General features: G+C 35.8%; 3 protein-coding genes and 1 long non-coding RNA gene across 10 annotated transcripts in view; 1 reads left to right on the forward strand and 3 right to left on the reverse strand.

Moving 5' to 3' along the window:
• Nucleotides 1-2,978, reverse strand: part of LOC145277659 (uncharacterized) — a 589,250-nt gene extending 586,272 nt beyond the window's left edge. For 4 of the 7 annotated variants that reach the window (XM_080129306.1, XM_080129304.1, XM_080129305.1 and 1 more), the window contains exon 1: nt 2,151-2,868. The gene's annotated coding sequence lies outside the window, so the exon portion shown is untranslated. Of the gene's footprint in view, nt 1-2,150 lie in introns of all 7 variants that reach the window. The other 3 variants (XR_013868190.1, XM_080129311.1, XM_080129295.1) reach the window with 1 other exon arrangement.
• A 38,784-nt stretch (nt 2,979-41,762) lies between these two features.
• LOC145277661 (uncharacterized) lies at nt 41,763-57,546 on the forward strand. The gene is made up of 2 exons (XR_013868191.1): nt 41,763-42,514; nt 51,495-57,546. It is a non-coding gene; the product is annotated as an uncharacterized LOC145277661 (long non-coding RNA).
• A 20,173-nt stretch (nt 57,547-77,719) lies between these two features.
• Nucleotides 77,720-119,030, reverse strand: LOC145277662 (transmembrane protease serine 2-like). The gene is made up of 8 exons (XM_080129322.1): nt 118,401-119,030; nt 102,581-102,652; nt 98,954-99,123; nt 94,148-94,236; nt 91,189-91,460; nt 88,852-89,000; nt 81,457-81,511; nt 77,720-78,437 (listed from the first exon to the last, which is right to left on the reverse strand). Exons 2-8 carry the CDS (start codon nt 102,621-102,623, stop codon nt 78,313-78,315), a joined length of 903 nt encoding a protein of 300 aa, XP_079985448.1. The 5' UTR covers nt 102,624-102,652; nt 118,401-119,030; the 3' UTR covers nt 77,720-78,312.
• A 162-nt stretch (nt 119,031-119,192) lies between these two features.
• Nucleotides 119,193-119,540, reverse strand: LOC145278182 (protein GVQW3-like). Its single transcript, XM_080130464.1, has one exon. The coding sequence runs from the start codon at nt 119,538-119,540 to the stop codon at nt 119,193-119,195; it is 348 nt and encodes a 115-aa protein (XP_079986590.1).
• Nucleotides 119,541-134,093: the final 14,553 nt, after the last annotated feature.

Here is a 134,093-nt window from a genome sequence, read left to right on the forward strand (position 1 = left end):
AACTTTTGTATCGCACAAGTTTAAAATAATATTTAATGTTTGGTGAGGGTTTGTTTTACAATCCAAAGAAGTACGAAAAAGTGGTAAAAAATTCAAACATAACAAATAAATGTTATCAAAGGCAAAATACCCACCTATCGGAAAAAGTTTTTACTCACTTTAAAACGTTTATTTGGTTCGCAAAACAAATAGTGTTGAGCATTAGGTAAAAACAAAAAAAAATGACCGTGAATTCAGACTTATATAGTTGAAGTCTTGAAAATGACTTAAAAATAAAAGAAAATACTGTTAGAAACCCATCCAATATATGTCACGGTAACATTTATTGAGATTTCCAACAGTATTTTGTATATATTTTTTTTTTAATCATTATCAAAACTTTAAATATTTAGATGCCAATTCGCGACCATTTTTCTTGTTCTCATATAACGTTCGACACTATATGTTTATCGAACCGAATACACGCTTTAAAATGAGTAAAACCACTAAAAGCACTTTTCCAGATAGGTAGAAGAGTAACTGGGTTTGTATTACTGTACACATATTCGAAAAAGTTGTCAAAAAAAACAAAAAACAAATATATAACAAATAAATGTTATCAAAGGCAAGATAAGTTACTTTTCTACCAAACTGGATACATTTTTTGTGTTTTTATTCAATGTAACATGTTTATTCAGCTCGAAAAACAGTGTTTACCGATGTATTGGAAAATTCAAAATGGCACCCGCCCGACTCTCTCTTTAACATGGTAAGTTTGGGAAAAGGTGTTATCAATAATAAACTAGACAAAATACAATTAAAAACACACCGAATATATATCACCTTATGTCACGGTAACATATATTGAACGAATTTCTAACAGTATTTTGTCTAGTTTATTATTTATAACACCTTTTCCTGAACTTACCGTGTTAAAGAGAGAGTCGGGCGCCATTTTGAATTTTCCAATACATCGGCAAACACTGTATGCTTTTCGAGCTGAATAAACATGTTACATTGAATAAAAACACGAAAAATATATCCAGTTTGGTAGAAAAGTAACTTATCTTGCCTTTGATAACATTTATTTGTTATATATTTGTTTTTTTGACAACTTTTTCGAATCTGTGTACAGTAATACAAACCCGAGTAACTTATCTGGCCTTTGATAACATTTGTTTTATAGATATTTGAATTTTTGACCACTTTTTGGAATCTCTGGATTGTAGAAACAAGTCCAAAACATTTATTATCTGTTAATTTAAATTTTTCTTTCAATTGGATTCTTTTCGTACATAACATCCGCGAGATTTTAAAGTACCACTACTGCAACCAACAACCACTATTGACACAAAAACAAACACTGAAGACACATGGCCGAGTAGTAGTTCTATATTGTACAGTCAAAAAATCGCCAACTAGCGTATTTTATTACTTACGTTTAAAATAAGTAGGAATATTTACACGGATTAAAGTAGAGTTAAAAGTTTACCGTTCATTGTCAGTAAAAATCCTGTTTTTTAAATTTTTTTTTTAATTCTTTCTCCCATTCATTCAGAAAATTAGTCATTCGTTCATTCATTCATTCATTTGTATATCGGAAGGCAAAACAACAGCTGTATCGTCGTTGTTTGTCTGACCCCAATGACACGTCCCCCCCCCCTTTTTTAAATTTATTTTCTCTGAGAGATTATTAATAATAATGGTTAAAAATCAAATTCCGTCCTTCTTTGTTGATATTCTTCGTCAGCTGATCTGATATATATATATAAATGCTCTGAAAAAGTCACTTCTCATTAATGTTTACCAGTTTTAAAATATTCTGTTATTCTGAAAACATCCAAGTTCGTTTGCATATACATGTATATAAAAAAACAAACAAACAAAACTGATAAACATTTATCGGAAGTGAATTTTCTGGGCATTCATAGATTTCAGATCAGCTGACGAAGAATGTCAACGAAGAAGGATGGAACTTGGTTTTAACCATAACAACAGCATTAATAATAATTTAGGAGTGGGAGGTGGTTTGGTTGTTTTATGTAATCATTCCAGGCTCCAAAGAGTTTTTGTTTGTTTGTTTTTGTCTCCGTATTTTCGGGCGGTTAAAAATATTAAGGTTTGAATATTTGAACGATTCTATAAAATATTTCCTCCAAATTATGACTTACCGTTTTTGCTATTCATCCTTTTCTTCTTTTCTCTTCCGTATTTTTTACGCTGCAGAGTGTTGTTGCGTGTTAAAAGCAGTTAATAAGTAAATAAATAAATAAATAAATGTTTACTGTTTATTTATCCAGTATCCATCATGTTCATTTTAAAAGTGCAAACATTCATTTTTTAAATTTTGTCAGTACTTTTTTCGTTTGTATTTTTCTTTTTGAAAAGCTAAAACAAAATTTATCGAAAAAAAAAAATAAAGAATTTATAAACCATATATATATTTACCAAATAATCGTTTTTTTTCTTTCCTGTTTTTGAATAAAAAAAATAAAAATTAATCGCAAGAATCAGTTTTTTTTTCTTTCTTTTTTTTTTAAGTCTTAAACTCTAAAGACGTTGAATTGAATAAAAAAAAAAAAAGGGGGCAGTTCCTACGAAATACCGTTTTCTTTTTAAGACTGAAAATGTTGACCGTTGTTTCACATGTAATGTATTGTACAAACCGATTCCTTCCTACTTATCCTTGTTATTCCGACGGTCACTAAGTGAAAATCCGAAAAGTGAGAGATTCTTCCCACCTAAGAAACGGTGGAGTCGCTACGACAACGACGCATCACAGCGCCAATTGTTATTTGTTACTAGGCCGTTACTCCCTCGCTATTTGCCTTCTTAACTTCCCCACTCCGACCCTCTCTCTCTAATACGCTTTAAAAATGCTCCTCCCCATCAATATACCTTCTTCGGGTTTCCCCGTCTTCATTTCTCTTAAAAGTTCGTCTGCACTACCTCCCCTCTCTATTTATCCACGTTTCATCCTCCACCCCGCGCACCTGCCGTCTACGCATCATTTCTCTCTCTCTCTCTCTCTCTCTCTCTCTCTCTCTCTCTTTCTCTGTCTTATTAATTCCGTCTGTGACTCGCGTTCTGTTAACCACTATTTTTACTACTATTTCGATTTTTTTCGCCTTCACCCCCACCTCTTCTCCCCAATCGCTCTTGTTCTCTTCCCTCTCATTTTTCCTCTTCATTCTTGCTATCCATTTCCTTTTTCTCTTCAGTATCGAATCTCCCCCCCCCCCACCGCATTAACAGACATTTCCTGCATTCCCGACTTTCAGCCCAGGATCAAAATGTAGTAACTGTACTCGGTTACAGAAGAAAAAAAAAATCCGTTCTGACTGGAGGGATTTTTTTGTTATCTTTTGTCTAATTCTTTTGGAGAGCTGGATGTCATCCATATTAAATGCCGACCATCTGTCTAAAATTGCCCTCGTGGGGAGACAGGTAAATAAGGATTCACTCTACGTTTTTACTTCTCTCTCTCTCTATCTCTGTCTCCCCCCCCTCTCATTGACCAATTACTTACATTTCGATTTTATTTTCTCTATTGGCATTATCTTTCCCTATTTCCCCCCACTCTCTCTTTCTTTTTCACTTATCCTTTCTCCTCTTTCTATTCCTTTCTTTATTCTGATTCTATTTCTTTTTTTTTTTATTCACCTAGTCTCTATTTTGTTCTGCATTTGTCCAGTCTCTATTCCTTTTTTATTCTCTCTCTCTCTTTCACCCTCTCTCTCTCTCTCACCCCCTCTCTCTCTCTTTCTCTCTCTCTACTTTTTCTTGATTCCCTGTCTTTGTTTTATATTCGCCACATATCACTAGTTCTCGTTTATTCTCTCCGTCAGTTTTGTCTTCTATATTCTCTCTAACTCTATTTTTTCATTGATTCCCTCTGTTTATAATTTTGCAGTACAGGGTGGAACGATAAATTTTGTTGCCCTAAAGAAAACAACACTACAGCTTTATTTTAAAACGTTCGTTGAAAAAAATCAATTCAGGTAACTTGATTATGTTGTAAAGCTGACATCTATTCAATGTAGCCACCTTCAGCCTCATTCACTGCCTCGATACGGGTCTGGAACTGGGGGCACTAGCTGAGCTGAGCTCCCACCGGTGCTTGTAGAAAAGGCATGCCCGGCAGGCCTTTTCTACAAGCACCGGTGGGAGCTCAGCAAATACTCGGCAGATAGCGGCGATCAGGCTTAGTTTTGGTATTGTGGGAGGTAATGTTGACCAAATGAAGTAGTCCAGTGAGTTCAGGTCGGGGGAAGAGGTGGGCCAGTGAAAGAAAGGTACAAAGTCGTAGCACTCCTTTTAAAGCCAAGCCTGGATCACTTTGTACTTATGGGCCGGTGCCGAGTCCTGCTGCCACACCCAGGGTCTGCCAGCAGCCACCTGAATTGCACCAGGGGATCACCAGTCACCACACTCTTCGGCACGTCCAGGTACATTTTGGTGTTGACTTTCAAGCCGACTTCGAAGATACAAGTAGGCATGATGTGACCATCACTTGAAACAACACCAAATATTATAACCGTGGCTGAAACTTTGTTTTCATCACCCGGGATACGTCCCTGTTATTTGTGGCAATCAAGTGATGCCTCTTGAGGGTGCTGAAAATGGTCCTCTGTTGTCATAACTTGAATCGGTAGAAAGCATGAGTTGTACAGTGACGCATCCTCAATCTCACTTGTTGAACATTGGGTCACTTTCAGACATGATAGAAGGCTCCTCTCGCTAACTGGCCAACTAGTAGATAGTCTGCAAAAAAAAAAAAAATAAAATAAATAAATAAATATATAAAAAAAAACAAACAAACAAACAAACAAAAAACAAAACAAAGAGAAAACCGGTTTTCATCAAACAAACAAAAATGGAATCATATCATCTTTTCTATGGCGATGATTTTATCGTTCCACCCTTTATTTTAAATTTCTATATTTCCCCCCCCCCCCTATTTTCTTTGGCTCTATTTCATAATTTATTTATTCCTATCTGGATTCCTCTCTCTATTCTCTTTGTCTTCATTCTTTTCTTCTCACCATCTCTTTCCTTCTTTATTCTTTCTGTCTCTTAATTTATTTCTTCATCACTATTTCTTTCTTTATAAGCAGCATATCTATTTTTCTTCACTGTTTTCATTTATTTCTTTATTTTTGTTGCCTTTACTTCTATATATTAGTGTTGGGGCGATCCATCGGAATTGGGAATCGGAAAAAAATCAGAATTTTGGGGGGTATTGGAATCGGTATCAGAGTTGGAAAAATTTGTGCCTGTATTCCAATGCAGAAAACGATTCCTTTCATTTTGACCGTAATGAAAGGAAAATAAAGAAGAAATCAATTTGCCTTTTCACTGGCTATTTAGAAATAGGTCACAACATGCTGAAAATAAAAATCAGCCCCACCAAGAAGATAAAAATTTGAATGTAAATGCTATATATTTGTCCAGTAAATAAAACAATATTGCAAAACAAAACTATTTCTTATATCGTTGAATTAAAAAATGATGACAAATAACAGTCAATTATAAAATGTTCTTTTTAAAAACCGATATGCAAATTAGTTAACCTTGCGATTAATATCAGATATACATGAGCAGGTTACAGTCACGATTGTCTGCTTTTTTTGATTTTCGGTTTCTGCTCTACAAACAAGACGATGGTGAGAAGCAAGATATGATCCCTTTTGATTACTGATTATCTAGCAGTGTCAGAAACTGACATTAAAAATGCGTGATAAAAATTTGAATAATTCAACCTCCTATCTTTCCAAGCTTATAACTACTTGAAAAATGTAATTCAACCCCTAATTTTTTTTCAAGACCAAATTTTAAAAAAATAACAGGTTTAATAGCAAATCATGCAATATTTGTTTTTTTTAAATCGGTTTTCTTTAAAAAAAGATTTGAAGAAAATCAACGAAATTTTACTTACTTCGATTATAAAATATATATATCAATTCCAAAAAATCACTTACCTATAAAAATACTATTCAATGAATACTTCCATTCTTCATTGTTAAGAATTTATCCATATTTATATTTTAAATTCCATGTATTTTTTGTATAAAAGAATTTTTTTAAACAACTATTTGAAAAGGCCGCCATTACATAAACATTTTTACGGTGTTAGCGAAATGCTGAAAGCAGTGTTTGTTCTTGTTTTGAACTAGGGATGGGCAGAAGGACGTAAAAACCACACGTTCGCGTTAGTCGTCTAACCTTGTGCGCGAAGAAATATGTGTCCTCATATACCAAAAATAGTCACATTTTACTTATAAGCTTTTGCCTTAAAAAAAAACAGACGATTAATTTTTTTTTTCTTTTCTCAAAGGAATACATGAATTTTTGATTTAATATATTTTATTTCTTCTTTATCGAGTGATTTTTTTTTAAACATCTAAAAAAGTAAACATTGAATGAAATAGAAAAATTGTCGTAAGCGTCCGATATTTGCTTGACAATCTAAGCATAACATAAGCTTCCACTTAAAAAAAATCCACGTGGTTTAAAAAGAAAATCCACGTGGTAAATATTTAAAAAAAAAACACTTATTTTTTTTTGTTTGTTTTAAATTAGAATATTTTATATATTAATCTTTTATCTTCAATTTGTGATATATAGAACTTTGGTGAGTAAATTAATTATTTAAATTTTGATAGACATTTCAAAATGGACAGGGGTGAATTAAAAAAAACGTTTGTATAATATATTATGTTTGGTTTATTGGAAAGAGCATAAAATTTCACACTGACCCTGAAAATATCGTAAAAATTGAACCAATAGAAAAATTTTGATAGATTTTTAAAGTTTAAAAATTGAAAAATATTTAACTCGTAAAATTCAATTGGTTTCATTACGTAAAAAAATGGCTGCATGAAGGCGCGCCGGCATTTTGTAAACACTGTTTTTTTTTAAACTAAAACTAATATTTCTATTATTTTTTAAACAACTTTAATAGTTTATTTTGGAAGTATATTCCATAAAGAAAATAGACAACCCACTTTAAAAAGAGAAATTACGAGGTTTTTTTTGTATATTTTATTCGCAGTTTCGTGTTAGGGGTGTCAAAAAATGCCCCCAAATTCTGATACACCTAATGATTATCTTCCTCTCAGATAACATGGAAGCGCTCTCCTCTTTCCCATGTTTAAAACAGCTTACTTGTGCGATTGACCATGGCTAATTATCCAGCGGAATGGGCAGTAAAAACCGGAAGTCAAAAAGAGCAGACAATCTTGACCGTAAGCCATAAGCAGTGTGTGTCTATAGTTTAAAATTGAATTAACTTGAAATAGAGCGTTTTGACTATATCGGGGCTAATTTTCACATAAACTATTAGACCTTCTTCTCTAATAATCTGTCACAAAAGAACTAGAAAGAAAAAACAAAACAAAAAAAAAAACAAGGCTCTTCTATAAATAACAAATCATACATAAGAAATTGAGATGCACTGACATGATTAAACAATGACATCAAACGTTGACTTAATCCATACACAGATATTGGCCGCTCCTTCCCTCACCCAAAAGCTTGTATTTTGTTGATGGTAATCCCTATATGTTTCAGTACTGGTACAACTTTTAAACCAGACAAACCCAGATTTTATTTATCTATTTTATTTATTTATTTATTTATTTATTATTATTATTATTATTATTTTTTTTTTTTTTTTTTTTTGCATCTTCCAGGCATTTACATAAACAGATAGAAACTGTCGAATCGCTTAACCAATAATAAAATTTAAGAAGCAGATAAGCACTCTAGGTTTTTTGAGGATATGACCCCACAAAGAAGGGCGATTTTTTGATAACAGTACCGTACAGGAACATAGAAACCTTGCCGCTCACGTTCGTTGTAATTCCAAAAGTCAGGATCAACTTGTTGAATTCGAAGTTAGGCTTACTAAGCCTGTCGAAATTGATAGAAGCGGATGTAACATCACATGGCCCAAAGGGGAGTGGGTGACAGAAGCCGGTAATTTGTTGGGAGCACTACACATGTGACTACGTTATTTTAAAATACTCTGATAGGATATAATTAAATAGTGATTATCAGCTTCTTTTTCTCTATCTCCTCTATTTCTATCCCACTATTTAGTAATTTGAAACAAAGATCAAGTAAAACAAATCTCCTCTATAGTCTAATAATTTTGTCTTAACTTAGTCTTTTTCATGGAACTCAAGAATTTATTTTCAGACTAATATGGTTACCCCGGAGTAAAGATGTACCATATTTTTATTAAAACTCCTATCTTTTTATTCCCTCTATCCATCTCTCTATATTTCTCTCTTTCCCTCTTCCCCAGTTTCCTCTTACTTCTACCAACCCCTATTTCCTCTATGCTCAGAGCATGTCTCTCTCTCTCTCTCTCTCTCTCTTTATATGTGTATATATATATATATATATATATATATATATATACACGCATTTAGACAACACATTTTTATATATTTCTCGAAGAATGAGTTGGCATAAGAGAATTAACTTCTTGATTAAAAATTAGAGTTATTTACCTTAAGGTAATACATAATCTGTCTACAAAACAGACTTCCCTAAGCAAATCTGTGCCAATTTAGGGTCAAAGAATGAATATTTTTTCTAAATCTTAGATATTATTCAAACGATGAATGCCGATAAAAAAATACCAAATTTGCGGGTATTTGTTTTGTCGTTTTTGAGTTTTAACTTGCCACACAAACATACACACTGCCCTTTATATTAAAGACTAGCCTGGGTGCCCGGCGTTGCCTTGGTTTTTTGGAGGTGTGTGTTGGACAAAAAAAAAAGTGGTAGTAGGCAGGCTTGAACCCATATCGTGAAGGAGGAAAAGAACGTGAAAAAAAAACGTAACGTCTTTGCTGTTGCGCCTATCGCCAAACCGGAAGTGATGTAGGTTTAAATTAAGGCTAGTCAACCGAAAAGATGGGATGACTTTCGAAAATATCTGCGAAAAAAGCGACGCCCTCTCTGTAGAAAAGTGCCCAGTTAAGGGTGAAGGAATTGATATTTTTGGCCAATTTTGTGATATTTGTTATCCGAAGGGTAGAGCTTCAAAATGATACTGATCTTGTGAAAATCTGTCGCCTCTGTTGAAAGTTTTAGGCAGATATACATACATACATAATACATACATACATACATACATACATACATACATACATACATACATATATTTAAACAGACAGGTGACATTTATATTATGGATGGCATTTCCTCAGTCAGGACGAACTACAGAAAGGGTACATATAAGAACGCACAGTGAACAAGGTAAGATTATAATTATATAAATTTTCATTCATGTATGGCATAAGGTTGAAACGTAACACAGATTCTTAGGAATTTTGCCTTGTAGCATACTCACTTCAAAACTAGGACTACTTAAAAAAGTAAACAAGCATTGGAAAGTGTAATAAACTGATACATGTGTATAAAAATAATGTTATAAAAAGTATTTTCCACATACAATTAGAGTAAGCAGAAAAGCGGAAAATTTCATCAAAGGTTCGAAGATTAGAATTAGCGTTACATGTCAAAATATGACGTCATGGACAAGAAGTTGAGAGATATGTAGCGGGTAAACTGATAAAATCTTTCTCTTTTTTCTAAACAATGTAGAGACTAATCGTATCTGGCACAGTTGCTTTCTCTCACAATAAAGTAGTGTTGTGGTAGGGGAACTCAACAGGGTATTAATGATACATTAGTATAGAGAAATAAAAACTCCAAAATTATCCTTTTTCTCATCATGACAGAACAAGTTTAGTGCGGATATGCTGTGCAGGAGAAAATTATTTATGATTAGCCTGGGTGCCCGGCGTTGCTCGGGTGTTTGGAGGTGTGTGTTGAAAAAAAAAAAAAAGTGGTAGTAGGCCGGCAGGCCCGAACCCGTGACGCGAAGACTGAAAAGAAAGTGAAAGAAAATCTGATGTCTTACCTCTACTCAATGACGCGACCGGAAGTTCGGCATGTTAGAATTAAGCAAAGTCAATCCAACTGATACGATGACTTGCAAAAATGGCTTGCAAAAATAGACCCCTCCTTGTAGAAAAGTGCTCAGTTGAGGGTGAAGGAATTAATGGTTTTGGCAAATTTTTCGATATTTGCCGTACGAGACGCCAAGCTTCAAAATGATACCGATTTTGTGAAAATCCGTCGTCTCTGTTGAAAGTTTTTGCGAGACATACAAACATATATACATTTAAACAGACAGGTGAAATTTGTATTATAGATAATGAGCTGTAATAGAAAGAAAAAGAAAGAAAAACAAAAAACAAGAACATGCTTAAAATATTTTCATTCACTCCGTGAATTTTAATGATATGAATAGTATATTCAAACTGTGACAGCTAGATGGAAAGAACTTTTTATGAAAATGTATGGAAACATCTAAAAATTATATTTTTCACAGACAGCATCTTATCAAAATGCTTGAACGAATATATAAAAAAAATGCTTATATTTTGATCTTCTTTCTTTTTATCTCTCTCCCTCTCTCTGTCTCTCTCTCTCTCTCTCTGTCTCTCTCTGTCTCTCTCTCTCTCTCTCTCTCTCTCTGTCTCTCTCTCTTTGTTTTTTGTTTTTCTTGTTCAGAATTTCCTCTATATTAAAAAAAAAAAAATGAAACATCTTTATCATATATGTACCCGTGACGGAGTGTAATATCAGATTCCTAAAATCACGTAAATTGATCAAGCAGTTTTATTTTGAACTAAGAAAATCAAATTTCGTGAGTAACACAAAGGCGACTGACTGTATTGTCGTCTTGTATGGCCATCTTGAAAGCAATCTCAAGACACAAAGGCGATTACTTAACAATAATCCAAACTTGCGTCATTTTTGTTGCAATTACGAATTTCCTATTATTCACTTAAAAATGATTTTCTTTATAAAAAAATATAAAACTACTTGATCAATTTACGTGATTGTTAGAATATGATATTTTTGTTTCGTCGCGGGAATATGATATTTTTGTTTCGTCATACAGATATTTCCTCTTTTTTTTTAATATAGGGAGAATTCTGGAAAAGAATCCCCTTTTTATTCTCAAAACCAATTACAAAATGTATATAATTTATTCATCTCCAAAATTCTCGGTCAAATGAAAATGTTTACAAGAGCGAAAGTCGATCAGATATTTATGCCGCCAATAAGCGTAAACTAAACATCGATAATGTCATTGAGAGAGGGAACTACCTTCTTTTGGTGAATGGGAAGGCAAAATAGGTCAGGTTGCTCGATTCACTCTTTGAGTGAAATAGAGAGAATTATTGTAGTGACCTCTCTGTAGAAGCAGTACCACTGATTGGCGGGGAGGGGGGATGTTCAGTCATAACAGTAGTTTCACCGTCGCACCCCTTCTACCTTCTCCCTCTCAGGTCTGCACGCATTCATTCACTGTCTGTCTCAACATACTACCGACTAGGAAATGACGTGCATACTTTTCTGTAAATTTCAAAGACATTAGCCAGGCAGAGGAAGGGGGTGGGGTAGGTTTAAAAACGCATACAACCAAACACAATATACAACCTGAAGAAAAACTAGAATCTTAGGAAGATCTCCATCATTCCATTAATTACAGGAGCGACCGGACTCATGGAAAAAGGTTTCAAAAACTAATCGGTGAATATACCCGGTGAACTAAGTGCAAGAGAAATACAAACAATTGCACTAAAAGTGGACGGCTAAAATCTTAAAAAAAAAAAAAAGATCTCTCGGTTTAAATGTATGAAATAGGAAGTGAATGTCTGGCATCCAGTAGGATGCCCCCTCCTCAGCAAAAACAAAATAAGAGAATTGAAAAAAAAAGGGGGGGGAGATAGTTATATAAATAAGCTATTACTAGCAGAAGTATTCTCTTTCTGGTCGCATACTGTTGCTAACTTAGACGAATGGTGTCATGACAAACGAATATATACTACACTACCCTTTTCCTCAAAGGAGGACTTAATGCCTAGGAGCATGGTCTTATGACGACAAAACAAATACTGCATTACCCCCTCCCCAACAAACAAAGGATGCAATGCATGAAACGATTGTATCATGACCATAGAATAGAATATACACTACCCTCAATAAACGAGGATGTGATGCCTAGGAGGATAATGTCATGACCACAGAACAGATATTACACTACTACTTCCTCAATAACAAAACAATAAAAAAACAAAAAAACAGAAGAGGTAACATTTGAGAGAATGCTATCATGACGAACGATACTGCATATCTACAAAAGAGAAGGTGATGCTTGAGAGGATGGCCTCATGGCAACCGAACAGATACTACACAGCTATCCATTCTGCATTGAGCACTAAAAAACAGTACATTGGTTTGAAATAGTTCAGTAAACTGAATTGAGCATTAAAAGATAGTCACACAAAATACAGGTAAAATATACCTTAAAAAATAAGGTACTTTTGCAATTTACGGACCGTGCTGAAATAATAATAATACCGTTATTATGTAAAGACACGTTGTTTACATGGAGCGAGAGGGAGGCTTTGTTAACTATTCTGTATATTCACCGAACGATTTAATAAACAAAAGATACCGTGAATATTAAATTTAACATGAAAATCCTACTCCCTCCCCCCCAAAATAGCATTATCCATAAACTGCAGAAGTATAAAAAATAATTATTTTAGGTGTTCTAATTAGCCATAATTTGTAATTAATTGAACACGTCGCCCATCCCTCTCTTAGCTGTCTATGTATTTCTCTGGCACACTCTCACTATGTTGATTCAAACACTCTCTGGTATTTCTCACTGTCTTTGTGAGCATATAGAGAAAGAGTGACACTCTCTTTCATACTAATATACATTGTATACTTATACACACCGTAAGCACATATGTAAATTAGATAGCCTCTTTATCTCTATGATATGCACAAAAATAACATAATAGTAACGAGACTTATTAGTTTCTTTTTAGATAATAAGGAAGAATTTCTTAACCGACATATTAGAGTTTATTAATTTTTGAATGAAATCAAAGTGAAACAACTATTGGTAATGGTTGTGACTCAACGGGTCACGGGTAGAAGCCTCCATTCATTCTTGAAAGACGACGAATGCCCCCTGTAAGGGTAGCTCTGCGCCTGTAATTATGAGATAAGGGTTGTGTAATCCCCAATCACACCTCTCCTGAATCGGCACTGCTAGAGTCCAGTGGCAAGGAGAGGTCCAGGATGACTGGAAACAATGCCGAGATAAGCAGAGAGCACATACAGCACCTGAAAGTCCCAACAAATGGTCACCCATTTTAGTACTGACCAGTATCAGCGTTGCTTAACTTCGGTGGTTTAACAGAAACGAGTATGTGAACATGATTATGCCGTGATTATGGTCACGGGTAGCCGAGTGTTATGTATGGGTCAAATAACGTGCATTACAAGAACCCGTGACGTAACAGAATAAGTGCTAGGTAATATTCACTTTTAAGTGACACACTTCTGGAGGTTGAAGATTTAATCTTCCGCGCAGGCGATACTAAGAATACACTTGCGAATTACTTAAAACTTCTACACGGTCATGGCTGTTATCTATGCTGCTATTCCGAATTTGCGTACATATGACGTCATCGGTGGACTGTTTCTCACACGAACAATAATTAAATTAAAAAAAAAAAAAAAAAATCAGTCTTTCTTTAAGCAAAGTCCCCGCCATAGTTTCTGCGGGTCTGTAAGACTAAACAGTAAAAACCTCGTTTCATAAACATATTTTTATTATAAAAGTTCAAATAAGGACTATTTTTATTTTTATTTTCTTTAATTTCAATAAATCGCTTCTTAGTCTGACAGGCCTGCAACAATCGTCAGGGAAGAAAGCCTGATTTTTTGTTTTTATTTAATTATCAAAAAATTTTATTAAAATATTTAATTAAAAAAAAAATTTCAATGTGGATAAAATAGACGTTTCCGTTTGAAATTCTCTGCAAATTCCTGAGTTCGACAAGATAGACCCGAGGAAGCTCGGAGGTTACAACGGACGAAACGCTGTGAGAATAACGTGCAACGTGATGACTGAATAATTCAAATAATACAACACACACCACATTGTATAATTTACACGTGTGTTTGTATAGAGAGAGAGAGAGAGAGAGAGAGAGAGAGAGAGAGAGAGAGAGAGAGACAGACAGACAGACAGACAGACAGACAGACAGGCAAAAATAGACCACGATAGATATATTTTCAGATGTTATAAAATTATTAAAAAATAATTATATATGATTATTATTTAGTAATTATTACTTAATAAACTTGGCTACAAAATGTTTCGGTTTAACAAATCAATTGATTTTAATCCATTGTGTGTATAAGTAATAATTATTGCTCTTTTTTATTTACTAATTAAGAGCCACCCATCAAGACTAAAAGCTACTCGAGGATAACAGTTAATGAGATGGGCAAATTGTCAATTGAATGATGATGAATATTATAAGAGGATTGGAAATAATAAATGGAATGAATAAAATTTGATAAACGAAAAGATATTTCTGCAGTTTACACACTATAAGTGCGACAATTTTTATTTATATATATATACAAAGATGGAATAAAGGTTAGTACATGGTGCCCCCCTCCTGCTTAAAAAAAAGCCATCCATGTAAAGTCTTTAAGAATAGGGAAATTTCTTTAATATTTCAGATTAATAATAAACAATGCTTGCAAAGAAGGTAAATGTAAAGTAAAGGAGATGTTGTAGTTTACTTAAAACATTGTGCAAATAAATAAATTAGAATTACATTGAAGTGAAACATTGTGATAATATCATTATTTCTGGCAAAATATTATGAATATATTTTGCCCCCCCCCCCACAAAAAAAAAAAAAAAAACGAGGATGGACCTGTAAATTCACCCTTGTCTGCACTTTTCACAATAATTTTGCCTTGGATTTTTTCTTTTGAAATTTTGCACAAACATTAAACATGATACGAGTAAAAAAGTAATGGAACAGATTTTCTGGGAAAATTCCGGTTGCCCCCTAGAGGTGCCTTTCGGATTAAAATGGCGAAAATTGACACTTTTGTGCTTATTAAAAAAAAATTGATGCCTTGGATTTTTATAACCTTTTCTGAAAAGTTGTAACTAACTGCTTTATATATAATTTTGTTTGTCTATACTTTGCGATAAATCTTGGATGAACCTCAGGGGCTGTTTCAGAGCTAATAAAAGCACTCCATTTTTGAGACTATTTTACCATATTTGTCCAAAATTTTCTGTGTATGTCTATTTAGTAGTTTTGCATGGTGCTGAACTCAAATTTACATATGCTAAGGCCTAAAACTGCACCGTTTGTTAATTTTCACCAGGATTTTACGTCCCCTGGGGACATATGGGGATAAGTGGGAGGGGGGGCTGAACTTAGTCATTTTTTTAAGCCTCGTTCACTGTGCATTCACGGGGAACCATGCATGCTTCACTTGTTTTTATTGAAATCGCCCCAGACCAGGCATGGAGCGAGTTGATGTAAGGAGATAACAAAAAAAAAAAAAAAAAATAGATGATTATTTGAAAGATAGGTGATGCCCAATGTACATTAGTCTTGAAAAGACAAAACATTGTAGGTAGAAGGAAAACAGTCAGTGGGAAAAGAGTTCCACAACCCTGCAGTTCTTGGAAAGAAGCTTCTGGCATAGGGGAATGTATTACAATGATGTATCAAAGTTGAATTAGCAGAGACCACTAGACCAACGAATCAAACGAGCAGAAACAAAGGAAGCAAGGAATAGATCAGACAATTCTGAAGAATGCATGTTATAACAGTATTAAAAGACTGGGGCTAGCAATGTCACATCTGTATATGTGTGTTTGTGAAAGAGAGAGAGAGAGAGAGAGAGAGAGAGAGAGAGGGGTTGAAGGGGAAAATAGTTGCCTTATTGTCCTCTAGATGTCTCTCTCTTGTCCCTATCCATGTGATTTGGTTTCAAGACACATTTGTACCATTCTCGAAATGTCATAACTACCTTGGAGTAATAATATCTAACTACTCTCAGGTTTGCAATCACGTCTTATGTATCCAGTAGGGTTAATAGGGAGCTTTATGTGTTGTGTATCCTGAACTATTAAATTCCTCACAAATGGCATTTGCTGACTAGGCTTTACAAGGCAATGATTCGTCTCCACTTGGAATATGCATCCCTAGTGTTCACAGGAGTTGGCAGGGTGTTCTCTGATTCTCTTGAGCGTCCACAGTGTCGTGCCATCAGATATATAGTAGATATTCCCTACTGCGACCCTACTCCCTCTGGAGTATATGACCTGCTTGGCTTTACTCTGCTGTCTGCCCATTGGAATGTGACAGTTGCGTCTGTTGCCCACAGATTATTTCATGGTTCCTGTCTCTAGAAGTTTAAACCATGTTTAGTTTCAGAAAAGTTTCAGATGATTCGTTGTTTTAAACAAATCTTGAGAGGTGACTGGTTTGCAGTAGACAGAACAGTTTCCGATGGTTCGTTGTTACACACAAGTCCTGAGAGGTGACTTGTTTGCAGTAGACAGTTCCACAGAGCAAAATATTCTTACCGTGTCGAGACGGGAAAAAAAAACATGTGAAAGTGCTCCAGAAAAGGTTTAATATTTATGAAGCAATTCCGGTTTCTGATTGATTGGTAGCAAAACGTGAATTAATTCGATTCGTCAGTTCCTAGCAGCATCGTTTATAAATAGAATCATCCGACTGTATGGGATCCCCATTACAAATCCAAAATATTGCAACCCTGTCTCACCGCAATGCTTAAATAGCATCCTGTGCTGCTGAAGAGACCAAATCTGCGAGGTTATGCATTCACATTAGACCCACTGCATAATCACACTATTGTTTGCTCAGAGATGTACTGGTGATTTCCTTTTAAATTGTGTTCTGCAGTCCTGAAACTGCAGCCCCAGAACTATGTGAATGAACATGTATCAGTGTCACATTTTCGGAGTTCTGTATTGTCTATTGTGATGTTCCTAAGTTTTATGCATTTCCTAATTAGCTAGTCTCTGTTTATTGCTAACGTTTTTTATGACTATGGTTTAATAAAGGAGAATAAAAAGAGAAGATAGGGTAGGGGCGAATCAAATTACTGATACGCTTCTCCACTTCATCAAGAACCCTCAAATGGAAAGAAATTCACCAGGATGGTCTGATGATAGATTTGTAGAAATAAAGAATAGCCTCAATATCAAAACATAAATGTGAGCTAACACTTCAATAATAATCACTTTCTGCGAGTCTAATGCAACAGACATCCTATAACTTCCGGTTCCCGACAAAAACACACCTCTATTTTCTATTTATTTATTTTTTTTTTTTTGAAGATGAGATTACCTCGAAAATTCAAAGAATATGACACCACCATACCATCCTGATCCGACGTGTTAGGTTGGTAAATAAATAATTAATAATCGAAAAAAATTATTCAAATCTTTCAATATTGTCATTTATTCTGTTTAATTTGTTTTGTATTCAATAGTGTTTTTTTCTTTAAACCAAACTGCGTTATCATGGACTTCAAACACAACGTTTTAATGTAAAGTAGTTTAAATATATCTCGGACATTTCAAGAAAAAAAAAAAAGAAATAGAATTAATGGTGACTGTGCAAAAAAAAAATAAATAAATAAATAAATAAATAAAATAAAAAATAATAATTCAATATCGCTATGGAACCCCTCTCTGCTCAGAGCCAAAACCACCACCGATCGAAAGAAATGATTCATTTAGCAGAGCAAGTGAGATGAGTTAAAAAACGATGAGATGAACTCTCAATTTCTCATGATCGGTGGTTTGTTTCCAAATAATCAACTGGGAATCGCTGATAGGGCAAACGCAGAAGTAGAGTTTCTGTTAATCAGGTCACCAATGTAAGAGACAACGACACAGCCAGAAGAGATAGATGAAGACAAATAGAAAACCATGCCAAACAGTGTTAGGGTCGCCAATTGTTGTCGAGAGGAATGGCATAGTCTTACATTGTCAATATCCATAAAAAAAATAAAAAATAAAAAAACTCATGTACAGGTGGGCGTACAAATGAAGGTCTCAAGGAATAATTTTAAACTAAGGAGACACAAAGTCACCCATTCAATGCCAGGAGAGGAGTGTCAATAACTCCATTGACAATTTTGCACATCGTATCAATGTGTGCTTCCAATGTGGAAGTGCACATTTGAAACACATTATTGTATTTTTTAAAAATGTGTTTTCGTTTGTATTTATATTTTGGGCTTTTGCCAAGCAAAGTCCCTCAATATTTTCCTACGCTCCTATTCTAAATTTGTCATCGGTGGACTATTTCTCACAATAAAAATAAAAAACAAAAAAAAAAACCAGGCTTTCTTCAAGCAAAGTCCTCCCACAGTTGTTACGAGCCTGCCAGACTAAATGGTAAAACCTTTCTCGCTCTGGCATTGATATTAAAAGCCTACTTTTTGTATTAAAAATTTATTAAAAACAAACTTTTTAATATACTTGGTCATGGATATGCAAGCGACTACATGAATGTTAACTCATTTGTATATTGCTTCGAAAAACTATCGTTAATGAATCACTTGTTCATTTTTTATGGTTTCTTTTTAAATGATTGGTTTCATTTCATTATTACGTTGAATTTTATTATTTATTATTTTATGCATAGTTTCTGCATAATTACATATAATTTAAGATAAAAATGTTCTCACACACACACACACACACACACACACACACACATATATATATATATATATATATATATATATATATATATATATATATATAAGTACATAGGTTTAATAAAATATGTTGAGAAACACTTTAGCAAAAGTTAAACATATTTATTATTGGGAAAGGAAACACAAATACAGGTGACAATCCTTAATCCGCAGAGTTTTGAAAAAATACTTTCCTTCTCATCAGAGGGAAAGAATTAGCAAAATGCATAAAGAAATTTTGCCTGTGAAGTATTTAAAGAAACTAAGTATGAAAAGGATCATACTAGCGTGAAAATGAAATGTAGAATAATGAAGCAGATAGAGTGAGGTAAAAATGAAAAATGGTTTCACGTGAGACGTGACTTTGTCAGTATGGTATGTGCATGAAAAGCCTCTATCAAATTCCTCTATTAATATTTAGTCAACATTTGAAATTAGATATATGGAGTATTTGGATCTGTACCACTCTTTCGATTTAGTTTTAAGCCCATAAAAATAGCTGCTAAGGGATAAAAATTTTTTAAATGCAGTTGACGTTGGCAGAGGTAAATCTACAATCTTCTAAGCACGCGTACATATACATTTTTATCTTTAATTCGCTTAGTTTTTAGCCTTTTTTATCAATCTGCTGATAGCTCAAATAGTACCAATGAAGGTTGAAGCGCTAAATAACAACTATAGCTGGAGCATTGAATGTTTTGATCTTGATGCCAGTCGATGGCACTGAAGTCATTCTTTTTAAACTTTTGAAATCATTATTATATATACTAGCATTTCAGCCCAGCATTGTCCCGGTGTTTGGAGGTGTATGTTGAGCAAAATAAATTTTTTTTTTAAAAAGCGGTCAATTTTTTAGACTCTGACTCATATTATGACCCCTTAACATTTATTGTTTGGGGCTCATATCAAGTTATTAAGTTAGATCCATGTCCAAGAAACCTATATCTAAAATTTCAAGTGTTTAGACCAAAAATTGGCGGAGGTGTTTAGTAGAGTTTTCAAAGGTCAAATCGTTGAACTTTGACCCCTTAACAGGCAAATTTCTGGCCGAAAACGGATTACAAAGATTTTCCCAAATCTCAGTATCCTGCATATCAAATTTCGAGTCTGTAGACTTAAAATTGACAGAGTTATTGCGTAGGGAAATGTACACAGACACACAGATACACACAAAGACACGTTCACTTTTATAGATATATAGATTGGGTACAATATAGTAATAAATATGAAATCTGCATAAATTAAAATATCATATTTATGCATATATTACAACTAGGCAACACCGGGTGGCCTGCTAGTCTAAAAGTTATAAAATCATGTATTACTATTCTGTTAAGGATTCGACTCAACCGGAAGTTAAAAAATCAGGTGTTACTGAAAAAAAAAAAAAAACGTGTTCTTTTGATTGTTTCTTATTCTGAGGTGCTTGAAATCAATATGGTCCAGACAGAGATAGAACAAAGACTGTTGGACGTTCATAACTGAATCTCGGTGAACAATTCAGACATAGACTAAAGTTTATTTGCACCAAATATGCTTTAATTGCAGAAATCATTGTGAATCTTATTAATGATTTCACAAGCGCCATTTTTATACGGAACCCTGTTCTTGCCACTCTATATATGCTACATATATTAATATATAGAAAGATGTGATTGCAAGAGTTATGGGTTGGTACAGTAAGTTCAGGGAATTTCTACCATTACTAATCAGGAGAGCGTTATCATTGTTGACTAAGGAAAGGGTCTATCAGGCACGCAGTGTGATGATATATGGAAGTGAAAACTGAGGACATGCGTTGCATGGAGAAAAATGATATGAGAATGATATAATGTGTAACCTAAGTTTTAAAGACAAGCTTAGATCTGATGACCTCAGAGGAAGATTAAATTAGGCAATACAGGAAAATGTATCTAGGACAGGAAGGACACTTTAATGGTATGCCCATGTTGAAAGAATGAATGAGTTCTTAGTTAAGTAGATGTAGAACAGTTGAGATAACAGGTTCAGTTCACAGGTGAATGTCAAGGAAAACATGGGAGGATATGATAAGGATGGATTTGGGAGGAAGAGGGATACATAAAGACCTGGCCAGAGATAAGTTAGCTAACAACAAAGATTAGAATAGTAATATAAATAATCAGCACAATGTAGACTATACATAATCCTCACCCCCAAATGCCACGCATCGAATCGTTAATAACGTTCACAATCCTTTTTACAATCTAACTATAGTTAGTACAAATAAACTTCAGCCTGTGACTGACTTGTCCACCAAATTTTAGCAATGAATATCCCACACTCTTTATTTTATCAACGTTCAATGTATGCAGACACTTTTGTGATTGTTTCATTAGTAGGAAAATGATCCTGAATGAACTTTACACTCACTGAATCTTAACCCCCTTCCTAAATTTTTATCCATGAAATTATCTCATAGATTTTCCGAGACTAAAGCGATCCATTACAGCCCAAATTAGTCATATCAGTGTTTACAATGCAGAGGTGCATATTTACAGCAATATCATTGGATGGCAATAAAAGACTGTTGGATATTCCTGATTGAAACTTGTTGGATGAGTCAGACATAGTTTATTTGTACCAAATATGACTGGATTTGTTTTTATGGAAATCGCACCAGACAAGGTATAAAGCCACTTGATGCAAGGAGCTAAAAATACTACTTCAAGGTCAAAAACTAGTCACTGATATGTGTTAGTGATGTAAGTAATATAAATACATTCGGGTTTCTCATCACAAGAATCTGATTGGCTGACTAAGTTATAAATATGGATTAGTGGAGCCACTTGGAGGAGACGTCGAAAGATATGCTGAAAGCCTCATGCTTAAGGATATTACCAATACCAACCACGAACACCCGATCAGGCAACTTGATAGCTTATTCGAATATCGTAACCACGACCACTCAGCTACTTCAAACAAATATATCCCTTTCATGGGACATATCAGTTAGATGTGTAGTTTCTGACCCAGAAAACAGCAATTCTTCCCCATTTGTCAGAAATATCGCTCATGGAATGTGAGGACTAAAGGATAAAATAAGGGAAGTGAGAGTTATAGGATTGCAGGAAGGATTGTAAATTGTATTAACAGAATGAATAACAGTATGAATAGCATTTCGTTTGGATGGCCCTGTGTAATATGGATACTGTTATAGAAGGGCTTGAAATTTAGTCTTGATATCCTAGTGGGCCAGTCTGCTTGTACTCATCGTCCTTTTACTGTGAAAGATATATATATATATAAAGACTAGCCTGGGTGCTCAGCGTTGCCCGGGTGTTTCTAGGTGTGTGTTGAGCAAAAAAAACAAACAAAAAAAAAAGTGGTAGTTGGCAGGCACGCTCGAACTCGTAAATGTGGAAAGAGGTGTAAAAAAAATAGTAGTAGCGTGGGGAGGGAAACAAAACAACAGTAGGCAGCCAGGGTGAAGAGAGGTGTAAAAAAAAAAGAAGTGGTAGTAGGCAGGCAGGCTCTACTCTGACACGAAAGCGAAAAAGAAAATGAAAGAAAATCTGACGTCTTATGTCTCCATGATGCGATCGGAAGTCAAAAGCGTTGAAATTAACCAAAGTCAATCCAATGGTGACGATGACTTGCTAAAATGTCGGTGAAAAAAACTGACCCTTCCTTGTACAAGTCCTGAAAGAAAACCTGATGTTTTACCCCTACTCCATGACGCAACCGGAAGTTCAGAACATTAAAATTAGGCAAAGTCACTCCAACCGATCCGATGACTTGCAAAAATGGCTTGCAAAAAATCGACCCCTCCTTGTAGAAAACTGCTCAGTTGAGGGGGGAAGGAATTAATGTTTTTGGCCAATTTTTCAATATTTGTCATCCGAGACGTCAAGTTTCAAAATGATACCAATCTCATGAAAATCCCACGCCTCTGTCGAAAGTTTTAGGTTGACACATAAACATACATGATGATTGTAACGTCTTGTCAGACGAGTGCCACTCCCTCAGACATTTAAAATCCATGAGCCCAAATGCCTGAGGGAGTATCTATACAAATATGATGTTACAGAGTCTTAGCTTTGTACGACAGCTAAGTCTCTCTCTCGGTTCAAAATGTTCAGATCCAGCAACAAGCAAAAGCAAGATAGCCAGCAACAAATTAAACTGCAGACCAGCTTAATGCGGGTAATGGTCTTCCGCTTTATGGTTTTTTAAATCAGAGATTTGCTTCTCCTAGAAAGGTTGCCTTCACCACGGCGGCTTACGGGAGCCCTCTCCATCCCAAAACACATATACACACACACAAATATACACGGTGCTAGTTGGCCGTTGACCCAGAAAAAGAGTTCATTCACCTTTTATTGTCAGGTCATGTCATATGCTAATGGTACCATGTAACCCAGTACTACCTGCCTCATGGTCGGGTCACCGGCGACTAAACTGGTTCCCCCACCAGACTTGTTTGGTGAGGAGGGCGGCTAGTCTCCCTGAAGGATTAAAAAAACAAGATAAACATACATACATACATACATACATACATACATACATACATACATACATTTAAACAGACAGATGAGATTTACATTATGGATGTCCACATCAGGAGACAGTGGCTAAGAGATTAACAACACGGACTGAAAACGTGTGTGTGTGCCAAGTTGAATCCAAACACTTTTATCAACCCAATACTTGAATTAAACAAAAGTAAAGGGCCTACAACTAATGCAGGGTGCGGTAAGTTGCTTAGCGGCACTAGATAGTATTGCAATGAATGCATAGCAATGAATTAAGTTATTAATTTAGTGACGTGCTGAGTGCTGAGAACAGGCTACAGGTCCACTGGGATTTAACCCAGTGTCTCCATGGCTCAGTCTGCCCCTTAGCCGTTGTTCATTTACACTGACTTAATACTAATCCTCAGATTTCTACTTCCGTTACCGAGTCGATTAGGCTCTTCCACCTTCTACACAGCTGAAATAATTCCAAGAATAATGGCGAGAACAGTATAGAAATAGTTGTTAATGCATGTCTGCGATTCAGCAATGGCAGATCAAATTGGTTCCTTTGTTCTCTTGTCACTTACGCGGAGAGGATAGTGGGGGGGGGGATCTCTAAAGTAATAACTGTTTTGAAGAACAGCAGTACCATTAGTAACGGTGAATGCTTCGATACTGCGTGTTGTCATACTAAAGCGAATTTCATTGGCAGACGATCACTAACGCTATACTGACAGGTGATACTAGTACTACTACGACTACTTTAACCAAATTTTATTTCATACAAACACCCACACCATTTACACTTAATATTACAGTCTCATAGAGTTATGCTATATACAAGTATTGCGTCTGGCGGAACATTAGCCTATCAGATACCTTGAATTAGCAAACATGACATTGTAGACATTTTTTTACTTTTCAGGGTGGTAGTGGAGAGTGTGGGTGAGAGTTCAAATTGTGGGCGTGGTCTTAGATGCCATTGAATGCAATATGTCGTGATACTGTTGTTTATCTGTTACGCATGTTTTCCTCCTCCTCCTCCTCCTTCTTCTTCTTCTTCTTCTTCTTCTTCTTCTTCTTCTTCTTCTTCTGTTTACTTTTATCACCTATCCTGTAAGCCTTGCACTTTAAAAAGAGGTCATGAGAGTGACCTTAAAGTCCATTTAGTGATAGGGCCCCAATTTGGGAGCTTTTTAAAGGCGGGGGGAGGGGGCAGAGTTTGGAGTTATCCTTTAGTTACCGTTACATTCACGTCAACTCTGAAGTGGAGTGGGACTACCTGTCAAAGTCTCATCTATGATCAAAATAAAATCTGACATGGACGCAACACTAAATAGTCTTGGGCACCCTTGAGTAAGATGTTTGTCTTTACCTCCATCCCACTTGAATCCATCATTCTGAAATCCACCTTCCCTAACCCTTTTCTACAGTTTTTTTCCTGGCTACTCTATTTGTCAACCCTATAATTACCTGAACCAACCCCTCCCTAAACGTTCTAGGTATTATACAAAACTGCAAGCAGTAGTGAAGCCCCAATTTAGGAGCTTTGCAGAGTGTTGAATCATCCATCAGGCCCACTCTGATCCGGATTGGTCGTACCTTTCAGGATTTCGCTTATGGATTGAACAGACTAATGCTTACAGACTATTTGTTTACAAAAGATACGTGAACAAAACAAATTAATAGAGTGGTTGATGTATATTTTTCGTATAGAACAATCAAACAGCAGTTTACATGTCATAAAACCCAAGAATCAACAGCCAAAAACCAACTAATAATTGTGAAAGGAAAAAATGTTAGTATGGATATATAACATTTTAAAATATGACACCATATTATTGAGTTTAATGTGCATCAATACATGCTGACGGGTACTACATTAAATCATCATCATCATCATCATCATCATCATCATCATCATCATCATCAACAACAACAACAACAACAGCAGGGAGGTGATCGTGCCTCAGTGGTTACTGACAACCTGCCAAGTTTGAATCCAGTTCGTGCCACAAAAACACTTCTATTAAGGGATGTTGGCAACCTTCATGTGGTTTCTCTTGTAAGTACCCGATGTCTTTCTAGAAAGAATTCTAACTAGAAAGATATCAGGGAAACAAATGCCAACAGTAATCATTTGACTCATTTGAAATTAATGAATCAATGATGCCCAATAACAATATCACCACCACCACCACAACAACAGCAATAATAATAGAAACAGCAACAGAAATAAAACAAAAAAACAGAGAAACACCACATGGAATTAAAAAAACTAAAACTGTATAATTGTAAGTTAACCCCCCCCCACCACCACCACTACCACCACCACCACCACCACCACTACCAATAAGAAACATTGTAGTGTCGGCATCAACTGGCACCACATCAAATAGTCGAAAAGGGTCAAGGAGGATGGAAAGACCGAGGAGAGAAAACACTAATCAGACTTCCATTAGAAGAGTGCAAAGAGGACTAGGACCTTAAGGTGGCTTCTTGCCTCCCAAATTCTAGTGAAGGCTAACAGTCATTGCCAGTGAGAAATCAATGGTAAATCGCTGTTGCTATGATGCAAATTTATTTATCAAAAGAAGTAAAGAATACTGGAAATCTGGGAAGACTTGTTGCCATATAGACTCCACGGAACACCACAGGTTGTTGACAGAAAAATCTTTAATGAGGCCTGTGCGAAAACTCCTATTGAGTACAAATAATAATGTCTGGTTTAATATCCGTTTTACATGCTGCCATGTGTTGGACTGTTTTTAGCAATTAATTTCCAAGCTAACCTATCTCTGGCCAGGTCATTACTTAAGCTACATAACCTGAAATGCAAGAGATTTTTTTTGGAAGTCATTTCCATTAGTTAAGGCAAGATTTTTATAGGCAAGATGCTGTTTGTGATGTCTACCCAGTAGGGTGATTATAACCAGTGCTTTTATTGAAACACAGTCTCTAGGTGATTGTCTATCGAGGCTAAAGAATGCTTCAACTGCTTTATAAAATATAGATTTAAATAAGTAAATCTAAATAAAAAAATAACGGGTTAATTTTTTAGTAAGTTGCGTCTTAAAAAGTTATTTTTTTTCAAGTGACATTTATCTGAAGAGTAACGCACTCTAATATTTAACCCTTTATTAGTACGGCAAAGGTGATAATAACATGCTGACTGGGATTTCAGTTCCTGGCAGGGTAACTTGTTCAATATTTTTTATATATAATAAAAGTATGATCACTGAAAGTTGGGCGATTCTACTTATAGATGCTGCTGATAGGAACTGATGAATCAAATTAAGCCATGTTCAGCTAGCAACAAATCATAAACCAGAATTGCTCCATAAAAATATTGAATCTTTGAGCATTCTAGCACATAAGTTTTTTGTGTCAACACGGGGAGGATCTTTTGCTCTCTGCCTGCAAAATTATAAAGTCCAGGACCTGTATAGAAAAGCTACCCATTGAAAATTCTTCATCTCGAGGACTTGTATAGAAAAGCTACCCATCGGAAACTCTTCTGAAATTAAACATGGTTTTCAATTCAAAAAGGTTGGCATCCAACGATATTAATGCTGTAACCCTAGTTAAAATCCAACACCAGGATCAGTCATCCTTTGGTCATCTCTAGCTCTGCGCCTGTGAAAAAGCAAAGACATATAATCCATGGGACGAGGATAATAACGTTACTCTTACACATGTGCAGCCTTTATTCTTTTGTGTGTTTTGGATCAGCCCTTCTCTGACTTTGAATGCAATTGCTGAGCCTTGCTTCTCTGGATGTTGCAGATATAATGACTAGCTGTGGCCAATGAGGAGAACCACGCAGATGTGACAATCCTGAGGCACAACCTTTATGAACCCTGTGCAACAGTTCCTATTTAGACGATTCTCCACAAACGTAGAGTTAGGCACAAGGTCAGTTTTTAATGGGAGAAAAATTCGGCTCCACAAAAAGATCATTCTGGATTATGTGAAAAATAAAAATTGTCTCAGTCTGAAGGATTTCTCATTCACTGACAAAAAAGATGAAGTGTAGTGAAGTGTAGTATCAGAACAGATACTACACTTTGCTCCTAGCTGAAAGACCAAGGAGAGTTTGTGCAGTAGTTCAATTCACTCAACAACAAACAGAGGAGTAACTCATATTATTTGGTTTAAGACTCTTATAATTAATACTAGAATTATCTGTGGCATAGCGAATAAAGTACTTGGCAAAATTCAGTTGAAAGTCACACTCTTTTGGAAGTTGAAGGTTCAATCCTCAGTACTAAGAATACAATTGCAAATTCCTTAAAATTTCTATCCAGTCATGGCTGATGGAATGAGAGCATGCTACACTCGTGGATTAAATAAATTCTGTGAAGGTTCCTGAGTTCGACAGAAAGATTCCGTAGGTCAACAAGATACACCTGAAGAAGGTCAGAGGTTACATCGACCAAAACGTGTGAATAACACTTCAATATGAGAACAGTAGTTCGAATAATCCAAATAATAATTATCCATCCTCATTTTAAAAAATTCAGAAACATTATTCGGACTGCTGTTCCCATCTTGGATCTTATTCTCACATCAAATTTTTCATTTGGCAAGATTCGACCTGAACTTCTTGCTTATATAACATCTTCAGGTATTGTTAGGTGCAAATTTTGTCATCAGTAAGTGATATAACTCCCGGGGAAGAGATGAGATTGCTAGAGATTTCTATCTGTAATTAATGGTTCTTCCGTCGGCTGTTGTGGATTCTATCTTGGACGAGCTCATACCCTACCCAGTACTGATCAGGTGTTTCAATGTTATAGTTATTTTCATGGCAGACTCGACTAAGCTTCAATCTATGGTCCTACCCCTCTACAAAACATTCGTAACAAATTAACAAATACTCGTCTAGCTAAAACAACTGTCAACAATTTGTCTTCCTCTCTATCTGTGCCTATTTCCAAACGCAGATTCCATGAACAAAATTTATTTTCTAGAACTAACCGTCTTTGGAACACAATACATTGGTGCTGCTTTCCAGTTTACTATAATTTATAGTATAACATGGTCGTCTTCAAGTCTGATGTAAATAAGTTCTTGTTGCGCTGTTCTCTTAAATAATAAGACCCTGCCCAAGTTCCACTTTTACTGATCATCACTGATCATTTTACTGCATTAACACTTATCCTCAAGTGACCTTTTAGCTTTGATAAGTGGTGAACGCTCTCCTCCAGTAAAAAAAAGAAGCCTAATGGAACTAAACTTAGATCATAGCATCTGCATAGAAATGTGAGGTGCTTAATCATTCTTGAGAGTTTTTGGCATTGCTTTTCTGTTTGTTTTTGTTTCTCTATCATTTTGAGTTGATACCGATTTGCTATCAAAATGTCGATTTTTTTTTATATGAGGATTAATAATTTATATTATGTGGATTATACAGACTAATATTTCATCTTGGATGTGATTCTCACAAAGTATCGGCTCGTGTAACCTCCAGCCTTCTTCAAGTGCTTTTTGTTGAACTCATGGTTTCAATAATAATCAGTTCTAAATGGTAGTCTTTTGGAAGCTTAGTCAATATCTGGTTACGCTCGTATACTGGACTGGTGGCTAAAGTGTGGTGTCTGCTTAGATGTTGCACTGAAATTAAATTGCCCTTAGTCAATGGAGGGGGAAACTCTTCTACACTAAGGCAATTTTATTTTTTGAAAACTGGCAGAGTTTTGGGGGAGCTGGTTTTCTTCCACATTAAAAACGACCTTGTGTCACATTTTTTTTTCGTGGGGAAGCAAATAGATATCAGTCTTTTGGAAGCTTAAGGTTCAATCCTCAGCATGAGCGACACTAAAAATACAATTACAAATTATTTAAGGTGGCTGACAGAACGAAAACAAGCTACCCCCGCAGATTAAATTCTGTTTGAAATTCCATACAGATTCGCAAGTTTGACAAAATGCACCTGAAATAGATTAGAGGCTACATCGGCTGAAACGCTATTTTCTCCAGGTTTTAGTGTGTAATAACAATGAATTTTTTATGTTGCCCCTTTTTTCTATTTTCCCCCAAATCAAAATGTGTTGCATTATCCCCTTATCGTTTCCGTTTTCCTTTCCAAGATGGTGAACAATTTTGCTGGGACTTGGTTGCGAATTGAGCAGTATAGTTGACAAAAAAAAAAAGACATGAATTAAACAAATAGACAACAAATAACTGTCACCAAATGAAAAAAAAAAAAAAAAAAAAAACTTTTTTTTTTTTTTTTACTTATGTAAGTATTTGTTACGTGTGTTTACTTAAAAGGCTTAAAAGAAAATAATAAAAGTAATTTAATTGGCAACCGTCCTTGGACTTAGGCCCTTTACTGTCATTTTTATAAACTGAAATTCGTGACCAAGTCCCGGCAACATTGTCAAGCACTTTAAAAAGCGCGCTGGCTTGGCTAAGTAAGAGTAACACTAACAAATTCATCTATCTTCTTCTTCTATCTTCTATCTATCTATCTATCTATCTATCTTCTATCTATATAAATAAAATGAACTCATTTTTTCCCGTCTGATTTTGACATTAATAGGATTAAAAATCAAGATATTTCATGCAAATATAATATGCACAAACGGCAGAACAATATCTGAGGTGTGTTATAGGCTTATTAATTCTCAAATTCCTCGATAATCTTAGATTTCTATACTTTTTCTGCTGAGAAGTCACGGCCAAAATCGGTTAAGATCAATGGAAGTGGTAAAATATTTTCTCTCTAATAAATTCCTCCTCCCCCTGCCACCACTTAACACCGTTTGGGGATCGTTCACAAGGAACAGTTGAGAAGAGAACACCGGTTTGGCTTCGTAGTTCTTTCATGTGAAGTTATTTAAAATCACTAAACTAAGCTGCAGTGCTCTGTGGCGTAGTGGTTAGCGTGCTGGACAATTCTCATTATATTTTCACGTTCGCGCCGACCTACCATAGTCGTTTTCTTTTTTTTTTTTTTTTTTCCTAAACAACTGGAATGGACTTTTCTTGGTGGCCGAACTGTTAACGTTGCAGATGTTTTTTTCTTTTTTTTTTTCACACTTTATTTTCCTACTTTTACTCATGACTCCGGGTTTGATCCTTCCTACTTACCTACCATAACATTTTTTAAAACTTCCCCCCCCCCGTCCCGGAAACAAACACTCGGGCAACGCCGGGTACCCCCGCTAGTATATGAATACGATAGCGTGTGTTATTTTTTGTGTCATGCTTACATCCGGGTCGTTTAATTGTTATGTACTTCCATTTCTTGTCATAAATAATTTTATCAAGAATTCTTCATAAGTTTTGGTTTTAGTTTCGATTATAACTGATGGCACTCAAGAAATCTATTTTTTTTATATAAATAACTAGCATTTCAGCCCGGCGTTGCCCGGGTGTTTGGAGGTGTATGTTGAGCAAAAAAAAACAAAAAAAAACAACAAAAAAAAAAGGTAAATTTTTAAAACTTTGACCCCTATTATGACCCCTCACCATTTATTGTTTTGGGCTCAAATCAAGTTATTAAGGTAGATCCATGTCCAAGAAACCTATATCTAAAATTTCAAGTGTTTAGACTCCAAATTGCCGGAGGAGTTTGGTAGAGTTCTCAAAGGTCAAATCGTTGAACTTTGACCCCTTAACAGCCAAATTTCTGGCCGAAAACCGATCACAAAGATTTCCCCAAATCTCAGTACCCTGTATATCAAATTTCGAGTCTGTAGACTTAAAATTGACAGAGTTATTGCGTAGGGAAATGCACACAGACACACACACACAGACACGTTCACTTTTATAGATACATAGATATGCATATAAATTTTTTCATAAGTTTTTATTTCGGTTTCGATTCAAGCTAATGCACGCAAGCCATATGGATATACTTTTTTTATTTTTGAAATCGCAAGTTTATAATATATAAAAATCCATAGAACATTAACTCTATATTAATATATGCGAAATCTGCAAGGATTATAATATCATATTTAAGCGTACTTTACGACCAGGCTTTGCCGGGCGTTCGTGCTAACTTAGATAAATACTTTTGCACTTTTAACAAAAAAGCTAGAATAATATGAAGGCGTCTCCATTTGCGCTGAACATCAACAGAATGCCAACATCAATATATTACATATGAATGAGCCCCCCTGCGGAATTTCCACAGGTCCCACTGGTAGTTAATAAATCTTATAATTAGCAAATACACGTAAAAGATAAGTAAAAAAAAAAAAAAAAAAAAGAGTACATTTTCTAGCGTTTCTAATTCAGTGATCTTATTTGGGAGACTGAATTTTCCCAATATTAAAAACTGACCTTGTGTTTAACTTTTCAACTAAATAGGAACTACTATACCGGTGATATTAGTTACAACTGTTAGAGAATAAAAAAAAAAAAAAAAGAAGAAGAAGGAAGGGAGAGAAGAAAAAGAAAAAAAAAAAGAAAAGAAAAGAAACGAAATGGTCAGCTGAATAAATAGAATTTAATGTACTGAATAGGCATTAACAACTATCTGTAATACCCGACGTTGCTCAGGAGTTAATTTTACTTTCATTTTAATTTCGTGTTTATTATTACATTTTTTTTTTTTTACTATATCGTTTTTCTTTTTAATATCAACTTATTATTTTTTTATTTTTTTTACAGTTACATATAACTATCATGTGGTCATTAAATTATTAATCGAACAAAATTTTGAAGATCACAAAATCCCTCTCTACTGGCCTCTCCACGAGTCAAAGAGAGAGACAAGATTGGTTTTAATGCAGGGATAATTCAGCTCCCCTTAAAGGGGTACGTTGAATTAAGACAAAGATAAAAGATTTTTTATCAATCTAAAAGGATTTCTCCTTCACTAAGGAAAGCGCAGAACAGATACTACGCTTTGTTCCTATTCAAAAGTTAGCTACACATTTCTTCTTAGTTCCCCCCCCCCCAATTATCAAAAGACAATTGAAACGGCTGAATTGTTAAAAAGAAAAAAAAACGAAATGCATTTTGGTGGATTTAATTTTATTATAACTTTTTTTTTCTAAATTTCGTTTAAATACTTTACGCTAGTTGCATTTTTTATTTCAATAAATCAATTAATAGTAAATAATAAAAATAATATGTAGGTCACATAGAGCCAATAAACACACACACACACACACACACACACACACCACACACACACACAAGAGAAGCAGTCTCATATTTTTATCAATAGAGATTGAAATAAAATTCCTTTCTAATGTTTATTTTTCACAATATCTGCGATCCCCACGGGGTAAACGCATGTGTACTCATCGACTATTTTCTACTACTACTACTACTACTACTACTACTACTGTTATTAGTGCGTTTCTAAGTTCGATTTCTTACTATTGCTCATATTGCTACGATTACTGGCACTACCACGGCTCTCCAAACAAATGCTGCGACTACCCCGAATTCTGACGTGATGAACGAACTGTTCTAGATTTCCTCAAACTGCTGCTGCTTCCAAAGCTTTCATGCGTTCATTCGTTATTTCGGGGAAACACCTCCGCATTTGTAAATATCAGTGACGCGTCAAAAAGAAAGCCTCTGACCTTCTCAGACGAAATTTACAGAATCGTAGCTCAACTCTTCTATTTCTCGGATAATACTAACCAGTCTCTTGGCATTAAAAGAAACTGATTATAATACGTTGTTTTTGTTGTTGTTGTTGTTATTATTATTATTATTATTATTATTATTATTATTATTATTATTATTATCATTATTATTATTATTAATAATAATAATGATAATAATAATAATAATAATAATAATAATAATAATAATTTTTCATTATTTTCTGTTATTTCACTACTGCTGTTCATCACAACCATAATACCCCTTAACAATATACTAAGAAAATGCCAAGCCGGATACAAGTTCACGAATGCAGATGAAAGAATGAACCACCTAATGTACATGGATGACCTGAAACTGTTTGTGAAAACCAAAAAAGAATTAGAGACACAAACACAACCGGAATCTTTAGCCAAGATATCCGCTGGAATTTGGTACGGAAAAATGCACACGGCTGATCATGAGAAGAAGAATGCTGGAGGCAATGGAAGGCATGGAAATACGAAAGCAAACGGAGATGCAGGCGTAGTAGGTGAACATGATAGCTACAAATATTTGGAGATCTGAAAGCAGGCACCATCAAAGCAACAGAAATGAAAGGGGAAATTGGAAAAGAATACCTCAGAAGAACAAAAAAACTCCTCAAATTGAAGCTATATAGTAGAAACCTAATAAAAGGTATAAACACATGAGCTGTATCATGAGTAAGATACTCTGAACCGTTTATAGGTTGGACAAAAAGAAGAACTGAGGCATCAGAAAACCAGGAAATGCATGACTATACACAATACACTACACCCAAAGGATGATACTGACCAACTCTATGTGAAAAGGAAAGATGGAGGAAGAAGACTGGTTAATATAGAAGACTGTGAAAATGACACACCAAAAAAAAAAAAAGAAGAAGAAAAATACATAATGGCAAACATCAAAAGAATAATTACTGCAGCAAGAGACACCGAAAAAAAAAAAAGCAAACAGGACAGAAAAAGAAGAGGCAAGGGATAAGGTGAGAAAAGAAAAATGGGAAGAGAAACAGCTACACAAACGATTCCTAAAGATGGCAAAAGACGAGACTAACGAAAACACTTGGACATGGCTACAAAAAGGAAATTTAAACAAAGTGAAACCCTAATAACAGCCACACAGGATAATGCAATTAGAACCAACCATATCAAAGCAAAGATCGACAAAACACAAGAAAACAGCAAATGCAGACTCTGTGGACAAAGAGACGAAACAATAAACCACATAATAAGCGAATGCAGCAAACTAGCCCAAAAAGAATATAAAAATAGACACGATCAAGTGGGGAAAGCAGTACACAGGGAATTATGCAGACAACTGCACCTTGAACACCTAGACAAATGGTACAAGAGCAAACCGGCAGCAGTACTTGAAAATGAAAGTCACAAAATTTTATTGGACATGGATATATAAATGGATAAACCCATTCAAGCAAGAAGACCGGATATCATAATAGGTTAGCAAGAAGGAAAAGTCCTGCCAGATTGTAGATTTTGCTGTTCTAGCAAACCACAGGGTAAATATCAAGGAGGTGGAGAAGTGGAGCAAATATATGGAATTGGTCAGAGAGCTCGAAGAAATATGGAAGATGAAGATAATTCCACTAATAGTAGGAGCACTAGGAACAATACTGAAAAACTTTGAAAAAAAAGAATGGGAGAGATTGGAATCAGAGGAATGGCTGAGAAGACATAACGGATAACAATAATGAAAACTGTTGAAATATTAAGGAAAACCCTTGAATGCAGAGATTAAGACGCATGATCCACAGGCGCTAGCTGAACATATAGAAACTGCAACAAAGATAAAACTCAAAGAAACACCACATGGAATCATGAAAACTGAAACTGCAGAAGTGTAAGCTAACACCCATCCCCTATTTTTTTTTGTGTCACCATAAACTAGTGCCATGCCAAATAAGTGAGAGTCAAGAACGATGGAAAGATAGAGGAGAGAAAGCACTAGCCAGATCTTCGCTGGATGAGTGCAAAGAAGACTTTCCAGTGAAAACCAATGGTCGCAAGTGGCTGTTGCGATAATGCAAACTCATCTGCAAAGATGTGGAGAGTACTGGAAATCTGGGGAGACTTGTTGTCACTCAGACTTCAGAGAATGCCACAAGTTGTTCTCAAAGAAAAATCTTTGATGATAGCCTGTGTGACTACTCCTAGTCAGTGAATACTACTACTACTACTACTACTACTACTACTTATTAGGAGTTTTCACACAGGCCATCATCAAAGATTTCTTTTTGGGAACAACCTGTGGTGTTCCCCAGAGTATGAGTGAGAACAAGTCTCTCCAGATTTGCAGTACTCTCCATTTCTTTTGATAACCTTCGCAAATGAATTTGCATTATCGCAATAGCCATTTACCATTAATTTCTTGTTGGCAGCGACCATTGGTCTTCGCTGGAATTTGGATGGCAATAAACCTCTTGAAGGTCCCAGTCCTCTTTGCACTCATTCAGTGGAGGTCAGGTTAGTGCTTTTTCTCCTTGGTTTTTCCATCCTTCTTGAACCTCCACACCTATTTGATGTGGTGCCAGTTGATGCCGACACATTTTGTTTGAGGTGAGAAGAGGAGTTTCCACACAGAGATTTTGCCTTGAGGAGAACTTGTGGTGTTCCCTGGAATTTCCAGTATTCTACCACCTCTTTCAATAACTTTTGCAAATAAATTTGCGTTATTGCAACAACCATTTACCATTGATTTCTCACCGGCAACGAACATTGGTCTTCATTGAATTTGGGTTGCAATAAGCCTCTCCAAAGTCCCAGTCCTTTCGTACTCATCCAGTGGAGGTCTGGTTAGTGTTTTCTCTCCTTACTCTTCCATTTGGTATGGTACCAGTTGATGCTGACACATTTTTTTTTTTTTTAGTGGGGAAGAGTTAACTTACAATCATAGAGTTTCAGTTTTCTTGCTTCCATGTGGAGTTTCTTTGTATTTTACTTCTGTAGCAGTTTCTATATGTCCAGCTACCATGTGGTTCATATATATTAGTTTCCACACTCAAAGGTTTTCCTTAATATTTCATCCGTTTTCATTATTGTTATCATTGTATTTTCACAGCCAACATTCTGATTCCAATCTCTTCCATTCTTTTTTTTCAAGTTTTTTTTAGGGGATTATACCTAGTGATTCTACTATTATTGGTGTTATTTTGATTTTCTTCATCTTCCATATCCTTTGCAGCTCTTTCAGTTTCGTGTATTTGCTCCATTTCTCCATCTTTTTGATATTCACTCTGTGGTCTGCTGGAACAACGAAATTGACAATCTAGCAGTTATTTTCCTTCTTGTTAGCTATTATAACATCCGGTCTTCTTGTTATTTATTTAATAATATTTTTTGGTCCCCCAAAGGAAGAAGGTTGGACCTGTAAATTCACCCTTGTCTGTTTGTCTGTTCGTCTGTCTGCACTTTCCTCAATAATTATGCCTTGGAATTTTTTGAAATTTTGCACAAACATTAAACATGATATGAGTAAAAAAGTAATAGAACAGATTTTCTGGAAAACTCTGGCTGTCCATCCCCCCACTCCACCCTGCATTTCGGCTTAAAATAGCTAAAATTGACATGTTTGTGGTTATTAAAAAAAATTTGATGCCTTGGATTTTTATAAAATTTTCTGAAAAGTTGTAACTAACTGATTTATATATAATTTTGTTTGTCTATACTTTGTGATAACTCTTGGGTGTGCCCCAGGGGCTCTTTTAGGGCGAATAAAAACACTCCATTTTTGGGACTTTTTTTTACCATATTTGTCCAAAATTTTCTGTGCAAGTCTATTTAGCAGTTTTGCATGGTGTTGAACTCAAATTTAAATACGTTAAGGCCTTGAGGACTTTTGGGGCTAAATGGGGAGGGGGCAAATGATGAACTTGATGGATTTTCTTTTTTGCATGGTGCCGAACTCAAATTTACATATGCTAAGGCCTAAAACTGCCCTATTTGTTCATTTTCACTAGGATTTGATGTCCCCCTGAGGACTTTTGGGGCTAAATGGGGGAGGGTCAAATTCTGAACTTAGTCATTTTTTTTTTATGCCTTATTCACTGTGCACTCACAGGGGACCATGCATACTTCACTTGTTTTTTTTTTTACATCTCCTCAGGCAACGCCAAGAAATGGGTCCAGCTAGTAATAATAACAATTATCAATGTTTTTATATAAAGTTAGGTACGTGTATATTTTTATATAGTCCTATGTTTAGGATTCAGTCCTAAACTAATTAGGTAGCCATAAAGATCAACGGTCTTAAACAGAGTGTGATAAAAAAAAAATGGTGCATAGGCGATACAAAGTGTTTTATTTTATTTTTTTTAAATATTGTTAAATGATGGATCATTTCTTGTTAAAATATATTCATTTCTAGTAAATCAATCCCCCCCCCCCATTTTGAAACCATCGACTTGTTTCGGCCAAATTTCACGAATTTAGTCTTTTTTTTAAAGCCCTTTATGATGGCAAAACTACTTTTAAAAAGGCTAATTTCGCGAAATTTGAACTGAAATATGTCGATGCTTCCAAAATGGGGAAATCGATTTACAGGAACATTGTATTAGAAACAGAGTACCCCTTAAAAATGTTAAATATTAATTTTATTTTTGGTAATTTTTTGGATAAAATTATTGACCATTTGATAATAATCTTCTGAAAAAAAAAAAAAAAAAAGACGAAATTTAAAAAAATGACACGGGGGGGGGGGTACCGCTTCCATACTTGTGCCAAATTACTGTATGTAAATAACTTTCAAACCTTTAATTCATTTAGACTTGCCAGGAATTTAAAAACCATGAAGGACTTTGTAGATATTTGACAGTTTAAAGGCTTTCAAATTTCTTGCAGATTTCGAAAAGTCACAAACCAATTATTTTTTTGGTATTTTTTTTTTACATTAGGTCCACCTCTACAATTTTCTTTTAAAATTACTACTTTTAAAGGTTTTCGATTATGCTGAATGAGAAAATTTCATTTAAATTTTGCTAACGAATAGTTTTCGAGATACAAAGACCTGTAATTCACTGGCTGCCATGTTTGCACACGCGTGCGATAAACAAATCTACTTCTCTGCGACTCACCCTGCCACCTAGCGGAAACAAATCCACTTTTTTCACAACCGAGAAATTAGTAATGCATGCGTGTAAAACAAAGCATTTATGGTAAATGTGTAGTTTAGCGGTGTAAATTATTTGACAGACAAAAAATTATAAAAACTATTTATTTTTATATAAAACACATTGTTAGACCCAAAGTCTGAAATAAAACCAGAAAATATTTCATTTTTATTATTTTTTCATCATTTTTATTAGACTAAATATATGATATTCGAGACCATTATATTGCTTTTAAAATTTGGCTTCTTTAAAGTTTGACAGATTGGTCTTTTTAAGACCAAATTTGGCCTTTTTTACGCTCTTTCATGTTTTGACCGCCATTTTTTGTAACGAAAAAGCGTAAAAAAGGCCAAATTTGGCCTTAAAAAAGCCAATCTGTTAACTCTTAGAAAGGTCAAATTTTAAAAGCAATACTACACATTTACCACATTTACAACTTTTTTCACTTCCTTGAGTAATTCCATATTAAGAACGGCTTTCGGAATAAACACCCCCAACCTTTCCAAGTTAAGATCGGCTTTCAGAATAAACACCCCATGGGGGGAGGGAAATATTTTCCCCAAATTTAATTGTGATATTCATTGTCAGCATACCCACCCGCAAATACTATTAAAAAAGGGGGGCAGTGTCAGTCGCAGAAAGTGAATTTGTTCATCGCGCGTACGTACAAACATGGCTGCCAGTGAATTATAGTGCATAATACACGTCTTTATATCTTGAAAACTATTTGTCTCTGCAAAATGTTAATGAGATTTTCTTATTCTGCATAATTGAAAACCTTAAAAAGTCGTTGTTTTAAAGAAAATTGTAGCAATGTAAAAAAAATGTAAAACTTTATCAATTTTTTTCAACAATTTAAAAATGATTTTAATATTTTCATATTAAAAAACGAAAAAACAATTTTTGAAATATCTTATTAAATGATTAAATTCTTATTAAAAATTTTTTTCCAGAGACTATCGTTGTAAAGCACCATTTTAATAGAAGATTGCTGATTTGTTAGTTTTTTTTATTTATTAATTATTCTGGTGAAGAGAGAAAAAAAAGAATATACTTGGACGTATGTGCATGGTTTGGCGCGAATTTTAAATAGATAAATAAATTTAATGAAAAAATCTGGTGGTTTGAATTTTAGGTGCTTATAGCGATAAACAAAAATGAAGAAAAACTTTTATTTTTTACCTACTTGTCACGACATGAAAATTGTTATATTCCAAAAATCACAAAAATTGATCAAGTATTTTTTTTTTTTAAATTTTGCTGTTTTTTTTTTTTTTTTTTTTTTTTTTACAGATAAGTGATACTAGGCCATCTTTCGTTAGAGAACATAACAAGGGGGGGGGGGATGTAATTAGTGATTATTTTGACAAGTTTCCTCGTGCGTTGGTGTTATCTGCTCTTTTGTCCACTGATTCGTTGATTTCATTTTCATCGAAACAGTAAAATTTGATTTTCCTGAATTAAAAAAAACAAAAAAAAACAAAACAAAAAAAAAAACAAACAAATAAACTACTTGATCAAATTACGTCATTTTTCGAATTTTCATCTTCGTTCGTTCCCTGACTGGGAATAAGTGTCAATCTGAATAAACACCGAATTTTGTAATTAAAACATTTTTATTTACAGTTTTATTTTTCAGTTATGCATATTTATTTCATGAAATAATTCAATGTGTAATCATCATATATGATGACGTGACCCCCCCTCTCTCTCTCTCTCGCTCTTTCATACACGAACTTGCCACCTAATTTTATTAATATAGAGAAGAATGTTGTAAATTATGTTCCAGCTGTAAGGAGGAGGGTCTCTTGATCCCATTTCAAACCCTTTGCTGCTAATGGCCTGAGGCGCCCCTACCGGGAAATGCCGACAGGACTACCCATACATTTTTGCAGGCCAGAATGCTCTTCTTCTGGGGGTTCTAGCTTTTCAAAACCCATTTTTCCGACCCTTGTGTCACATTATCCTGCCGTGGGTCGGGTAAGGTGCGCGTCGTTCTCACGGTTGCCACCATAAAAAGTATTTGAAGCCAAATTTTTCAGAAAAAAAGGCCAAATTGATAATTGCAGCCAAATTTTCGCAAAAGAACAAAACAAATTGAACATTAAAATTTTTTAATTACATTTTCACCCCAAACAAGGCGCAGTGCGACGTTGATGTATCTATCAGGGACATAAGTTGCAAGGAGACTATGTAGGGAGTTGAGCATTATACTTGAACTTCTGCATGTTAGTACATTTGGGAAAGCAGGAATCTGGTAGGGAATTCCAAAGTCCAGCAATCCTGGGGAAGAAACTATTAGAGCAGAAGGCTTTCTTACATCTAGAGATCTCTACTGTGTAGGGGTGGGACTTTGCTGCTTGTCAGGGTATTTACGTCGAGGGAGTACAACGGTTTGTAGTTCATCGAAGAATCAACCATTAAAATACTTGTAAAACAAACAGATGGATGCAACATTTTGTCGATAGGACAGAGCTTGAAGCTTAGATGACAGTTCAGGATTTATCAGATTGGCAACTCTCTTTTGAACCCTGTCCAGTAGCAGATGCACGAGCTAAAATAGTAGAAGATGCACGAGCTAAAATAGTAGCAGATGCACCAGTTAAAATAGTAGCAGATGCACCAGCTAAAATATGACAACAATACTCCATACATGGGCGAATGGTGGCATTATAGAGGTACAGGATACTTTCAGGCGTAAGTAGTTTTCTAGCACAGTAGAGCGAGCCCACCTTCATCGCAGCGACCATGACAATGCTCTCGATGTATCTGTTCCAACTCATGTTCCTTGTAAACGTTAAGCCGAGGAGTTTAAAAGAAGTACTTTCAGGTAATGCATCTTTAGCAATGGTGGTTGAGAATGTTTCTTATAATTATTGAAGGGAACAAACTTAGTCTTGGCAGCATTGATTGTGACCATCCATTTTTGTCCCCATTCCACTACAGATTGGAGGTCTTCCGTTTGTGTTTCTGCCATTTCCTTAGATATGTGTTCATCGTTTTCCTCTTGTGCCTGTTATAGAACGTGGTGTCAACAGCAAATATACCCATCTCAGAGTCAATTTTATCAGGGAGGTCATTTATGAATATTAGGAATAATAAAGGTCCAAGAATCAACTCCTGAGGTACAACTGCATTTATATCATATTGTTTAGATGTATGACCATTGAGGACAATCTGGATTCTTCTCTTATTTACGAAGGATTTAATTATGTTGAGTATTCATCCAGTCATACCGTATGACCTAATTTTCCTGAGAAGATCATCCTGCCATACCCTGTCAAAAGCCTTAGATATATCTAGGGCTACTGCGCTTCCCTCCCCTGCTTTGTCCAGTGTATGGTATATACATTCAAAGATTACAGTTAGGATATCAAATTGTTAAAAAAAATAACAAAGAGGGTGTGCGTAAATATATAAACGTTTATATTTGTATTATTGTGCTTGTGTAGATTAGTGATGTTTTAAACAGACGCATTTCAGGTGAAAACATTACGTACTTACGTGTCCTGTTGAAATTAGTATGAATTAATAGAAAATGTTTTTTACGCTATTGTAAAGAAGCACCAACACTTTTAAAATCTAAGATACGTTCTGTCCCTTTTAATTTTCTTTTAAAATAATAAAATTCTTTTAATTTTACTTAAAAAAAATCAAACAATCATTGCTATCTATATAAATTTACATTATATTTAAATTTTATTCTCATAAATTAATTCTACAAAAAATATGTTATTTAAATAAATTTATTATGTTCTTATGTCTGTAGTAAATTTTCTTTCCAATAATTATTTTCTACTGAACCATTTTTCATATTTTTTTGGAATTTCTACTGCTTTCGGCATGGCACGTAAGTACGTAATAATGTTTTTCTATCGTCGCCATAAGCAAAACAACGCATGCGCATACTTTGTTTGGCTTGCCGCCGGAAAGCATAACGCTATTACACACAATAAACTATTTGTAGGTGACAATTATACATGCGATATTTTTCAGAATACACGAAAACCTTCAAAGGTCGTCAAAAACAATTTCTGTTAATTTATACTAATTTTAACAGGACACGTAAAAACGTAACGTTTTCACTTAAAATGCGTCAGCTGAAAACATCACCAATCTACACAAGCAGTAAAGAAGCACAATGGAACAAATATAAATGTTTCTTGGCTACAATTCTCAATTTAGCCTTTTTTTTTTTTGAAAGATTTTTTTTTCTCAAACATTTTTATGGTCTGACAACCCTGAGGACGACGCGAGGCATCGATAAATAACTTCTCTCTTTAAGAAGAGATTAGTTCATTTGTTATCGCCTGATGCGCTCCTACCGGGAATGCCGACAGTGCTAAAGCCAATGTGCCGTTCGTCTATAACGCTGGCTCTTCAAAATCCCACGTTTCGGCCTTTGTGTCACATCATCTCGCCGTGAAAGGGAGATCAATATAGTTATTACTTTTTTATGGTTAACTTTATTCCGAATTATCTCCCTTGTTAACTCTTCCATTTCGTTGATAAAAAAAAAAAAAAAAAATAAATAAATAAAGTTGTTGGCGAAAGTTAACTTCAAATATCTTTAGTTTATTAATACTTGATCCTTTTATGAATTTCTTTTTGGCAAAGAAAGCAAGTAATATAACGAAATAAATACATAAAGGTAAGCCCAATTGCTAGTTACGAAAACTTTTTTTTATTATGATCATTTTACGACTAAATTTAAAGTTCGATTTTATGAAAACTTTTCGTTGTATAAATGTTTTGATGTATCCCGCGAAAAGAATTTCATCACAATTCAATGTAATTTATTTCTATCGTATCTTAATTCCCGGATTTCCGTACATTTAAAATCAACTGATTAATAATTTTTCGAATGGAGTTATAAAATATATCTTCGTATTATTTCGGACTCTTGAGTGTCATTTTAACAACGTTTCGATCGATGTAACCTCCTACCCATTTCTTGTGTATCTTGTCGAACTCGGGAATTATCTGCACGAAATTTCTAAAAGAACCCTTTATTTAATTCACGGGGGTAGCATGCTCTCGTTCCGTCAGCCATGACCGGATAGAAGTCCTAAATAATTCGCAATTGTATGGCTAGCGGAATGTTACCTCCGTCGATTAAATAAAGGGTGCACTTATTGTACCGTGCTGAAATAATGATGTTATTTAAAAAGCCATTCTTAAGATGCGGAGGGAAGGGTGTTTTGTAACTATTCTATACTTTCACCTAACAAGTTAATAATAAAGGGCGGACCTATACGAGAGTGTCCCCCTAAAAATGTTTTTTTTCACCTTTTTAAACAGAATTTCCCAACGATTATCATAGATTACAGACTTAACCATCATACCAGCAGAAAAAAATTAGTACTTGTGCAGTTTAATCAAGACATTAAAAATATGAAAATATGGAGAAAAAAGTTATATTGTACGTACTAATTATGGAATAAAGTTTTCATTAAAAAAAAAGGTGCTAATGCACTTACTGATCCGCGCTATTTTTTTAAATCGTATTTCCAAGTTTAATTAAAGTTTTATTATGTTTTTTAATTTTTTTTTTATTTATTCAATTATAAGGTTAAAGTACATAATAGGTACAAACCACCCTCCCTTCCCATGTTAAGAATGGCTTTTTAAATAATAACGTTATTATTTCAGCACGGATCAATAAGTGCAAATGAGTACCAAAAAAAAAAAAAAAAAATTAGTTTATTTGATCAAGTAGGTTTTTTTTTTTTTTTACAGAGTAAAATCAAATTTTAATGAGATCGATCGTATCGTCGCCATTTACCTATTTCCGGGGACGAGGAGAGGTGTGCCTTTAAACGAAAAAGTGATTAACAAAGAACACAATGAAAAAGGATAAAAAAAAAAAAAGAAAAAGATTATGAAAAAAAAAAAAAACTAAAATATTTATCTAGGTATTTTTTCTGCCCATGTTTCAAAATAATCTCGTCAAATTTTGACAAACTTTAAGCAGTGATCTCCCCTGGCACCCCTCCTCATATACGAAAAACAAGATCTCATCAAAATTTAATTTTCCTGTGTAAAAATAATAACAAAAAAGGCTAATTGATCAAATTAAGTGACTTTCTTTTTGTATGAAAACTTGGTACTAGTGCACTTATTGAAATAATAACGTTATTATTTAAAAAGCCATTTTTAACATGGAGAGGGAGGGTGTTTTGTACCTATTCTATACTTTAACCTTACAATTGAATAAAAAAAAACATATCGTAAAATTTTAAGTACTTTTTGACGGACCGTCTTTTTAAAAATCTACCAAAAATTAGGTAATTATCCAATCAATACGAAATTTTCAGCGATTATTAAGAGAAAAAGGAACTTTATTACAGTGTACTTATTTTTCATAAACGATATTTATATATATATATATATATTTTTTTGCTTGCACCCCCCCCCCTTGTTTTGAGGGGGTTCCAAATATGCTTAAAATAATCATCTGAAACTGAGCAAAACATATTGTCTTGTTGTAAGGGACAGGATTATAGATTTAAAAAACAAACAAACTTGTTTGCATACCTTATTTTGACGTCTGAATATCAGAAATTCGATCGTGTTTAATTATTCCGCTGTTGAGTTTTGAAGTGTGAAATTCAGTGAATATGTTGAGTAAAATAATTAGTTTAAGTTAAGCAAAACAAAAAAAAATTTTTTTTAATATTTATACGAAAAAAAAAACATTTTAAAATCTTTGATAAATAAATTAACAATTTTTTTTTAGCGAGCCGAATAATGCATGACCATTATTAAACAGGTAATGCTTTGAAGAATCGATAAAAAAAAAACATTGATAAATATTGTGCCCTTTGTGTTAAAAATATCATTTTCTCGACCCTGTTTGAAAACGTTTGCCGCTTTTCGACTACGGTGGACCCCACTTTTTTTTTTATTCTGCTTTAAATTGTCCCCCCCCCCCATTTTGGGGAACCTGACCCTCACACACATACACATTAAAAACCAAACTCATACGAATGGTCACCCATCTGGTACTGGCCAGCCTCAGCGTAATAATACATTGAAATTTTCGTCACTGAAAAATAAGTTTTTTTTTGGCCTGTTTGGTCTTCCATGGTTTGCTTTTTATCAACTACAAATGTAAACATTGTCTCAAATCGACGCAAAGTAACTGGTTGCCTATATGAATAAGTGGAATTATTTGAAGTCCAGGTACTTATATTATATTTTTGCATATTCTCATAGAAAATCACCCTAAATCTTAGTTAGACAAGAAATAAACAAATTAATTCTTTCAAAAACCTTCTTTTTTTTTTTTTTTTTTTTAACTATTTATATACGTTTTTTGTGCAAGACAAAAAATGTCAATTGTTAACTTTTTGGGAAAATTTAACATTTAAAATTTAATTAAAAATAGTAGAAAATGTTTTACATTATTCTGCTTTCTATATGATAAAATTCAGGGTTTTATCTTTCTGGAAAAAAAAAGTTACTCAGAAATAATGGATTTTAATAAATGTAATTTCGTTTTAAAAAACAACTTGATTTTTCGGCCATTTTTGGCGGTGTCTAATTTTAAACATCTAACACTTATTGTTGAAGTATGGTTATTATTATTTTTTTTATAGCTCCTTACATCAAGTGGTTTCATGCCTTGTCTGAAGCGATTTCAAAATATAGCTGCAATGTGAGTCGAAACTAATTGCAAACATTTGTATATTCATTGATAAACTTTACAATAACCCGAAATTAAAATGTTTGTAAAACATAATAATGTTAAAAATGATGGACAAAGTAGTTGTATTTAATTAAAACTTTGAGTTAAATTCTCAATATGTTAATAAAATAATAGAAATAACTGATAATTAAATTGGGACAGCCACGTCAAAACAATTAGTATGCAACAACATTGAAATATTTATTTGCACAAAATATAAAATTACATTATGAACAAATTAGGCACACCTGGCCAACAACATTGGTGGTAAACTATCGTAGACTTTTCAGATAAACAAGGAGAAATTGATATTGCCGAATAAATAAGGGGAGGTAACTTTTCACGACTATCCAAAAAAAGAAGCTCTCAACATTTGATCATTTTTATTTATATTTTTGTCTTTCTTTTTACATCTATTAAAGTTAATGTTTCAGAAGTTTATAAATGTTGAACTATTTGGTGTAAATTATAATACAAATTACCTGGGTGAAACTTAATAATATTACAGCCCTGATACAATTTATGGTTTTTAAAATGATAAAATGAATTGTGCTTGTCTAGAATTCCTTCTCATAAAAAAAATAAAGAAAAATTTTTCTGATGTACGTACCCATGACGAAAAGAAAGCTGCTTATGAGGAATACAGACCTTAGATAGAATTTTCAAGTTAAATTCAATTTTTATGGCATCTTTTGTTTATTAGATTCTTACGTGTAAGTACAGAATAGTTACATAACATCCTCCTGCAACCGAAAGGAAATATCACACACAAAAATCAGGTAAATTGTCCAAGTATTTTTAAAACAGAAAATAAAATTTTATGGCTTTTAAATTATAAGCGATGATGTCACAATGCCATCTGGGAAACAGTATAAAGAACCAAAGGATATAGCGTCAAATAATTCAAACTTTGGAGATTTTTGAAAGCCCTTCTTAACATGAGGAGTGGGGGCATTAGAAAAACTCAAATGCGCTTAAAAATGATTTTCTTTATAAAAATAAAACTAGTGGATAACACGTACATAATTTTTGGAATATGATATTTTCGTTTCATCAAGGATATGTACATCATATTTTTTTTATTTTTGTTTTTTCATGGGGGAGAAATTCTAGACAAGCTCCAAATAAATAAAATAAAAAAAAAACATTAAATAAAAGTTTAAGGTAAAAAGTATATTTTATTAAACTAGCTGGGGGTGGGGGTTCATCCTTACTAGGTCGTAAAATACGTTTAAATATATTTTAATTCATGTAGATTTCGTATTTATTATTCCAGAGTCAATTTTCTGTTGAATATTATGTACCTAATATATAGTACTGATTTCAAAAGTTTAAAAAAAGAAAATATTGAGTATCATCAGCTAAAACTGAAACCAAAATAGCAGTCCAGGCATGTTCCCTACCAATGCAGCTATCGAAAGATAGATAAAAAAGGTTTAATATTAAATGACTTGAAGAAATGAATTGAATTTGGACATGCACAAAAGAAATGGAAATATGTTGGCAAGTTGAAATGAACAGTTTGCATTTCAACTTGCTGATATATGTCTGTATGCATTATTTATCCATCGAAACAAGGTTCTGGGTACGACCTTAAACTATATCCGATGGTGAGGCCCCAGCTTTCAAGCTTTGGAGAGAATGGAGCCACCTCTTAATTGCCATTGTTCCTAGATCCACTCTGACCCGGATTGGTAGTACATGTTAGGGTTCCAACTATGGGTTAAATAGAAACGGACTTGAAAAAGTAAATATTCTATCGTTATTCAGTAGCTATGATTGTTATAATAACTTGCATGAGTTTTTCTAATGCTGAGAAATCAAACGTGATGACAAACCAAACATATGCAATCAAAAAGTCAAATTTAGAAATATCTACAAAGATCTATAAAGACAGATTTAAGGAACTGATAATGAAATCCTATAAATAGGTCCATACTGCTATACAAACCTGTGAGGCCCTGTCAGTGGAGCATTAGAATACACTGACTGACACTGACCCCCCCCCCCTCACCAGCATCAGCCCCCCCCCCTCCTTCTTCATTAAGGCTATCTGTTTTCTTCAAGAACAGGATCCTGGTGACTGAGCAGCCCATGATCTGGTAACTAAAAAGATCATGTGGCTCGCAACACTTCACTTTGGCCCTTACTGTGCTAGATGGGCGGTCGGAGAGGCCCGATCTGATCAGTCGGCTAATCATGTTAGCCCTTTCTGAAATATACAAAATCTGAATCAGGACAATGGCTATAGGAAGGATGCATACTTTTTTCTGTCTCCAGATGAGTAATTATCTTGGGAACGAAAACCCAGAGATAGAATCTTAAATTATCATCAGCATGAGTATATTGGCTGTGTCGCCCTGATGTTGCTAGGTGAATGGGTTTGCCCCTAAGTGCATCCCATCATGGAGCTCTGAGGTGAGTGGGGAGCATAGCCAATGAAACACAAACAAAAATTACATATGGCACTCAACAACAAATCCATTGCAAGTAAAGTCATGAAATATAGTAAAGACCATATCCAGAATCTGATATGTATAGACACAGATAGCGAAATGGAGGAAATAACCACTTACCATCCAACATACATAGTTCTTGAGTCGGTGGATGACAAACCCAACACCAAACTCTCACTCTTCATAATAGAAAAATATCTCACAGCGAACGTGGCTCTAAAATCAATCAAAATAACTCATAACAATAGTTAAAAACAAGAAGTATGCAGAAATATTGCTAAGAACTACCACACTACACAACATAAAAATAAAACCATATCCCATAAATCTCTCAATACATCAGAGGGATGATTGTACAATAGATAAAATCAAACAAAACTAAAAATAAAACAGCTTGTTAAAGAAGTAAAGAGTCACTATAAAGAAAAACGATCAAGAAATAAAAACTAACACATCCTCACATTTAACTCTCCCAAACCTCCAACCAAAATCAAGATCGGGTACAAATAACTAAAATGGAAATTTATATCCCTAATCCACTTAGATGTTACAACTGCCAAAAGTTTGGACACTACGAGAACTGGTATAACAGAAGGAAAATATGTAAAAATTGTGGAATGGATGGATCTGACCACTACGAAGCTACCTGCCAACAACTGAAATGCGTAAACTGCCAACGCGAACATTCTGCTTACTCAAGATTCTGTGAAGCATAGAAGAAAGAAAGAAATAACGAAATTAAACACATCTAGAATATTTCCTTCCCAGAAGCCCCCAAAATTGTTAAAATTTCCTATCCAGCCCGCCCTTACTCAAGAGTAACTCAACCACTGCAAACTACTTCCAATTCTGAATGTCAAAAATGTAATCTTCTCAAAAGAAAACTAGTAAATATGAATTCAAACAAACTCCTAACCTGCTTAACTTTTATTTTTTAAAACTGTTGCTTCTTCATTATAATAGCGAAATTCAAAAATCAAAATATTGAATTTCAAGTAAAATCAATGGTATCTACTTAATTGTCATGTCACAGTAATGAAAATATCCAAAAATTACAAAAAAAAGGGTAGAAAATTAATTATTAATGATAACATTTTTCGAAGACAATTTATGAAAATTGAGTTTTGCTAAATTGGCCTAAGATTTTAAGTTTTCAGGAAGTAATTGCCTCATTTGTTACGATGCAAACTCCCCTACCTAATTATTTTTTAGCAAAACTCGATTTTCGCTAATTTTCTTCAAAAACTATTTTCACTAATAAATTTTCTACATTATCATTTTTCTAAATTTTTGGATATATTCATTATTGCTACATGACAATTTAGCAAATACCATTGGTTTTATTTGAAATTTAATATTTTGATTTTTTTTTTTTTTTTTAATTTCCCTCTAATAATGAGGAAACACCCTAAAACTTGTTTCAATATTAATTTTATATATATTTACATGTTATTTTCAACTTCATCTCACATAACCAAACTAGTTGCTTCCCTCGATAGGGTATTTTTGAAATCTCGAAAAAAAAACATAACTTTGAATAGGCACCGTAAGTGAACAAAATAAGAAGTTTTTACCATTTTTGGTCCAGTGGCATGAAGTGTAACTGGACCAAAAATGTCTAGTGTCTGCATAAATGTCCACAAGAAAGAAAAAAAATAAGATTGCTACCATATCAGCCATATTGAATTTTTCCCTATATTGGTGAACATTTAAAAAATTTCAAAATCTCATAAAATCATATAGAATGCTTAATTTCTGAGCAAATCTGATGCCACTTTTGGATTCCTCCGGTCAAAAAAACTATCTGAATGAATTTTTATGATCGATGTTTTAAGCTAAAAATATTCAAGAAAGTGTAATTATTAAAATGTTGCCCAGGCGACATCTCACACAATTTACACAAAATGGAGAATGCTATAAATTGGCAACCGCTTGGAGTTACATACTCAAATTTTCAGGATTTCTTAATTTTTATGATGTCCATTTGTGTTGCTTGTTTCAACAAAATATGCGGACATGGGTTTCAAAATGATTCATTTCTGGCTGATTTGACATGGAATTACCAATATTGTATTTTACCATTTTGAGAAATGTTCATCTTAAGTTTTTTGGGGCTTACTTTTTCAATGGCATTTGTAATGTTTTACTTTTTGCATTTTTCTATTTAAAAATGAGAAATTTTCTGCAGTCAGGATATTGCTTTACAAGATAAATTGTAGTAATTTGAATGTTTAATGTGAAGATATCTTTAAATGAGATGGAACATTTTTTTTTGTTTGAACTTGTAGAAATTTTATCAAATGAAAAGAGTGAGAGTGATAACAGACTCAAGTCTATTCTTATGGAAGAAAAACAAAATGTCGAAAGTTAAATTCTATTTGAATCAGATCATTTTTTTTTTTTTTTTTTTTTCAAAATCTTGCGAATCAAAACAATTCCCATTTGGCTACAAAATCAACTTGGAATTATGTTTTAATTTAATCAAATTACTTTTCTCAAACAATATGGATCATATTGCCTTTCGCTAAATCCTTTTGGTGGTTTGAATAAAAAAAGATTAAACAATTAGACGAGAAGACTAATTAATGATTTTCTAAAATAGAAGTCTCACCTATCTGTTTAAATGTATGTATATTTGTTTGTATGCCTTGCAAAAACTTTTGACAGAGGCGATGGATTCTGACAAGATCTGTATCATTTTGGAGCTCAACGTATCAGACGACAAATATAAAAAATTGGCCAAAAATATTAATTCCTTCATCCTAAATTCAGCCGTTTTGTATAAGGGAGGTTCGATTTTTTTTTTTTTTTTTTTTTTTTTTTTTTTTCACCAACATTTTAGCAAGTCATTGTCACCGTTGGATTGACTTTGGTTAATTTCAATGCTTTTGACTTCCGGCCATGTCATGAAGACATTGGCTAAGATGTCAGATTTTCTTTCACTTTCTTTTTCACCTTCATGGCACGGATTCGAGCCTGCCTGCCTACTACCAGTTTTTTTTGCTTAAGCCTCCCCCCCCCCCGCCCCCCAAACACCCGGGCAACACCAGGCACCCAGGCTAGTCATGTATAAAACGTTAATATAATATCTTTTGAATTGAAAGACATGTTTCATTTCAGAAGAGTTTCTGATGGGTATCAAATCTGTATAGGTCCTGGAAATGAAAAAGAGTTTTCGGTAGCTAGCTGATCTGTATAATTCTTGAACTTTAAAATTTTGCAGACAAAGAGCAAAGATATTTCTTGTGTAAATACGAAAAATTATGTGCGGGAATTCTAAAAGATCCAATATTTTATGGAGCAATTCCAGTTTCTGATTAGTTGCTGGCAAAATATGGCTCCATTTGATAGGTCAGTCCTATGAGTAGAACCTTCTATGAGTAGAACCTTCTAATTTTCTTTAATCATATCGTCATTATATAAAAAATATTGCAACAATATAATTTCTTGAAATGTATGTTTACGATTTCATTTTATATTTGCAGATTCTACACCAAAAGAACAAATTGGAGCTTAAATTCTCATTATTGGCTTTGAATATATCGTCATTATTGCAATATCTTGAAATATGAAAATGTTTTTAGCAAAAGAAATATTTAAAAAATTTCTTTGTGTGAATTATCCGAAGCTAACAAGTCTGAGAAGAGAGAAACCATATTTTTGTGAAAGTGAGTCCATCTTTTTTGTAGCTAAAACATGACGTTTTGTTTTGGTTTAATGAAAAATTGGTGCAAATTTGTGAAAACATTTTTTGCGTTTCATGAAAATTGGAGAAATAAACGGAGTGCTAAGTGAGAAGAAGAATTGGTTTTGCTGACAGAATCATCGGAAAAGACCAACGTGTATATAAGGAAAATCGTCAGAAGAAAGGAATCATTCTTCCCAAATTTCACATATTCTATGTCTAAGTGATTAAATGTAGTCAGATGACAGACAAAAATACTGAGAGATACTTCAAAAAATGCTGAAAATTTGAACATTTTGAACCAATTAAAGTTGGTGCAATTTAACAATTAAAAGTCAGATGTACATAAATATAATCGTGGATTTTCAGGTTTTCTTTGAAATTCTACTTTGAATAAAATATCTTGTATTTTTTTATTCTCACAACAAAGAAAATACAAATTTGTAAAAACAAATAAGGCATATAATGATATTACGACTTAAAACAAATCATTTTAAAAAAGGCGGCATTATAACAAATATCGTCCTTTTGAATTTCATTTTAATATATAATTGCATAATAGCTTCAGTTTTTCTTCTTGGTCTGCAAAGTTAATGTGCAATTCTATTTTGACTCTTAAATATACTAAGGTTCAGACTTTAGAAAAATTTGAAAAACAATTGTGATAAAATGTCTTCTTATTCTATGAACTGCAACAGGAGAAAAGATGCACAAACATATGTTAAAAAACAAAAACAAAATAAAGCCCAGAAGAGAAACCCTACTTTTTGTAAAGTATGCATTTCTTCTTTTAGCCAGAAATCGAATTTGTTGTGAACCAAGTGCAAGAGAGATGTAAATAATTGCACTTAAAGGGACAGTTAGAATCTTAAAAAAAGATAGCATATCTCGGTTGGAATGTCTGAGATAGCGAGTGAGTTTCCAGCATCCAGTAGGATGCCCCATCTTGAGCTGAAACAAAATGGTGATAAAATTGATAAAAATAAGAAAAAAACGACGCCGTATCTTTGTAAAATATGCAAATCTTCTTTTTCCAGGAAAGCGCATTTGTCGAGGCACCTCGAAACCCATACTGGCGAGAAATCGTATTCTTGCGGAGTATGCGCCACTTTCTTCAGGCAGAAATCAAATTTGCTGAGTCATATGCGAACTCACAGCGGGGAGAAACCATTCTTATGTGAGATATGTGAGTGTTCTTTTTCGAGAAAATCGCAGTTGGTGAGTCATCTGCGGATTCACAGTGGAGAGAAACCGTATTTTTGTGAAATATGTGAATATTCGTTCTCGAGAAAAGATGATTTGTCGATGCACTTGCGGATTCACAGTGGAGAGAAGCCATTTTCTTGTGAGATATGTGGATTGTCTTTCGCAAGGAAATCACATTTGTCGATCCATCTGCGAATTCATACGGGTTCGAATCCGTATTCTTGTGATGTGTGCAAATCTTCTTTTACAAGAAAGTCGGATTTGTCCATCCACTCTCGGATTCACTCTGGCGAAAATCCATTTTCTTGTGAAGTGTGTGGCTCATCTTTCAGATACAAATCGAGTTTATCAAGCCATTTGCGAATTCATACGGGAGAGACTCCACATGTTTGTGACATATGTCAATCTTCTTTTTCGAGAAAATCAAATTTGTTAAGACATATGCAAACACACAAGGCAAAAGGTTGACAAAATAACAAGACCTCAAGAATGACTTCAAAACATTGTCTATTAAAGAAATACATATACCGGTTGTGGCTAAATATAAAAAAAAAAAATTAAAAAAGAATACCTAAATACAATCCCTGGAAGACCAAGCTGTAGCAGCCCTAACAAAACCCTTTAGTTAATCCACAGGAGGGTACTTGTATAGTTTAATCAAGACCTTATTAAAAAATGAAAATATCGAATAAAGGTTATATTGCACGTATCCGTTATGGAACGAAGTTCTCAGAAAAAAATTTCGCTTAATTTCATCAAGTAGGGTTTTTTTTGTTTTTTTTTTTACAGCGAAAAAACAATTTATGATACCGAGCAAAAGGTTCGATTTTTAGGAAAAAAAGCTAGTATTAAAGATGGGGCGGGAATGTTGACGCTTTAACTAGAGTTATCTCCCCATGGTGTGTTTAACAAATTCCATAATGGCTGACTTCAACACGCTCTCAGAAGAATGTGTTTTTCTGCTGTAAAAAAAAAACTACTCGATCAAATTAAATGAAATTTTTTTTTCAGAGATCTTCAGTCCAAAACGGATACGTACAATATAACCTTTTTTCAATATTTTTATTTTTTAATGTCTTCATTAAACTGTACAAGTACCCACAGGAATAACAGACTGTTGTTCTGTAAGCCATGACTGGGTACAGGGCCTGAATAATTGAAGAATTTAACCTTCAACCTCCAGGTTTGTAACTTTTACAACTGAATGTTAATAAGTACTTTATCCACTATGCCACTGATCCTGTCACGATCAGAAAGGTGACAGTCTTCTATGACTACCAGCTGATACATGAAAGACCATCAAGCTAGACATTGTTATATGGAACAAACCTAAAAGGACTGCACTATTGATGTAAATGTAAATTGACTGCACTATTGATGTAAACGTTCCAAATGGCTCTGGCCTTAATAGAGGCAAACAGAAAAAGATAGCAAAATATCAGGACCTGAAAACTAATTTTAAAATGACATGGTCTCTAAAAAAACATTGTACCGAATGTTGTAGGGGCAACTGGCCTTATGAAAAAAAAAAAAAATTTTAAGAAATATTTGGATACAATCCCTGGAAGACCAAGCTCTAACGAAATACAAGTAGCAGCCATAAAAAGACAACATCTATCCTTAAAAGAACACTTGGATACAAAATTAAATCTTAATGGAATCAAGTGTTAGATCGAGGATTGAGCTCCTTGATCTCTTCAGACAAACTGACATAAAGTGCGTAAAAGAAGAACAAGAGTGCAAGAGAGATCGAAACAATTGCACAATGATGGTTATAATGGTTAGAATCGTTGGAGACTAGGATCGTTGAACAAATCAATTGTACTGACACATTTGCAAATGCATATTAGAGAAGAAATAAATTTGACTCCTCTTTTAGATAGTAAAAAGGATAGTGGTCGAGAATCTGACTAAAGGTTTCGTTGACATCTTCTAGCAGTTTACAGTATGTTACCGGAAGACCAACTGGAATAAACCAATGTGATTAGTTAATCAGTTGTTGGCAGACAATGTTTTTGTTAACAAAAAAAAAAATCACTTTAAAATAAAATTGCTTTTGATCATAACTGTTTCCATGAGGAAAAAAACTTAAAAAAAAAAAAAAAGAAGAAAAAAACCTTTATTGAAACTTCTTACAAAAAACAAAAATTCTTAAATATTTTTCCTGAAAAAAAAAAAAAAAATCTTAAATACTTTTCATGCAAAACAAAAACATTTGATTTTTTTGTTTGTTGTTGTTTTTATGCTTTCACCTTAAAAAAAAAACAAAAAAAAATCACCTCTGAAATATTTGTCGAAAAAATTTTTTAAATATACTTTTCTTGAAAAATAATTTTTTCTTTCATATAATTAAACTTAAAGTAAGTCTTATCTTCTTGTGTTAAAGTTTTATCTTTTAGCGTTTTGAATTTATCATCTGCCAGTGTTCACGTCGGCTTTTTCCAGCAACTTTTCCAGCAATAAACTGCCGGAAGATATCAGCATGGGTCAGGTTCTGGACCAGTACCATAAATGGGAAAATGAACCTTTATCTAACAACGAATAAAAAAGTGAGAGTTCTACGACAATGGCAAAGTACTATAATAAAGCTGACTGGGATGCCATCAGAGACACTCCATGGGGAAATAACTGAACAGTGCGTAAATGAGACCACTGAATGATTCAAAGCAGCAATTGAAGCACGTGTTCCCAGATGTAAGTTCTATAGCAAATCCCACTCTCTCCAGTGGTTCACTTCTACTTGCGCAGCTTTCATTTCTCAAAAGCAACATGCATACCGCAGACTTTCCTGACATAAATCCAGTGCAAATAGACAAAAGTATATAGAAGCTAGAAGTAATTGTAAGATGGAAATAGTCAATAGTCAAGAGAGAATATACCAAAACCACCAGAAAATGCATTGGAGCGCAGAAATTAGGAACTCGTGATTTTGGGAAAATCTGTAATAATGTAGTAAATAATGGGTAATCAACAATCCCCTACTATCCAGCAATCTTGAAGTTGTTTGCATGGCAAACAAGAAGGCTTATCTACTTGCCCGTTGGTTTGCCTCCAACTCTACTTTGGACCCAGCTTTATCACGTGCACTCCCTCTCAGATTTTCCTCTGGGGACAGAAACCGCACTAGATAATCTGAAAATAACTCCTTTTCAAGTGTATGATATCATAAAAAACGTAGACACCTCAGAAGCATGTGTTCCTGATCTTATCCCAGCTGTACTATTAAAAAAAATGCTCTGCTGAGGTTGCTTTTCAGCAAATGCCTTAATGAATCTTGTTTTCCTAACTGCTTGAAAATTGCTTCTGTGATACCAGTTTACAAGAATTTTGGTGAAAGAACTGACCCATTAAGTTATTGCCCCATTAGCCTCCTTTCTTTTTGCCAAAATATTTGACTCCATAATTAACAAAGCTATAGTCCACCACCTCACAGCTACTAAACTTTTGTCTGACCAACAGTATGGTTTAGGCAAACGCTGTTCTACTGCAGATATCCTAACTGTAATCTCTGAATGTATACCATGCACTGAATAAAGTAGGGGAGGCTAGGACAGTAGCACTAGACATATCTAAGGCTTTTGACAGGGTATAGCACAATGATCTTCTCATGAAAATCAAATCCTATGGTATTACTGGACGAATTCTTAACATAATTAAATGGAAGCAGATGTTTTGTTTGAGACACTATTACCAGGAGATTGCCTTATGGGAGGCAGTGGACTTCCTCTACCCAGTATGTGTTTTCAACAGTTTCCTTCTCTTAAATGAATTGTTTAGATGGTGGCTGAGGAGCTCAATCTACCCTTTTTATGGTAACCGTCTGGAATATCAGAACGAGGTTAACAGGTGATATACCTTGGTCAAAGGTGATTTGGAACTGTGAAAGACATGGGCGTTCAATATCCTGATGTATTATACATACCTACATAGCTAAATACATACATCGCCTAATATTTCTGAATAGTCACCCGTTCGGTGCTGGTCAAACTGAACGTTGCTTAACTTTATTATTGATCTAATGAGAACCGGCGTGTGAATATGATTATAGCGCACATTTTTATTACTTGAAGTAATTAAATAACGTTTTCGATGCTTCAGGTGTAACAGTCATTTTCATTATAAATTTATATGGGGAAAATAAGAGAAAAAACAAGACATAATTAAAAAAGGTTTCTTTGTTTCGTTTATTATTTTTTTTAGAGTTGTCTCCCTTACACTGTTTTCTAGAAAAAAAAAACAAAAAAAAAACGAAAACGTGTAATATGTCTATCCATGATTTTGTAAAAAAAATTTTCAATGATAGTGACAATTAGTGGGAGAATTCAGTTAAAAATTGAATCATAGGAAAGTTTTGAAAAGTACCCTAGTGACCTCTGCTGAAAATCGACTTCTTTTTTATAATTTATGGACACACCCTCCAACACAAGGTCCGATTTCTTGAAATACAAAGCAAACCTCCTCTTCCTTAGTTGTAAAAAAATAGAAAATAAAGAAAATATGGAGTTTACACCTAACAAAAGTCGTAAGTTTCAACCAGCGAAACATTGTGCCAATACCAACCAAGATGAGAATAATTGGCCGAACAATCAAAACAATACAATCATCTTCTTGTTTGAAATCAGTTTAATAAACTCTGGAAAAACAAATTCTGTTTTTTTTTTTTTATTTATTTATTTATTTATTTTTTTTTTAATGTTTTTTTTTTTTAATGTTTTTTTTTTTTTTAATGTTTTTTTTGTTTTTTGTTTTTTTTTTTTTCCACAGCAAATAGCAATAATAAACGGGGTGGAAACTTAAAATTTGAAATTCATACAAATACAAATATTTTATACATTTCTTGGAATTTATTTATAAGCAGACTCTGATCTGAATTATGCATAATTATTGTAATGTGGGTGCTGTCACAAGAACAAACAAACAAAAGAAAGATATAAAAATCCGACTCTGCAGTTTTTAAATTGCACAGGAAATGCATTTATACGTGGTTCTTCCAAAACAATGCATTTCATTATATTTCACATAATCTTTTTAAAAGTCTCTGCCACCTCACGCGAGCACTTTCTTGCCCTCGTGTTTACATGTCCATCTCACTCGGTGCCGTAATTTTCTTTGCTTTTGTTGTGATGCAAGCTCACGTGCACTTGCTAATTTGCATATGTGCTTTAATGGTTGCTGATGCTAATTTTTCGCTGGCCAGCTATCCTTTGCCTTCTAATGATATTTTTGCAAGTGCCCATACACACTCTGTTACATTATTAGACATATAAAAATGAAATAAAGTTAAGCTTCTTCATTAGGAAAATTATGGGCGTTTTTAACAAGAGCAAAGAAAGCAAAAAAGAAAAAAAAGAGTGGGGGAAAAATAAACAAATATACAACAAATAAATGTTACCAAAGGCAAGATAAGTCACTTTTCTATTTACCTGAATAAGTTTTTTTTTTGTGCTTTAATTTATTTTAAAGTGTTTATTTACTTTGAAACAAAAGTAGTATCCAGTCTCTTGAGTTAGAATGACAAAAAAATGGTGATTTCATTGCAGCCATGTTGACCCTCGATAATCACTCAAAAATTGAAAATTAAACAAATTACATTTTTAAATGATTGGTAACATTTATTGGATATGTTTCTATCAGTATCTAATTGATTTTATTTTATCCTAATACTAAAAAAATTATAATTGCACAAAAACCTTAGTATCTATCTGTTAAGTTAAAAAAAAAGAACGTCTGTGCACCAAAATTTATGCAAATTGATTCAGTATTTTTATTTTTATAAAATAAAATCAAATTTGATTGGTTGACAATTTCTAGCCGGTATTATTATGATGACTGTGTTTTTGGACATTGCTCTTAATGTTAGCAGAAGATGGCGGACAAGACGTTTTACTATTAAAATGTGTTTTTTCTTATTTTAAAAAATAAATACTTGATGAATTTGCGAATTTTTTTAGTGTACTGTCTTTTTAAAACCTAACACATAAAGTACATGATAAAATGTTTGTGCCATTTTGTTTATTCATTTTTTTTTTTTTTTACAAACAGTTTTTAATATTGGGGTTAAACTGGATAAGCACCAGAATTTAAAATTACTTATTTTATCAATTTTACTAACGAAACAAGTAACTTACAACATAGCAAAATCATATTAGATACTTGTTTTCTCTTTTTAAGCTGTTAGTTCAAAACAACAACCATATTTTGAGAAATTTTACTAAATCAGTTGATTTTCAATCATTTTTTACATTTCATTTCTTAGTTTTTCCTTTCATGTATCATCAAATATTAGATTTCTTTCTTAATCGTTTTTCTCTGTTTGTCCTCCAAAAAATGTCAATAAAATAAATGGACGCTTCTGCACTATCAGAACGAAATTTTGTAGTCAATAAATGGAGTTTTCAGATAAAAACCAATGGTTTCTACTGATTTTTTTTTTTTTGTCAATTCTATTAAATTACAATGTTAGCTTCCGAATTATGGAGTCAAAATTACCTGACTATTACTGAATTATTAAAAAAAACAAAACAATTTTAATCGGGGCCTGTGGTGCAATTGATAGAGACATTGAATCTCTACGGTTCCAGATGAGCATTGTCTGAAGATAGCGGTTTCAATCCTACCCAAAGCCGGCCAAAGGCTTACTTGGCCCAAAACGTGGTAAGATGACAACAACTATGGATGGCAGTGATTACTGAGAATGCAGTTAGGAGATTCGAAGTTCCTATCCATTGCGATTACCACCTGACAAAGGCCAGAGGAATAGTTGGCTGAAACGTTGTGAAACAACAACTAATAAAGATGAGAATAATAGTCCGCAATAAATAAATTAATATAACTTTAATCGTGTAAGCAGCTGAAAAATTGCGGCCATCTTGTTTTTATAAAATAAATCAAAACGGAAAATTACCTCCCTTTTGAACTCTCCTGTGTCTTACATAAGCAAATACGATCATTTTCTTTAAATTCTATTTTCTATTTTAACTTTAATAAATAATTTTCTACCTTATCGATTTTCGTAATTTTGGATATAATCATCTTAAAAATATGAGGAATACCTAGATACCATTGTTTTCATGTGAAATTCAGTGTTATGATTTCTGAAATTTCGTTATGATAGTGTAGAAGCGCCAATAAAGGTTATTGTACTTAACTTTTCCTTAATTGCCATTTTCTTTCAGATTCACGTGTTGTATAATATTTATACAGCACTAACCATGACACATGTATATTATCAAGATGTATAATGGTTTTTAATACACACAAAAAATCGCTCTAAACACTTTCTTACACCTGATGCTACTCTCTATTTCTTCAAGTCTACTATAAGACAATGTATGGAATATTGTCATATTTGGGCTGGTGAATCTTTGTCCCATTTGAGGTTTTTGATAAGATGCAGAAACGTATTGATTAACTCCCACCCTTTCTTCTTCACTGCAACTGCTCTCTTGCAGACGTGATGTTGCTAGTCTCAGTCTTTTCAATAAATACTATTATGGCACGTGTTTCTCAGAATTGTTTGATCTATTCCCGGCTTCCTTTGTTCCATCTCGTTTAATTCCTTGGTCTAGTAGCCTTCATCAGTTCACTGTTTTGATATCTCATTGTAATACATCTTTTTATTCCCAAAAACTGCAGGGTTGTGGAACTTTCTTCCTACTGATTGTTTTTTTTTTCTTCCTATAATTTTGGTCTTTTCAAGATTAAGGTCATCTCCTGTCTTTTCAATAATCATCTTTTGTGCTTGTTAATTCCTTGTTGGCTTCACACCTTGCCTGGAATGATTTCCATTAAAAAGTAATAATTCTATATTTTCTGCATCAAAAGCATGATGTAGTTTTACTATCAGATATTCTAATTTTCAGCAGTGACCCCTGGATTGTTGTTTAATTATTATTTATTTTTCCTAATACTCAATCAACCACATGTAACTCTGAGATCCAATTAAAATGAAGTTTCCGTTTTTAAAGGAATAACTATTGTAAAAGTTTGGGTTTCACAGTATCAACTACATTTTTACAAATGGCTTTCACTAAAAAAAAAAATGTTTATTTGTGGTGTCCAATTTAGATGACGAAACGCATGTCAGTGGATAATTATATTTTAAGAACAATATATATGCCGCTCCCCATTTTGGGGTACCAAATTGGTCAACAGGAAAATTATTCCCAACTCGCATTTAGGTAAAAATGCACTTTCGTATAAATAATTAAATTCATTCAAAACGTATCACAAAAACAAAAGCAAATGAAATAACATCTCTCTCTCTCTCTCTCTCTCTCTCTCTCTCTCTCTCTCTCTCTCTTATATATATGTGTGTGTGCTTATTTATATAAACATTATTGGCTACGTATATGCATACATGTTTCTGCTGTACCTCATTTAGAGAGACAGTTTCATCAGGCCTTATTTTCTTTTAAAACCAAACTTAATTATATTCTTACTTTATGTAGTTTTTTTCTTTCAACCAAATCATAAGAAAAAAAGAGAAAGAAAGGAAGAGAAAACGTACATAGAGGCAGTGTAGAGAAAAAAGGGGGAAGAAGGAAGACGAGGGCTATGGCTTATAGTATATTTGTTTTTTTAATTTATCAAATTAGAGAAAGTTAATATTCGAAAGTGATAAGGATGTTGGTTGGAAGATTATAGTTGTAATATCTATCACCTTGGCATTGATTGGTGTTTCAGCCACTACGAATGAAAAAAAAAATGTATTAGCACGAAAAATAACAAAACTGATTTCGTATAAAATTGCTTTCTTCCAAGGTCAGATTGTGAAAGCCAAACGAATATGGAAAGAGTATTTTATCTAACCCAGATAATGGAAAAGAAATGCGATTCAATTTCGGATTTGCAATGAACGTCAGTAAAAGACGACCTGAAAACAAGGGAGATAATCGCTCATGTGCGTGATCTCATCTCGAGATGAAACTTTATTTACATCTTCTGATGATGAATATATGCACATAACTGTGTTGCCATGAGTGGGAGCGAGTTGGCATATATGAAATGGTATCTTGTTTACACATTTCTTGAAAGATGGAGAAATTAACAGGTGAAGTAAAGGGTTTTTTTTTTTTTTTTTTTTTTTTAATTTTTTAAAGGCGGCGAACTTTAAATTAAAATAAATCACAGAAAAATATTTTTATTATACAAATATGTGGTTTATTCCAAAGATTAATTTTTGGAATTTATAATTTAAATAAAATTTCGGGCATATGGCCCCCTTTGGCTTGCACATATCTGGCATAATCTAGAGGCACACCTTTTACAAATTCTACACGTTAAATTAGACTGTATTTTGGCAACAGTGCATCAAATACTGTCTTCCAAGAGGTCTATTGTGTCTGGTTTATCAGCACAGACATGGAACTTTACATGTCCCCAAAGAAAATATTCTAATGGGTCTAAATTGCATGAACAAGATGGCCACTTGACAGGTCCATTTCTTGAAATTATTTGTTCATCAAATGTTTCTCTTAGTAAATTGATCATGTTGTGCGCTGTGTGGCATGTGGCTCGATTCTGCAGGAACCACATGATGAGTTGCCAAACCAAGCTGAACTAAAAAAATAACCGATAGTTGCCAAATCGGCCATTAAAGAAAATAGAGCTGTCAATTTAAAGTTTGCCGCCTCTAAAAAAACATCCTCTATAAAGTAGACTATATTAATATATATAATAAAATTGGAATTATATTAATATATATTGGAATAAAAACGGATTGTAATAAGATTGTAAGCATTGATAACAACAGAAAGATTATGATAGAAAAATCTATACTATATTTGCGGTGTATCGCTGTCTGTCCGTTCGGGATGTAATGTCATAGGAATGTATTATAGGCCTATGCCCCACCGAGACAGTGTTTTTTTTTTTCATTTGAGCACTTGCCCTGGAAAAGTTCTCTACATGTCACTGCCTGACCTTGTGTCGTATCTCCTGGCAAGAAGGTAAATAATGCTATATACATATTTAATGAGCTTAGTTACATTAAAGGAAGTAAGAGTTACAAAGATCAGTAAGTCAAATTTGACATGTGTGAGAGCAGAGGAACAGAAGTAAGGAACACATGAGTCACGTGACATGTTTAATGAGCTTAGGTGAAAGTTTTAGTCAGTTTTCAGTCAGAAGCGAATAAGGGAAGACGTTTAAAAATGTCGCAGTATGGATAGCATGCTCTCTCTGTTTCTTTCTACCTACATCTGTCTTGATGTTTGAAAGGATGAACAAAGAACTAAATGTCTATTGTAATCGTCTATATTAGTTGATTGTAACTGATGACGATTCAACAAGATAAACAACCTATGAACAGTTCACCACTTGTACAAATTGACCTGAAGCACTTTTTTCTACAAGAGAGTCACCACTTATCAAGGCCCAAAGACCACTTGAGGATAAAGGTTAATCAATATACGATAGTCACCAAGACAACAACATAGTAATTGTTAATGGTGATAATTGTGTCTATTATTTAAGGGAATGGCTTAACAAGAACTTGTTTACATTGAACTTGATGACGAGCATATTGTAGTCAACTGGAAAGCAGGCCAATGGGACAGAGTTCCACAGGCAGGCAGTTCTAGGAAAGAAGCGTTGTTCATGGAATGGAATTCATTCAGTCTTTAAACTCATATTTCTTAATTTATACACCCCATGAATCATCACCATCGTCGTATGCAACATTTAAAGGCGATTTTTATGTAGCACCATAAAAATCGATTCTTCAATCCCAGCAGAATTTTCAGATGTCGTTTTTTTCAAGCAAGTGGTTGGAATCTTGCTGTTTAAATGACACACAACAGCAGTTCGTTTTTCTCTTCTTTCTCATAGTTGCTGTCTTTTTCTTTTTAATAACAGCGGTACTGCACATTTTTTTAATAAAGAACAGCACGAAATCTTTTCGAATTTCACAATTTCTTGTGGGGTTTTATTTTTAATACACCCAAAACCCTCCTCCTATGGAAAAGGAAGAAGCTATCCAAAAATCTGACTACTCTTTCTATCGTTATCTCGTACAGTTCAGTAAAAAAAGATTTGATTAACTTATTCGCCACGTCTCACTAGCGACTCCCTTTCTATGATGTAATTTCCTCTACTTCTAGTGGAAATTTCCACTCTATTTAATTTTAACCATATGTAGAAATTTCCAATTCCAACCTTATTTTTATGCAGCTGCATTTAAATATTGCTACATATTACCAGAAAAAGAAAATCTATATATATAAAAGGCAAAATGTGTGTGACCATTTCGTGTATGTCTTCAAAAGGCTTTTCTCGCACACGCTCCCGGGTTCGTTACTATCGCTTAAAACTGTGTATATAGATTCTATATAATAATATCTAGGAATTAGGAAACCGCGTAGCGTATAGATTTATTTACGTTGATTTTTACAAAATTATTGCTATTTCAGCCCGTCTTGTGTTCGTTCAGCTTTTTTGTATAAAAAGCGAAACTAATTCAAAGCTAAGGCAGCATCGGCAATCGCACTGGGAAACGTCCAGAAGCAATCAGCTTTGATCAATGTGGGGCCAAACTCCATATATCAGACAATTACTATTCAATTTGGAAAATGGGGAGCTGGTTTCCCCCTCCCCAACATCTTGGTGAAAAAAACAGTCAAAGTTGGGTAAACAAACCCAAAAGCTGCCCCGCAGCAAAAGTAAAGTCCGCTCCTTCTATTATTTGAACTCATTTTCAATGAGGTCACACAGAACCAGAGCAAAGTTTAGTCCGCTACTTCTATGACCTCATTAGTAGAGTTAAGTTTTACGGCGGCGACGTGTCAATTCTGTTTTTATTACTCAAATTCAAACATGACATCGTTAGTTTGTCATGGTGGCCCACTGGTTAATGTCACACGATTTTTTTTTTCACTTTAATTTCCAACTTTGCCTCAAGGGTTCGGGTTCGATCCTCATACTAACCTACCAAAAATTTTATTTTTATTTTACCGCCCCCCCCCTCCCGGAGTTTTGATTTACCCAAAACCACACACACCTCCAAACACCCGGGCAACGCCGGGCACCCCCCGCTAGTATAACTGAAAAGAGTACTTTGATGTCATCTATTAATTTAAAAAAAAATATGAGATCAGATTAAAATTCGTCTATCTGTGAATCATTCCACTGAGATTGATCGAAACGCGCTAGGATCTTTAGAAGAAATGTCACTTTACTTATTTCCCTTTCTTCCCTTGTATAGTTAAAACCAAACGGAACTTCCATAAGCTAAGTTTCTTTCCAAGAACTATCCATCTGTGTAACACAATACCACAGGGCTGCTTCTCAACTGACTACAGAATGGTTGTGTTCAAGTCCAATGTTAAATTCTTGTTGGGCAGTCTTCTAAAATACTTAAATTCTCTCTAGTTTCAACCATTGTTAGTCATCCTCTTATTATTACGTTTCTAAATTTTTTAGATGAGGATCGGTTATTCATATTATTTCGATTCTTCAGACTACTGTTCTCATCTTAAGTTGTGAAAATGACCTCACATTGTTGTTTCATTGCCCTCCTGACAAGCTTATTTTACTTCGAGTGCCTTATCGGCCTTGATGAGTGGTGACACATTAATACAAAAAAAAAAAAAAAATACAAAAAAACAAAACAAACAACACAACAACAAAAAAAGAATAATTCTGTGAGTCAATCAATGCTGAATATATCAATGGACACCACCACAAAAATCTATTATATAAATCTCACTTGTCTGTTTAAATGTATGTATGTATGTATGTATGTATGTAGGTATATCTGCCTAAAACTTTCGACAGAAGTGACGGATTTTCATATGTAATCGGTGTCGTTTTGAAGCTCGATCCTTTGGACGACAAACATTGAAAAATTGGCTAAAAACATTAATTCCTTCACCCTTAATTGGGCAGTTTCCAAAGTCATCCCCTCTTTTCGATTGACTAGCCCTTATTTAAACCTACGCCACTTTCGGTTTGGTGATGCACGCAACGGCAAAGACGTCACATTTTTTTTCCATTTTCCCTCTTTCGTGATACGGGTTCGAGTCTACCTGCCTACTACTTTTTTTTTTTTTTTTGCTCAACACACACCTCCAAACACCCGGGCAACGCCAGGCACCCAGGCTAGTTTAATATAAGAAGCAAAAAAAAAAAAAAAAGAAGTAATATATCATGGGTGGAGCAGGAGGACACAGGGGTTCTCAATCAACTCCGGGGGAACACTAAGTTTTCCCGCTTGTAATATATATAATAATTAAACATGTGTTTTTATTTTTTATTTTTTCTAGAGTTTGCAGATAAATCTTTATATCTTATCTTAGTTATGGAAACGGACACGAGCTGAAGTAGCACGTTTGTCCTATTTGTTGATGTGAAAAAAAAAAAAAAAATGAGACGGTTATGGCGGTCCTTTTATTGTTCGTTCTTTCTCCATCTTCACGCCTGCTTTTGTATCATCCCTTTCCCAAACTTCTGTCCATCTCTATCAGCCACTTCAATGCTTTTCCACATGTGTGAGCTGCATACATACAGTTCTCTAAAGAAGCTGTTAAAACGTTGGTAAAGAACATAGCGTGTACTGTGGCATGAATTATAGACGTTATTTTTTTTTGTCTTTGCTGTAGCAAGACTCACACTATTAAGTAAATGTAAAATGGAAGTTTGTGAAAGAAGAATGGTGAAAACAGCATTCAGGAACTCTCCCTTCCCCTATCTATCTCCACACACACACACACACACACACACACACACACACACACACACACACACACACACACACACACACACAGAGTAGAACCCCATATGGCCGTAGGATACGTTTTTTTCAGTTTACGATGTGGAATATGATGTTTTTCCGGTCTCTGGTTACGGTATTTGCTCTGCTTCACGGTGTTATTTATAACGTTATTTGATTATATACATGTTTATTATATACTGTACTGTACTTTGTTATTAATTTTTTATGCTGTATCCTGGGGTTCTGCTGTATACACAGATTATTTATTTAAAAACTGTACTTTACATACTTCAGAAATGTACCATGGTTTTATTGACATGGATCGACCTTTACTGTTTAGAAAAGGCTATTAAAATCCATCCCAACTCTTCAGTGACTCACAAAATGAACACAGATTGAAAAATGGAATGCAATATTCATTGATTTCATTGTCCGGTGAATTCATTCAAGTGTCCCTTAATACATTACCCAATGAAACTGATCCTCATTTGAATTTTACTTTTTAATCTCAAATCCATAAATTTTGGTAGCCATTCAAGTTAAAAATCGGATGGTGCCACAAACAATTATTGTGATGTGTTGAGTATGATGGAAAGACCAAGGAGGGAGAAAACTAACCTGACCTTCTCTGGAATCATGAAGAGGCTTGTTTTTATTCAAATTCTATAGAAAGCCAAAGACCATTATCACTGAGAACTGGGAGGCGTGGGAAATGAAATCTCCCAGCCAACGGACACCCAGATACAAATCGGTACTCTCAAGCTAAACACGGTTATTACCCTTTAACTCTGATAACACATGCTTTGACACCAGAGGGCGACGCAGCTACGTCACTTCCTTTTTTATAGATTTCTTTCTCTTTTTCACTGGACTCTCAACAAGTAAAGACATGACGATAACGCACTCCGGTTGGCATGGCTAGCCAACCAGCTTTCCTGACCGATACAAATACAATAACGCAAGTAACGTTACTAATCATCTCTCCTTACTGAACTCTTATTGTCTCTTATTCTTACTATTTTTATTTTCGTATTTTTATGTAAATAAATCTACATTTATTTGTTATCATATATCGGTATGTTTCATCTCTTCATTATGCGCCCTTTGCATCCTTCACCTTCCAACATGGAGGATGGGATTGCCAATTACATAAGAAGGCCATTCTATCCTCCACAGAGCTAAGTGGTTAACGACATGGATCGACAACCTGGGTGTGCCCAGTTTGAATTCAACTCGTTCCACAGAAATACTTTCACTTAGAGATGTTGGCAACCTTCACATAGTCCCTCCTGTAAGTACCTAATGTGTTTTTAGAGAAAAAATCTTACTAGAAAGATATCAGGGAAACCAATGCCTAATAGAGCCATCTGATTCATATAAAATGAATGAATGGTAAACGGCTTTTGCTAAAATGCAAATTGATTTGTGATGGTTATCAAGTAGGCATTACTAAAAATCTGAAGAGACTTGTTGTTGCTCAATCTCCATGGAAAACCATCTGTTTTTGCTATGGAGCGATCATTAGTAATAACTTGTGTGTAAACTCCTTTTGAGTAAAACGGAATATTGGTGCCAACCTCAGCTGGGACCTCACAAAAATGGTCATGAAGGTTCAAAGCAGATAGAAAGACTTATCAGAGAAAGCACTATCCAGACCTCCACTGAAAGTACTGAAATCTTTCCAGAGAAGCCAACAGTTGTTATCAGCGAGAAATTAATGGTAGACGGCTTTTGCGATAACATGGAATAATTTGCAGCACTTATTGAAAGGCAGAGGTTGCTGAAAGTCTGAGAAGAAACCACTTGTTATTACCAGTGAACAATCATTGACAATGACTAATGTGAAAACTAATGAGGAAATAATAGTTAATCTAATTTATAAAACTCACTATGTCTGTCTGTCTGTCTCTATATTTTCAAACTATATCTCTTTCAAAACTAAAAGTCGCAGAACGGCACAAGGGGCCTCAAATGATTGGATTTTTATGGACCGTTCTTTTATGAGTATTTAGCCGGTTAAAATAGTTTTTAAGGGGCCCAAAAGGGGTCAAAATTGAAAAAAATCGTTATACATTTTGTACATTCATCTTAGTTTATTTTTAATCAGTTCATATGTATGTCACGTCGGTGCAGTGGTAACGTCACCAGCTTTGAATGCTACAGTTTTGCTTTCGGTTTCGATTCTAGCTGATGGCACTCACATACTTGTTTTTAATTTTTGAAATCACGACTATAATAACATATACGACATCTGGACAAATTAAAATATCATATTTAAGTGTATTTTAAGACCGGGCAAAGTTGGCTAGTCTATATTATGTTTCTCTTAGTTTGTCCGTCTGTTCCGCTTTTTCTTGGAAACTACTGGGTCGATCTGGCTGAAATTTCGTATGGACCTTTGTTATGATAAGGTGCGGGGAAATAAATAGTATTGTATGCGTTTAAGGCAGAGTTGGGGATTAATAGCGATTAGTGTTTAATGCAGAAATTAGTACAAATTTAACCATATTCAACCATCAATTTGACATAAAGCACTCATTCTAAATCAACAGAAAGAGTAGATAACACTCAACCGGGCCTGAATGAAGGTTGCCAAAACATGGGACAACCTGTGTAAGTGGGGCTATGTACAGGATACTTGATGTCCCTGCAGTACCGACGTGCAGATTATTGTACACATCCTCACAGCCTGTCCTCTAAGTGAGGCATGCTCCAAAGCGGACACTGCCTGACGATGGATCTCAAGATGGAGTGATGAGGATGATGAACGGGCTATAACTTTTTCCGTTTTTAAAATGCTTAGTACATATATACATTGTTGCAATATTTTGGAACACTAATGGGGTATGATCCCACACAGTCGGACGATTCTATTTATAAACGATGCTGCTAAGAACTGACGAATCAAATTAATTCACGTTCTGCTACCAACCAATCAGAAACCAGAATTGCTTCATAAATATTAAACCTTTTCTGGAGCAATTTCACATGTTCTTTTCCCGGGTTTCGACACGGTAAGAATATTTTGTTCTGTGGAACTGTCTACTACAAACAAGTCACCTCCCAGGACTTGTGTGTAACAGCGAACCATCTGAAACTGTTCTGAAACTCAAAATGGCTTACACTTCTAGATACATAAATGTTTTTGTAAATTAAATTCAATTAAAACTTTAGTGATAAGATCATTGATTAAAAGAACGTCAGAATGAGTAAAATCATTTGGTAGAGTTTGCTGTGCCTGGAAATATCTGACTGCAATTGAATATTGAATAAGAAGAGTCATCGTCTTCCAAGGAAAACGCTAATATCTCCACTAAAATATGAATCAACGTTTATACACAGGAAACACTGGAACATAAAGAGGGTTGTTTGAAAGGCTGGCTTTTGTCAATAAGAGAATGTGGTATTCTGGTGTTCCAGTTTTTCTGGCCACTTCTAGCAAAAGGTTGTTTGTTTGTTTGTTTGTTGTTTTATCAACCACTGTGGCTCATTTAATGCCAAATCATTTGTTGAATTGGGATAGTTTTTGTTTTTTTCTTTTTGGCTGCATAAATTTTGAATTATTATTTTTAAAACTTTTAGTTGTTTTTATGGTTTTATTGGTATTGTTTAAAGTAATTTGGAGAGCTGTATTTTTTTTTAAGTATTCAATGATCTGGTGTTGTGGTGCCTTTTGAAATGATTCTTTGATTTCATTTGCTGTGTAATATTTATTTAGCAAAAGGTGAAAGCAGTATGGTATGTCTTGTTATGCCGAAATCTAATCGGAACTGAATTGTCTTTTGTGCACAAATATTTTCTGAGCAGGAATTAAATGTTTGAAACTGTTCACAAGTGTCTTCATGCCTAGACAGTTATACAAGTCCAGAAATTACTGCGCGTGTGCTAAGCCTAATGAGAACTCTACATTACATAAGATATTGCGCGTACATATAAACAAAATAGATCTGTCATGCAACTGCTGAAAAACCCATTGAAATAAGATTTCTATGGATTAAATATGGTATTGCACTGACTAGCAATAGGACGATTCGGCTATTTTTCTTTATTCCAATACAATTACCGATTCTCCTTTAAATTCCCAATTTCAATACGTTTACTGATTCTGTTTTAAATTCTCGATTCCGATTCAATTACCGATTCTGATTCTTTTTTTTTTTTATTACAAAAAATTGTTTTTTTTCTTCAATTTTCGAATTACCATAAAGTGTGCCTATGATTTTGTAAAAGTAAAAAAATTACGGGTTTGTATTACTGTACACATAGATTCGAAAAAGTTGTCAAAAAACAAATATATAACAATATATATTTTATCTAAGGCAAGATAACTTACTTTTCTACCTAATTAGATATATTTTTCGTGTTTTTATTAAGTGTAACATGCTTATTCAGCTCGAAAAACATACAGTGTTTACCGATGTATTGGAAAATTCAAGATGGCGTCTGACTCCCTCTTTAACACGGTAAGTTTGGGAAAAGGTGTTATAAATAAAAAAAACTAGACAAAATACTATTAAAAACCCGCCGAATATATATCAACCTAAGCGAGTTTTTAACAGTATTTTATCCAGTTATTTTTATTCATAACATCTGTTCTACAACTTACCGTGTTAAAAAGAGAGTCAGACGCCATCTTGAATTTTCCAATACATCGGTAAACACTGTATGGTTTTCGAGCTGAATAAACATGTTACATTGAATAAAAACACGAAAAATATATCCAGTTTGGTAGAAAAGTAAGTTATCTTGCTTTTGATAACATTTATTTGTTATATATTTGTTTTTTGACAACTTTTTCGAATCTATGTGTACAGTAATACAAACCCCCTTTTTCTCCACGTTAAAAAACGACCCTGGTGTCTAACTCTGTCCCGTGAAGAGGCATTGTAAATAGGTACTTAATTGTCATGTCGCAAAATTATATAAAAATCAGTTAGTTACAACTTTTTCGAATCTATGTGTACAGTAATACAAACCCAAAATTACTTGTTGTACATTGCAAGAGTACGTATCCTATTTTAAACACCTTTTTCTCAAATGTTTTCCCCATTATAATTTTAAAATAGTGAAGCGGCTAAAGATTTATTTTTCTTAAAACAAAGCCGATTTACAGTATTTCGTCGACCAATACATATTTTAGAAAAATAAAAATAAACAAGTTAGTAACTTGGTTAAAAATTAAAATACTGCAAAGAGGGGGGGGGGAGACAAAACTTTTTTCTTTCTTTTTCTTTTATTCATTCACCATTTTACCATGTCATTTTTTTTCTCGTGCCATTTTTACCTAAATTTGTTATTATGGTCTCTAGATAATAAATTAAAACCACTAAATATATCTATTATTAATGGAGACTTTCGTATCTCTCAGTTTAAAGCCGCTATTATATTGGTAATAATAGAGATTTGGTATCTGTCCGTTTGAAGCTGCAACTATATTATTATGTTTTAATGCTCAGTTAAGTTTGCTATACTAAATCACACGAATGTACTGCAGTTCAATGCTCAATTCAGGAGGGATGGCTTAGTGTAGACCCTGTTCTATAGTTATAATACTCTCCTCCCAGGTTTTACCTCCTTTTTTGTGTGTATGGTTGTTGTATCTGGTTTGCTGTCATGATTCCATCTTTCCAGATATTACTTTCTCCTTTTAGGAGGGTGGGGTGGAGGGTGATATAGTATTTGTTCTGTTGTCATGAGACCATCCTTCCGGGTATTATCTTCTCCTTTGGAGAAGGGGGTAAGTGTAGTATATATGTCCGTTCGTCATATATATACTAGTTCTAATAATAATAATCATTGTTGAATCATCAACCCTTTATTTTTATTATTAAAATTTTCATCTTTATTAAAATCATTGCTAAAATCTTGTTTTTACCCCATGCTTCTGATTTGTGCAAGCCCTTTCTAGTCTCACACAAAAACACGCGTTCACATCTCAAGCCATTTTTCTTGTCATACACATACGCGCACACAAACATATGCACGCACGTACACGCACGTACATATATTCACATTCACGTACATACACACACATGCTAATGTACACACACATGTACACACACATGGGCAACGTCACTTCCCCTTTAAAGGAAATCCACACATGCGCAAAAGACCACCGGAAACAACTATAAAAGCAAGAGACATAAGCTGCTTCGCTCTTTTCAATTCGGCTTCCGCCCTGAGAGGTCGACGGACCAACCGGCCCCTTTCGGGGTGCGCGCGCCTGCACACCTCACCTCACCTGCTACTATGTGTGGGGCCAAGAGTCAACAGACAGTACGTACACCTTTCACGTTTTCTCTCTCCATAAACTGGATTGATTTTCTCTTTCTCTCTCTCTCTACAACAATAGACTTTCCCTCTCACCAGCTAACAGCGAGAGACGCACACCAAACTGGATTGACTTTCTCACTCTCTCTCTCTCTCTCTCTACAACAATAGACTTTCCTTCTCACCAGTTAACAGCGAGAGACACACGCCAAACTAAACACGTGCTGTACCCTTTTCTTTCATTTGTTTCTTCACAAAATAAATTCTAGTTCGTTTACTTCCAATAAACGCGTTGTTCGTTCCTTCTTCAAAACAATTCATTTTTCCTATTTTGCACCACCTCTACAGATTTAATTAGGCACCGCCAAAAATGGCCGCAAAATGAAGTTGTTGTTGTTTTTTAAAACTAAATTACATTTATTAAAATCCATTATTTCTGAGTAACTTTTTTTTTCCAGAAAGATAAAACCCTGAATTTTATCATATAGAAAACAGAATAATGTAAAACTTTTTCTACTATTTTTAATTAAATTTTAAATGTTAAATTTTCCCAAAAAGTTAACAATTGACATTTTTTGTCTTGCACAAAAAACGTACTTAAATATTTAAAAAAAAAAGTTTTTGAAATAATTAATTTATTTATTTATTGTCTAACTAAGATTTAGGATGATTTTCTAAGAGAATATGCAAAAATATTATAATATAAGTACCTGAATTTCAAATAATTCCACTTATTCATATAGGTAACCAGATATTTCGCGTTCATGTAGAGTCGAGATCGACTCTGTTTACGTTTGCGGATTATAAGAAGAAAACTATGGAAGACCAAACAGGCCAAAAAAACTTATTTTTCAGTGACGAAAATTTCAATGTATTATAAAGCTGAGGCTGGCCAGTACCAGATGGGTGACCATTTGTATGAGTTTGGTTTTTAATGTATATGTGTGTGGGGGCCAGACTCCCCAAAAGGGGGGGGGCAATTTAAAGCAGAATAAAAAAAAATTATTTCAGCGCGTTTGGTCCACCGTAGTCGAAAGGCGGCAAACGTTTTCAAACGGGATCGAAAAAAATGATGCTATTTTTAACACAAAGGGCACAACATTTATCGAATTTTTTTTTTTTATATCAATTATTCAAAGCATGCCCTGTTTAATAATGGTCATGCATTATTCGGCTCGCTAAAAAAAAATTGTTAATTTATTTATCAAAAATTTTAAAATGGCTTTTTTCGTATAAATATTAAAAAAATTTTTTTTTTGTTTTGCTTAACTTAAATTAATTATTTTACTTAACATATTCACCGAATTTCACACTTCAAAACTCAAAAGCGGGATAATTAAACACAATCGAAGTTCTGATATTCAGACGTCAAAATAAAGTATGCAAACAATTTTTTTTTTTTTTTATCTATAATTCTGTCCCTTACAACAACACAATATGTTTTGTTCAGGTTCAGATGATTATTTTAAGCATATTTGTTCCCACTTCAAAACAAGGGGGGGGGGGTTTGTAAGCAAAAAAAAAATATATATATAAATATCGTTTATGAAAAATAAGTACACTGTTATAAAGTTCATTCTTCTCCTAATAATCGCTGAAAATTTCGTATTGATCGGATAATTACCTGATTTTTGGTAGATTTTTAAAAAGACGGTCCGTCAAAAAGTACTGACCTGCCCCCCCCCCCCAATTTTGGCGGTGCCTAGATTTAATGAAAACATTAGTTTGGAATTATTGAAAGAAACAATTTTAATATTGTGTTTCTGTTTTCCAATCAACCCCACCAGAACTTGGCATGAAACGAGGTTAGTTTTATGCGGGGAAATCCCGATCTCAAAGACTTTTTCAGTAGAGAAGCATTTCTTTGTCTATAGCTGGGGGCAGAGCAAGTGCTACACTTTGATTCTAGCCTATAGGCCAGGTGATATTTGTTTTTTTCTCACTTCAGCAAGATATGACAAAGGGGGAAAGTTGGAGAAAACAAACGATGGGAGTACTCAGATCGAGTATAAAATTAGCTTAGAATTAACCCGATAGACAAACCTGAAGCAACCGACAGTAAACCCTCTCTTAGAGTGAGAGGTAATACCTAATAGTACGTATTTCTTTTAACAAAGGCTGTCAGAACAACGGCAAAGCGAACCTTAACTGGCATGAATAATCTGACCCGAATAAGTTAGAAACTGAAAATTATTTTGACCATAACAAAAAAGAAAAAAGAAAAAAACAAAAACATTGTAATCTAAGGGAGATAATTCTTTCTTTTTGTCGCTAGTAATTAATAGTTATTCCCCCTGATTTTAGGAAGACAATGTATTTATAGCTTATTTTAAATGCAGTTTAAAAAAAAACAAACGAAAACAAACAAACAAACAAACAAACAAACAAAAAGAAAGAAACAGTGCAATATTCGTTCTACTAAATATCCGTGACAACAAATAAACAAACAAAAAGCAAACAAACAAAAATCAAAATAAAAACAGAACATTATTTTTAGTTAGAATTTGTTAAGATGTAAGAAAAATCGGTAGCTAAAAATGATAAATGTATTAGTTTATTAAGAAATCATTTTTATCATCCCTAAAAAACTTTTAATTTGCCTATAATGAATAAAAAGAGTATTTTTCTTACTGTCAGTCGTATTTTAGTTTTGACAAGTTATTGCGAGTTATCTCCCCCTGCACTGTTTTGAATTCATTCAAATTTCAGTTACTCAACACTTGACTTTCTTGTTGAGGGCGACAAATAAAAACGGAGACAAAGAACGAAAAACAAGTAAATGACAGTTTGAAATTTTTTTTTTAAAAAAAGAAAATAATATTCAATAAAATAAACCTTTAAAACTAAATATTCCAGAAATAATGGGGAAAAATTCCCGCTGAAAAGATATATAGCTTATCGTCAGCTCACTCCCAAAAGTTAAAACGTACGTTGTGTAAAATAAATATTGTTGTACATTTATATTTTAAAGCAAATTATATTTTTAAGGAGTGTAGGAAGCGAATCTAAGGGGATAGTTTGGGTTAATTTTCGCTTCATTAATTATTTTCTTCTTTAGTTCTCACATTCTATACGCGATGTTGTTTCTGACAAACGGGGAAGAATTGCTACCTCATTGGTTCGGAATTTATCCATTTAATACTTATCGTTGGCTAGTTTCTGACCTTTAATTAGTATAATTTATTTGTTTATTTACTTATTTATCTTTATCACTTTATATCAAGTGGCTCCATGCCTTGTTTGGAGCGATTTTCATAAAAAAATATAGGCGGAACAAAAACAAATAAGGCATGCCTCTAAAAATCGATCATTACCTTTTTATGCAACAACAAAACCAAGAAAAAAAAAACGAAATTAAAAAAAAAAAAACATGAAGAAAAGACATCTGTCTCATGTTGCACTTTTAGCGGTCCCTTTCTGGGGGTTTTAATTTGGGGGATATTTTTGGGAAGAACCGATTTAAAGAAACATTTTTAATGAAACTATATTTGTTGGATTTTTATTCTTGCTTAATTTTTCTTCCTCTCTTTTCCTCACTTATTCTTTTTTACTTTTCTATTTCTGATGATGCTGCTGATGATAATTGGTGTATCACGTGACTAAATCGTACTCGCTGATTGGTTTGAGAAATTCCTGTTTGTTTTTTTGAAGATTGCGATATTTTCGTCAGTTGAAGATTGGCGTCCACTGGTGCCAGACATGTGAGCTTTGCCTTCGTCAATAAAGACGTAAAAATTAGAACAGTCTTAACTGGACTTTAAAACAGTTATAAATCAGGAAGTTTGGAGAAGGTTGTGTTTCATCCTGATGTCGTGACTTAACTATAGACATGTCAAAGAAGAAGACATGCCAGTAAAGACATAAAAATCCGAAATATTCCAGTATAGGAAGATAAAGACAAAACATTTCTTTTAGCAATAGAAAAATTGCTTATGGCCTAACATGAAATCGTAATGATGCATGGCTAAATATAGCCGTATTACAAAAGGAGAGTTGCTTTTGGTGTGAACAAAAAAGAAAGGAAATTCCGCCGAGCTAGGTGGAGAAGACTCAGCTGCTGAAGAGACAAATCTCTGGATGATAAAACATGGACAAGGTGCAAAGGCTCGGGTAGGAAGAGCTTTAGTTTCATCAGCAATCTGCTCAGAATTTCATTACAGCAGAAGATTTTCCCCCAAAAGCCTAAATTTAAATGTCATGGATTACCGTGTTTGCACCTTGTTATTAGCATAAACTCCAAAATGTTGATACAGACTCTATAGATGATTTGGAAATGCTTACTCTTCAAAATACTATGCAAACTTGGATTTCTAAGTTACGTGAAGCGCACTGAGGATATTTTCAGCATCTGTGAGTATAATGTTAGTCTTTAGAAAAACTTTAGAAAAGTACGAACAAATTACCGTTTAACAAATTTCCCACTTTTCTAGCAACCACCTGTAGTTTCGGCTTCAGGCAGACAGATACCAAAATCTCCAGTAGTAATAGATATCATGGAAATACCGGAAGTAGAAATAACTGTATCAAATTCTGACATGTATTTTTAAAACTTTTTTTTTTTAAAGTAAATTAATCACCACTAATGATGATTATCTGATAAGTGATGACATTCATCAACTAAAGTTTCATTTCCTGTTATTTTCAATTAACCAATTTGTATCATACTGGGTTCATACGACCAATATTTAACCTTTGCTAGTGTCATTTTCTATTTATTAATGTAGGCTAGGTAGAAGTATCGCTACATTTACTGATAGTTGTTGCGAAGGATAAAAAAACAAACTCGTGTGTTCATCTTGTTGAAAAATTAGAACAAGAATAAATTGTAGACCAGCAGTGCATAAGGAGAAGGTAATATAACATTAATATGATTTATTGGTACGAGAAAAACGTTTTACTAGTGTTCGTGTACGAAATGTACATTATAGTATTCGGTTGTTCGTTGGAGAGAGGTCCGATGTCACTCATGAAAAGAGACTATTTAAATGTCATGTTAATGCCTAATAAAACAAGAGAAAGTTCGGTAACTAACATAACGCGTTCAAAGCTATACGCAAAAATATTCTATTTTCTCTATACCTTCATATATGGGAGACCAAAATTTTAAAAATCAATATTACTTAAATTCAATTTACAGATGACAAAGGAAAGTCTCTGTTTGGTTCGAAGTAAGTTAAATTTTTGGTCATGTGATATCGTGTATCCGAATTCAGATGGAGTAGATTCATATTGTTTATATTCGATTTTAAAGTGTAAGATTTCTTTGTTTAATTCTCTTTTTTTTTGTTAATTTATTACTGAATAACGTAGAATGGCGATCACATGAACGGTTTTGCTCATCTATAAAACATGTGCCTCTTAATCCTTTATTCACCTGATCGATTCAACTGAGCATACCAAAAACATCAACTGACTGGACCCGAATCAACGATCATCCAATTATTATGTCATTGTGTGCTTTCATTGTTTTATGGAGCCATGTGGCGTAATGCCCCACCATTGTGTAAACGCCTGGCTGCTGCGGTTGACCACATCCAAGACCCCAACTGGTAATACCTACAAAATATGACAAACAGTGAAAATATAAATTCAGTACCTACAATCAGCACAAGATTGATACTTGCTATAAATATAAGGTATGGAAAATATTGTCCACTCAAAATGTTTTAATTTAATTGGGTTGGTCAAAAAGTTGGTTGTTTTTTTTTTTGTTTTTTTTTTTCACCTGCTTGTCAGTTTATGGAAAACCCAAACATTGAGCTTGCAGTTCTTGGAATGAAGCTGCTGGAATAAGAACCTGTATTACAATGAGGTATGAAAACAATGAATTGATGGAGACCACTAGATCAACGAGTCAAGCGAGCTGAAACAAAGGAATCAGGAAATAAACAATTCTGAAGAATAAATGCGGCAACAGTATTTCAAGTCCAATGTAAACAAGTTCTTGTTAAACCGTCCGCATGAATAATCAAATTCTACCCAACTTACACTATTAGCGATTACTACACCACCACGTTGCTTTCATTAACCCTTATCCTCGAGTGGCCTTCGGGCTTTGATAAATGGTGATTCTCAGTAAAAAAGAAAAAACTGAGACTAGTAACATTACGTCTGTGAGAGAAGAAGAAAGTTTTGTGGAATAAGATAAGAGTATCCTTCTAAATGTGGGGTTTATTTTATTTAACACTAGCGGAGGGCGCCCAGCCTTGTCGAGTCGTAAAATACATTTAAATATATTTTAATTCATGCAGATTTCATATTTAGTATTATAGAACCAATTCTCTATTGAATATTATGTTGTACCTAATATATAGTAGTTATTTCAAAAGTTAAAAATATGATTCGGATGCCATCAGTTAGGATCGAAACCAAAACATGTAGAGCCCCAGCCGCATTTCCTATAGATGTAGCTATCAACAGATAGGCAAGAAAGAGTTAATATTAAACGACTTGAAGAAATGAATTGAATTTGGATATGCATAGAAAGAAATAAAAATATGTCGGCAAGTTGAAATGAACATTTCGTATTTCAACTTGCTGATATATGTCTGTACATGTTATTCATCCATCAGAACAAAAATTTTACTTGTTATAAACCATCTTTGTTGTATGGTTACTCTTTCCTGTTAATTTCAATGTTATGTGACTTGTAGTTAAGGGTTTATCGGTTAAATATTTACACACAGACAGACACACACATACATCTACTGTTTATTTATATAAGTAGACTAGCAGACGTACTTGCTCTCGAAGGAGTTCATAATGCCAGTACAGATATGAACATGATGGGTACAAAGGCCTTGAACACAAAAGATACGTAAATTAAATAAAGAATATTCTGTTATCAAGAAATCCGAGTTTATAGCCTATTATTGTACTCACTTTTCGCTTCAACGCTTTCCCCTCCACTTGATTATTATTCTTTGTTTAATACCCAAAGGTTAATTCTCCACTTCCCTTTATGTAAACCTTTATTATAAACCAGCAGGGCTATTCAACATTGCTCGAAGTCACAGACGAAAATAAAATAGAAGAGGCTAAAAAGTGTAATATATTCATATTAAAAAATTTCTACCTCTCCAAAAAAAAATGAATAATATTATTAATCCGGGGCAACACCAATCAAGAATATACCAACATTGTGGATATTTGTTTTGTAGTTGTTTTTATTTTTAACTTGACACACACACACACACACACACACACACACACACACACACACACACACACACACACACACACACACACACTGCCTTTAATATTGTAAAGTGGGAGGGAAATGTGTCCTTCCTGCTCATTGCTAAGATTCACATAAAAATCAAATGGTTGCCCCATGTCCTCTCTTTTTATATAGCTATATTAGGGGAGATCACCCTTGGTTATTTCCTGCTCAGAGGAGATCACCCCTGGTTACTTCTTGCTCAGGGGAGATAACTTCCTGTTGTCAAGCGCAAATAACCCTTTGACATATACAAATATAATAAATAACTTGCCTCAAACCCGTTTTTATTCACATCTACAGGGTGACACGCTTAAAAGTAGCCTAGAAAAAAATGTAGTAGAGAGGAGGAACATTGTTTTATTGTTTAAATTATCTGTAGTTTTATAAAAGATGCTGGAAGTGCTCCCCACAGCTATGGGAACGTTTAACAATGTTTGCAGATACTGGCTGTAGATCTTCTCTGGTTATTCTCCTGATAGTGTTGGTAATGTTCTTTAATTGGTCTAGATTGTGAGGATTATTTGCATAAACTTTTTGTTTTAATGTCCCATGATGACAAGTCCGGGGGACGTATTGGCCATAACATTTGCCTATTGTTCTCTCTTCGGTAAATATGTCATGAACTCGTGTCACTGATCTGTGAGACGTGTGGCATGTCATTAAGAGAAAGATTAGAGAATTGCGCTACTTTTAAATGGGCCACCCTGTGTTTCCTCATTCATCTCCACTCGTTTCTTTTGTTTCTTGAAAATAACAATACGTCATTCATCTCTCCTTTATATAATAGATAACACGGGAAATGGCTAAAAAAAAAAAAAAAAAAAAAAAAAACTGACGTCCCTCACGAAATCAGACTCAGTTGATCTCAAAACTTTTATTTAAATATTATTCATCCACAGTGATTCTGAACAAGCATATACCAACTTTGTGGATGTTTATTCCATAGTTTTTACTTAAAACTGGCTGCACACACACACACACACACACACACACACACACACACACACACACACACACACACACACACACACACACACACACAACTGCACATTATATAATAACATTATATATTTTATCATTAAAATTTCATTCTGATTTGGTCGAGCGAAATAATTTAATTTATGCTTCATTTACAAATTTAGGAATGAGTCGCCACAAATAACGTTTCTTTAGAACTTTGTAAGCATTTTTCTTTCCATTTTATAAATACGAACCAGTTGAATTGTGTAGATATTGCCATCTTTTCAATCAAACAGTCATTGACATTTGACCTTAGAATCTAACCTTCTTTTTATTTCATCGCGGATGCAGAGACTAATTGAAACTATTGAAGCAATCAGAATTATCAATTACCTGATAATGTCCATACACCATTCCTTTGACAAATTAGCGGACCTCCACTGTCACCCTGCAAAAGTGAAAAAGAATTTCGATAGATTTTTTGATCAATCTATATATCTATAAAAGTTAACGTGTCTGTGTGTCTGTTTGTGTGTCTGTGTACATTTCCCATCGCAATAATTCTCTCAATTTTTAGTCTACAGACTCGAAATTTGATATACAGGGTACTGAGATTTGGGAAAATCTTTGTGATCGGATTTCGGCCAGAAATTTGGCTGTTAAGGGGGTAAAGGTCAACGATTTGACCTTTGAGAACTCTACCAAACTCCTCCGAGACTTTTGGGTCTTAAAACTTGAAATTTTAGATATAGGTGCCTTCGACATGGATCTAACTTAATAACTTGATTTGAGCCCAAAACAATAAATTTTAAGGGGTCATAATAGGGGTCAATTTAAAAAAAAATTTTTTTTTTTTTTTTCTCAGCATACACCTCCAAACACCCGGGCAACGCCGGGCACCCATGCTAGTATATCTATAACAGTGAACGTGTCTGTGTGTCTGTCTGTCTGTTTGTCTGTGTACATTTCCCTACGCAATAAAATCATTTCTTTCTGATAGGTTCATAAGAGTAGTAGTTGAGGGGCAAAAATCAGAAGCTCACAGTATTAATGCCGGTGTCCCTCAGGGATCCATCCTGGGCCCAACTCTTTTCCTGATCTACATTAATGATCTTCCAAATCATATCCTTACATCATTTGTAGACATTTATGCTGACGACACTACCATTTATGGTACCACATCTAAGACAGTAAACGACCAAGTTCTCTCCAATTCTCTCTCCTCTGATCTTGAGCACGTAGTACAATGGGGAAAGGAGTGGCTGGTTACTTTTAATGCATCTAAAACCAAGCTTCTCTCTTTACATCATCAACATTCTAATCCACATTTGTCATCAATTGAAATGAATGGCTCTCGTCTTCAGGAGGCCTCAAGTTTTGACAAGCTTCTGGGCTTGACCATTACTCCTGATCTTAAATGGAACACATATATCAAATCTGTTGCCAAGGCCGCTGGAAAAATGGTGGGATCTTTCTATCGATCCAGTAGATATCTCACTGCTGATGCTATTCTCTATCTATATAAGAGCCAAGTACATCCAAGGATGGAATACTGTTGCCACATCTGGGCAGGAGCTGCTAGAAAGGACTTGTCCTGCCTTGATAGAGTTCAAAATAGACTTCGTAGCCTCGTAGGAGATGTCCTTTTCTCCTCCTTGCAACCTCTATCTCACAGAAGAGATGTTGCGAGTTTGTCTCTGATGTATCGTTATTTTCATGGAAAGTGTTCAACTGAGCTTCAATCTATGGTCCCCCCTCGCCAAACTTTCACAAGAAACACTCGTCTAGCTGTAAACACTATCAATAATTTCCCCTACTCTTTATCTGTGCCTAAACCTAAACGTAGATTCCATGAACAAAGCTTCTTTCTTAGAACTGCACGCCTGTGGAATTGTCTTCCGTTTTCCTGCTTTCCGGCTGACTACAATATGGTTGTGTTCAAGTCTAAAGTAAATAAGTTCTTGATGGGCCGTTCCATATAGGTTATTAAATTTGCCAAATTTTCATTACTAATGATTACTATATTGACCAATTTCTACTGTACACTCTGTAACCCTTATCCTTGAGTGGCCTCTGGGCCTTGATAATGTGGTGATGCCTTTGTAAAAAAAAAAAAAAAAAAAAAAAAATAACCATCTCAATTTTTAGTCTATAGACTCGAAATTTGTTATACAGAGTACTGAGATTTGGGAAAATCTGTGATCGGTTTTCGGCCTTACCTCAAAGTTCAACAGGTTGACCTTTGAGAACACTATCAAACTCCTCCCGCAATTTGGGGTTTAAAAACTTGAAATTTTAGATATAGGTACCTTGGACATGGATCTAACTTTATAACTCGATTTGGCCCCAAACAATAAATGTTAAGGGGTCATAATAGGGGTCAAAGTTAAATAAAAATTGACCGTTTTTTTTGTTTTTTTTTTTTGCTCAGCATTTACCTCCAAACACCCGGGCAACGCCCGGCTGGAATGCTAGTATTTAAAACAAATATTTACTGTTATAGCTAGTAAACGATTTAAAAAATTTATCATTGGTTATAGTCATATATAGAACACAAAATAAACGCCACAAATAAATGATACTAAAATAGAGCACAAATTTCATAACTACAGTTTCATGAGTGTCGATAATCGTCAGAATCTTCAAATACAGTTTTAAAATTCTTGTAGGTACGAGCAAAATGGACAAATAAAGATATGGAGACCCAGTTTTGAAAGCCGATTCATCATAATTTTTTTGTAGGTTTCCGACTACTTTTTGATTATATTTGAAAGATTAAAGACTAAATTTAATTTCCTAAAGGAAAAAAATATTTGTATGCGTGAAAAAAAAAAAGTTATGAAAAATGTTTTTATGGCGAGCTAACCAATTCAGCTAAATTTTGACATTAAATAAATTCATTGTAAAAATCCTTTAAAAGATAAATATTCGTTTTCTGGGTCTATTTCAAAGATAATTGGTAAAGTAAAGTCCTAAGATAGTTAATTAAATAAAAGAACACCTTGTTTGCACAAAAAAATACCTTAATTAATCCCCAAAAAGCAAGTAATTCTGCTGTTTACCAAAATGCAACAAATAAATTTTTGTAAACACAATTATACGGAAGCCCAAAATTACAGCCAATTGAAACACTGTTTCAAAATGAAGTCATGATATTAAAAGGAGGGAGGGGTGCCAGTTTTCTTTTTTTCCCCCAGACGTGCATTCGTACATTCCTATCCTGAACATTTTTATCATTTTTTAATTTAATTATCCACACAAAAATCAAATCCATTACCAATATCCTTATTCTTTTCTTTTCCTTAGTCGCTCTTCTTTTTTTTCCTCTCTCTTTTTCATTTAAAAATTTTATAGTTTTTTTTTTTACGTTTTTACCTGTCTATCACCCATATCTTATCCATATGATATAAACGTTGAAAATACCCCCCCCCCCGGTAACACATGTATACATCTACTCCGGGTGGTTATGTAACATATTAACATATGGAAACGTGTGTATACATAGTCTCCTACGTGCATAACATCCGTGGGTATTACTATTTCCAAATAATTAATATAACTCCCAGTAAAGTTATATCAGTGCTAAGTAGTATCAAATAACCGGGAGGAATTTCTGATCATCCTCCTAGCTAAATAATCATTATCGCTGACACACACACACACACACACACACACACACACACACACACACACACACACACACACACACACACACACACACACACACACACACACACACACACACACACACACACACACACACACACACACACACACACACACACACACACACACACACACACACACACACACACACACACACACACACACACACACACACACACACACACACACACACACACACACACACACACACACACACACACACACACACACACACACACACACACACACACACACACACACACACACACACACACACACACACACACACACACACACACACACACACACACACACACACACACACACACACACACACACACACACACACACACACACACACACACACACACACACACACACACACACACACACACACACACACACACACACACACACACACACACACACACACACACACACACACACACACACACACACACACACACACACACACACACACACACACACACACACACACACACACACACACACACACACACACACACACACACACACACACACACACTGAATTTAACCATCATAAGTTTAGTAATAACATATATTATGAGTTTTACGATTGCTATCATTATGAAAAGTTTTAATATCAAATTTACAAATACACCAATTAATAAACCAACATTAAACAAACAAATGAAACAGTAATTAATAGTAGGGTGATCTAGTAAAAACCGATTTTGTTTAAGTGAGAGAAAACAAATCTACCACTATCAAACAAATGATGTCACCCCTCTTTCCCCTTCTCTCTTTCTTCTCTCTTCCTTCGTCTTCCACTTTTCCCTTTTTCCCCATTCCATCTCCCCCTAATCCCTTCCTTCCTTTATTTCTTACACCTCTCACCCCCTTCCCTCCCTTTCACCGTTCACATCCGGGTGAATTCCTAACCTTTTCGCAAATATAAATTGGAATACTAAATTAAAACAAATAATAAAAAAAGGAATTTAAGACACACTGACTCTTGAAAGTCTCAGACGGGCAGCGGGCAACAGATAAGCTAACCTCATGCTTGTTTAAGATTACATCTACATGGCTCTAGCTTTAGAACCTAACTTCTCAACCCACTAACCCTACAAATTCTATTCCCTAACACCAACATGAAAATGAATGAATAAAGACACGGGTAAATAAGTTAATAAACAAATACGAAAATAAATAAACTAATAAATTCGTACCCAATCAATCCTGTTCTACGCACAGCTGAACCGTCACCCTCATGTAAAGACAAATTTAAAAAATATATATAAATACTTTATCCTATGACGCTCATCTTGACGTCACGAAATTTAAATTGTAAATGTTTTCAGGAACTACATTGGTTTGTTATCTTGACGTTTAACAACTTCTTATACTTTTTTCAACTTTTTGTCCTTTTTCTTATTGTGAGATGATTCAACAAAACATCGAAACTACTCATGATGCTTATGAAACATTCCTGACTTTATTTTGATACGCAAATTATTAGAAAAATGGAAATAAAGGTATACTCAAGCAGTAGAATGTCTATGTTTAACAATATTTTCCTGACTGAAATAATACTGTTTAAATACACACAATTATATCTATCTATCTATCTATCTATCTATCTATCTATCTATCTATCTATCTATCTATCTATCTTATTTAATGGAATTCTGTCTTTTGGATGACTTCGAAACATCTTCCATTTACGGGATGCTTTTGAATTTTTTTTACATCTGGATCCTCCACTCTTACCAGTTTTTTGGATTTTACCGTCTTTGGATCTTCCACTCGTTACTCGAATATCAATTCACGTGAAATCATTTTTCATTTTTTCCCCATTTCCTCTGCTTCATTGTCTTCTTTTTTTTTACATTTACGCAAGTATGTCTTACGGCTTACTTACAGTTTCATTAAATACTTTGCAAGCAAAATCTGATTCTGCAGTTTGCTAACTCTCCTCCTCTGATGGGAAGGAAAGTATTCCTCTCAGAATTTCATTTGTGTTTCCTTTTTGAAAAATAAGTGTTTATCAATATATTTTATCTTCCCCTCTCTCTCACTCTCACTCTCTCTCCCCCCTCTCTCTCTCTCTCTCTATATATATATATATATATATATATATATATGTGTGTGTGTGTGTGTGTGTGTGTGTATGTGTGTGTGTGTGTGTGCATGCATGCGTGCGTGCATGTGTGTCATAGAATGAAAAATTAACTTCTCAAAATCAGAATCGAGCCGAATCAAGACACATCTTGAACATACAAAATGCTAAATATCTCCCCTAATAAAGTTTTATAACAATAATATAAAGTAAATTGAGATCTTCTTTATTTAATTGACTGGTAAATAAAATTTCCGTAAAAAAATTGTATAAAAATCTTCTTCATATATAAGATAATGCGCATATTATTTCGTATGCTCATCAAACATATGTTTTATTTGCAATCAATTTTTTATATTTAATCCGCCAAACAGTTTTCGTTTGGACTAGCATTTATAAATATAGTCAGAGGAGATGGACTTATGTCATTCACAAGTCCTCTCACTGCAACTCAAATCACCGAGTTCAAATTCTTTTGTAGGCTAATTTCCTTCGCTTCACTACTAATAAACTCTACGGATGCTCAAATATTTACATTTTATTACATCAAGATTTAATATTTGACTTAAAGCAAACACTAAATATTTATCAGTCGTAATTCACCTAATAACGACTGAATTAATTCATCACTAAAACTTGATGGACAAGTCAGTTTATTTCTACCAAATATGGTTGAATTGTAGAAAGGATTGCGAATTTTATTAACGACTCCATGAGTGACATGCTTTACGCCCTACATTTACAGACTTAGTGCCTAAGTCAGTGATTCCTAAACTTTTTTCTCTTGGCCATATTTTTGGAAAACACAGGACACCAAATCTATAATATAAATCTCACCTGTCTGTTTAAATGTATGTATGTATGTATGTATGTATGTATGTATGTATGTATGTATGTATGTATGATGTATGTATGTCTCACAAAAACTTTCAACAGAGGCGACGGATTTTCACGAGATCAATATCATTTTGAAGCTCGACCCTTCGGACGACAAATATAAAGAAATTGACCAAAAACATTAATTCCTTCACCCTCAATGGGGCAGTTTTATACAGGGAGGGTAAGTTTTTTCGCTGACATTTTTTGCAAGTCATTCAACCTTCGCGCCCACAACGTCGCATAAAAGGCATTATTTTGACCGCCCATGACGTCACAGCCACTGTAAGTTTTTTTTTCACCCCTTTTTCCTTCAATGCGTTACAGGTTCGAGCCTGTTTACTACTCCTATTTTTCTTTCTTTTTTTTGCACCTGCAATTTTTCTTTTTTTTTTCTCAACCAATACCCTTACACACACCTTCACCTTTTTTCCACCTTCGCATCACTGGTTCGAGCCTGCCTGCCTACTACAACTTTTTTTTTGTTCAACACACACCTCCAAACACCCAGGCAACGCCGGACACCCAGTTTAGTACTAATATAAAAGACAAAACAGAAAAAAAAGCAAACAAACAAACAAAACAAGTAATTGAGTTAAAACGTTGTATTCGCTGTTGTGAGAGGTGACAATGGCTAAGTGGTTAACGATACCAACTGACAATCTAGATTGCCAAGTTTGAATCCAGTTCATTCCACATAAACACTTTTACTCAAGATGTTAGCGACGTTCATTTCTAGAAAGAATTTGAATTAAAACGTTATCGGCAAAACCAATGCCAACAATAGAATCACCTAAATGAAAAAAAATTATATTGTGAATTAAACACTGCTAGTAATATAGTCATTAATATGGTCATTAATATGGCCATTAATATGGCCATTAATATGGTCATTAATATGGCCATTAACATGGCCATTAATATGGTCATTAATATGGTCATTAATATGGCCATTAACATGGCCATTAATATGGTCATTAGATACCAAGAAAATCTAAAACAATGCAGATGCATAAACATTCAAATTAAAAAAAAATTTGATTATCTTCGAATCTTTGCAGTACAGCTTGCCAGTCTCTCATGGGACGTGGTATATCATTCAGGAACCATTGGAATGTGGAATGAATTTAGCAAGAAAAACTCACGTTACAAGCATCTTTTCCGCCATTACGATATCCGGCACAGACCATAACGTCCGGGTGAAATCGTCGCCCATAAAAGTCGGAAGATTTACAAAGTATCGGGTTGATGATGGGGACCATCACTTCATTCACAATGTCGTCATTTCCATGACCTGAAAAGGAATCGAAAGCAAATCATTTAAATTCATTTCAGATTCTGAAGTATATCTATATAAATAAAGTAGTAGCGTTCGCGCGCGCGCGTGTGTGTGTGTGTGTGTGTGTGTGTATGTGCAACTCTCCTACACACTACTCGATTGATCATGACCAAGCCTGGCATGATGATGGTCCCCCATCTAGAGATTGTGCACACCATTTTTCAATGTTAAGGTAAAATGTCAAGGTCATAGTATATGTATCTGTATGGACAGATCATGACCAAACTTGGCATGATGATAATCCTCCATCTTGGGATGGTGCACACCATTTTCAAGGTCAATGATTTATGGATAAATATTTAAAGATATAAACAACTTGAAGCATAAACATTTTAGCAAAATTTCTGAATCCGGCATTAAATAACCTGAAAATGGCTGATATACTGTAAAAAAAAAACAAACAAACAAACAAACAAACAAACAAAAAAAAACACCTACAAAACAACTAAACACCAACTACAAACCAACTACAAAACCAACCGTTTTACATGCGGGCATATGCTTGACATCTTTTACAAATTGACATCCAATATTATCTATATCTCGCCAGGTCTTCAAATCACATAACTATAAATGATAAACTCTTAAACTACTGGTCACATAACACCGAAACTAACAAGAAATGGTAATCAAACACCAAGGATGGTTTATAACGAGTAAGCTCTTTGTTTGGATGGACGAATAACACGTACAGAAATATGTCGGATATTTGAGATGCAAAAATGTTCAATTCAACTTGCAGACATATTTCTGTTACAAGTTCATGCATTACTTGAAGTGCTTTGATTTCAACTCTTTCTTATCAATCTGTCTATATCTCAAATGGCAGAGAAAGCGGGTGGAACTCTAAATGTTTTTGGTTTCTATTATAGCTGATGCCACCCAAGTCATTTATATTAGGTACAATATAATATTCAATAGACAATTGACTCTGTAATAATAAATGCGAAATCTGCATGAATTAAAATATATTTAAGTGTGTTTTATGATCGGAGAAGTTCGGGCGTTCCCCATTAGTAATAAATAACTAGTTTTGTATGTATCCTAAACAAATAATAAAAAATAGTTTAGTATGCATTTTAAATAAATAAATAATAAATAAATAATAAATAGTTTGGTATGTATACTGGTATGTATATGTATATTGGTATGTATATGTAACAAATACGACAATATAGAAATAAAACAATTGTAAGCGACTGGAAACTTTAAAAACATAATCAAAAAATGATCCTGAGTTGGAATAAGTAATTTCTGAAAAGAATTGAAGCGAATTATGTTTTGTTTACTGTAAATATAAATCCTACACGGATATATAAGAAATGAAGTCGCCAGACTGACTAAAATATCTATGTATATTTATTTATTTATTTATTTATTTGCGGACTGTTATCCTCATCTTCATAGTTGTTGTTTCACGACGTTACAGCCAACTATTCCTCATCTCAAAGGATTCCAATAATAAAATAAAAATGTGTTAGATATATTGCTATTTAGGTGTAACTTGGAAACTTCGACGGACTTAATTTTATATATTGGATATAATATAATTATGTGATTGTTATATTTTATTACATTTGAAAGAAGACGTCAACTATTGTCGCGCTCCTATTTTAACACAATTTTTAGCATAATAATTGTCGATTCTTTCATATCACACAACTTTTAAATAAGGTCACAAACGTATATATCTTTAATTAATTTAACTACTATTGTGTTTTAAGGCGTAAACTAAAATGCCTTCTAAATGTAAATAAATTATTTTATAATTATTGTAGCTACTGTTGTGGTACATAAATAATTTAATAAAAATAGTTTAGTATGTATCTTAAACAAATATAGATATGTAGAGACTTAAGAAATAATTTCGTTAGCAACTGGAGATTTTTAAAGCATAAACAAATGTAACAGCTAAATAAAGATACAAATGTATATGTTTTGTTGACCACTATTCGAATACTTACTCAGCAAATAAAAAAAATAAAAAAAACGACGGATAAAAACAGAACATACGAATGTAAATTGTTGGTAATATATATTAGTACCCAAAATTATATTAAATTCCACTCACATAGATATGATTAAATAATAATAATAAAAAATCCTTTTGAAGGCAAGGGTTAAATTAATATTGTTAACTCACCAAGGGTCATTCCCCAGCCTGCAATCCAACATTTTTCTCCTATCAATAAATGCTGTGGACCCATAGGGAGACATATAGGCCGCACTCGACAATTATAGTCGATTGCTTGACTTAGTTTCAACAAGGCGATATCGTTTTCATTGGTTCTCTTGACGTAATCGGGATGCATCAGAATCTTTTCAACCTGTAATTGTCTTTCAGTTGTGTCAGTGCAGTACTTATGATATTTGCCAATGGCGATTGTCCAATTCCTAGGATCCCTCATGTAAATGCTGGAATTTTGAATTAAACAATAAGATTAAATTATAGTTGCCACTCATTTTCTTGAGACTTAAGGATAATAAAGAATATCGGGTAGTTTATTGATAGGGCTGTGACAACAGCATATTCTTTTTATTGTTTTGACTCTTGAGTATATATCTATTAATATCTTATATGTTTTTATATAGACTAATGTGGTTCTCAGTTGATTGACTTTGTCTTACTGTGTCGGATATATACTTGAGAGTCAAAAGAATGAAAAGAATATTCTGTTGTCACAGCCGTAGTTATTAAATAGCCAAAAAAAAAAAAAAAAAAATAAGAATAAAAATAAAAAAAGAAAAACGTGGTGAAAATTTGAATATACAACAAATAATTGTTACTAAAGGAAAGCTAAATTACTCTTCTACCTACCTGGATAATTTTTTTTGTGTTTTAATTTATTTTAGTATGTTTTTTATTTTTTATTTTTTATTGTTTTACTTAAAAGAAAATATACTGTAAAATCTATCGAGTTATAATGAAAACAATGGCGCAGTCCTTACAGCCCGTTTGGAGCTTTGATAATCGCTTAAATTTTGATAATCGTTCAAATTTTGATAATCGCTCAAATTTTGATAATCGTTCAAATTTTGATAATCGTTCAAATTTTGATAATCGTTCAAATTTTGATAATCGGTCAAATTTTAATAATCGCTCAAATTTTGATAATCGTTCAAATTTTGATAATCGGTCAAATTTTGATAATCGCTCAAAACTTGAAAAATGAAACGAATACTGGTAGAACATCGCATTTTCACGCAATTAGTGACATTAATTGGGTGTGTTTCTATCAGTATTAATCAGGGCATCCTGGTTAGTCTTCAAAATTAGAAACCTCAAGCAATAAACATACTGTACCTCCAAAAGAAAGAGAAGAAACTTAATAAACTTTTAGTCACTTCCGAAAGGAGTATCTACTCCCTGGTATTATACACTCCTAAATCAGAACAGATACTACACTTTGAAATATTTATTTGCAGAATTAAAAAAAAAATCACATTTACAACAAATTGGACACAAAGTCATTCAAAAGTGATGTGGAAAATGTATACCATTGGTTGTTCCTCCTAATGTTATTCACTTATTAATTTGAAAATTTTCATTTTTATTTCCTTTCTATGGACGTCCGGCAAAAACGCGGACCCCACTTTATTACTGTAGCATCTTTATTCAAACTTAAATGTACTTATCTAAGTACTTCGGTTAATCTACTATAGGATTATATCTGACTGGCAAGCTACCCGGCATTGCCCGGCCAGAAAATATACTTAAATATGATATTTTAACGTATGCGGATTTCGTATTTGTTACCATAGAGCTAATTCTCTATTGGTTATTATATTGCACCCAATATATAAGAGTGATATAAGTAAAAATAAATATGATTTGGGTACTATCAGCTAGAATCGAAATGAAAACATTCAGTGCTCTAGCCTTAGTCGTTATCGCTTGAGCTATCATCAGACGGATAAGAAATAGTAAAACATTTACTGACTTTAACATATAAATGTATATTTGCGCATGCGTATAAGAGCACTTTACATCGACTTACGCTTTCCAAGTTCATTTAAAAACAAAAACATTTTTGACCACTTTGCAGCTATGTTACTGGCTTATATATATATATATATATATATATATATATATATATATATATATATATATATATATATATATATATATAACGGTCCACAAAAATGCAATCGTTTGACCGGCCTCATGCCGTTCTGCGACCTTGCGTTTCAGAGGAGAAGCACTTTGAAAAGAAAATGGAGACAGACATACAGACACACAGACATAGTAAGTTTTATAAATAAAATTATGAAGGTCTATCTCTAAAACTCTTGTAAAAGGTTTTGAAAGATTTACATTTTATCGACATCTGGAGCAATGTAAATTCCACAACCGCATTGTGCCATCTTTGGACAGAACAGATACTACACTTTGAAATATTTATTTCCAGAAATTTAAAAAAAATATACATTTACAGTAAGTTAGGCACAAAGCCGTTCAAAATTATAAGGAAAATAACTCTCATTGGTCAAAAATATTAAAAATTGTCTGTGTTACTTTTGACTTACTGTTCGTCCATCGTTGTCGATGAAGACCAAGAACATCATTAATGATGCTGTGACTTGCGTGCAAATTTTTTTGTGGCAAAAGTTGTGCAATCTTCAACCACACCTATCTTGAGTCGGCAATGTTTTATTCCAGGGGCAAGTAGAAATTCAGGACGACTGGAAACAATGCCGAGATAAGTGGAGAGCTCATACAGCGCCTGCTATTCCCAAATAGTCACCCATCTAGTACTAACATGGCTCATCATTGCTTAACTTCGGTGATTTGATGAGAACCGGCGTGTCAAGATGATTATGTCGTATTGACTTTTGACTAGAAATATATATCACCACAATACCACATTCACACTTTGGGGCCGTCCTACTTAAAATATATTTTCAAATTGACTTATTTGTTTCCAGTTCGAGATAGTTTGTGTTTGTAGATCTGTATAAAGGCAACAAATATCTAAAATTTACCTTCAACATTGAAAAAGGTTTTCATGAAGGTTTTTTTTTTCTAAAAAAAAAAAAAAAATTGTAGAACTATCTTAAAAAAATAAGAATGTTGGACGTTGTTGGTGTTTATTAGTACGCACCTATCAAAACAGTGGGCGGCTGTTACGATCCAGTTTTTGTCTACAATTGTCCCGCCGCACATGTCAACTCCGATGAATTTGACTGACACCTGGCAAGGAAATAATAAAAAAAAGTACAAGAAAAAAAAAAAAAGACAAAACGATTTGGAACGCAGTTTATTTCACAACACGCATTTAACTAAGGTCTTCCTTTACCTACATAACTTGGTGCTACTAGATCAGGCTGTCTGAAGATACCGGCTTCCTGGCTTAAAATGCAACGAACATTGATCTTAATATGTGTCCTTTCCTTTTTTTAATCACGAAGAAAGAAAAAAAATCTTCCAAACTAAATCAAACGAAACCAAACATCATAAATAAATATTATAAAATATAAAGAGCTTGAAGCATAAATGTAATGATACCCAACACGTTGTAGTCTCAGTCGCAGAGTAGACAAAGAATGGGAAAGAACTTTAGCTCGCTTGTTTTTTTTTTTGTATAACATTTATTTCTTCATTCTCCCAACACGCGTGATTTCTCGTTATGGCTGTGACGTTTCTCACTAAAATGCCCCTCGAACGTCATCCATGTCTCTCATGTGATCGTCTTCTTGAAGTGCTCGCGAACGTCATCCATGTCTCTAACGTGATCGTCTTCTCGACCCTGCTCTCGAACGTCATCCATGTCTCTAATGTGATCGTCTTTTCAACTGTGCTCTCTCTTTTTTATAGTCTTTTTTTTGCCTGATTGTGACGTCATTTCGTTCATGGCTTGGTATTTGCATATAACCATCCACACTATGTTACATAAAATGTTTACCAAAATGACTGCATTCAGCATTAAATCACCCGAAAAGAGTTGACATGCCGTCAAACAAAACAGTCTTCCCAAACACCATGAAGCGTTCACATTGCGATCCCTTCTTTTTGAAGATATAAAGAAATTGAGGCATAAAAACTTGATAGGATTCAGCATTAAATAAGCGAAAAATGGTTGATATGCCCTAAAACAAAAACAACGAACCAACAACCTCCATATGAGCCCGATATTCAAAGATGGAATACGTCTGCCACATCACTGAGCGATTTGATTACTTCTTTTTACAGGTCCTTTCTCACAGAAGAGACGTTGATAATCTCTTTCTCTCTCCTCTCTGTCGTTACGTCCATAGAAGGTGTTCGACTGAGCTCTAACATTTGGTTCCTCCTTATAAGACATTCTCAGTAAGATCTCGTATTGCTACCACAGTTGAGGAACACAAGCTTTCGACTTAGTAAATCATCATCTACTTTTCATCAAGCTCCGAGTGTGTGGGTTCCATCCTGAGGTCATGCAGTGGGTCAGCGCCTTCCTCGCTAACCGCACCTTCTGAGTTCAAGTGAGTGGCTGCCTTTCCGATGTATGCAGTGCAATAAGTGGTGTTTCACAGGGTTCAATCATTTGTTTGTCATCTTCATCAATAACTTGCCTGAAGTGATTTCTCAGCTGTCCCTCCTGTTTGCCGATGACATCAAAATTCTTGCCTCCGCAGCAACTATGAAGATCTCCAGCATTGCCTTCATGAAGTCTGGATATAGTCACTGAACTAGGACTTGAGTTTAAACGTCGCGAAGTACAGCCTCATGGTAGTGGACCAGCATCCCCAACTCCTTCATTCCTCCATTCCTCCTTGACGTTCAACCACATGACTGGCTGCTGGTGTCCGTCAGTCAGGCCAAGGATCTTGGAGTGATTGTGCAACATTGCATCACCGCTGCTAACAAGGCCAGGGGTGTCCTGTTCCCCATACGCCGCTCCTTTGGTCGTTTCACTCCCTCCATCTTCCTTCCCTCTACACCTCACTGGGGCGCCTGATTCTCGAATACAGTATTCAGGCTACATCCCCCTATTATGTGAAGGATGTTCAGCATCTTGAATGGATTCAGTGCCTGGCGACGAGAATGAGTAATGTTTAAGGGTTCTAATTTATATTTACCTTGAGCGCAGGAGGCTTCAAGGCGACCTCATTCTAACCTATAACATCTTCCATGGATGGTACGGCCTGGACTGGGAACTGTTCTTTACCCCTACCCCAGATCGCGAGATCTGTGGGAATGCAAAAAAGGTCTACCTTCGACAGTTCCGGAGGCTTTGACACCAAGTAGCACTCACGGTTCGAGTGGCATCTGCATGAAACCAACTATCTGATGAGGTTGTAAACTAGCTCACACTACAGGGCATCAAGGTCGTCTTAGACATATGCTGGTTTGACTTCCACGGATTTCCGCCTGTATAGTTTCTTTTTGTACATAGTCCCCTAAATTCTCACTGATATATTCCCCTTGCAAATGGCAATCATTTGTGCGTTTATGATTTGCAAATTAAATGAATGAATGAATGAAAGCCTGGAATTTGTTTGTAAAAAACTTAGTTCTCTAACCTCGTCTACAATATGAGATACATTTTATTTCAAGTCTTAATTGCATAAAAAAATATAATTAATGTGTGTTGCCAATGAAATGTAGGAAAAGAGACACAGTTTCCTTTAAAATTAATTCACATCTATAATATATATATATATATATATATATATATATATATATAAAAGTGAAAGTGTCTGTGTATCTGTGTATCTGTGTGTCTGTGTACATTTCCCTACGCAATAACTCTGTCAATTTTTAGTCTACAGACTCGAAATTTGATATACAGGGTACTGAGATTTGGGAAAAATTGATGTGATTGGTTTTTGGCCAGAAATATGTCGATTAAGAGGTCAAAGTTCAACGATTTGACCTTTGAGAACTCTACCAAACTCCTCCGATAATTTTTGGGTCTACGCACTTGAAATTTTAGATATAGGTTCCTTGGACATGGATCTAACTTAATAACTTGATTTGAACCAAAAGCAATAAATGTTAAGGGGTCATAAAAGGGGTCAAAGTTAAAAAGAAATTGACCTCTGCAGTCTCTTCCAAATTACTCAGAAAATTTCTGGTCTAAATATTTGAAATTTTACATAAAGGGTATTCAGAGATAGGGCAAGCTTTTTCATCAGTTTGGGTCGAAAAGTTTTAGTTACCAATATATAAATGTATGTATGTATGTCTGTTTGCATGTCTGCCTTAAACTTTCAATAGAGGCGACGTATTTTACAAAGATCAGTATCGTTTTAAAGTTAGATCTTTCATACGACAAATATCGAAAAATTGGCTAAAATTATTAATATCTTCCCCTTCAACTAGGCACTTTTCTACGGGGGGGGGGCGTAACTTTTTTTGCCGATAGTTTTTTAAATTTATCCTCTCCTTTAGATTGTCTAGCCTTAATTTTAAAAAATGTCGCTTCCGGTTTGGCGGTGGTCGTAATAGCATAAACGTTAGGTTTTACCCCGTTCTTTTCCTCCTTTGACTACCACTTATTTTTTTTTTTTGCTCAACATACACATCCAAACACCCGAGCAACGCCGGGCGCCCATGCTAGTTATAAATAAATACAAAAGTAATATATATATATATATATATATATATATATATATATATATATATATATATATATAGAACGATAAAATTGTCACCTAGAAGCATGACATGATTCCATTTCCGTTTGATGAAAATGGTTTATTTTTTTTGTTGCAGACCAGCTAGTAGTTGACCAGTTTTGCATAAATCTGGTCTGAAAGTGACACAATGTTCAACGAGCGAGATTAGAGATGTGCTGCTGTTCAACTCATGCTCTCTAGCGCTCATACTTATGACATCAGGATCATTGACAGCACCTTAAAAATGCATCGCTGGATTGCCACGAATAACAGGGACGTTCCAAGGGCGAGGAAAACAAAGTTTCCGGCCATGGTTATAGTCTTTGATGTGGTTTCAAGTGAGGGCCACATCATGTCACTTCATGCCTTCAGAATCGGCTTGAAAGTCAACACTAAAGTGTATTTGGATGTGCTGAAGAGTGTGGTGATCCCCTGGTGCAATCAGGTGGCCGCTAACAAACTCTAGATGTGGTAGCAGGACTCGGTATCAGCCCACAAGTCCAAAGAGACCCAGAGTTGGCTTCAGAAGGAGTGTACAGCTTTGTACCCTTATCTCATTGTCCCCTCCCCTCCCCCCACTTTAACCCGCTGGACTACTTCGTTTGTTTATACATCGAGAACATCACCAACATGACCTCTCACAACACAAAAGCCAGCCTGATCGCTGCCGTCCGCCAAGTAATCGCCGAGCTTCCATCGGCGCTTGTGGAAAAGGCATGCTCCCAGTCCCGGACCTTTACTGAGACAGTGATTGAGGCTGAAGGCGGCTACATTGAATAGATGTCAGCTCTACTACACAATCATGTTACCCGAATTGAGTTTTTCAATAAAAATTTTAAAATAAAGCTATAATGTTATTTTTTTAGGGTAACAACTTTATCGTTCCAACTTATATATATATATATATATATATATATATATATATATATATATATATATATATAGTATGTGTAGAGAGAAATGTACAATTGTTGACGTCAAATGTTTAAGATATAGGTGTAATGACGCACATTGGCATAGGTTAGAAGTTTTTGACAATTGACTGTCGTTCATGTTTGTGTGAGAATTTGGACAATCCTAACTTTGGTCAGAAAGCAAGCCTTCTATTTACACGAAGTCGATTATAACTCAGCATGTTTATTTATTTTAACGCTAGCAACAGCTTCAGCTAGGTGACGGTGGCTAAATATTTTTTGTTTCCCTCAATCAGAAAGAGATCAATAAAACATTAACAATTTACAATCCACTTCCAAAACAAAATAAAATATAAAAAATAAATAAAATAACCAAGTATGTTAAATACGTACCAGCCAAGGCCAGGATTCGAGTTGAGCGTGTTTACCGTCAATGATGAACGTGTTGGCTGATTGATGAACACGAACGCCGCATTTCGTTGTATTCGTACAAGAATACAAGCCGGGTGAGATGTCATCCTTGCATGTTGGAGGTAAACTACTCATCACCAGAAAGAAAGAATCTGAAATGAGGATGGGAGAAAAAAAATTATAAACAAGTAACACCCCTGAGGGTGGGGCTGTGCATCCTGAAATGCACAATTTCATTCAATAGCTAGAGTCTACCAAGCTTAAATTACTGTCTGTTGCAATATTTTTGACTAATGAGCCGGTAGATATTTGTCTGGTGTCCACTGCACCAAAGTGTGACACACGGTCGGGAAAGTGGAGAGTAGGCAAGCTCCCTTAAAGGAGGGGGACTCTTGCCTCAACAAAAATTGCTTGGACACCCCGTCGGCATTCCCCGATAGGGGCGCCTCAGGCGACAAGCAATAAACTTGTCCCACCCGAAAGCTGGATGGCAAGGCCTGGGAGGGTGGACCTCAGTCCGACAGGTACTGGGCCGGTTCCCAGCCTCGCACCTGTTGGGTTGAGTGTCAAGAACGGATCCTTAACGAATACTCTACCCTGTCTCCCTGTAGCTGAAGCCGCTAGGAGACACGTACCCCATCATGACTCATGACTAATGAGGGGTATGCCCCCTCACAGTTGGGAGATTCTATTTATAAACGATGCTGCTAGGAACTGACAAATCAAATTAATTCACGTTCTGCTACCAACCAATCAGAAACCATAATTGATCCATTTTCCCTTTTGGCAATGGTTTCAACCATTTGTTATATATATATATATATATATATATATATATATATATATATATATATATATATATATATATACATATATATATATATATATATATATATATATATATATATATATATATATATAAGGGACGAGCAATAAGTAATGCCCCTGACCCATTTCAGTTGTCTGATCTAGCTGAAATTTTGCATGTGCAATGATTTATATCTCTACGGGTTATGTGGCAAATTAAAGCTCTGAACTAATTGTGGTTTCTGTTTTACAGGTGTTTGAACTGAGTCAGGTGTGAAATGGAGCCTATTGAATGTCGAGCAATGAGCCGGTTTTTGTATTTGAAAGGACGCACACCACAAGAGACTTTTGGTGAAATGAAAGAAACTTATGGTGATAATGCCCCATCATATGACCTTGTAAAATGCCTGTGGAAAAAATGTCTGTGGAAACTATCATTCATGACCATTTGCATATGCATAAGGTGTCTGCCAGATGGATTCTCAGGTTGCTCACACCATTCCAGAGGCGAGAATGCGTCGAGTGCTCGAGGATGAATTTGGAGATGTGCCAAGAAGATGAGTCAAAGTTTTTCAAAAGACTAATTACACAGGATGAAACTATGATCCAGAGACCAAATCGCAGTCAATGCAGTGGAAGTACTTGGACTCACCACTTCCAAAGAAGGCAAAGGCGCAGCCCTCTGCTGGCAATGTCATGCTCACAGTCTTCTGGGAGCAAGACAGAGTAGAGATGACAGATTTCCTGGCAAAGGGTACCACAATTACAGGAGCCTATTATGCTTCACTTTTGAGGAAATTAATGGAAGCTATCAAAATCAAGAAGGATGGCAAGATCAGCAAAGGTACCCTTCCTGCAGGACAATGCTCCGATCCACAACTCGCATGTCGCCAGATCAGAAGCACGGGCGTGTGGTTATGAAATCACCCCATCCTCCCTACTCTCCTGACCTTGCACCCTCTGACTTTCACCTCTTCCAAGCCATGAAGTTGTTTTTGAAAGGAAAGCGTTTCCCAGATGATGCAGCCTTGTGTTCCGAAGTCACGTCGTGGTTGTGACAACCAACCTGGGGTGTTCTACAAAAACGGTCTCCAGAGCTGCATCAAACGATGGGAGAAATGCATAACTGCGGGTGGTTCCTATGTAGAGAAAGACTACTAACTGTGCCAAGTATCGTTGCTCTACTGTTATGGGAAGTGGGTCAGGGGCATTACTTATTGCACGCCCCTCGTGTATATATATATATATATATATATATATATATACGATTGAGGACTGTTTGTGAATTTAATATTTCCTAGAAACTTTCTTCTTCGGAGAAAGTCGGCTCAATCGGTATTATTTCTCCAAGCGTTTTTAATAATAATTACTCCTCGATGTGTCAAAACTCAACAGAGATCATTAGTATACAAGGAAACACAACAAAACAAACACACCATCAAAAAGCAATAGAATTGCAATCATCACAACTAACAGTGGGGGGCGTAACGGTGGTTAAGTATTTAACAGCACGGACTGACAACCTGGGTGTGCTAAGTTCGAATCTAGTTCGTTTCACAGAGATACTTTCGCTTAGGGAAGTTAGTAACCTTCACGTCGCACCTACCGTAAATACTCGATGTCTTTCTGAAAGTAATTCGATCTATAAAGATATCGAGAAAAACAGATGCAAACAGTAATCGATGCGAACTAAATGAATAATGTTCAGCAAATCACCCAACGGCAAAGCTCAAACTGAGGCAATAACACCTGCATCAGTACATGATATCAAGCCTTCAAATATTTCGTTACAAATTCTACCGTCACTCCACTCAAACTTCAAATTAAGATCGAACTACAACCTGATCTCTACAAAACAAAGTGTGGGCGCATTAGAAAGACAGGTAACAAATTCCAGTCATGATCAAACAATCATGAAACCTTATAAAGAGCCACACAGCTTATACAGTAGTTGCACAACACTGCAACTCACCATGTTTCGCAAAAACGAAATTTGTGTCGTAGTACTATCAACTGTTAATCGAAGTTGATCAGAGTAGAGAAATCAGCAATAGAGACACTTGAGATTATACGGCATGTCTCACGTGATCACTAAAGAAGCAGTGATTGGGTAAATGTTTTGGTCAGTCCATCAGAGAACGCAATAACCCTTATCCCTGAGTGGCCTCTGGGCCTTGATAAGTGGTGACCTCCATGTAAAAAAAGAAAGACAATTGAACTGATCAATTTATAAGCGTCTTATAAATTGATCAATAAAACAAGTCATATTTTTCTCAAATAAATGACTTTTTTTTCTAAGGGTTTCTTAATAAATAATCACGAAATATGACGTTTTGTCAATATTTCAAAAGAGAGCTTAAATATATAGAAAATCAGCATTCGATAACTTTAACAGTTCGGCCATAAACCTCTGGTATTAAAAGAAAACATAACTATATAATAATGATACCATACGATTGTTGTTTGTAGACACCAGATGAAATTTGTTCAGAAGAATCAAGAAATTAAAGAACTTTTGGTTAAAAGTAAAGTGTAGTATTTCTTTTGATGCTACAATTAATCGATTTTGTCATTCGATGACAGAATCGATTAAGTGTAGTATCAGAAGAGATACTATTAAAATTTAAAATAAAATTACCTCAATCCAGAATTCTTCACTTATCGTAAGTGAAGAATTCTAGATTGAGGTAATTTTAATTTTTGTTTCAATCCAAGGTGTCTCTTTTGAAAAAAAAACATTTGATTTTCCCTCACATTAAAAAACAATCGTTCTCGTGTGGAAGCAAATAAATAGAAACTTACCCATTATGAAATATAGTAAATATATCTTAAATAAACAAATCATCTTGATGCCTTGTCCTAACTGGAAATATTCTGAAATAAAAGAAAATATTTCGAATCATCTAGTCGCCATCTTAGATTAATATTATTATTATTATTATTATTATTATTATTATTATTATTATTATTATTATTATTATTATTTGTAGTAGTAGTAGTAGTAGTAGTACCTTGGGACAGGAATGTGAGAGAGAAGGAGAATTAGAAGTGGAGCAATTGTGCTCCATTGGCCTTGGAGATAAGGCGTATACACGGAGTTAAAACACAAATAATCCCGGTCGTAGTTGGTACACTGGGAGTAGTATCAACTCGTCTCGAAGGACAATTGAAAAAACTACAAATCCCCAATGTTTTAGGCGGCATTCAGACCTCTGAAATTATAGGTACCACCAACATCCTTAGGAAAACCCTTGATCTTTGAAGCTCCTGGTTTGAAGCCGGAATTAAGGGAAATCCTCTGGAAATGAATCCCATCCCTTTCCAGAGAGACGTTGATAAACGAAATCAGAATTATTATTATTATAGTAATCTCAAACTCTGGATGTTTTTAGTTGGATTTTCTTTCTTAAACATCAGGTCAATTCCTTTGACTGTAGACATTCAAGCTGTATTAACATTATTGCTGTTCCCAACGGGCAAGCCTTGTGCAATCTGATTAAGCCATTAATGGTGGCTTTTTTTTTATCATGTTCCCAAGCTTTTCAATTACAATGGGATTCACCTTGACTGTCATACAGTTCGAGATGTTGATATATTGCTATTGTTTCATAAGATTCTTTATTTATGATGTTTTATTTTATTTTAATTTTAATTTTTTAGTTTTTTAAATTTTATTAAAATTTTTTTTTTTGTTAGACATTCAATACTTTCGCTGTTCCCAACAGGGAAGCCTTTGGTAAGATTGTAAAAGAAATTGTCTTGCCAATCTGATTAAGCCATTTTTGGTGGCTTTTTGTTGTGGCCCCAAGCTTTCCAATCACAATAGGAATCACTGTGACTTCTTTACATTTTCAGAGTCTGACTAATTCCCATTTTAGATCTTGGCATTTATTTATTTTTTCTTGTCCTTTCTCTCGCACTCTGATATTGAAAGGGCAGGCTACGTCAATGATTGAGCAAGTTCTCTTGTTTTTATTTAGTAAAATTATATCAGGTCTGGAGTATTCAAGGACCTTATCAGTCTGTATGCGCATATCACAAAGAAGTTTGACATTGTTGTTTTCCTGCACCACTTTAGGAAAACAACAATGTCAAACTTCTTCTTCTTCTTCTTCTTCTTCTTCTTCTTCTTCTTCTTCTTCTTCTTCTTCTTCTTCCCCTCCTCCACCTCCTCCTCCTCCTCCTCATTATTATTATTATTATTGGCTCACAAGGAACTTTCACAAAGGTCATCAAAGATCTCTCCTTAAAAACAATCTGTGGTGTTCGCTGGAAGCTGAGTGACAACAAGTCTCCCCAGATTTTCGGTATTCTCCACCTCTTCCAATAACATTTGCAAATGAATTTGCGTTATCGCAACAGCCGCTTACCATTGATTTCTCGCTAGCAGCAGCCATTGGTCTCCACTGAAATTTGAGTGGCAATAAGCCTCCCCAAGGTCCAAGTTCTATTCGCACTTGCCCAGCAGAGGTTTGGTCAGTGCTCTCTTCTCGGTTTTTCTATCTCCCTTGACCCTTCTCGGATATTTGACATCACTTTTAGGGGAGGGGCGGTGATAGGGCAATGAGAGGGGATGGCGGAAGGGATAGAGAACTTATAGATATGCAGCTTCTATGTTCTTGATTCCATGTAACGTTTCATCGAATTTTGCCTCTGCAGCAGTTTGTCTGTCTCGCTCATGTGGCTCATGTATATTAGTCTCTGCATTCAAGGGTTTTCATTAATATTTCAACCGTTTTCATTATTGTTATTTATTGTATCTTTCCAGACATTCCTCTGATTCCAATATCCCCCATTCTTTTTCAAAGCCTTTCGGAATTGTTCCTAGTGCTCCTACTAATATAGGTATTATCCTGATTTTTTTATCATCCATATCTATCCTTTTCAGCTCTCTGGCTAGCTCTGTGTATTTGTCCCGTTTTTCCTTTTCTTTGATATTAATTCTGTGGTCAGCTGAAACAGCAAAGTCTACGATTTGTCGGACATACAAACAAATAAACCCATCCAAGCAAGAAGACCGGATGTCGTAATAATTAACAAGAAAGAAAACTCCTATGTCCCGTAGGATTTTTTCATTCTCGTTTTAAAGTACTATTGTCGGCTTATGCTTGTACCACTTGTCTGTGCGTTCGAGATGCAGTTGTTTGCATAATTTCCAGTGTACTGGCCTCCCCATTTGTTCGTGTCTGCCCTTGTATTCCTTTTGGGATAGTTTGATGCATTCGCTTACTATATGGTTTATCGTTTCGTCTCTTTGTCCACAGAGTCTGCATTTGCTGTTTTCTGGTGTTTTGTCGATATTTGCTTTGATGTGGTTGGTTCTTATCGAGTTATCTTGTGCTGCAGTTATTAGGTATTCAGTTTCTCGGTTTACGTGCCCTTTTCGCATCCATATCCAAGTTATTATTATTATTATTATTATTATTATTATTATTATTATTATTATTATTATTATATAATTTTATATAATTTTAGTCAGGTTATCGTTTTCTTTATCATGAATATCGAAACAGAACATGGCAGCAATGTTTTTTTGTTCGGATTTTCAGGAAGGCACACACTCCAACAACCTATCAGAAAGAAACCACAGAAATACCACAGATTTTCTGAAACGCTTCGTTTATGTACAAAATATAATAAACTCTCCAAAAACACATAACTTTGGAAAAAGGTAACTTTGCTATCTCTACAGCTATTTTTAAATCAAATTGCTCGCTACCATTAACCATTGAATAAGATTTTTATTCAATTTTTCTAAAGAGATTTTTTTTTCTTCTATTTGTTAATGCGTGGAGGTGAGTTTCCGTACTAAATTTAGATTCTTTTTATCTATAACGCTTATCAGCGGAAGTTTTCGAGAAAAAAGCATGACATCGTGTGATATAGACAGCTGTGCAGAAGGTGTTAGAAAACGAAAACAAAATCCGCCATTTTCATTACAGGTGTTCAAAAACATCTAATATATTATAATAATTGATGCTTAATATTTGATGCGTTTATATTTGCAAGAATGTAAATGGCATTTGCTGGAAGAGAAAAAGTGTTTTTAGTCGCGTGTAAGCGACTCTATAAGTCACTCTGTCGGTCCGTCGGTCCGTTGGTCGGTCGGTCTGTCTGTCGGTCGGTCTGTTGGTCTGTCCGTAACACTTCTGTGCTCGGCCTTTTTGGTTAAGATCAAAGTTCTGTTGTTGATAGACGCTGTTCTTAGCTTTTTAAGCTTTTCTCCCTGACCCTCGCCCTTCAGGGCCTGGGCAACAAGTGTCAAGCAAAGACCAGCAAGACCTTGGTTAATGTAGGGGCAATCCTTCATACCAATTGTCACTATCCAGCTCCCCTACTCCCCGGGGAGTTGGTCCCCATTTCCCCTTCACTCCCAACATTAAAAATCGGCCTTGTGCCTAATTTGCTCGGTGGGGGAGCAAATAAATACTTTTTTTTCTTGGCCTTTTGGCCAAGATCAAACTGTAGTATTTGTTCTCCCTGTTACCTCATTTTTTATTTTTTTCAAACAGCTCCGCCACTTGACCCACCCCCAGGTTAAGTTCAAAGTGTCACTTTTGTCACTTTCGTGACGCACTAACTTTTGTTAGTGGGACCGACCCCCTTTTTGGGGAGTCAAGACCCTGTTTGCTCCCCCAGGACCGACGCCATTGTGTGGTAGTCTGGACCCGAAACCGATCCCTTCTTTGGGAGTTTGCTGTTTTTGGGACCGACAACACTTTCTTTGGTAGACGCGATCTGGTCGGGTTAGCTTTAGTTTGTTGGGTACTTCATTTCCTCCTCTCCTCTCAGGTTGAAATGGTCTATTCTCTCCTCTCTTAATTGCCTGAGCAGCACTCTTACCTGTCAGGCTCAAAACTTTGTCTTCCTTCGCTGCTCTCCCAGTGGATTGAGCAGACTAGGTTCACTTTCTCACTTCCTTGGGGTTGTTTTTGGGTAGGGTGACGTGGGTAGGGCAGGTGTTTTGTTTCTCCCCCCCCCCTCTCTGGGCAGAGATGTCTATCCCCTCTCTCTCTTAATTGTGACGCCGCACCCTGACCCGCTAGCACCCACTGCGTCTTCCTTCTCTGCTCTCCCCCTCATGAGAAATTCGAGCTGCTAATCTGACGTCCCCACAAGGGGAGGTCAACCAACCACTGTTCTCTTTTGATCCTGCTCCACCACCTCCACCCCCCGCTTTCCCCCTATTTTTTCTTTTCCTCCCCCACTACACTTTGATCTGCATCAGCAGCCAGTGAAACCACTCCACGATGCCGGGCAGAGGGGACATACCACTCCAGATGCACCACATTCCTCCCCTAGAAAGCTCCCTGATGGAGGGAGCAACTCCCAGCTACCCAGAAGAAGAAGAGAAAGGCAGAGTAGGGCCGCAGCCCGTGGCGACCTTGCAGAAGCCACTAACTGGTGAAAAATCAAGTCTGGACCCTGCTCCCCAAGAGGGCAACTCCTCGGCTGAGGGAGCAAAGGCAACGGCGGACGAGGGAACAAAGAAAGTTTCAGGTGGACCATACCTTGTGGCACCTCTTACACCTCAATCCTTGTCGGCTGAAGACGACCCCTCCACTCCTGCTCCCTCGAGGGCAACCACCCAGCAAAAGAGGAGGAGAAATCAAGGGATGAGGAGACAATGGATGTAACGGGTGGACCACGACCAGTGGCACCCCCGGCTACTCAGCCTACCACACCATCAGCAAATGTAGCACTCCAGCTCCCCAAGAGGACGAACCCTCACGGAAAATAATAAGGATGGAGTAGCTAGAAGGACTAAAGCGCTAATCAACGAAGCGATAGCGTCTTTAAAGATCCTCGGCGGGGTGACCAAAGATCCAGCCTGCTTCAACGCTCCCCAAGAGACTAAGCACCAACTAGCCACCCCTCTAGAAAGGAAGCAACCAAGTCTGAAACTCAGTAACATCCTGGTAACAAAAACTACAGCAGAGGCAACCCTCGTAAGTGGTGGACAAAAGAAGAAAGAGACCCAGGAGGAAGGGACCGGCAGATTGGCCACACTTCACACCGATTGGCCGGCTCTCATCCCACTGGGCAAACCACCAACCCCCGGTCTGCAGAAGCAGCAACAGCAACACCCAAGCCAGACGACATTGTCCTGGACCCACATTGCCAGTAAGGAAGACACTGAATAGGGTCCACAAACCCAAATGTCCCCTCAGGAATACCGGGACCTCTTCGAGTCCACTTACAAGGACCTCACAGAAGGGAACGTTATAAAATCTCTTCCATACGCCGCAGAGGATCTTAAGAAGAGGATAGTGTCTTTTATCACCTCGGACACAAAGAAAAGAGGCCTCACAGGAGTAGACAAAGACAACATGGCGGATCTCCTCCTGGATCTAAATACATATGCAGGAGGAGCTACGCAATGTGGGACGTCCTGCTCCCAAACCAAAGAGAGGCCGAAGAGACAGCCAATAGGACTAATCTGCGCTGGAAAAACATCAAACTCCAGCCAGAATACCTTAGTAAAACGGTCACCAATGTCGCCGTACTGAAGTCCCTTGTCTCCTGGGAGCAAAAACAACTAGGAGTGGTCTTCAGCCAGTATGGGGACGTGGTATCTGTGGCTCCAACAAGCAAGAAGAGGGACATCCTGACTGGAGACTACAGACTCCAGATGCGCCTCGACAAAGCTGGCTTCAACCAAATACCAGCGACACTGAGGTGCGAAGAGGGGACAATGTCCGTCATAGTAGAGGGATGGAGACCGCACTGCTGACATTGTCAGCAGAAGGGACACATGGCCAAGGATTGCTCCAAAAGAAATCTGACTAAAGCCCCTACAACTGCGAACAAGCCTTGTGCCCCAGAGACGACAACCAAGTCAGAGGACCCATCCCCAGCATTGGATGGGTCACAGTGACTCGAAAGGCGAAAACAAAGTCCCCCAATTCCAGCCAGCAAGTGGACGGAAAACAAGCGCTGCAGCAACAGCAACAGCTGCTGCAGCTGATATCGCCCAAGCGACCAGAACACAATGACTAGCAACCACCGCAGCCAAAGACGTCACAACCGAAAAAGCAGCAGCAACCGCAGAAGAAGCAGCAGCAGAAGCATCATCAACAACAGCAAGAGGAGCAGAAAAAAACACCCCAGGAACAAAGACTGGCCCCCGGACGAACTGAATCGAGGACCAAGAAAAGGAAGGACTGCTCCTCAGAAGATGTGTCTGCCAACGAGAGGGAGGGAAAACACCCCCCACTCCCCGGTCCATTCGAGGAACAAAAAAAGAAAGAAAAAAGAGTTAAAAGATGGAAGGGGAAGAAAAGGTGGCCCTCCACCCCCTGTGAGCATACACCATCCCAAACAACAACAAAACCTGACACCGCACTAACACCCACCCACACACCAATGCAAACCGAACCACCACCCCAAAGAGAAAAAGAAATGAATGGACCCGGGAGAGGAAGGGGCCACTCTGCGTCTTGTGGACCAACTAAAAGACAAGAACTTTGCAAAATTGACCCTCTGACGGTGGCAACGGCCCTCTCACATCGTCAGAGGAAGACTTTAAAGCCACTGCTGGATTGCCAACAGATAGAGGGAAAAGATGATAATATCCCCTCCAATTTCCCGGACGCCCCGCTCCTAATAACTTTCGTTAGAACTCTAGAGGCTTGCAAGGGGCCTCTCCGGGAATGGAACTTTTTTTAAAAAAAGTAATTTCTCCCTTGAACTGTCAAAAAAAAGCAAGGGAAGTGTCCCAGTGTGGGTCCATCCGTCTCTCTACAGGGTCCTAAAATTGACCTTTCCCCTAGACATTGACGGCATTGTGATAGAAAGCCAGGACCTGAAAAACCTGACCTCCTTGAGCATCGCGTACAATGTTGGCATCCTTATGCCGACTGACTTTTGAGCTGAGTGCAACACACCCTAAGGTAGGTACCATGTCTTTAAATTTGGCCAGTCTGAATGCGAGGGGCTTAAGATCACTGGGCCAGGCGGCTCGCCTCCGACACGATCTCTTGTCCCTGGGAGTGGATGTTGCTGCGATCCAGGAGACGCATTTCGTTTCTTCTGTGGACTGTCAGAGGCTGAACAGGGATTTTGAAGTTTTCTTGGCATATGGCAGCCCGCGGGGGAAGGGAGTCTCCTTGCTAGTGAAATAAACTCTGCCTGCGGCAGTCGACGTTGTTCATAGAGATACGGTGGGCAGGCTGGTCATGGCCGATGTTGCCGTAAAAGATTCTGTGTTTCGGGAAGTTGCACTTCATGCGCCTAGCACTGCTTGCGAGAGGGTCTCATTCTTCGGTCAGCTTGACGCGTTTGTAGATTGTCGAAAGCGGGTAGTGCTAATGGTGGATTGAAACGCCATCTTAGACCCAGATTTAGATAAAGTAGGAGGCGAAGCTAGAGGGTTGGAAAGATGTGAGCCCAGCCTAGCTGACCTGATGGCTAGATGCGATCTGATCGACAGGTTTCGGGTCGAGCATCCAGGGCGGAAGATATGGATGTGGACCAATAGCGTTCCCGCCTATCCGAATACCTATTTGGACAGGATACTAGTTAGAAGAGGCGAAATAGATTCCCTATCTTGACCCACATTCACTTGGTAAGGTTAGTCAGACCATAAACTAGTTATGGCCTGGCTGAAGCTAGGAAATAGGCCTAAGTTAGCGGGGTACTGGAAGTTAAACACCTCCCTTCTGGAGATACAAGACTTCCGAGACCAGTTAAGAGATTTGATTAAAAAGGCACTAGTGGGGGGGGGCAGTTACCGGGAGTAAGTGATGGTTAGGTCTAAAAGCTAACATTAGATGCTTCTCCGTCAAGTATGCCCAGTGCCTCGCACTAGATAAGGCAAAGACAAAGAAGCAGCTAGAGCAGAAACTAGCCCGGGCTACGGGGGAGGGTTATAGGGTTAGTCAGGAACTAGCTAGGCAAGACCTTCTGCGCGAGACTAGCGAGCGCTACGAAGGTCAAGTAGTCAGAGCTAGGCTTAGAAAGATAGGCAACAAAGCAATCAACTCTGACACTGTCGTGTGTCGTGAAATTTCTAGGTGTGGCTCGGACAAATACATTGTAAAAGTTAGACATCCGGATGGACGCACCCTTGAATCGACTCGGGAGATCTGCAAGGTGTTTCGAGAACATTTCTAGGGGTGTTTTACACAGTAGCCCGATCTTCCGGTCCTTGAGTTTAACGACTATTTGGCCGACTCTCCCCGTCTAGAGTAGCTGGTTGCGAGGGCTGGGTGACGGAGCGGGAGGTTTTTACTGCGCTGAAGCAAGTCAGCTTTGACAGATCGCCGGTACTCAATAGTCTGCCATATGAACTGTATTTGAGGCTGTCGCCCATGTTTCTGCCTCTTCCGACGGATATGTTCAACCATTGGTTTGCTCAGGGATCCATCCCAGGGCAGGTAACCAAGGGAGTGATCACATTGCTGAGGAAAGGTGATGGGCATGGCAGGGAAGAGTTAGATGACTACAGGCCCATAACTCTGCTTAACACAGAGTTGAAGATTTTGGCCAAGGTCCTGTCGAATCGGCTGTAGATTGTTATCGAAGAGTTGGTTGAAACGGAACAGAACTATGCCGTGAAGGGAATATCGATTCAGAACAACTTGCACCTGATCCGCATGATCCTAGAGGGGGAATAGTTTACGACATGGAAGTCACGCTGATTAACTTGGATCAGTCCAAAGCATTTGATAGGGTTGACCATCGTTTCCTGGCATCTGTCTTAGAGGCCGTTGGTTTTAAACCGGACTTCTGCAAATGGATCTCCATGATGTATGGACAGCCCATGGCTGTTGTGCAAGTCAACGGAAAGCACTCGAAACCCTTTGTTATCTCTCGGTTGGTTCGTCAGTGTTGTCCTCTGTCGCCCCTGCTTTATGTCCTGGCCTTGGAGCCTCTGCTCCGCAAGCTGAGACATGGGGAGGCAAATTCGGCCCTGTGCGGAATGGCTCTGCCTGACAGCTCAGCTGTCAAGGTATCCACGTTCGCCAATGATATGACGGTTTTTGTGTTGGGCTTCAGAGACATTGAGATCATGTCGGAGGTGCTTGCACAGTACGAAAGAATCATGGGGTCATGATAAACCGCAGCAAGTCAGTCGGACTGCGGTTGGGCGCCTGGAGTGGCAACGCAAACCTCCGGTGCCCTTCAGCTGGACGGATGGCCTGGTTCGGATCCTCGGCATGTGGTTTGGACCGGGTCTCCAGCTTGCTAAGAATTGGTCGGAGGTACGGTCAAAGGTGGCAGCTGCGGTCAATGCGTTGCTTCGTAGGATCATTCCTTAAAGGGTTGAGCTGAGGCGTGCGCCACATACGTCTTCCCTCTTATCCTTTACCGACTTGCCGTACTTCCTCTGCCTGCACAACACCTAACAGGTCTTGTAAAACTCTTGTCCTCGCTCCTTTGGGACAGAGGAAGATACTGGGTAAGCAGACAGGTCTGTATTCAACGTCCGTGTGAGGGAGGTTTGGGAATGCCGGACTTGAGGTGTCATCGAGACGCCGAGAGGCTGGCCTTCCTTAGCCACTACCTTCAAGATGATCAACTGTGGCACCCCGCGATCACTGCCGCCTTTCCCAACCTCATTCTCGACCCTGCTATCGAGAGTCGTCGCAGGTCACAGGGAGATTCAGCCTTCCTGAAAGAGTGCCGAGCCGCGCTAAAACGACTACCAGGGTCCAGCGACTTGTGACTGCAACCTGTAGGGAACTCCACAGGGATCTAGTGAGGGGGGGCCGCCGACGACTCGCTATGCATGTGTTTGGGTTGGTAGCAGAGTCAGATCCGCTCCATGTGGGGCTGGGCGCCAGGTTCGAGTCATCTGAACAATTCAGAGTTATCTCTGACCTGGCGATTGGTCTGAAACGCGCTTCCCCTCAACAATATACAATGCAGTTCTGGTTTCTTGAAGTCGCCGGCCTGTCCCCATTGCATGACGACAGCCACAGAAACGACTGATCACGCATTTTTTGATTGCCGCAAACTCTGCCAGTACTGGTCGTATGTTTGCGAGGTGATAGCTCGCATCAACCCCAAGCATCCTCACCCGATTACTGTATCCAACGTAGTGGACAACGTGAGTCCGCCGTGGGACTGGGGAGAGACAAATGGTCTGCATCACAATCCTGGCCATGGCGAGAATGGTGATTTGGACATCGAGACTGCAAAATAGCTGGGGGGGTGTTGCCTTTTTCTGATCAGGATCTGATCGCTTTCTTTAAACACCAACTACGGGTAAAGATCAGATGCAACAGAAGAAGGCTACATCGCGTGGCTTTTGAAAGAAGATGAATACAGTTAGCAAGTCTGTGTGTACGAAGAAGAGCCAAATTTGAATACGTGTTCCCCCCTAGGTCTGGAGCGCTCGGTTCTAGGGTTTCTGTCAGATCCCTGCCCCTTTCCAATTCTACTTCCTTCAGCCTCTCAGCCAGCCGAATAAATCTTGTTTCCTTTATTAGAAAGCTTCCAAGACCCCCAACCTCCAAAAACAACAATTTTTTCTTTTGCCCCCTCCCCCTCCTCTCGAAATTTAACCCAGCTTATGGTAAATCAAACCAAACACTAACACCCCTCCCGCCCTCACCGTCAAATCTTTCTTTTCTCCCCTATTTAGGACACAACCCCTACCCCCTCCATTTAGAGGCTGCCTGCGAAACACTGGTTCCTTTACAAACCAAAATGAAACGGGTGATCTAGCATTTCAGATAGGGTTGGGAGGGCCTTACTAATCGACACAAATGAAATTTTATTAATATTGTTATATTTTTTGTATTTTTTGATATCAATAAAAAATGTTTTAAAATTGGGTTTAAGTAGGAACCCCCACCCCCTCCCACACATAAATACAAATTTAAAGGGGTAACCATGATAAAAGATGCTGGCCGAGAGAAAAATCATTTAAGATTTACAACAGAGACGAGATGGATCAACCAAACTCGCCCCCTTCTTTTTTGAGTTGGCCTTGTGCCTAAGTTTTTTGTTCATTTTCCCAACCGTATTTTTTTCCTGTGAATAAAAAATTTAATATCTCAAAGTGTAGTATCTGTTCCGGCAGATACTGCAAGCAAGGACCATATGTGGGGGAAACTCCACATATAAGACATTGTTCAATGTAGGGGCAACCCTTCATACCAATTGTCACCATCCAGCTCCCCTACTCCCCGGGGAGTAGGTCCCCATTTCCCCTTCACTCCTCACATTAAAAATCGGCCTTGTGCCTAATTTGCTCGGTGGGGGAGCAAATAAATACCCTTTTCTTGGCCTTTTGGCCAATATCAAAGTGTAGTATCTGTCTTACTACATGCTGTACTTATTGTGATATAAAGTGGAGGATCACTTTTCTGTATTAATATAATGTACAATGATAACCCACTTTACAACCAGTCAGTCTCACAGTCATTCACGTCATCTCCAGATCATTCAAGCCCTTTTTGAAGGATTCTAGTTATTTTTTAAGCATTCAAGTCATTCTTAAGGTCATTCAATTCATCCTTAATTCTATTAAAGTCATTCTAAGTCATTTACTTTTTATTTATTTAAGCCATTTCAGCCCATTTTTCGGTCAATTTAGTTTATCTTTAAGAATTTCCTGTCAATCCTACATTCACGCATTCATTCATTACATGAGAGCAGGCGACTAATGGCTATCATCCTTGTTTTTTTGTCCGGAGTATTTTTGGACACCCTCGAGCAATATTACGCAGTTTTAAGAGAGTTTAATGCAGAGTTAATAATAGCACCAAAAAGTTCAAAGAGTAACATTGTTTGTGTAGATGCCATACATAGATTCAATATGCTAACGCTAGCTGATTCTATCTGGTACATATTTTTTAGGGGAGGGGCTTTAACGCATTCCTTGAGGAATTATGATATAATGGAGAGTTGTTTATGCGTATGTTTATGCTGTTGAATAGTATTCCGGGCAACGCCGGAATTATTGCTGGTTATGCACACACGCATATGGAGCTGGATGCACACACGCAAATATTGTTGACAAGTCTTCAAACCAAGAAATGTCATCAAAAGTCATAACAATTGAAAGAAGAAAGTAGAAGCATTGAAATCAACATTCTTCAACTGACAAGTTTTGAAAACAGTCATATTGAAATTTAGCCTTGGACGAATTAAATAAGCGCCAGTGGAATGTGGCATGGAAAAACGAAATTCCTATCTAAAGTTTTTCGTAAATAAAAACAAATGAGCCAAGGAAAAAGTCAGTCAGAGAGAAGACGGGCACCGAGACGACCAGTTGTCATTTTCTGTCGCCCATAACACTCCATCACGCTCATCTCTCTCTCTCTCTCTTTCTCCTTAGCATATTTGCGTAAGATTATCGCAAGAATAACATTGTCACTTTTTATATACCCAAAATTGACTGTTTGTTATATACATTCGCCGAGCATTTTGGCACACGATTATAAAAACCAGAGAACTACAGCATAACGTAACATGTCTAGTTAGAGAGGAATAGGCTGAACGAAAGAGAAAGGGGAGGGAGGTTGAAGAAAGGGAGGGGAAAAGAGAAAGATAGGGAGATGTAAAGAGATGATTTTAATTGAGATGTTTTACACTTTTGCTCTGCGCAATGCAGGGTAGATCTCTTAGTATTCTATATAATAAAAGAGAGCGTATGTGTCTGTTCGAACATAGAAAGGCAACATAGACAGTGTACCTAAAATATAAAGATTTATCCATATTTTCATGGGAATATAATGAAAGGAGTGCTTACTGCCTAGCTGTCATTTTAAGTGAGCTATGATCCATTGACAACATTTTTGCATAGAAAATAGGAACGAGAGTTATTTTAAACAATTGTCTTAATTGCTCATTGGGGAAATTATCAGACTGAAAACATTGTGTGCGCGGTTTCGATTCTGCCCTCCAATCTTGTGTGTGTGTTTTTTTAAATACAATAATGAGAAATCAAATAATATGTTTTTCCTTTTTTAAATTGCTAATTTGGAAAAGTACCAGACTGGATCATTGAGTGTGCGGTTTCGATTCTATACTCCAAATATATTAAAATATAATTATCTGAAATCAAAGAATGGTTTTCTTGTTTAATATAATAGAATGTGCATGAAGTAGTTTGGTATATTTCGAACAAACCTTTCTCTGTCTATCTGTCCGCGTTTTTCACCCTCTCTCTCTCACTCTCTCTCTCTCTAATATATATATATATATATATATATATATATATATATATATATACATATATATATATATATATTCAGATGTATGTATCTATCTTTTTCTCTCGCTGTGTGTATATATATATATATATATATATATATATATATATGTGTGTGTGTGTGTGTGTGTGTGTGTGTGTGTGTGTGTGTGTGTGTGATAAAGGAACGGAGAACACCTCTCTGCCTGGATGAATATGTCCGTGAAATAGAAAAACAGAATTTTAGGTTTTCTGGAGTTTAAAATCTAAACCGCTCTCTGGCTTTCATCGTTCATTATAGCGAAGTCTTCTAGGAGAAATTCGTTGTTTTAAAATAATTTATCTTATTTTTCTTTTCTTGTAGTCCTTCAGTACAAATGTAAAAACAATGATTTTGTAACATATAATTAAGAATACTAATGGTCTTTCCTCCTCCCTTCCCCTATCTCTCGCTCCCCCATCTCTCTCTCTCTCTGTATATATATATATATATATATATATATATATATATATATATATATATATATATATATATATATATATATATATATATATTATAGCTGTTAAAAAAGGAAGACTGAGTTTGTTTTTTTGTATCCATGGTACAAAAAGAACAGAAGCGGTTGAAAAAAAAAAGTTAACTAAACAAGGGCGTAGAGTCAGCTGACCGGATTTCGCTCTCACTTTTCAAAAGCCAAACGATGGTTTCTTTTTGTATAGGGAAACGAATTCAAACGGACGAACGACTAAAATAAAATCAAACTATCAGAAAGAAAGAAAAATTGGGGAATAACTAAAATAAATCTATCGTTATGATAATTGTGCAACGGAGAGGAAACGCCTCAGAGATTAATCACGTCCAGACCCAAAAAACATTCCTTTTGCTTACAAAGAGAAGGTCTCTTTAAACGAACGTGAATAGTCTTCAAAACTTTCAGATGAAATAACGAATGAGCGTGACTTAGAGAGTCACTGCTGAAATTCACTGCACATCGCGGATTTTTAAGCAAATGGTCCGTTATAGCAGAACCATACGTATTACTCAAAACATCCGTTGTTCGGTAGATTCCATTCCTGATTTTGCTGGTTACATGTTGTTAGCGTCGACCATCTAACCTAAGGGTCATTCTGCCAACATCTGCAACTGCATTTAAATTGATAAATGACATTATTCATATGATGGAGGGTGCAGAACATCCTTTCGAGAGGATGGTAATAATTGTTTTGTGGAAAACACTACGCATACATTGGAAGCAAAAATAGCAATGTTCAACAGCTGAACTAATTTGTTTGGTGAATTTTTCACTTATTGTCCCGAACCAAGGTAAACGAATGTAAATTGGACATTTAGCCGCCATCTTAGTTTTTATTTGAGAAAAATTTTTGACGGAATTAATTACATCAGGAGGGTACCCATTATTGGACAAAGTATTGATGATCGTTTTTAATTTATCATCCAATTTAGATTGTTTTTTTTCTTTTTTTTTACACAGTGATCACCACTTATCAAGGCCCGGAAGCCACTCAGGGATAAGGGTTATTGCAAGTACACTACGTTAGTGTGGAGATTTGATGAAGTGTTTACTTAAGGGGGCGGTTCATTAGTAATTTGTTAACATTGGACTTGAAGACATCCAAGTTGTAGTCCGGAAGGAAGCAGGCAGACGGAACAGAGTTCCACAGGCGTACAGTTCTAAGAAAGAAGCTTTGTTCATGGAATCCGCGTTTTGATTTAGGCACAGATATAGAGTGGGGGAAATTTTTCACAGTGGATTCAGCTAGACGGGTGTTTTTCGTGAAAAATTGGCGAGGGGGGACCAGAGATTGGAGTTCAGACGAGCACCTGCCATGAAAATAACGATAAAACAAGGATAGGCTCGCAACGTCTCTTCTGTGGGAGAGAGGTTGCAGGGTAGAGAAAAGGGCATCCCCCACTAAGCCACGAAGTCTATTTTGTACTCTGTCAAGGCATGATAGGCTGTTTTTGGCCACTCCTGCCCAGATATGGAAACAAATCACGAGGATACGATGTGTTAAGGTCCGAATGAAATAAATCTAAATAGATAGATTAGTTACGAAAAATTCTATTTTGTAAACATCTATTCTGAGTTATAAATGTCTTAAAATTATTTGAATGCAGTAAATGTTTCAGAAAAATTTTCTAAAAAAAAAAAAAAAACAACACACAAAAAACAGAACCACGGACACATATGTGAAAATTTGTAAGGAAATTTTTATCAGAAAAATACGAAATCCTAAAAACGCAAGAATTCAGAAAATTTACATTTTTTTGTTTGAAATTGATATTTGTTTATCTAATCGATAAATGAATAACACACACACACATTATATATATATATATATATATATATATATATATATATATATATATGAGAAAGATTCATAAACTCCTAATAATAGATAAAATCATCGATGGAAAAGTATTTAAAATATGATTCTCTAAAACGGCCTTACCTTTTTTTTTTTTTAACGTTGTCGCGTCTTGTTGGATTGTTGCATTCGATTTACGACAGCAGAAGAGACGTAATATTTACAAGATTACGGAAAATGACCTTGCGCATGCGTATCGAAAAAGGAAAGAAAACTTAACCGAACCTTGATAAAGAGGATAACAATCGTGCAAAATTAGCAGTACACACACACACACACACACACACACACACACACACACACACACACAGAGCTCTTATTATTAAATATGAGTTAATCCATATTTTATTTATTTACTTAAATTTTTTTTACTTCCCATCCCCTCCACCAAACAAGATACATTGTCATTAAAGCATAGTGGGCTTATGTGATAGAGACCATATTTATAGGAGCAGCAACTTCTGTAGAACGTTAAGTAGAAAGACGTTTATTAAGTTGGTGCAAAAATAATGTCGTTTTTTGACGTTCAACTATATAAATACAAACGACATTATTTTTGCACCAACCTAATATTTACATTACATTAACATTTCTATGGTACAGGCGAGGAAATAAGGAGAAAATTCCAAAGGTAGGTGATCCAAGGAAAATCGCAATTTTAGGAGATATTTTAATTATATTTCTTTACTCTAAAAACCATGACTCTGAATGTTTGTGTTCATGTTTACGAACTATCTCGCCTTATCCAAATATAACTACAGGGTGGTCAAAAAGTCAGGTAACATTTTAAAGAAAAACGATATTAGCAATACACGTATATTTAAGTACCATACATTGAAATATAAAATGAAACAAACATGAAATATGTTTATTTTGTTAACTTAAATCTTTCTTCAAAATGTTTAGAATTGTTCCCCTTTTTATTCCTGATTGGCGTGCCATATTTCGTGATAATGTTTTGGGGGTTTCATCCACAATTGCCTGGACAGTAGCAATATTCTCATCAGACCGACCGGTTCTTGGTCTTCCTGACCGAGGTAAGTCAACAACAGAACCGGTTTCATCAAATTTCCTATTTAATTTAATTACATGCTTTCGTGTTACAGTAAAGCCAGGAAACAATGTAGAGAACTGGCGAGCAGTTTCAGCAGCATTTTTATTGTACTGAGTGTACAATCTTACAATAGCAACCTTTTGCGGCGTTGTTAACTTTTGGGTGGCCATTATACCTGAAAGCCTTCGGTACAAGATCAAAGTGTAGTATCTGTTCTTCAGATGCTGCACTTCTATTTCTTGTTCTCTTTCGGTGGAGGAGAAATCCTTCACGACTGAGACAATTTTTATTTTTGTACCTTTTATCCACGTTAAAGAACGACCCTGGTGTCTAACTCTGTCCCGTGGGGAGGCATAGTAAATAGGTACCTGAAAGAAAGAAGAATATAAATGACACAACACATAGATTTAAAATTAAAGTTTATATATTACACTCAAATATTTAAACAGATAATATTAAACGAATAGAGATTATAATGGATCATATTGTTTTTTCTACCTTTAACATGTTACCTGACTTTTTGACCACCCTGTAGAATAAAATGTTCGATTTGCATGAAGACAAACATCACATTTTTGTTTTCGGGAGTGTTCGCAAAGTATTTTTTCGTCACGATATTTTTTCCGATTCTAGTAGATCGGCGGGAAAGGAACGATGTAAATGGTCCTGAAAAAAAAATAATCGTTTACCGCGATCTATGTGTCTTGAAGGCAGGATGCGCGTATCATTTTTGGAAAAATTTTCAGACATAGCATATAAGCGGGATATACTGTCTAGTGTGAGCAAATCTAGTTATTAATCAACTTTAGGAAACAATAGAATACTTCCCTAACATGACGCAAGGGTCAAGGGGTGCAATGGCAGATGTGGCCGTTATGTTGCAAATCACGATAAGTAGAAGGTGATACTAAAATATGCCGCCAATACATAATAGCTACGTAAGTAAAGATTGACCCTTTTAGGGAATTAAAAGAAACCAAAAAACCAAATTTTATGTCTTAGAGTATGTATGTGGGATGTTTTTAGTTTGGTATTCTGAAGCGGTCCGAGTGGGACATTTGGAGAAATCACACACCTCATCATCGAGATAGCTAAGGGTTTAGTGGAGCGCTTTGTAGTGTTGGGCGCGAATGGGGCTCAGGTCACCTCTAGTAAGGATTATAGTTAAGGGGGATGTTATTTGTTTCCACCTGTCCGACGTGGATGGCTGAGGTATCCAAAGCTGGGAGTTCGAGTGAATCCATAAATAGAATTATGAAGTTAGCAGGTACCTTGGGAAATTGAATGCTGGCCATGGAAACTTAAGTAAATAGTTTTTTTTTTCTGTTTTGGTCCCAGAGGTAAAGTATGTATGATCATTGACATCACAGAAACGTTTAGAGATTAACGCCTGGAAAAGGAGTAAGAAACCTGTCGGATGGGATGTTGTTAAATTTTTTTTTGAAATGCAGGCTTTATTTGAACGGAAGAAGTTGTAGGTAATAAATGACCAAGGGAAAAGGGGGACGTAGAGGATTAATAATTTCTCTAGTTGGAGTCTGGCCACCCAAGATATGATTTTTGTTTGAAATAATAAAAAGTAAGTGCTTCTTTAAACGGGGGAATCATTCTGGGATCAACCTACTCGAGAAATACAATGTTCCTAAGACTCTAGATTTCCCCGTTGAATAGACACCGTCTAACCGTTCTATCCTATCTAGTTGTTAGCTTCTCGGTGGTCGAATGGTGACCACTAACGAAATCCAGAATCTAAGATCTCCAGTCAAGGGAAGAAAAGATTCCAGAGTCTGCCTTCCGAGAGTGAGGCGATCAGTTGGAATTGGATGTTAAAAGAAAACGATTTTTTTTATACTGAGGGCTGGCAGTCAATCGGGCAGATGTTCCTCCCCGGGCAAGGTAGATCCTTAGGGTTCTTAGGTAAAGATTTGGTTAGGCAAAGGATTCTATTTTGCAAATCTGCTATTAAACTTCGGGAAAAACAAGTACCATAAGTTCCAACTGAAAACAAAAACAAACAAAATAAACCTCTGTTAGTTGTTTGTGAAATGGAATTGTGGCTTTTGTTTGGAAGAAGTCTTGTTGCAGAATTGGAATGGCACAAGTGGGAAGATCACGGTCGATGCAATGAACGCATACATGCATGTTCATAGAACAAAGACACAAAATCCAACAACAAAACAGTAAAAGAATGAAATAGCAACAGAAAACAATTCTCCAGGCATAAAGAAGGTCACAATACAAGATTCCAATAACCTTATATTGTAACCCTTTATCTAAAGAATTAAATATTTTATTTTGGTTGTTAATTTCACAATGTTTCGACCGTCGGCTTTCATTAGCTACATCTTTCCGAATTCGGGAACCTATAACATTTTGAACTGAACTCTTAATTTAATCCATAAGAGTATTTTGTTCTCATTCCGTCAACCATGACCAAGTAGAAGTGCTAAATCATTATGTTCTGTAGTAAGAATTAAACATTCAGCCCCCACCAAAAGACCGTCACTTAGAACTGATTAGTAAATCGACACTATTATCTGTTGCGTAAGCTGTTCAATTATAGTATTACCACACAGTGTGCGTTAGAACAAATTTATACATTTTTAAAAAATCTGTTTAAGAGTTCAAAAAACAAAGTTTTGATGTACGATCTTTTTTAAAACGAAAGAGATTTTTTAAAAATTCAATTCCAATGTCACTTCCGCGCCAATTCCACATAACAAATATTAATAGAATTCAAGCAAAAAAAAAATAAATAAATAAAAATAAATAATAAAAATAAAAATAAATAAATAAATAAAATCAACATTTATATTTAAATATCCAGTCATTATAGAAAAAAAATATGTATGTTTGAACTGAAGGTTCAATCATTGGCTGTGTTCGAATACATACAGTATTTCAAGTATTAAATGCTATTTGACTTAACCACCTTTGCTATTTTTAGATTGGAGTAATCATCATCATCATCGGCGGTCACTCGTGTCCGAGTAAGACTGTCCTCCGTTGTGGCTTCTGTGGGTCCTCAGGTGAGCATAGAGCCCAATCCTAGACCCAATTTGTCTTGTGCAATTTGGGCAGATAAAGGTAGTGGTGGTGGGGTAGGGTTGGGTGTGTCTGGTTAATAATCTGTCCTTTCTGTGCTTGCGCCTATCCTCAGCAGCTTTATTTAGGTCACTACTATAAAGCGCAGCACCTTTGTGGACAGCGCTCCTCCATGCCAACCTGCTCCCAGCCACGTCCTCCCATGTCTTAAGGTCCATGTGAAACCGCTTTAGATTTGCTTTGATGTTGTCCTTATACCTCATCTTTTGGCCACCCTGGGCACGCTTTCCCTCAACAAGCTGAGAGTAGAAAATCTGTTTTGGGAGGCGGAGATCCGGCATTCGGACAACATGACCAGTCCATCTGAGCTGGCGTTGAGCAACAGTAGCGGGTAGCGGTGATAGTGGGAATGTCAGCCTCACTCAGGACGCTGGTGTTGGTGCGTCGGTCCTTCCAACTAATTCTGAGGATTTTTCGGAGGCATCTTTGGTGGTACGTCTCCAGGGTTTTTACGTGCCTCCTGTATGTGGTCCAGGTCTCCGATCCATAGAGAAGAGTGGGCAGCAAGACAGCTTTATATACCATGATTTTGGTCTTTGCCAGAAGGTCACGGTTCTCAAATACTCTCTTCCTTAGCCTTGAGAAAGCCCCACTGGCACAGCTGAGACGGTGTTGTATTTCATCATCTATGTTGGCTTTTGATGATAGGATGCTGCCTAGGTATGGGAAGTGGTCCACATTTTCCAGTCTTGCGTTGTCAATGGAGATGTTTGGGGGTGAGACTGGAGTACTGTTTGGTGGTGATTGATGGAGGATTTGGGTTTTTTTTATATTAATTGTTAGTCCTAGCTGTTTGTACGCCCTCGTGAAGGCAACCAGTGTACACTGTAGGTCCTCTTCTGAGAGGGCTACAAGGGCGTTATCGTCTGCATACTGTAGCTCCATAATGGATATGGTGTTCGTTCGACCTTTGGCCCTAAATCTGTTGATGTTAAAAAGTCGGCCGTCGGTTCTGTACATAATCCGAACTCCATGGGGAAGATGTTTGTCCGTAAGATGGAGGATAGCAGTAATGAAGATGGAGAACAGCGTTGGGGCAATGACACATCCCTGTTTCACTCCCGTGTCAACCCTGAAGGGCTCTGTTTCATCTCCACTACTACTGAGGACTGTAGCTGACATATTGTCATGCAGCAGTCTCAGTACCCGAATGTACCTCTCTGGGCATCCAGACCTTGCAAGAACCAGCCAAAGGGCTTGACGGTTCACAGAGTCAAAGGCTTTAGTAAGGTCTATAAAAGCCATGTATAATGGTAAATTTTGCTCCCTGCACTTTTCTTGGAGTTGACGAGCAGTGAAGATCATGTCCATCGTGCCTCTATTTGGTCGAAAGCCACTTTGGGACTCGGGAAGGATGGTTTCTGCAAGGGGTGTAAGCCTGTTGGCCAAAACCCGAGCTAGGGCTTTCCCTGTGGTAGAGAGAAGAGAAATGCCCCGGTAGTTCCCACAGTTTGCCTTGTCTCCCTTCTTAAAGATGGAGACAACTAGGGCATCTCTAAGTTGTGCAGGGATTTTCTCTTGTTCCCATATTTTGAGCAGCAGGGCATGGATGTGTCTGAGAAGATCAGGCCCGCCTTTCTTCAGGATTTCTGCTGGGATGCCGTCAGAACCAGCCGCCTTATTGTTTTTCATCTTCCTAATTGCATCCCGCACCTCTTCCAGACTGAGTGGTTCTCCCATGCTCTCAATTATGGGCTGTTGGGAGAGTTTTTCAAGGGCCTCCATCTCTGGAGTGGTGTCCCTGTTCAGAAGATCCTTGTAATGCTCTTTCCATCTATTTGTTATTTCTCCCTTTCCTTTCAGCAGCGTGAGCCCATCCTTAGACCGAAGGGGGGCCAGAGAACGGTAGCTGGGGCCGTATACCACTTTTGTGGCTTCAAAGAATCTTCTGGTGTCCCCAGAGTCAGCAAACTGCTGGATCTCCTGAGCCTTCTTCATCCACCAGATGTTCTTCAGCTTCCTGACTGTCGATTGGACAGCCGCTTTAGCCTTGGCATGGTCAGCTCTTTTAACCTTGCAATTGATGTTATTCTGCCAGATGATAAAAGTTTGCCTCTTGGTGTCTATAAGCTGTTGGATTTCGGTATCGTTTTCATCGTACCAATCCTGATGTTTCCGCTTTTTCTGCCCTAGGATGCTTATACTGGAGTCCATGATGTCAGAAGACAGCTTGTCCCAGTGCTCTTCAGCGTCATGCGGATACTGCTTGGGCAGGTCCGCACTAAGAGCCGCCTGGAGGTGTTGTTGGTAGGTGATATCGCCCAGCTGCTCGATGTTGAGCTTTGGTCGGCTCTGTCTTTTTTGCATCCTTTGCTTCCGCATTAAATGGATAGACATGATGGAGCGAATAAGACGGTGGTCGGTCCAACAATTGTCTGTACTGGTCATTGCCCTGGTGTTCAGCACATCACAGCGGTCTTTGGCACGGACAATGACATAGTCAATGAGGTGCCTGATTTTACTTCGAGGGTGCATCCATGATGTTTTGAATGCGTTTTTTTGTCGGAAAAGTGTGTTCGTGATGATCAGGTTATGTTCTGAGCACTTTGTCAGTAGGAGTGTACCATTTGAGTTAATGTTCCCAACTCCTTCTCTTCCAAGCGTTCCTCTCCAGTGCTGATGGTCTCGTCCCACTCTAGCATTGAAATCCCCAAGTAGGATAATCTTGTCCCCCTTGGGGGCCCCGGATAAAATGGTGTCAAGGTCAGCATAAAAGGTCTCCTTTATTTCATCATGTGCATCAAGTGTTGGAGTATACGCACTAATCACAGTGGCCATTTGGTTGCCCGCAAGCATCAGGCGCATGGTCATTAGCCGTTCGTTGATGCCAACAGGGGGCTCATTGAGGTGGCGGATGAGGCTGTTCTTTATAGCAAAGCCCACGCCATGGATACGCGGCTCTTCTGCAGGCCTTCCTTTCCAAAAGAAGGTGTACCCGCCTTTCTCCTCCCTCAGCTGCCCGTCGTCAGCCAGTCGGGTTTCAGAGAGCGCAGCTATGTCAATCTGGAACCTCCTTAGCTCTCTTGAGATAATGGCAGTTTTTCTTTCGGGTCGATCACTTGTTTTGTTGTCCATGAGGGTCCTCACATTCCAGGTTCCAAAATATAGGCATAAATTTTCTTTCTTTTTCCGACCGCGTGGTGGTGATCCCTCTGGATGCGGTAGTCCAGACGGTTTTTTTTGAGGCAGGCTATTTTTAGGGGTACCTTTTCTAACCCCCCTCCCCTACTGGGGTGAGCAGAGTGGATCCTAAACAGGGCTGCTCAGTCATGGATGCAGCTGCCGAAAAACTCTTTCTGCCTCGGTCCGTGAGGTTAGCGACTGAATCTGGCACCCACCGCCTATGTGCCAGGTTGCAGCTAGGAGCTGCCAGACTACACTGTCCTGCTCCCGTCACCACTTCCTGGTCGCCACAGGACTTTTTCTATCCGGGAATTAAGGGAGAGCTCTCTCTGCCTCAGTCCGGGAGCTTAATGACTAAGACTGTCACAAGACTTTTCCATCCATGATGTAGAGTAGGATGTGTTCCCTTTCGGGAGAACGCCTGCGCGTGATGTCTTTTAACGTGGGGAGACTGATGCGCCTGCAGCCACCACACGGCCCCTTGGCAGAGGAGGGCCTGATACCAATGGCATGGAGAACCACGACGACTGGAGACTCTCTTCTGTTGCAGCCTTCATCCGCCTTCAGTGCCGTTGTGTCATTATTGTCATCATCCGCCGCATCAGCCGTTGAGGTCTTTTGGATCACTCTTTGTCTGGAACCTCCCCTTCAACCTTACCGCCATGGGTGGCCCTACCAGGAGCCTAGGCTCCGGACGGCATCGCTCTCAGGTTCATCGGAACACACAAGGTTCTCCACCACGACAAGGTGGCGATCCAGGGAGAATCACACACACACACGCACACATCTATATCAATAAAACAGTAGATATATGTACGTGAAAATATTTAACCGATTAACACTCTTAAGCTACTGGTCACATAACACTGAAATTAATAGGAAATAGTAATGATTAGACCAAGGATGCTTTATAAGGAGTCAAATCTTTAAATCAACGCTTACAGAAATATCTTGGCAAGTTGAAATGCAAAATGTTCATTTCAACTTGCTGGCACATTTCTATTACTTTTGCGCATGCGCCAATTCATTCATAGCTTGAAGTCGATTAATTTTAAATCTTTCTCATGTGTCGATAGCTTAAACGGTAGGGAACGCGGCTAGAACGTTGAATATGCTGGTTTCGATTCTAGCTGAGGGAAACAGATGTCCCCGTTCAGTCTCGAAAGACAAATGATACCCTTGTAAGGGGGGCAGCTGCGCGTGTAATTGTGTGGCAAGGGTCACCGACCACACCTCTTCTGAATCGGCACTGCTCGAGTCCAGGACGACCGGAAACAATGCCGAGATAAGCGGAGAGCACATACAGTACCTGGAAGTTACAAAGGGTCACCCATCTGGTACTGGCCAGACTCATCGTTGCTTGAGGGAAACAGTTATTTTTTTAAAACTTGAAATCAGTACTATATATTAGGGACAAACAATATTTAGAGAATTGGCTCTAATATTAAATACAAAATTCTGCATGAATTAAAATATATTCAAGCGTATTTTTCGAGTGGGCAAAGCTGCCCCCCCACTAATATTAACTAAATGTAGATTATGTATGTCTGAAATCGGAATTATTTCTATTAATGTACTATTTTTCGATGCCCAAATTTTCAGGCATAACCTTCTTGGAACGTAGTGTAGTATCTGTTCTTTCGTTATAAGACCACCCTCTCAAATGTGACCTCCCTTTCTTTAGAGAGGGTGTAATATTTGTTCGTGTTTTCGCGATGCCATACTCCAAAATATTACCATCTTCATGAGGGTAGCGTATGTCAAATTTTCGCAATCAACTGTTCATCAGCAAACTCGCGAATTGTCTAACGTTCAAAAGTTGTTGAAAACTCCAGAAATTCTCAAGACAGTATGTAAATATGGAAGGTTTAGACGATAGTCTTCAGATTTCTGGTGACCGTAGCTGTGAGATTTATCCGTGAAAGATTTCATACATACTTTTGTGGTAATCTAGATTTTTTTTTTTTTAAGTGCAAATGACACTGGATAAATTAAGTATACACAATTAGAATGTTTAATGGCAGAAAAAAAAATAATAATACGGAAAATAAGTTACCTTAGGAAGAATTGAATTAAAATGCATTGAGTTTTGGTAAAATTAAAAAAAAAAAAAAAAAAATGTGAGGCTTATATTGTATTTTTTTCGTTAATTTAGTATCGAATTATACTTAATGATTTGGACTTTAAATATGAGGGTAATTAGATCAAGGCGTTGAAGTTTACACTTTTGCCAGTCAAGAGATTTTACTGTCGGAGTAGGATATCAAAGTTGGTATATATATATATAAAAACAAACCTAAAGCAGTAAAATTTAATTTACCGACTTCTATACATTTAATTTGGTGAAACATTACAAAATTTGATTTTGTTCAAAGCCAATTCTTGCGACACACGAGAAAAAAAAATAATCGCCGTCAATTTTTGGAGGCTATCGATTAACTTCATTAACTGAGAATATAGCATAAAACTTTTCCATGCAAGACAGCTTGCTACTCGAACTTCTCGTTAGTTTGAGGGAGAAAACTTCAACAGGACACCCCTCATCCTCCACAGTTAAGCGACATCTGGTCGGCCATTTCAATTTTCGCGTTCCGATAAGAAAGTTATAGCGATAACATTTTGAAAAAATATTGTTTGCATCACATTAACAGCATGCAGGTCGATAAATTGTACTGCGTTCGGTATAAATGGTTTGTGAGATTTCAACCATTCTACCTTGATGCCATATCACACGGATTTAACTAGGGCCTTTAATTCGAATGGGTATTTTTTACAGCTTTAATATAAATTTAAATAACCAAAGATTAAAGCATACGGAGATCTATTTAAAATAATGAGGTGGGGAGGTGTTATATATATATATATATATATATATATATATATACATACACACACACAGTCGGTGGTTGCAAAAATATTTTAGAACGCAATGTGGAAGGTCACATTCGCATGTTAATTTTACGTAAAATTAACACCTACTTCCGGAACAGCGTTTTAAGAACGTTTATCTGGTCATTTTCCGTTAAACTCACATGCGAAAGCGATCCTCCATAATCAACGTTTTGATTTTTGCTGCAGACTTTCAAATTAAAAAAAAAAAAAAAAAAAAAAAAGCATTGCTAGTGAATTAAAGACTTCAGTTTTATCCATTCTAAAAATGACTTACAATATACTGGTAGGAATATTTGTACTGGTGCATATTACGAACCGGATTTTTCGTATATGCCCGGTAAGGCTGGATAGGAAGCCTACGCAAAACGCCGGAATATGCCGAGCGCTTGTAAAGTTGCTGATCAGACATTCAGAAAGTGATAATAAACGCGGTTAGTCGATATGGAGCAAAGCAAGCGACTTTATAAATTGGGTGAAAAAAAATTTCTTTAAATTAGTCCTCAATGAAGCACAGGAATATTACAGAGGCTGGAGCAAGTCCTAAACTCTTCCCCGAAAAAGTAACTGGTGCGTAAGGCTCATAGAAACTTAACGCAAAAAAGAATACAAAATAAAATAAAAGTATCCAATTAAGGTTGTTTTCTAGAGTTTTGTAATTTAACCGGATTTCCTAGAGTTTTTATGATTTGATCGACGCTCGGCATATTTCGGCGGTTTACGTCATGTGCCAGTTTAGCGAGAGCGGAACCTTGTCAAATACCGGGGTATTTAAAAATCTATATAGAAAACGTTACACAAGTTATTAAAGTACAAAAAAACGGGGTGTAGCGATTCACATTAATTCTGTACAAATTAAAGTTCTATACGGGTAAAAAAATATGCTTTCAGATTTTGTAAAAATGGAGGTTTTCCCTTGGTTTAAAAATCAAACCATAAATTAAAATCTAGAGATGAAAAACATCTTTGAATTCAGGAAGTTAAAACAAAAACCCAACATGAAATAAAAGCTTAACAGAACAAAAGGTAGATTTTCAGGCAATTCAAGCAGTTATTGTTTTGTAATTGAAAAACAGCGAATTATGGCGTTGAAAATTTATGAAGTTCAAATAGGTACGGATTCATTACTTGTAAACGTATGTACTGGTAACATACGAAGTATCCAAGTTAAATATTTTTTTCTAAAGAAAAAAAATACTGACGTAACATCAAAACTACTTATTTGCAGCGGTTTTCACGGCCACTGTTCTCATGGCACTCGATAAAGTCAAAACGGGATTCAAGACGAGAACGATTGTAGAAAAGTCACTTTACAGAACGTAAAGATATTCAACAGTAGTTTGTAAAATATTTTGGTTAACGGGCATAAAATTCCATTAAATACGATTTCCGAAGTTTTAAACCAATTCTTGCGTAATTTTTATTTAAATATACAATTCAGATAATTTATAAATTGGAAATGTCCACACGGGTTTGTATTGCTATACACAGATTCGAAAAAGTAAAAATGTTATCAAAGGCAAGATAAGTTACTTTTCTAACTATCTGGATATATTTTTCATGTTTTTATTCAGCTCGAAAAACAGTGTTTACCGAAATACTGGAAAATTCAAGATGCCGCCTCACCCTCTTTAACACGGTAAGTTTGGGAAAGGTGTTAAAAAAAAAAAAAAAAAAAAAAAAAAAAATACTATTAAAAACCCGAATATGTCAAAGGTCACGGTAACATATTGAGCGAGTTTAACAGTATTTTATATAGTTTTTTTTTTTTATTTATAACACCTTTTCCCAAACTTACCGTGTTAAGAGACGCCATCTTGAATTTTCCAATATATCGGTAAACACTGTATGGTTTTCGAGTTGAATAAAACTGTTACATTGAATAAAAACAAATATATCCAGTTAGGTAGAAAAATAACTTATCTTGCCTTTGATAACATTTGTTATTTGACAACTTTTTTCGTATCTATGTACAGTAATACAAACCCTGTCCACATTTAATTTCACTATAAATTAAAGGACTTTTACATAGAAAAGACTTGGTTGAAAATTGGCAGAAGTCGCGTTCAATGAACGTTGTGCAGGTTAATCAATATTTGGATAGCATCTCGATAAAACAAAAAAAAAACAAAAAAAAAAACGAGTCAGTGATATTTGCTATTAATGCTTTGCGTACAAGTAAAAATTGAACTTTTTTTTTTTTTTTTAATAGGAAACTATTGAATGTATATATAAGTTCAAAGCTTATAAAAGCTTTAAAACAGAAAGAAAATAACTTAGTAATAATGTAAGTCCGTAGTTTTAGAAAACAAGAGTCATCAGATGAAATGCATACAGGAGTCACTCCTCATCGGAAAGGGATACAGAATCGTTTGTGATTCCACTCCAATCGGGTAAATCATATTCGAGTTGAAATTTCCATTGTTTGGAGCTCGTAGAAGACACGGAAGAAGAACGGCTGCCAACGGAAGATGCAGAGCAGGCTGACGTGTAAGAAGCGTCACTTCTTTTCCTTTTTATCACCCGGTGCTCTCTCGACCCAGCGATGTTAGAGGAGAAATATTGTTTCATCGTTTTCAGTAACTTTAGTCCAGGCATGGCTGCGCTTTCTTTCTAGAACAATCGCCAGCAATATCTAAATCAATGCGCGAAAAACCAATCAACTGATCGCTAACGGAGCTTTAGGGGTTTTTATTTATAATTAAAAAAAAATGTCTTTCTTTTTACTTTTTTTTTTTCTCTCAGTCCTTACATGAAAGAGTCAATTTTAACGTTTTAGGTAGACTCGGATAGATGAGATTTACCCTCACAAGAGATTGGGTGCGACTAACATACCACGGATCTCTATCTATACTATTATATAAAAGTCACTGTGTGTGTGTATGTGTGTGCGCGCGTGTGTGTGTGAACTCCTTCCTCATAGGTTCCGAAATGACTTTGCCTTTCTTTTTCAAATTTCACACAAAGTTAATTTATATGTCTGGCAGTGTTCTTAGATATGTTTTGTACAGAAATTCATCCGATAAGTATCGGAAATCGAAAAAAATCTGATCCCAAAAAAAGTAGCCTTTTTTCTTATAGATAAAGAAGAAATATTTTTACAGGAGAATATTTTACGTTACACCAACCAAGGGAGATAATAAAATCTCAGCAAATAATTTCTTCTTAAAAATCAGATTTATTGTTTACTGGAAATATAACTCAGTGGTAGAGCATTTGACTATAGATTGAATGATCCCCTGTTCAAGACCGGGTGTATCTCACCATTTTATTTTAATTGTTTCTTATTAATGAGTTCAATTTATGATAAAAGAAGAGATGCAATTTTTAATCGCCGCAAATCATTTCTTCGTTTGCATATTTTTAAACTAAACATTAATCAGACGTGACTTTTCCACAGCATTCATTACCAAGTCCAAATATCAGCTGACGTGATATTGTAAACGAACACAGACAGAATTCGATGAACGACACTATCATTATTATTTTTTAAATTTATTTTGGGAATTAATCAACCGGGTAAATTATTTCTCGGAATATATAATATTCATTAGAGGATTGATTCTATAATAATATATACGCAATCTGCATCAATTAAAATGTCGAGTTTAAGCGTATTGTACGACCGGACAACGCTGGACGTCCAGCTAGTGATGGATAAACATTAGCATTTGGGTAATTTCGATATTAATATAATATAATATAATATTATATATATATATATATATATATATATGTTTATGAAGAGTGAACATCAGCAGAGAGCTCAATTATTTAGAAAAATTTAAAAGAAAGAGCGTAATATCTATTCATATATATATTACAGAATATCAGGACAATATCGGTACCATCGGTTTCAAATCCAAACAAAGGCGCCTATAGTTTCATTAGCCCCCTTTTTTATGTGTTTAAAGACATTTATTCAGATATGAAATCGACTGTACCGATGTTTGACTTTATACTGCAATAACACTTAGACGCATCAAATTTATAATTTACTTGATAGTTTTCTTTTTTTGCAAATATCAACTTAATTTTGTTGTTTCTGTATTGTAAAATATGATTAAAACACTTTTAAATTAAATCCTTTACTTTCCTACGAATTTGAATCATGCTTTATTATTTTATTAATGCTCTTTGCTGGGTCACGATCGTTTTGCAAAATTCACTACTTCAAATACTAAAAAGATTAACTTAAAATCATAAACATTTCATTAATTACGTTCATAAGACGAAACCAAATATTTTCCATTTATTCACAACTAGCCTGGATGCTCGGCGTTTCCCGGGTGTTTGGAGGTGTGTGTTTAGCAAAAAAAAAAAAAAAAAAAAATGGTAGTAGGCAGGCAGACTCGAACCCGTAACGCGAGAGAGGAAAAGAACGCGACCCCCCCCCCGGAAAAAACGTGATGTCTTTGCTGTTGCGTCCATCGCCAAACCGGATGTGACAAAGGTTTAAAATTAAGGCTAATCAATCGAAAAGATGGGATGACTTTTTCGAAAATATCAGCGAAAAAAGCGACCCCTCCTTGTAGAAAAGTGCCCAGTTGAGAGTGAAGGAATTAATGTTTTTAACCAATTTTTCGATATTTGTTGTTCAAAGGGTCGAGCTTCAAAACAATATAAATTACGTGAAAATCCCTCGCCTCTATCGAAAGTTTTAGGCAGACATACATACATACATACATGATGATTACAGCGTCTTGTCAGACGAGTACCACTCCCTCAGTCACTGAAAGTCCATGTGCTCTAAGATGTCTTTTAGTCCTGCCAACGACTTTCACACCCTCAAGCAGACATGACACTGAAGACGGTCATTGCTAGACATACCTATATCTACATACACACTCACATACACATATACATATCTATACACACACACATATACACGTACATATATCCGTCGCCTCTGTCGAAAGTTTTAGGCATACATACATACATACATACATACATACATACACACATACATTTAAACAGACAGGTGAGATATATATATCATAGATGATAAATAAGCATTAACACTTTTGTAATTTTGATACAAATTTTGACCGTAATGAAAGAAAAAGAAAGAAAAAATAAATTTGCCCTTTCACTTGAAATTTAGAAATAGATCGTGACTTAAAAATTAAGCCGCTATCTCTCTCTCTCTCTCTCTCTCTCTCTCTCTCTCTCTCTCTCTCTCTCTCTCTCTCTCTCTCTAAAGAAAGGAACATTTGAAACACAAACGCTAAATATTTGTCCAACAAAGAAAACAATATTGCGAAACAAATATTCGTTATATTAAAATCAAAATAATTATTCAATTTTAAAATAACAATATAAAAGCCATAGTTAAATAATACAATGCTTTTTTTCAAACCCAAATTAAGCAAATTATGTGACTGATATCGCGTATACATGATTAGTATTTTTTTAAAAAGCTAGTACGTCCATTGTATAAAATTTAATTAACTTGAAATAAAGAACCTTAACTTCACCGTTAAGTATATGTGAAAAGAAGCCTGTTTGTATGAATGTTTTTTTTTTTAATATGAATCCGTTGCTAATATAATTTATTTTGTGTGCCATTTCTCTCTTTGCCCAGCCTTTGTTTTCTGTTGATCATA

The sequence above is a fragment of the Euprymna scolopes genome, chromosome 6, assembly GCF_053919585.1.
Source record: "Euprymna scolopes isolate OS-2025 chromosome 6, ASM5391958v1, whole genome shotgun sequence".
Classification (NCBI taxonomy): domain Eukaryota; kingdom Metazoa; phylum Mollusca; class Cephalopoda; order Sepiida; family Sepiolidae; genus Euprymna; species Euprymna scolopes.

Excerpts from the sequence above, each read along its gene's own strand:
- LOC145278182 (XM_080130464.1), bottom strand. The coding sequence starts at position 119,540 with ATGGCCACCCAAAAGTTAACAACGCCGCAAAAGGTTGCTATTGTAAGA.
- LOC145277662 (XM_080129322.1), bottom strand. The coding sequence starts at position 102,623 with ATGATTTGTTTATTTAAGATATATTTACTATATTTCATAATGG. Across the intron at positions 99,124-102,580 it reads TTTACTATATTTCATAATGG|ATTCTTTCTTTCTGGTGATG; the intron begins GTAAGTTTCTAT and ends TCCTCATTTCAG. Across the intron at positions 81,512-88,851 it reads GCGGAAAAGATGCTTGTAAC|GGTGACAGTGGAGGTCCGCT; the intron begins GTGAGTTTTTCT and ends TCACTTTTGCAG.